We start from the raw sequence: 140,461 nt of genomic DNA, 5'->3' as shown, positions 1-140,461 counted from the left end.
GGGTGCTTCTCCGGATTCCCCACCGTCCCCTGCTGCTCCCACCCGCACTGGCTCAGTTCTGGATCATCAGAGAGGAAGAACAACTTTCCTTACCCTTGTCTCCCATCTCCTGAGGCTGCCTCGGGCCATGGGCAGAGGACAGAGATGCCAGTCTCCTGTGGCACAGTGGCCTCCCCATATCTGTTCCCCAGCATCAGAGCACGCCTCCAGTCCTCCCCCTCCCCACAGGGCCAGGCCTGACAAGCGTGTTCATTCGCACTTCTCCAAAGCAGTGTCCACTTTGGGAAGGGTGGCAGGGTCCAAGAGCAGTCACTTCCTTTGACAAATGCCAGTGCTGACAGCTGGACGCTGTTTTACAAACCCTGGCCCCCGCCACTCTCCGGGCAGTGTTGGGTAGAGCAGGAAGGAGCTCAGAGGCAAGTCACTCACCAAGGACAGGGAGCCCCGAGAGGGCAGCCACAGGGTGGGAAGTGCACACTCAGGAGGGGCCCTGAGCTGCAGGCCAAAAAAACCTCACCTCCTTGCAGCTTCCTTGCTGTGTCCCGTCAGTCAGTCCTCCCTCCTGAGCCTCACTTTCCTCACCTGTCAGAGATGGCATGGCTTTCTAATGCTACTTAGTAAGGAACCACAAACAGCTTCCAACAGCACAGGCTTCTTGGTTTCCACAGCTCAGGGAACAATAGCTTGCTTAACACAATCCTCAGGAATAAAGTCTGACAAGGCCACGGTCAAGGTGTTGGCCAAGGGTCTCATCCGAAAACTCAACGGGGAAAGATGGTTGACAGGCAGGAAGTCCTAGCTCCTGGTTGGAGGTCACTCTGGATCTACCCTGGTGTGGTAGCTTGACCCATCAAAGCCAGCATGAGAAAGCCTGCTGGCCTCTGTGATGGGATTCCAGGATTCTCATCCTCTTTGCTATTAGTTAGAAGCAAGCCTCACACCCTGCTCACGGTCGGCGGTGGGGTGGGAGGGCTTCCAAGGTCATGAGCACCTTGAGAAAAGCCCCACTGATCCACCTTAGAGCACGCTTGCCGCATTCACTTCACTCGCAGGTGGACATAGAGGGACTGATGGTGCAGGGCTTTCTGTTCAATATTCAACGCTCTAGCGAGAGACAGGGACACCTTCCAAAGAAGTCCTTCCATTAAACTCACCTCAAATGTGTGCAGAGGAAGCAGGGACAGCAACAAAGGGAAGCAAAGCCCCCTGGGCCAAGCAGACCATCACCACCTGCACCACTGCTCTGGGAGAAGGCAGCCTCGTGCTGGACATGCAGCTTTGGCTCACCAGCAGCTCTGCAAGCGAGGGAGTGGAGTATAGATCTCCTGGCCCTCTTCTCTCACCCCTTGCAGTCTGCTTGGGACCCCCCCAACAGCAGAGCTCCCCTAAGGTACCCCCAGGGGTCAGCCTTTGCAAAGAGGCTGCGGGACAGATCTGGGACCAAACAGCATTCCCTGTAGTCATTCATGCCAGGCAGTTTCAAAACTGCATTTTCTGTTTCCAAGCAGCTATGTGGTTCTAAGTCCAGAGAGGAGTACAGCACGGTTAATGATCTGCAGCAGAGATGAGCAGTTACAGCTCAAGAGCCAGGTCTTTCCCCACCACCTGTTGCTGCCAATAGTTTTATTGCAAAGCGGCCATGCTCATTCACCGACAGTATCTGTGGCTGCTGCTACACTCCAAGGCAGGGCTGAACAGCTGCAAGGGACACCTAGAGCTCACCATCTAGCCCTTCATGGGTAAAACCTGCCAGACCCTAGCCTAGCGGAAAAAAAAAACATGAAGGGCTTATAAAATAAGTTTAAGCTTTCTAGCGAGGAGTAAGGGGAAATCCGGCATCGTCCTGTTTGTAAAGAAAGGCCAACAATGAAGAGCAGCCATGGTCCTATTTGAGCAGAACAAGGTATGACTCCCCCACTCCAAGTGACACTTCTAGGAACGACACAAGCACGTTCCAGATTTCCCTTTGCAAAGGGAAACATGAGCCGTCACACAGCTAAGGCACCTGCGATCCTGTTACCTCATCTTTTTTTACATGCACATGAATAATTTTGAGTGTTCAGTGACAGCAACAGGAGACCCCACAAATTTTCTTCTCAATTTTCTTCTTGACTGCTCATCCCAAAAGTCATTCCAACACTTCCTTTAGCAACTTCCTTGCCTTGAAAACTTTTGAATAGCTACAAAGTAGTTCCAGCTTTGTTCAATCAACAAACAGCCAGACATCTTTTTATGGTAAGTACCGAGGTAGGTGCTGGTGCTATTGGGAGATGACAATCGTGGGTTCCTCTGTTTGGTTCTTCATCTCTGAGGTGGCTAGCACTCGTGGCCTACACCCTCCTTTCATTGCTGCGTATTGAAGTGGGTAATAGAGGACGGCCGGGTGGATCAGAGCTTCTGAGGCCAGGTGTCCCGGCTTTCTGACTCTGGCACGTGCTGTCTGCTCACTCCTTCACTCTCTTAGCAGGTACACAGCCCAAGGCTAGCCACCTAGCCCCAAGGTTTGGACTCTTCATCTTCACGGGAAAGTAACTATCTCCACTCCACCTGTTCCAGGAGGCAGTGGTGCAGCTGGGAGACCAGGGCGCAATTCCACTCACAATTCCCCTAGAGTGGTCCAGTTCGGGGAGAGGAAGCAGAATGCGGGCAGCCAGGGGAGCAGTTTCAGTCCGGCAAGATGAAATGAGTGCTGGAGTTGAATCAGGGCAACACACGCTCCTGCACGCACCAGGTGTGCTGAACTGGATACTCCTGATTCCAAAAGAACACAGCCCGAGCGCCTCCATGAAGAGAGGAGGGAGGACCTCCTTGTGACTGCCCAGCTTTGCCGCCACCCACAGCGGACTCCGGGCTGTTGAGCCCTTTGCTCCTAGCAGCTGGCTCCTGACTGCGCCAGCCCCAGCTCATTCATCACTCAGTCCTGCTCCCATCCATCTTCCAGGGCAGGCCCAGCCCCGCACTCATCCATCAGCCAAGTTGACACCACGTACCTCTCTCTCGCTCACCTCCCCCCGCCCCCGCACACCAGGTCATCTGAACCACCTGTTACTCCTCCTACTTTCCTTTGCTCACCTCCTTGTGTGATCTTCACGTCTTTGCATCCTAGTCATCCTCCAGTGAGAGGCAGCAAAGAGAAACAGAGCAGGTGCCACCACAGCAGAGGTGAAATCACCCCATTTGGGATGGGTTCTAATCTCGACAGTTCCTCTTCCCATCCAGCTCCTTGCTTGTGGCCTGGGAAAGCAGTCGAGGACGGCCCAATGCATGGGGACCCTGCACCCGCGTGGGAGACCTGGAAGAGCTCCTGGCTCCTGGCTTTGGATATGCTCAGCTCTGGCCATTGTGGCTACTGGGGAGTGAATCAGCAGATGGAGGATCTTCCTCTCTGTCTCTGCTCCTCTCTGTATATCTGACTTTCCGATAAAAATAAATAATTTTTTCCTTAAAAAGACTGAGTTCTTGATCTCTGAGATTTGGCCTGGATTCGGGCCAGACTGGAGCATGGGAGCATGTGCTCTCTCATAAAAATAGAAAATCCTGCCCAGCGATAGTCCATCCCTTGCCTATTCACCCTAAATAAAACATCTGGCCCAAGCCTTGAGCCCCATACACATTGTGCTTCTTTCCTACTCTGAGAAACCTGTGATGGCCAAGGAAAGGCAACCTAAGCTACGAAAGCAAAGTCATTAGTTTGCCCATGTCTGCAGTGACCTATGGAGCCTACAGGTGTGTCACGGACAGCTGGCCTTCCGTGTCTGCACACGTCACATCTGCCGATTCAACCACACACACAGAGCCCTGTTTTAGGGGTGGACCTATTCTAGGGGTCTCCAGGCAGGCAGCTTCCTGCTTTGTGAAACACCGTAGTTTGATCAGAATATCATAACTGGATTCTCTTTAAAACATGCAAGAATCTTTTCTTCTGACACAGTGCTACATAGAAGCCTCAAGAATAAAAATAGAGAAAAAAAATCGCAGTCGTCATCTCCCAAGCTTCCTGGCCCTCGAGAAGCCCTTCCTCTCCTCCGTTGTCCATCATCTTCTGCTCCTTCCCCTCCGCTCGGGCTCTGCAGAAGCAAGCACCCTCCTGGGCTGTTGGAAGACAACTGTGCTGTAAGAACTTTTGAAAAGCAATCTGGCAAAATATACTTGAACCCCAACCCGCAGGGCCCTTGGGCACTTCCACAGCTCCAACTCAGCACAGCAAGTGCAAACAAAGTGGCTACCCAGGGAGCCTTTGGAGCACATCGCATGATTTAGGGCACCAAGGCCCCGGATGACACCTGCTTGTCCACCGCAGGGAAATGGCTAAGTCACGGCCGGCGACACATCCAGGATGTAGGACCTTGTGCAACTCCCAGGCTCAGACCCGTGGATTTCAACTTGGACGTCCAGGATGCGTTAGTGGACATACACATCTCAGAACAGTACAGCACAATCCAGCATTTGCAGAGGGACATCCCGGATGTGTGTACTGGAGTCTGAAGAACAATTGGGTAGCTCAGGGTGATGGCGTGTGATAATTCTCTGAGCTGCTTATTTTTCTTTAAAGACATACATTGCATTCAAAGTTAACAGCACAGTATATGGCTAAACCCTGAGGAGGGGCGGCCCTGACCGCAGCCCCTTGCTTTCCATACCCCACTCTCTTCTCCCAGTAGGTGGGCATTATGCGTGGCAGGGCAGAGCCCCCTCCGTGTTGCCCTGCGAGAGGCGCCCTGGGGCCAGTTCTCCTGGCATGTCTCATAGTTGACATGGGCCCTGTTGCCCAACCCACCAGCTCTCCACAGGCCTGCTGTCCCCACCCTGACCCCTGCTTTCTGAGAGGTTGAAAGGCCACAGAGAGATAACCCAGCTCCAAGGCTTGCCCTGGGGGAGATGGACGTGAAAGAACCCCATGGACCCTCTCGAGGGTGTCTCTCAGCTGCCGCGATAACCGTCCCTGGGAACTGAGTATTGTTGAGTGCTGGGTCCTGCACTCAAGCCTGGAAATGTGGGACCAGGCTCTGGCCCCAGGACCCCCAGTCTGGTTCTTACTATCTCCAGGCCTTAATGTGCATCTGTGAAATGGATGCTCCCTCCTAGGAATACGGAAGATGAAGAACACACATGTACATTCATGTAGCTTATCTCCACATACATGTGTATTGCGTAGTTGTAAATTCTCTTACTTATCCTGTGTAAGAAGAGGACTCAAACATGGCAGAAAAGAACAGAATTAAAGTATAAATGTAGTACAAACATTGGAATCAGTTTTTCATAATACACATTTTCCATGTTTTGAGAGATTTTTGTACGATAACTTCATACTGGTAATCTCATTTTTTTGACAACTTGAGGTCCCGTCATCTACCTCCTTACAGATACGTATCTTCTTATATTCTTTATTTTGGCACAGGAATCCTAGCACATAATTCCCATTCTCACGTACACTAGAATGGAGCTAACACTTATTACTCACTTTCCATTTTTGGTCATTCATCTTTAACAGAGGCGATCAGCTCCCTGGTGGCGAACCTCGGACTGGACCTGGCTGGAGAGCCCAGGCTCCAGGGATGATCATGGCAGCTGTCCAGGGAGGCTGGGACAGTGGCACCCCCTGCAGAGCTGGTAGCCGATGGGAGGTGTCCATGAGAATTCATTGGATGAAATTATCCCACAGGCTGCTCCGTTCCACAATGCCGGGAAGAACAGGCAGAGTACCATGTCATCGAGCTACACTGACAGAACGGGCACTAACTGATCACATTCGGCATCATCCAGGGGGACAGAGCAGCCCCACTGGACCCTTCTTGCCCCCAGGACCACCTTGGGGATGACATCAGGGGAGTGTGTTGAGGCAGATGCGTGGAGTGGGGGAGCAACCTGTAGGCATGTTTCAAAAAATGCTGTTCTGATTTCTGAGGCTTAGCTTAATTTATCCCTTGCCCGTTCCTGAAAATTGGGATCCGACCTTGATCTTACAGTAAAAGGTAATCAAAGTAACAAACTATTCCTGATTTAAAACTTGAAATTCGGGGCTAGTGTTGTAGTGCATCAGGTTAAGCCACTGCTTACAGTACTGGCATCCTACATGAGCACTGGATCAAGTCCCACCTGTTCTGCTTCCGATCCAGTTCCCTGTGAGCATACCTGGGGAAGCAGCAGAGGATGCACCAAGAGCTTGGGCTCCTGCCACCCGCATGGGGGACCTGGATGGAGTTCCAGGCTGTGACAGACATTTGGGGAGTGAATCAGCAAGTGAAGATTCCTTTTCTCCCTACTCTCTCTCTCTTCTCTCTTTTTCTCTCCGTTAACTCTGCCTTTCAAATCTTCCTTTTTTAAAAAAATGAAACTATTGGCATGTCCTTGTGTGCAATCTTATCTTCCCCCATGGTCCCAAGAGCCGGGCACTAGCTCCAACTCCATCTTCGGGATGAGAGAGAGCAGGAGCGGAATTGATAACCTGAGGAGGAGCTGTCAGGTCTGGCATTTCCCTGGCATGGTGCTAAGTTTCTTGCTCGGTTGCCATGCAGATGAATTAGTAGGGGTGAATGACTGCTCTCTCCGATGCTCAGAAGGGAGGGTAGAGGTGTGGAGAAGCTGACTCACTCCAATAAGGTCTCAGGGAAAGCAGGTGACAGAGCTGGACTCACACCAGGGTTCCTCTGAAGCGCACTTTTCATTGGCCAACGGTCGTTCCTCCTGGAAGAGTGTGGAGGACCCCTGGTGGCGGCACTTGTTATCTCACTCACCATCAATTCGGGCAGCGGGGACAAGGCCCTGCAGAAGACAAGGCGAGCTGCAGGCAGAAGCGACGGGTCCTTCCTCCCCAAAGACCAAGAACAGTAGCCATTTGAAAGGCACCTTGGTCATTTCAGTTCAGCGTTGGGAAGATGGCCCAAGACAGACACACATGCAAGCCGAGGTGGACGGAACTGGTTCACTTATCCCGTGGAGCCCCCAGGCCTTTCAAACACTTTGGAAGATGTGGAGTGATCTGTGGTGCTGGAGCAACTGGGCTGCAAACAGCCGTGGATGGGCCACGCTGACTTTGAAGAGAAGATCCTGCCTGGCTGACATTCTGGGCCATGAACCCGGGTCATGGCACAGGTTGGATGTGGGAGGCGAGGCCACTTGAATGGAACTACCAGCATGCTTTGTGTTTCCCAAATGGGGTGAACCTGTGGGCTTTACGCATTGTCCTGCAAGTGAGACACCAGATTCTTTTTATCCCACTATTGTGGGAGAGCAGCCTCACCTCTTGGAGCTTTGAGCATGTGGGGCATAGTCAAAGCTCTTCCGGGGGCTCATTTCAGTCCCTTGCTTCCCAGGGCTGAGGAACAGGGGAGCTGGCTTTGCCCATTTGCAGGTGGGCAACTCCCTGGGCACACATGCTTCCTGATGCACATTCATAAACTGAAGCTGAAATCCTTAAAAGCTGAGCCCAGCAAGATAGCCTAGTGGAAAGCCCTGCTTTCCATCCAGCTCCCTACGTGTGGTCTGGGAAAGCAGTCAAGGATAGCCCAAAGCCTTGGGACCCTGCACCCGCACCCGCGTGAAGACCCAGAAGAGGCTCCTGGCTCCTGGCTTCAGATTGGCGCAGTCTCCACAGTTGCTGCCACTTGGGGAGTGAATCAATGGATGTAAGATCTTCTTCTCTATCTCTCCTCTAAATATATCTGCCTTTCAAAAAACAAAGATATCCTCAAAAGCTGGGCCTTAGCATAGCCCTTGTTGGATCAGAAAGAACAGAGGGAGTGCTACAGTTCAAATAATTCCAGTGCCCCCACCCCACTCCACCCCTCCCCCAGGCCCTTGGGTTGCAGTCTCATGTTTGCAGACCAAAGATGAAAATTAAGCAATCATGGTGTTGAGGGTGGGGCCTTGGGAAGACACTAGCTGTTGGAGTGGGGCGCCCATGAAGGGACCACAGATGGGCAAAGCACCTGTTCCCTGACTGACTCTGCTGGCCACGGACTCCTCCCTCTGCACCTGTGCAGAGGGTCAACGGGACCACTGCATCTCAGCTCGTGAATAGCCACGCCCATTGAGCTGAAGACTCCCCCTCCCCTGCAAGCTGCTGACTGTCCACAGAGCTGCTTGCCCGTCCCCCTGGGTCTGTGGCAGGCAGCACAATGAGAATCTCACTCTGCCAGGCTGTGATGTTGACTGAGCCTTGGATTCCCTCTCCTCCTCCTCACGAGAAACCTACAAGGGACGTGGTAGCCTTGCGTCCATTCTCCTGAGCGGAGGAGGCTGCTCGGATCTCTCCATCTGAGAGGTCCAAAGATGACAGTAGTGTGTGTGCTTGGCCTACACTTTCAACAGTTGGCCTCCAAGACCACCACCTCTGTGAAGCCTTTCTGGATTTCCTTCCCCAATATCTAGGAATTGGCTCCATCTCCAGGCTCCTGTGTTATTTTTTTTTTACCACTTTGTAAAATACTTACAGCCTTAGCGTGTGATGTTTGGTCCCCAAGTGGTACGTTTTCCAGCACAATGCATCACCCAGCTGAGCCTGTTGTTCCTGCTGTAGGTCACTCCACTGCTGCTCCAGCTGTAGAGAGGAGGCACTGCTTGGTTCTCTTGTTCACAGGTACAGACACATGCCCGCTGGAGGAAATTTAGGAAATGGTTTTTTCTTCCTTCATTTGATAGGCACACAGAAGGTGACCTGCTTGCCCCACCTGCTCCTGGGACCTTGGTCCAACTGTGGTTACCAATGACCAGGGGAACAGGGTGGCAGGCAGCGGGCACTAGGTCATTAGAATCTCAGTTCCCACGGCTGACAGTCACACATCCCAGCCACACATGATCTACATAGGTACACAATGCCAAGGTATATCCACATGACACACTCGAACCCGGTGAGACGTCAGAACAGGTTCCTGTGCACGGTCAAGGTTGGAGGGCCGCCCTACAGGATGATCTCCCAAACAAATGTCTTTTTCTCAATTCCTCTTCTCCCAGCCGGCTTCTCAGGACGTCCCAGTCCGGTTCTCAGCCGCATCAGCTGATGTGAGCCAAGGTTGTTCTCTGGGCTGTGCTTTGCTCGGCCAAGGCAGCTAATACTGGAAGAGGTTGGCTTCCCAGGCTGCCATCTCAGATGTGCAGTTCTGCAACGTCCCGCTTGGGGGCAGGAGTCAGCCCTCCTTGCTCCTGCCCCACGGCAGGAGCCAGCACCCTGTCATTCCAAAGTTACAGGGCCCAGCTCAGGGCTCTGTGCAAACTGTCATCCTGGACACTTATCCTGAAGGTGCTGCACTTTGCCCAGAAGTTTCCTTTACAAATAGTATTCAAAAGAGGAGTTAGTATTAGTAGCAAGGTGGGGGAGAATGACAACAAATAGGCGTATGGCCCAGATCCAGAGACCTGCAGGTGACTGACACATTTGGGAAGGCAAAACCTTCCCCTAAAGGTTGAGAACAGAAGACCAAAATGCCATGGAGTTTCCTAAAGCCCCTGGCCAAGAGGGGAAGAAAGAAGTCTCTTCTTGAGTTCGTGTATACCCAAGCAGGCCGAACACTGATGCATTTTCTCCGGCCATAGGATGGCTTTTATGGGTTCTTGGAACAAGAGTAGAATAGGGGTTTTGAAAAATGATCTGATATCCCAACAAAACTCCAAGTTTTAACCAGAGCAGGATGGTGATGTTGCCTGCCCTGGACAGGAACCACCCAGAAAAGTCTAGCCAGTTCTGGCCAGGGCTGGCTGAGCCCAGGGCAGGGGAGGTCAGGCTCACGGAGTTGCCAGTGTCTCACCCCAGGCAGGGCTGTCCCACTGGCCTCACAAGTGGCTCATTCTCTCCACCACAGCCTGGCACCAGGCGCGGGAGTAAAGGTGGAGGCCCTGTATATCTTGGCAGGGCCGGGGGTGGAGAAGACTTGGGGAAGATCATCTTACGAGAAGGGTGTTTATGTCCCCTGAGGCCTCTGGGGCAGCAAAGCCAGGATGGAGTCTGAGAGGGCTGGAGCCATTGGGAGTGGACTGAGAACACGAAACCTTCATGATCTAAATGGATCTGTCACTCCTTACAGAGCGAAGTTATGGGACAGAAAGATGGCAGGGCTCCTGCTGCCTCTCCATGGTCTCTCTTACAGGGCGCTGGTCCCAATCATGAGGCCTTTGTCCTCACAACCTCAGCATCCCCCATAGACCCCACTTCCCAAGGCCATCCTGAGGGGTCTCAGTTTCCTCCTGCGAATCCCGGGGTGCGCACACATACTCAGACCATGGCAAGGCACTCTGCACATCCTCCTGTGGGTCCCACCTGCGCCTGCGTGAACAGGACCTTGGCTTCCTTCCCATCCTCCTCTGGGACTGCTTCCACTCATGTTCACAGCACTCAGCCCCACTGTCCTCCATTCTCCTCTTCCAAGCTGTCAAGTCCTTCCCACCGCTGGCGCTGTGCACCCACCCGCCCGTCTTCCTGGAATGCTGACTGCTCTTCTGTCTTACTCCATGGGCCTGGGTTTCAGGCAGGGCGGGTGGGTGGGGACATCTGGGAGAGGCCACACCTGGAGGACTACAGCAGCATCTTGTGAGCAAAGGCCAGAGACTGGCTCACCATCCTGCAATGTCCGGGAAAGCCTCCCACCATGCAGGAACTTGCAACCTGAGACCTGAGCTGTGCCAGGAGGCAATGACCCTGGTCACCTGATCTGACAGCCACAGAGGGACATTTCACCTCTCATTCTCTTTTTGCTTAAGATTTATTTTTTTGTTGGAAAGGCATGTTACAAAGGAAAGACAAAGAGGAAAATCTTCCATCCAATGATTCACTCCCCAAGTAGCCACAATGGCCAGAGCTGAGTCGATCCAAAGCCAGGAACCAGGAGCTTCTTTCAGTTCTCACACGGGTGCAGGGTCCCAAGGCTTTGGGCCATCCTCTACTGGCTCTCCCAGGCCACAAGCAGGGAGCTGGATGGGAAGCAGGGCCATTGGGACACGAACAAGTGCCCATATGGGATCCCAGTGATTGTAAGGCAAGGACTTTAGCCACTACCGCACCAGACCCCACTTCTCATTCTTCTAGAACAATGTCTCCTCCTTTCATACCACTCACAGCATGGTTTGGACTTGGCCCCGGTGGACAGCCTAGGCTATCCAAGAAGACACTTGGGATGTTCAGAAGATACAAAGCCTCCTGCAGAATCAAAAACTGACATGAGGAATCTTGGGTGAATAATTTACTAAGGATGTGCAGCAGGTGAAACCAACAGTGGATGCATTGGGGTAAAAGAAAAAGCCATGACCCCAGGAGAGCCCAGCAAAGCCCAAGCATGCCAGAGAGCTTGTCCTGCCTCACTTCCAGCAAAGCAGTGGGGATTTCACGCTCCCACACCAATCAGAGACCAGCGAAGGGTCCCCTTGGTGTGTGTACAATCCACTGTGCCATCAGCTTGCAAGCAGAGAGCAGCTCTCCCAGGAGTGAGCCCCCGGTGACTGCTTCTGCATCCTGTCTCTGTGTACCTTCCTGCCAGGGCTCAGCACATGGGACGAGCGTGGCTGTGTCCCACTGCCGGAGGGGAGCTGCAAGCGCCCACATGGCCTCAGACGGCATGTGTTGCTATGCCAGCCTTGCCAGCAGTCTGGGTCATGCTTGCCCCTCACATCTCACCCCACCCCTCCGGCCTGTGATTTGTGTCACCACACAGGGTGCTCATAAAAAGAACATCTGTCTATCAAATCCACCTGATCGGCCCCAAGACATTTCTTTATTCTCCTGCGGAAGTCCTCTGGCTCTTAGAGACGTTAACCACCTTCAAGGCCAGCCACAGGTTGGGGGATACCTGTGGGCTTCTGGAAGCAGTTTTCAAAGTTCTGTGTGAGTAGGAGACAGGCAGAGGAAGGCTTGCTGTGCTGGCCATGACCTCAGACAAATCCCCAACACGGAAGTCCTGTTGGACAGGGTTGAGACCCCTATGCCCCTCCTCCTGTTTCTCGTGGTTTTCTGGTGACCCTTGGTGCCTCGTGGCTTTTCTGGACATCATCTCAGTCTCTGTGTTAGACATGACTGGACGTTCCAGCTGTGTCCAGATTATAACCTCCTGGGGCCAGCGTGATGTTCAACAGCTTAATCCTCCACCTGCAGTGCCAGCACCCAATATCGGCACCAGTTCTAATCCCGGCTGCTCCACTTCTGATCCAGCTCCCTGTGTGTGGCTGGGAAAACAGTGACGTTCTTGGGACTCTGCGCCCTCTCGGGAGACCCAGAAGAATCTCCTGGCTTTGAATTGGCTCACCTCTGGCCATTGTAGGCATTGGGAAGTGAATCAGCAAACGGAAGCTCGCGCGTTCACTCTCTCACAATCTGCCATTCAAATAAAATAAATCCTTCAAAAAAGTATCTCCTGTCTAAGGACACCAGCGGTTGGATTTAAGGTTCATTCCAGTGTGCTGTCAAGTTAGGGTTGACGAATCACAATGGCAATGACCCAGTTTCCAAGGAAGGTCACATTGGAAAGGGCCAGGGCTCAGGAGGCCAACCCAAAAATGTTGAAGAAAACAGGGAAAACTTCAGCCCACCCTGGGGGAGGAAGGAAGGCAGGTTTAAAGTCAGGCCGGCTGGTAGATGCCAAGGGTAGTCAAAGCAGAAGCGTGGGCATGCTGCTCACCAGGGCTGGGGGCAGGATGGTGGAGGCGGCAGGTGACCTAAAGCCACGCCCACCGTCCGTGAACTACAGGACACCATCCTCCCAGACCGCAGGGCCTCGGCCCATTGGAGTCCTATTTTCTGTGTGCTGAAGTCTCCCCTAGCCCCCACCAGGGATGTTGCAGCTTAATAAACCACGGACAGAACGACAGCCCTGCCCCATCTCTGAGTTGTGCCTAGGGAATCCCTTCCCAAAGCAAGCGCTTTCTAACCCTCCACAGCCAATCGCATTGTCACCTTGACCGCTGGGGCGGGTCCAATGGAGGAAGGCTGGCCTCCCAGAGCCGACACCTGGGAGACACACATCCCAGGCCTCCTGCACCTGCAGAGCCTGTACCAGCCACTGGGGGGCAGTGGCCAAGTCCCTCCTGCTCAGGTGCTTTGCTCCCCAGCAGCAGTTCCCAAGTCACCTGCCCACATGCAAACTCCTGTCATAGAGGGCTTGTCCTTCCCATCCAGGCTGTCCCAAGAACCCTGCAGGACCTTAGGGGAAAACAACAGCCCTGAAACAGCAAATGCTTGCAGGAACTCAGCCAGGGCCTGAGGCTCTGAGGCTCTGAAGCTCCACCTACCAGGGGGCAACCTTGAGAAAGGGACGCTCGCCAGGCCTCCGTTTTCTCATCTGTAAAATGGGCATCATAAACAGTTCCATGGGGAGGTCTATAGGAAGTCAGTGCTTGGTGTCTGCCTTGCCTGGCTCAGGGTGGGTGTCCTGGGCGTGATGGGTAGAATGGAGTCAGCGGTAGGTGGGGAATATTCTGCTGGCTGCCTGGGGGATCTGCCCTGCCATGCTGCCGCTGCTTTTACACGCCAGCCTGTCGGAGTTGTTCTTGGCTCATGCAAATGTCGCTGTGATGGCAGGGCTCCTTCAAAGGTCGCAGCCCTGAGAAGCCGTGTGTGTGTGTGTGTGTGTGTGTGTGTGCGCGCGCGCGCGCGTCGTTCCCACTTTACAGAAAATACTACTGAAGCACAGTGAAGGGCACAGGATCAGAGGCGCGCTTCCGTGCCCCCCTTTCCACCAGGTCCCTGGGGTTTGCTGGATTGCTCCAGACACCACCACCACCCCTTTCCACCTTATCCCCACCCCCTGCCCTGTCCTGCCCTTCCCCCACCCTCGCAGTGCGGCAGCCTGGGTCCTGGCCAGCTCTTCAGCTGTCACAGCTTGCAGTGTTTGATCACCAGTCAGCCCAGATGTTGGGCTGATCAAAGGCAGCTGTTGCCGGGACCCTCCCCTGAGCACAGGGCTAGGGATGCACGTAGGAGACGCAGGGAGAGTGCTGGCAGAGCACGCGACGGGCGGGCGAGCTGCGGTGGGAGGGGTTAGCTGCCGCGCTCTCTGGCCGCTGCACCCAGACGCGGAGGCTGAGCTGGTGCCCTGCCGGGAGGGAAGAGCTGTTCCACGCAGCAATGCTGCACCTGCACCCCTCTTCCCTGCTTCCCTCCGGCTGGTCCCTCCGCCTCTCAAAAGGTGGATTTCCTGTTTCCTGGGAACCACTAAGAAAAGGGAGTCAGGAGGCCCGCGTGAAACCACGGGTGAGGTTGAAGCAGGTTGTAAAACTCCAGAGGAGCCCGCACTGGAATGCTGCCGGTGGCCAGGAGAAAGCGCAGTCTTCTCCTTGTGGCCCACAGAGGAGAGATCCCCAACGCCTGCTAGGCTGCAGCCACTGTTGAGTAGATTCTAGCGCAGGATTCTTGCGGTTAACATGGACTCTTGGAAACACAAAAAATAAGCAAAATATAAAATGCTTTATACTCTGGGATACCAATCTTTTAAAGATTTATTTTCATTGCAAAAGCAGATTTATAGAGAAAGGGAGATCTTCCATCCACTGGTTCACCCCCCAAATGACTGCAATGACCAGAGCTGAGCCAATCTGAAACCAGGAGCCAGGAGCCTCTTCCAGGTCTCCCACACAAGTGCAGAGTCCCAAGGCTTTGGGTCGTTCTCTGCTGCTTTTCCAGGCCATAAGCAGGGACTGGATGGGAAGTAAAGGAGTTAGGACATGAGCCAGTGCTTATAAGGAAAGGATCCTGGCACTTGGAGGTGGAGGACTAGCCAATCGAGTCAGCTGGATAACTGATTCAAATTGGTGTCCAGGCAACCAGTTTTCTAAGACATTCCTTACCAACAAAAATAGATAAGCAGATGGATGGGTGGCTGGAGCAATGATGGAATTCCATGAGGACAGGAAGCTGAAGTCAGCCAGCTCTCCCAAGGAGCCAAGGGCACCTGCGCGTGGACTGAGAGATGTCCAGGTTTGCATTCCCCAGGGACTAAAGTAAAACCCGTGCTGAAGGGCTCCTGTTTCCTCCCTGAGAAACCCCAGGGCCACAAACTACTCCTGAACTTAAACTTCCCTGTGTGATCTGTGTCATTGCAGGAACCATTTCTCTTTTGAAGGCATACTTATTTACTTGAAAGACAAAGTTACAGAGGACAAGAGAAGTGGCTCTTCCGGCCACTGGTTCACTCCCCAAGTGACCAGCAAGGCCGGGGCAGACCAGGCTGAAGTCAGGAGCTCAGAACTCCAACTGGGTCTCCCACGCACGTGGCGGTGGCCCAAGTCCTTAGGCACATTAGCAGGGGAGCTGGTCCAGAAGTGCAGCAGTGGAGACTGGAATCATGGCTCCTATGGGCTGCTGGCATCGCAACGGGCAGTTTATCCTGTTGTACCACATGCTGGCTGGAGTTAGAAGTGGAGATGAGCCCAAAACCCAGGTGAGATGCGGCATCCCCGCTGGCATCATGGCTGCTACGCCAAGCACCTGTCCCACACTCAGGCCAAAGGCAGGGTGGGTCTTCACGGCTAGGAACGACATCAGATGGTCGGACCCAGGGCTTGCTGTATTGAGCGCCGACTGATTGCCGGGAAGTGTAGGGTGTGTTCCAGAGAGCCGCCGCACGTGGACGGTTGTACAAATGCGGTTAGGAAGTCCCATCCGCTTCTCTTCTCCTGGTCAAGGCCCAAGTGTGCCAGCAGCCATCACCCTGGCAACAGAGGGGCACAGAGAAGCATCACTCATAGATACCCTAACCGTTCTTCTCTCAGCAACTGTTTCATTCCCCAAATCTCCCATTTCCCAAGGCAACTAGGGCTGGTGTCTGACCTAGCTCCTGTCCCGCATTGGGGCGTCTGTCTCCACTGCCTGACTCTTGCTTTATGCCCATGCAGACATGACTGGCAGGGCAGATGGCTCCAGTAACTGGGTTCCTGCTCCCCCATGGGAGACCTTGGTTAGGTTCTGCGCTCCCAGCTGTTTGGGGGCATCTGAGGACTGAACCACTGAGGCAGGGAGCAGTGTTTCTCACCCCTCCCTCTCCCCAGCCCCCAAATAATTTTTTTTAAAACAAAGTCACTGGTATAGTCAACAGTTTTCAATTCAAAAATAACATTCTTAGGCAAGCAACGGACTTCCCACGGTCCTGGGACTCCCATAGGACCAAGGATCCCTCTCTTGGCATCTTAGCTACTCATTCAGTCCTACAGCCCTCTTGTCCTCCCCACACCAGATCTCAGGGACCCATGTCCCTGTCTGTCCTTCCCCCCAAAGGTCATGAGCCAGTGAGGTACGAGAACCGCTAGCTTAATCCCTGTTCAGGTGCTGGGTGCTAAGCAGAGGCCAGCTTCCCTGGCTCTGCACAATCTACAAAATGCACCAGTACAGCTGCCTGCCTGTGGGTTGGCTTCAGCATGACTGCCTGCTACGTGCTTGGCAGGGTTAACATGCTGACTGGCTGGCCAGTGGCTCTGTGTTATTCCTAGATGGCGATGGCGTGGGCCAGGAGGTTAGAAGGGAGTGCTGTCCCAGAATGGAAGGAACGACCCAGGTAGTTCCCCCCCGCGAGCTGGAGTCTCCCCACCCCTCCACCTACATGCCAGAAGCGATCAATCATGGGGACCCCAGGGCCAGTTGGCTTCGGCATGCTGTGTCCTCACAATGTTTCTCTTCACTGCATTGTAACACCCGTTTGTTTAGAGCTCGCAGCAAATACATCTTGGGGAGGGCTTTGATCTCTGGCAGCTGTGTACGTGTGAGTGAGGCGAAGTCCAGGGGACAGAGAGAGCCAGGAAAGGAGGCAGACTGGCCTGGTCTCTCTCATGCCCTCTGGCCTTGGCACTCTGCCCGCACCGCCCCGCTCCCCACACACACACAACCTAGTATGCTGGCCTGGGAAACAGAACCAAGAGCCAAAGTGGAAGCTCCAACCTTTGCGGGTGCTGGGTTCAAATCCCATCTCTGCCACTTCCCAACTCTGTAGTCTCAGGTCAGGCACTGGACCACTCTGGCATCACTTTCGTCATCTGTGAAACAGGACCTGGGGCAGGCGGGGGCACAGCAGCACAGCAAGTTCAAGTCCCGACTGTTCCACATCCTTCCAGCTCCCGTATGACATGCCCGGCAGCACCAGACAGTGGCCCAGGTGTCTGGCCCTCCATCACTCATATGAGAGAAGTGGATGGAGTTCTGGGTTCCTGGCTTTGGCCTGCCCCAGTCCCAATTGTCTCTCCCTCTCTGTCACTCTGCCTTTTCAAGTAAATACATTTTTTTTTCTAAACATAAAAGGTGTAATGATAGTTCTTGAAGCTGGTCGTCTGCATATAAACAAACGACACCAGTCACTCGAGGAGCCTGGGAGTTCTACGTGTGTGAATGAGGAACCATCTCAGCTCTGCCTGTGAGAGAGGCAGATAACACCGGCATGCAAATGACATTGTAATTTGTAATGCGCAGGTCACACTAGGAGTTGTGATTAAAATGTCACTGGGCAAATTAGAATGTACAGGTTACATTGTAACATTGTGGCATGAATGGGACAATAGAATTGATACTAGAAACATGATGATGTTACATTGTGATCACAATGTCAGAATGTGGGTTGGATTATTCCAGTGCCCCTGGAAATGTGGTGAGGTTCCATCAGTGCAGCCATCGCCGGGCTCCCGCTGAGCCAAAGCCTTCTTGCTGTTTACACTTCTGAGTGGCTGAAGCAACTGACTGTGATGTTAAATGAAAACGTCATTTCAAAAAGCCAAAAAGAGAAGGAAAGGAGGGTAGGATGGAGACAAAGGGAATAGTATTGCGTTCCTAGAAGTATACTTACAAAGCACGTGGACTCTGTCAAACAAATTAACCAAGTGAACAAACCAGTGTCCCCTGGTGCCCCTACTGTCCAGCCAAAGGGCCAGAGTAAGTTACTTCTTTCTGAGCCTCAAGCTTCTCATCTATAAAATGGAAATCCTGGGGGCATCTTCCTCCTGGGAGTGTCCACCTAGAGGTTAACCCAGGTAATACTTGGCACATGGAGCACACCCCAAAACCTCGTCCTTGCCCGCACCCTGGCCAGCACCGTCCTGGCGCTGTGATCCCAACCATTGCCCCTGAATTCTCCAAGCAGTTTCTCGTCCTGAGAGTGTAACGGGAACACAGGAGAAGCCTGGCCACCCGCAGGGGCAGTGGGCTTCACCATGACCGTGTCCCGGGAAGGCAGCCATGGTTTTATTCCTGCCCCTTTGCCTCAGCATCGGAAGCAGGAACTGGGGGTGATCTTTCCTGGCACCCACACATGGGGAGACTCTGCCACACACCACTCCCTCCCCACTGGCCTTTCTCCCTGGACAGCTATGCCAGCCTCCTCTATGGTCTCATACAAAAAGACCCAGGCTAAAAGAGTTCCTTCAGACACCCTCCAGAAACAGAATTCTTGGGGAAAGGTTTCCTCACAGGATTTTCAAATGAAGATTCCAAGAAAGCCACCTTTTGGTCTCTTCTTCTGCTCTCGCTGACTCATGCTTTGTTTTTAATTATTTAGCCAATGGAAAGCCGTAGTCACTACATTGAGTCTTCATTTCAGCTACATCCTCCCACTCCCTAACCTGCTGAAGACACCCCCGGTCCTGACCACTAGGGGTCACTGCAGGCATTTTCTGGATCCGTCCAGAGATACTGTTGAGCATTCTAAAATGCCCAGATCAGGCCCACTGTGGCCAATTGCCCAGCCCAGGACACTCCTGGTCCCAACCCCATGCCCATGCCCAGCAGCCAGGTCTGCCCACCCTGGGGCTCCCCCACGGCTCACCAGTACTGGGACACTGCAGAAAGAGAAGAAGGAATCCACAGCCGGCAGGAGCTTGTCCAGAGCAGGCACCTTCATTGTCTGCCCAGCATGGGCTCCAGGGTCCTTGGGAACTCCACTGTCAGGGTCCCTGCAGGCCCCATGCTGCCAGTGTGGGACTCTCTTCTGCTCACACACGAGTGTGCGTGTGAAACACAGCCTCCGTGATGAGAGGCGTGCACAGGGATGCCTTCCTTCACAATGAGCGTGTTCCAGGGTGTCGAGAGCCTCTTACACCGGCAAAGACTTCGAAGTTCATTTTCCCACACTTCCAACCTGCTTCGTCCGCCAGCAGCCTGGGGTTCCCATGGTCTGGATGAAGGGACAAGCGAGGTTTTGCCCCTCTCCCACACCCCCAGGAGTGTCCCCAGGGCATTGAAGCTAAAACCTTGACATTGAGGATGAGCTGCTCACATCTGGGGCTTTCCAGCATGGAGGACACACCTCCAGGGACTCCGTTCCCTAACTGACACCTTCTGCTTGGGGTGCACCGGCAGAGGAAGAGCCAGGTAGGCCCCCCGAAACAACCAGGGCCCGCCACCAGCTTTGTCTCTCGCTGTCCGCGTGACTTCGCTCTCTGCCTGCTTTGTTTCCTGCAGCCACTGCCCACAAGTGACCACACACCCGAAGGTATTTTTTAAGACTTTAGATATATATATATTTTTTGTTGTTGGAAAGAAGGTACTAGAGAAAGATGGATCCGTCTCCCATCTGCTGGTTCACTCCCCGAAGGGCCCCAGTGGCCAGAGCTGGGCCAAGTTGAAGCCCAGAGCTTCCTCCGGAGCCTTCCGTGGGTGCAGGGGCTTTCCCAGGTCATTCAGCAGGGCGCTACAGCAGAAGTGGAGCAGCCAGGACTCAAGCCGGCAGTGTTATTTTCAGAAGATTAACCCGCTATGCCACAGAACCAGCACCCAACTTGGTGGCTATAAATCAAGCCAGCGTTTCAGATCCTCGTGCCCTCCTACATGGCTGTTCCTGTGTTTGGTTCCCAGCTCTGGTTTCTACTCATGGGGCAGAGGGTACCCCATGCAGTGCTGACTCATGGGATTGGGCTCCTGCCCACCTCCAGGAGAGACCTCAGCTGAGTTCCCAGCTGGTAAGCGCCAGTTGCGGAGGCATTTGGGCAGCGAACCAGCAGCAACTGACAGTGCATACTGTCCTTCTCCAATAAAGTCAAGAATATGGCCTAAGTTCATTTCCTTGCCTTCCAGAAGACAGAATCCCAGTTGGGCGTTTCTCTGGGCTGCAGCTGAGTACCCGCCTCCACGTCCCCCTTCCCGCCCCTCCGTGCTGTGTCTTCCCCCTAACTGCGGCCTCACTTACCTGCCTCGGGATTAAGTCTTTCATCTGCCTAGATCTTACAGTTGCTGAGCTGTGTCCAGCAGCGGGCCTGACAGGCCAGAGTTTGCGACCAGCGGTCACGAAGCTCGCACCTCTGCAGGTTCAGCCACACCAAAAACGGCTAATTCTGCTATCTGTGGTCCTCTGGCTCCCCTTGCTGGTGAACCCTAAGAACTGCACATAACTTTTTTAAATTAGAAAGAGAAACCCAGTAAGAAACGCCTAGACAGGGGCTGACTGACTAGAGGGGGAGAGACAGAGAGGAAGATCTTCCGTCCAATGATTCACTCCCCAAGTGGCCGCAATGGTGAGAGCTCAACCAATCGGAAGCCAGGAGCCTCTTCCAGATCTCCCACGCTGGTACAAGGGTCCCAAGGCTCTGGGCCTTCCTCAACTGCTTTCCCAGGTCACAAGCAGGGAGCTGGATGGGAAGCAGGGCCGCCAGGATTAGAACCCGCCCTTATATGGGATCCTGGCATGTTCAAGGTGAGGACTTTAGCTGCTAGGCTCCCACACCGGGCCCTCCTCTACTTCTGATTCAGCTCTCTGCTAATGATCTAGGAAAGCAGCAGAGGATGGCCCAAGGCCTTGGGTCCCTGCACCCTGAACCAAGCCTGCCAAGGCCCCATCACCAGCTGGAAGAGCAGCGGACACCCTGCAGGGGCTCCCGGCACAGGGGGCAGCAGCTTATTGTGGAGGTGTGTGATCTAGCCAACAGTTAACACGCACCTGCCATGGCCTCCCCTCATTTTCAAAATGCCTAACCCAGAGAGGGGCTGACAGCAAAGCTCTGATGAAATCACTGCAGGCAGGTCCCACCGCCTGGCACAGAGCTGCCCCCGTGCTGGGCAGTGCACTGGGGCACCTGTCACAGTGAGGGTGCCAGGTCCCACCGCCTGGCACAGAGCTGCCCCCGTGCTGGGCAGTGCACTGGGGCACCTGTCACAGTGAGCGTGTCCCATCCATCACCCTCCTGGGCTCCCATCCAGGATGTCACACTGGGAAATGGGGTCTCTCCAGGAGCCTCTAGGCTGTGTACTTCCCAGCCCTTCCCTGGCCCCTGGGGACCATGGCAGCCTCAGCGACTGGCCAGGGCCTTCTCCGGAGGCTCCTCTGTTGGCTGATGGCCGTTCCCTGACTGGAGCAGGGCTCTGGGAGGATGACCATGTGAGGGCAGCCCTGCGGAGTCTGTCCCACCAAGGGTGTGTGAGGTCAATGGGACTCACCACTGTTGACCTTCACCCTGGCCACCTGCCTTGGCCGTGCCCGTCAGCTCTTGCCCCTGCAAGGTGACTGCTGTTCTCCCTTTCCATCTGACAGCCATGGGGCAGGGGGAAGGCGGCCACGCACAGCCCACGGCCGCAGAGTCAGCCTTGGCCTCATGAAGGGCCACGCCATGGGTGAGGGGTTGCACGTGGGAAATGTACCTGCACTTGTAACTGAAGTAACCACTTCAGTCAATTCTGTAGCCTGGACTGAAACACAGCATCTTGGTTCCAGCTTTAGACACTGGGAACTCTCTGGGATGTCTGTTGCCCATGTATCTTTAGCCTTTCTTTACTCTCTGGCATGGACAGAATGCCCCTGGCATAGCTCTGTGTTCCCTACCCCAGCCTGGAAGCAGGTGGAATTACTGAGAGAGAGAAAGAGCTCTTCCACCTGCTGATTCACTCCCCAGATGCCCACAGTGGCCAGAGCTCGGCCAGACCAGAGCCAGGAGCCGGGAGTTCCGTCTGGGTCTCCCCGCATGGGCGGCAGGAGACCAGTCGCTTCAGGCACCACCTGTTGCCTTCCTGGGACATGAGCAGGGAGCTGGGTTGGGAGCCAAGTCAGGACTTGATCTCAGGCACTCTGATATGGGACCTGCTGCACTCCACCCAGCTCCTTGTCCTCAAAAATGAATTGTAAATCACCATGCGGTGCTGTCTCCTCCCCAATGTCCCCCTGACATTTTAGGAATTGTTCTGGCCCATTTCCCGCTGAGGCACCTAGGCTGTGGTTACTACCAGCCATCCCGCAGCAAGGCCCCCTGCTGCAGGCGTCTTCCGTGGGACCAGCTTGTGCACATGGGTGGCCGGTGTCCGCGTTCCCTGGAACACGAAGCAGCTGATTTATGGAGGGAACCAAGACTCCAGAATCTTCCACAAACTTCTGGAACATCCCCCCAGCTCTTCCTCCTCCCCTAGCCCCAGCCCCAAGAGTCCAGATGCGACACCTCACAGCCCAGGCACCCGCTTGCAGGCACCATCGCTGCGGCCAAATCCAACCCGCTTCGTGTGTTGTTCCCTGGTGGGATCCAGGTGCCCCTGATCCGATGCGCTGCGAGAGAAAGGGAAGGCAGGAAGACGAATAATAAAGTCATCACGTGGGCTTCTTACGAGCCACCCGGGGCACCCAGCCCTGCCGGGCCTGCCTCCTGGCACATGTGGCTGCCACATTTCCTGGACTGGCGTCAGGAGGCACGGATTGGTTCCGTTTGAATGCCTTCCCCACACCTCCTGGTTTGTAAATTTCTTTCCGGAAGGCTGCACTGAGTTGTATGTTTTAATAAAGGCAGTGCATGAAAATCATAAAAGTGCATGAAGTCAGGACTGGCGGGGTAACCCCTAGGTGCCCCCCTATTAAAGGGTAAAAGCTCGGTGCTGCCGCGAAAATCCGGCTCCAGCCCAGCTGTGGGGGCCTGAGTGTGCAGGGACCAGGCACCCCGCCTCCCGCCATCAACACGGGTGGGAGACGTGAGTGGCTCGGAAACACAGTGAGCCCTAAGCCATCTACTCACAGAAATGGGCCATCGTTGCGTCTTCAGCCAAGTTTTAAAATATGCTTGGGGGGGTGACCCCATTAAGATCCCAGGACAGGCCAACCCCTAGACAGCACAGCACCTGCCAAGGGCTGGTGGGGAGGAACAATATGGGGAGGCGGCTCTTTTTAAGGTGAATGAAAATGGGTCAACATTGCTGGCTGTGATGGCTGCATGGCTCTGTAACTAGACTTTAAAACTCTCCTCGCAGGAGGTGTGCACACAGTAATTAAAAAAAAAAATCCGCGGCGACTCCGGGAAGCAGCGCCCCTGCCGACGCCCAGGCCGCATAGCCGTCTCCCGCCGAGGCCCAAGAGCCTGCGCCTGCGCCTGCGCAGAAGGCCAACGCTCAGGCCCGCCCTGGCCACGCCCACATCCGGGTGGGCGGGCCCAGGCCACGTGACTCGGTTCCGGCTTGCCCAAGATGGCGGCGCCCAGAGAGACAGCGTGAAAGTTGGTGGCGGCAGAGGCGGTCCGGTCGTGCTGGAATTGAGAGAGGGACCGTGCATCATGTCGCGACTGATCGTGAAGAACCTCCCGAATGGGGTGAGTGCTGGAGTCCGGACTTTGGGAATGTGACCAGGGGGACCAGCCGGGTAGCTGGGGCTATGGGGAGGAAATGGAGCGGTTTTCGCTGTGGGGAACGCAGGAGGGGCGGGAGCCTGGGCTTGTGCCCGTTCCGGCTTCAGAGATGGCTGAGAGGCCTCTGACTCCCAGCCCCCGATGGGCTCACGCCTGTGGCCGACCTGACTGACCGTCTGCCGCTCCGGAGTCTCGGGTTGTGCTATGGGGTGTGCTCACCCTGAGCGCTTGGCGTCCCGGCTACTCACTGAGGGACACTGAGGGGGCATTAAAACTTCTATGCAATAGGGACCCCGGCGTATGATAGGAATTTAGTGAAAAGCTGCCGGATAAACGAGTCCGTAGTCAGGGGCGTGCACGTGGAGTGGCTGGATGCCTTGTGGGGGACTTGGGGTGCAGAGCCCCCGCGTTCCACCACCGGGACGACCGCTGAGCGCACTCACACCCACACCCACGTTACCAAGGGTGCTTTTGGCTGGTGTTGGAATGCCTAACAGACTCGACTGTCTGGGAACTTGGCTAGAAGGGGATTGAAAGGCCATTTATTTTTACTGTGTGTGTGTTTTTAAAGTTTCCGTTTTTCTCTTTGGTGGGTGGGCAGGAACTGGGATATGTACTTTTAAGATTCAGACAGGTACAGGAGTGGCTACAATGAGAAGCAAAATCTTGTTGCAACCTACCCATCTCCTCAGGAGTAACCAACATCGTGTAGTTTATTTTGGGGGCAGGCTCTTGAAAACATATTCCGGACAATGTGTTGTCAGCTCCTGTTCTTGCTGTTTGTCCCTTGCCCGCTCCCCAGGGGAGCGGGGAAGGGTGCTGAGGCCCCACCTCGGTGAAAGAGGCAGATCTCCAGTCCCCTCGACGTGGGTGTGTGCTGCTTTTTTCCATCAGTACTTAAGCAGTATACGTAACGAATAGCAATCATTGGTCCATGCCCTCAGCAGCCTTAGTAGCATCTCATTGGGTAGGGATTCTGCCATGGCTACCAATCCTTGCCCTCCAGGCTTCTGTGTTTCTCCACTGAGCAGCTCTGCGCATTACTGGTTTAGTCTGGTGGAGGATACAGTTAGAGAAGGTGGAACAGTGTTGCTACCACTTACACAGTCAGCTGTGTGCCAGGTGTGGGTTCCCTTTTCTAAGCATAAGGGAACATTGAATCCTCACCACGATCTGGCAAGGCAGATTTCATGACTATGTCTATTGTACAGGTGAAGAAAAGCAAGGTACAGCAGGGGGCAGTGAGAGGCCTGGAGGTCCCATGCCACGGGAACTGACCTGAGTGATGGGGTTGTGGGTCCTGCTTTGGCCTTCCTCACTGCTGGCCACCGTTTACCATCAGTGCGTGAGCGATTGTGTTGCTGACGTTGTAGGTGGCAGCGGGGTGGACCCCGGCTTGTTATTATGGAAGATGCGGGGATTATAAGGGCACTGGGTAGAATGTTGCAGGTGGAGGTAGGGCAGATGCCAGCTACTTACGAAGCAAGGTGCAGGGATTGAAGGGCCACTGGGTCGGGGTGCTGTGGGAGCCTGAGGAATCTGGGCAGGCTTCCTGGGGCAGGAGGATGAGGAGCATCAGCCAGGGCCTTTGTGGGAGGGCTTTGTCCGGAGTGGACTAGTGCAAGTGCAGGGGAATGCCATGGTGGGTGCAGGTACCTCTCCGCCCCAAGGTGGGAATTCCCTCTCTCAGGTTTCCCAGGCGAGTCCCAACCCAGATTTTCTGGGCTGTGGGCAGCTGCTTCATAGAAGACAGCGGCTTCTTGCCTCCTCAGGCTTGGCGGGTTGTTTGTGGGGGCCCTGAGTTCTCCATCACTCGACAGCCATGGACACAAATCCCCCTGTGTCTGCTTGGAAGCCCCCTGAGCTGTGAGGCTGCTGGGGGCTGGGAGCCAGTCCCCCAGGGTGGGGGGTGGTGCTAACCAAGGTGTCGTAGACTCAGTGTGTGACCTGAAGATGGTGCCATGGAGCCAGTGGCATAAATAATACAGTCACTTCCTGGTGGGGTTGGAGCTCAGAAATTCTAGGATCAGGATGTGGGCAGCCCTGATGGAGGTTCCAGGTGTGTGTGTGTGTGCGCGCGCATAGGAGGGGGCGGGAGCTACCCCTCCTTGCCGTCAGCTTCTAGGGACACCTTCCCGTCTCCTCCCACCCCTACCCCCGACTCATATCCCTTACCCTTCAGCTTCTGCTCCTGTGGTCACATGCCTTGCTTCAGCTCACCTGCCAGCGTCTAGAAGGACCCTCTGGCATCATTGGGTTCAAGGAGGATGCTCTCCCTATCCGAAGATCCTCAGTCACATGGCAGTCCCTTTGGCTGTCCAGCGCATCCAGATTCCAGGGCTTAGGAAGTGGGCGGGATTGGGAATGCTCTGTGGCACATTTAGGAAACGTGTGTATGATTTGCCGTGTCCTTGCAGTCGTTTGCTTGTTATATAAATATTTGCAGATGTCTGCCCAGTCCTGCTGCTGTTGGCGTCTCCTCCTAGTGGACCCTCTTCCCCCAGGGTAGGGGAGCCTCAGTTGGCTCCTGCATTAAGTGGGTATGGGGCTTGCTCAAGGCCCCCCGACTAGTGTTGGAGTCAGGGCTGGGACCTGGTCTGGCCCAACAGAGCACTCTGCCCCCTGGAGGAGCCTGTGCTCCGGTGATCCCCACCTGCTCCCTCCTCGCACTGTGCCCCTGTAGATGAAGGAGGAGCGATTCCGGCAGCTGTTCTCTGCCTTCGGCACGCTGACCGACTGCAGCCTCAAGTTCACCAAGGAGGGCAAGTTCCGCAAGTTCGGCTTCATCGGCTTCAGGTCCGAGGAGGAGGCCCAGAAGGCCCTGAGCCACTTCCACAGGAGCTTCGTTGACACGTCCCGGATCACGGTGAGTTTGCGGGGTGCTCATGCCAGCTGGCCTTGGAGGGTGGCGCTGCCTCTGACCTCCCGTGCCACATTCGTGTCCCAAGTCTGTCCTCCTTCAGGCTGTGACATCTTTGGGCTGCTCGCTGGTTCAGGCATCAGACTCGCCCCAAAGCTTGTTAAAAAGCTTGACCTGAGTCTGCTCGTCCTAAGACGACACTCTGAGAACCACACACTTGTGTGTGACGCATTCCCTCACCCCTTCAGCAGGCACGCCCCCGTGAGCGCCTGATTGTAGCCGGGAGTTCAGAAGAATGCCCCACCCAGGCCTTGGTGCCCATGGGGCCAGACGCCTAAGCATGTAAGGTGAAGAGGGGGATGGGCAGGTTGTGTTCTCCGTCCTCGGTGCTGTGATGGGGGCATGGCCAGGGCAGTAGAACAGAGGGGCCCCTGTCCTGGCCAGGAAGAAGCCAGGAAAATTTCCTGGAGAAAGGTCTTGCTAGGCCTCGTTGCCTGCGTTTAGTGTCCCGGTGAAAGTTTGCTGAGAACAAACAGATGGTGGGCGAGCATATGGCAGTTAGACAGTCATACACATATCCCTTGGGGTGCGTGTCTGTGTGTGTGCCATGCGCAGGGCACCAAAGGCTAATCATTTCCCATCCAGAAGACAGGAATGGGAATATTTGTTTTGTTTTTGCACTCATTATCCTTTTCTTGTACTGTTTGAACATGCATCCGTACAAAAGAGGTATAAGCACATGGCAGCCACCTCCCTTCTGGACTATGGTTGGCTGGCCTGCCTCAGGCGAAGCCCACCTGGCTCGTCTCAGATCCCGGGAGGTACAGGAGTGAGGCAGGCCTGGTAACTCGTCTGGAATTGTCCTGCAGGGCTGGCCAGGTGGGCACTCACAGCCTCCACTCAGCTTTGCCGCACACACCCTCCAGCTGGACACTCAGCCCGTGTCTTCTTGTGCCACCCTCACCGTCACTCGGGGGCAGCACGGGTGGGTGGTTAAGAACTTGGGTTCCAGAGTTTGGAGACTCTGTGGGGGCCAAGATACAGGACGTGGCCTGGGATTCCTCAGTCAGTGTAACCATAATAATGGCTTTGTGAAGAAAGCCGAGGTTGGGGAGAATTAGCAGTTTGCACTCCATTCACCCAGCAAGTCAGTGCCAGCTGCCTGTTTTCAAGACGCAGGCTCCCAGGGGTTGTAGGATAGCACCTTGGAAGCTGTGACAAGCACATCTCTTTCCCATGCAGGTGGAATTCTGCAAGTCCTTCGGGGACCCGACAAAGCCCCGAGCCTGGAGCAAACACGCCCAGAAACCACAGCAAGCCAAGCCGCCTGCCCAGGCTCCGGCTCCCCCTGAAACTAAGAGAGTGCGTTGGTGGTCCCCCGGCCCGAGCCACGCAGTCCACAGGGCGGCTCTTCTGGGAGGTGGGCGGGTCCGCCTTTCTCTCCCTCCATCTGTGTGTGACCCTAACCATCTGCCTTCTGCCTGCAGGACAAGAAGAAGGTCCCGAGTGAGCTGGGGAAGGTGGGTGTCCTGGGCACCCTGGACAGGGTGTGTGGGGGATTGTCCAGGGAGGGCAGCTGTGGGCGGGAGGGGTGGAGGCTGCGCTGCATCGGCCCTTGCCATGTCTCGGTGCCTGCCTCAGCCGACCCCCAGAGCCGCCGGAGAAAGAGGAGGTGTGCTTGGGGATGCTCACCCCACCCGGAGTTAGGATGCTGAACCATCTCTGAGCCTACTCCGCCTCCTGTCCCTTCTCCCAGCTGAGGGAAGATACTGAGTTCCAGGAGTTCCTGTCAGTTCACCAGAGGCGGGCGCAGGCAGCCACGTGGGCCAACGATGCCCTGGACGTCGAGCCCCTGAAAGGGCGGCAGAGCAAGGCGGCCGATGACTACTTGAACTTCGACTCCGATTCAGGGCAGGAGAGTGAGGAGGAAGAGGAAGAGAGAGCCAGGGCGGACCTGGAAGGTGAGAGGATGTGTGGGTGTGTTCTGTGCCTGCTGCATGGTCCGGTGTGAGCTCAGGCCTCCTGCCCTCTGGGCCCACCTCTGGGAATGACACTGCCCACCAGCCCCCACTTGCAGATACATTTGTCTTAACTGCTACTAGTCATTTGTTCCGCCACTCAGTCACATGTTCCTGAGCACCTGCTGTTTGCCAGTCCACGTCAGGGACGTAGCAGTGAGCACCAGCCTGAGCCTGTGACCCGCGGAGCTGTTACTGGAGCAGGGGCAGAGAAAGGCAGGGAAGTACAGTGTGCGGCAGGTGCAGCAGAGGGAAAGGGGGCCTCGCTACAGAGGATAGGAAGCGAGCCTTCATCCTCGGAAGGAGAGGCTGAACAGCAGATGCAGTGCAGAGTGAATGGAGGGGCGGTGCTGGTATGAAAACAAGCAGGTATGAACTTGACACAACTTTCAGGCCTGGCGGAGTGTTCAGGATCAAAGCACTGGAGGGGCTGGGTGGGGTGCTGTAGGGCAGTGGAGAGGAAGCAGGCCAGGCCAGGCAGCAGGCATCACAGAGGGGAAGGCGGCACTGGAGGGCCAGGCTGTTTGCTCAGGATGGCGAGACGGGGAGTCGGAGCTTGGCTGGCTGGCCGGAGGGAGTCCTCCCTGCGGAGTCAGGGAGTCAGGGGTCTCTTCCTGAGTTTCCAGACCCCCTGGCAGGCTCGAGAGAGAGTGACAGTCCCGTGTGTGCAGGGCCAGTCCTGCTGGTAACAGACTCCAGCTCACTCCTGCTCTCTACCCCCCCCCGGGGGGGGGCTTTGTCTCTGTAGCATTTTGTGTCAGATAAGGACGGATAAAGTATCCTTTCTCCCGGTTGCAAATCCCGGAGAATACTGAGTAGCAGGCGTGGGGGAGGTACAGACCCCCAGAGGGCTGATGGACAGTGAGTGCCCGGACTGCGGGCCTTGCCATCTAAGTGCATTAAAGCTGCTGGCATCGGGGCAGGCAGGTAACTGCAGGGTGGTGCCCATGCTGATTGGTCCCCCTGTAGGAATCCTGCCCCCATGTCTCTATGCATAGATACACACAGTACGGATAGTGGAAAAAAGCTACAATGAAGACAACCACAAGAACAAGAATGGGGCTACAGGTTTTAGTGGGGGCACGGGTGACACCTTGAGGGCAGTGGTGGCTTGCTGTTCGACAGTGCCTGCCAGGGGATTTCTGGGCCCACTGATTCCGGTCTTGGCGGGCGTGGCCACTCCCCCTGGGGCCTGTGGTGCCTGCTGTTGCTGCAGCCCTCTGGCCCTGACCCAGAGTTTCCATTTGTCCAGAGGAGGAAGGGCTGCAAGCCAAGACGGCTGTGTGCCAGGAGCTGTCGGACATGGACTACCTAAGGTCCAAAGTGGTGCAGGCCGAGGCCTCCTCTTCCGAGGAAGAGGAGAGCGAAGACGAAGCAGTCAGCTGTGACGCCGAGAGTGAGGCTGAGGGAGAGGACTCCGCAGCCGCTCCTGCCCCCGAGGAGAGAGAGAGCGGGGTCTCTGGCCAGGAGCAAGGAGCCCAGCCTGGACGTTGGAGAGCGCCGGAGGCCAGAGCCCAGGTGTGTGCGGGGGGTGGGGCTCATGCGGAGGGACAGCCTGGTGGCCCTAAGGCTGGCCGCGGGTCTCAGGCCAGTCCTGTGCTTGCCGAGTGTGTTTGACCTCAGGCCACTGGCTTCAGGAGACACGGCTGTGGGAGGAGCTGAGCTGACCATCAGCAATGGTGGGTATAGGTAAGGAACACTTAGCACATGCCAGGGACCGCACCTGCTGCCCGCTGGCCCTCATTGCAGTCTGGTACAGCAGGTGTTCTTGTACCATTTTAAAGGTGAGACTACAGCTGGGAAGTGGCTGGGTCGAGACTCAGACCCAGGTGCACCCTGCTCCAGGATGGGTTATAGATGAGGGTGCTCCCTGGAGGACAGCCACCTCCTGTCCCCAGGAGTGCTCTGTGCTGCAGGGCAGGCCCAGCCGACACCTTGCCAGGTGCTGCGCCCTTACCCCTCTGTGCGGCCCACACTTCCCAGCCTGGCCTGTTATTTTCCAGTGAGTCAGAGAGACCTTCATCCCCTTACCTCCTCCTTCTCCCTTTCGTTTGCTGCACCGTCTGATGACCACTTCCCATCCTTTTTTTCCTAAGGAGAGCCTGTAGATGTCAGGGTGGAGCAGGGTGTGAAGTCCCCCAGTGGCAGGGTCAGGTTCCACCCTGACCGTGGCTGCGGGACTGTGGAAGGAGATGCTTTGCCTGCAGAAAGCACACCTGCTCGTCTGGGAAGTGGGTTCCTCGTGGCCCCAACCCCTGGAGCCAGCGTCCACGCCGCCATGCCTCCGTGCTCGCTGCCAGGCTGGGCCTTTCGGTTTCAGGAGGCTAACCCTAGGAGCAGAGCTCGCCCTCGGCTATGGCCACATGCAGGTTCAGGCACATCTGTATTGCCGTGTTGGGTGGGTGGGCTCTGTGCAGGGCAAGTGAGGGTCACACCTCGGCTCCGTGGCCCAGGGCACACATCCAAGTCAGGACGGGACATGTAGTCCTGTAGAGCTTCCAAAACCTGAGGTGTGCTCACCTGGTAGTGTTCAAGAGTTACAGGGAGCAATTCTGCGTCCACAGTCCTCTGGGGATTGTTTTGACAGGTTGGGTCTGGCCACGGTGTCTGTAAAGTGCCGGGCACAGAGTAGCCCTCCATCAGTGGCAGGAGGTTGGTGCTGTGCCGAGAGCTTGCCACACCCTGGCTCCCACCCTCACCTGGGCTGCACACGGGAGCTCGGCAGTTCCCACCTCCACACTGGCCAGGCACAGGAACCTCCCCAGAGCCCTCTGGCTCTGCCTGGCAGCAGACGCCTCTCGCAGGGTCCCAGTCGGCCGGTCAGCTTCTGCAGCTGTCACCAGAGACTCACTGCGATCACTTCTTTTTACCTTTCCGTTGTTCAGACAGAGAAGCCGGCAAACCTGAAGGAACCCACCACGCCCTACACTGTGAAGCTGCGGGGGGCCCCGTTCAATGTCACTGAGGTAGGTGCTAGCCCAGGCCGGGGGCAGGAGAGGGTCTGGGGTGGAGGGCGTTGCTAGGAGCTTCCACTGCCTGGGGGAATTGGGGTCAACTGAGGGCTTAAGCTGAAAGGAATTAGGGATCATACAAGCTGATAATACTGTCTGGATCAAGAAATTGAGATTGGCTACACCAAGATGGCAGTTGGCTGCTTTAACCTGCTGATAACCCATCGGGGTGGACAGGTTTTGTTTGAATCAGCCAAGACCATGTGACCCTGCCTTGCTGTTCTAGCCCAGAGGCGCTCATGGCAGTGTGTGAGCGAACAGCTCAGCCTCTGTTGCCAAGCCACTGGGTCTGAGTGCCCGTGGGGTCTGCAGCAGCAGGGACCACCTCTTTGGTTTCCCCTGAGTTCAGGATGGACAGTCCAAGTAGAAAGTAGCTCAATCATACTAAAAGCAGGCTGTCAAGCGTCACCTGTGATTAGAATGGCTGTGCAGATTCCCATCCCGGATGGAGTGCCAGGGAGCGGGTGGCTTCAGCTCTCATGATCCAGGTGCCGAGGGTCCCAGGTCAGGCTGCGACAACCCTGCTCAGCCTTTCCTCAGCGTGGTTAGGCTACCCCGCCTTCACCCATCCCGCTCCGCAGAGCCGTCAGCACCTCTGGGGCGGTTCTGTCCACTCAGACACTTTGTATATGAACATTGACCATTGTCTTTATTTCGTTTAGATTTGTTTATGTATTTACTTGAAAGGCAGAGTGAGGGAGAGAGAGAGAGCGTGGCTCAGTTCTTCCATCTGCTGGTTCACTCTCCAGTGTCACTACAGCCAGGGCTGGGCCGGGCCGGTGTCAGGTGCCAGCGACTCCAGCTGGGTCTCACACATGGGTGGCAGGAGCCCAAGGACTTGGGCTGTCTAGTGGTGTCTTCTTTCCCAGCCCACTGGTTGAGAGCTGGATCCGCGGCAGAGCAAGCCTGGACTTGAACCAGGGCTCTGACAGGTTGCCGGCGTCACGAGCGGTGGCTTCCCTGGCTGTGCCACAGTGCTTCCCCCGTCTTTATTTTTTTAAATGCTCTTTGAAACCTTCGCTCCCGCTTCATGCCCATGTTTCATAAGCGTCTCTGAGCGTTGAGGAAATGTGCTCCAGCCCCAGCGTCACTCCTCGCACCATGCGTGTTAACGTTTTCATCTTCCCCGAGGCGCTGCTCCAAAGTGACAGCTCGTCTTAAATCATGCTGCAAGTTGTTAGTGAGGGTGGACACCCTTTCAGATTTGTAAACCATGTGGAAAGTACCTGAACCGCAAACTGGCAAGCGGGCGTCTTCATTGAGCCAGACCACCTGAGTTACCCGGAAATCACGAGGTTTAATTGACACAGCAAAGAACCAGGTGGCCACTTGCAAAATTACTGTGCCCCGAAAGTAGTGGCTCCTTCTTCACTGACAGTGGCACACCATCCTGGGAAAAGAAAGCTTCCTGTTTCGGATGCACCCGGAAGAACGCCCACCTCCTGGATGCCCTGCATATGTTACTGCGGGGAGCAAGAGCCCCAGGTGTTCTGGTCGGAGTGCCGCAGGTTCTAGGGAAGGTACTGCTACTTTCCACTGAAGGATTTCAAAGAGATTTACATCAACGGAAAGCCATGCCTCATCCTTAGAAGGTGAAAAAGCCCAATTCTTCCCTAATTGATGAGGAAAAGAAGAAATTCAACAAGATGACAGTCGGGCCTTCCTCCAGACCCAGGTGATGTGTCGCAGACAAGCCTGAAGAGATGCTACCAATTTGTTGGGCTGGTGGAGCCTACCGGTGACCGGAACACAGCCTACGCGTGCGCAGGGACAGGCGTGTGCACAGGGGCTGGGCTCAGGAGGCTGGAGCAATGAGGAGAGCCAGCTGCCTGTGTGACATGGGACAGCCAGTGACCTGCTGTGAAGAAACAAGACGCTGAGTCTCAAGCTGGCAGTGCCTAAGCAGCCTGTGAAACCAGAAGCTTTTAATCGAGTGGCGGCACTAACTGGGCACGTAGGAGCTGAAGCTCCTGTAAGGTGACAGCATCTGAAGTCCAAAGACACCAGGTGTTTGTGACACAAGCCATACGTCTAAAAAATCTAGTGTATACAGACTTTATTTTTTTTTTTTTTTACAAAAAGATAAATGTATTTATTTGAAAGGAGCAGCAAAGAGAGAAAGAGCTCTTCCATCTACTGGATCACTTCCCAGGTGACTGCAACAGCCAGAAGTGGGCCCGGCGGAAGCCAGGAGCCAGGAATTCTGTCTGCGTCTCTCACGTGGGTGGCAAGGGCCCAGGTCCTCGGGCCGTCCTCCGCTGCCTTGCCAGATGCGTTTGCAGCGAGCTAGGTCAGGAATAAAGTCACCCAGCTCCTGTTGTGGTGTCCATCCAGGGAGTGAACCAGCAGTTGTCTCTGTAACTCTGCTTTCAAATAAATAACTAAATCTTTAAAAACAAACAATACCCTAACATGATGGTTACTCCTGTTATTCATTTACTGTCTAATTTTTTTCCCTCTCCATTCTATGATGGATTTTTAAAACATGGTTAACTTAAAGGCCAGGGGAGCACTGTGAGAGATGACGCCTTTTGTGAGCCTGTCTGATTTAGGGATTTGCCCCTGCTTTTTTTTTTTTTTTTTTTTATTGGATTGAACAAGAGAGAACTTCTCGTTTCAGAAAAATGTTGTGGAATTCCTGGCCCCGCTGAAACCTGTGGCCATCCGCATCGTTAGAAACGCCCACGGAAACAAGACAGGTGAGGTGTGCGTCACTTCCGGGAGGCTGTGACAGGTTGAAACTGTCACAGTGGACACTTTCAGGGCACCCTTTAAGAAATACAATTTGTTTTTTAAGGATTTCTTTTTTAAAGGCAGATTTTACTTTTTATTTGAAAGGCTGAGCTACAGAGAGAAGGAGAAATAAAATCTGGCATCCACCAGTTCACTCCCCACAAGGCTGCAGTGACCAGAGCTGAGCCTGTCCAAAGCCAGGAGCTTTTCTCTGGGTCTCCCACATGGATGCAGAGGCCCAAGGCCTTGAACCTTCTGGGAGGATCGCAGTGGGCCGGCCTCGGGGTGCCATGGAGGACAAGGCTGTAGGGGGTTGATGGAAGTAGTCGAGGCACGTGGGCATGGGGGTTGGGGGACAGAGGAATCAGCCTCTGAACGGTCTTGTGACAGAAGCAGAAAACCCCAAGGACTTTGGACTGAGTGGCGGGGTCCTCGGTGAGGGTGCCGGCCACCTACCCGAGAAAATGGCCCCTGTGCAAGAAGAGACAGCTCTGGGACAGGTCTCTGCACCACCAGCCGCCCCAGGGAACCCGGTCATGGGACGGCGGGAGGATGGCTGTGTGGACACGCAGCAGAGGGAGGCTTTTCCCACTGTCTGCACCTGCACAGGTTCGGGGTCCTCTGGGGAAACCCAAGTGTCCCCAGGACATGCAGCTGGTACCAAGGCCTGCTCCCTCCCTCAGGGTACGTCTTCGTGGATTTCAGCAGCGAAGAGGAAGTGAAGAAAGCTCTGAAATGCAACAGGGAGTACATGGGTAAGAAAGCCAGTTGGTTACAGGGTGGCGGCTTCATTCATTTACTCCCCCAAGTTTGTGTGAGGTGTTTGGCAGTCACTGCCTGAGGCACGGGGGACACAGCAGTGAACAGACAGGTGCAACCCCCGCCACCTGAGCCAACCTGAGGACAGTGGTCGGATGAGGGGATGGAGGGCCACTGTGACAGGGAAGGGCATGCCATGGGCTGGGGTGGACAGGCCTGTCTAAACAGCATGGTGTGTGCTTGGGCCTTCCGGAAACAGAACACTGGGATAAAAGTCTGGAAGCAGGTGCTGGCCCCACGGGGGAAGGGTACTCAGCGGAAGGCCCAGCAAAACCCCCTCTCCCTGTCTTGGGAGAGCTTCGCCATGAAAGCCAAAGCCAAGGATGCGACCTTGAGCCGTCCTGGCGCAGGTAAGGGGTTCTGATCTGGCCATCAGCTCCCACTGAAGTCATGCCCCTGTTGGGTAGCAAGCCTGATGCTTATTGCACACCTGATGTGTGTGTGTCAGACGGGGTAGCGTATGCAGTGATTGGCGTGCAAGGCCGTGTGGCCACAGGAGACGTTCACCAGGGTACAACAGCCAGCAGCACCAAAAAATGCCCCAGAACTCCAGGGCTGCCCCACTGTGCTCCGGGGTGGCCCAGGCTGACTCCCCCCAGGGTTGGAGCTGCCCTGGCAAGAAGGGTGAGTTTCAGAGTCTTCATACTCCCAGCCTGGCATGGCCCAGGCTGCTGTGCCAGATCCCATCCTCAGCCACTCTGGCTGTGTCTCCTGGGGGACAGCCAGCGAGAGGCTGCCGCTGCTACCTGGGAGTTGCTGGCCAGTCCCCCTGGTTTGCTGACTCCCGTGCTTGTGCAGGCGGCCGCTACATCGAGGTATTCAGAGAAAAGAATGTCCCCGTGGCCAAGGGGCCCCCGAAGAGCAGCGCCCAGCCCTGGCAGGGCCGCACGCTGGGGGTAAACGAGGAGGAGGAAGACCTGGCCGACTCCGGGAGGCTGTTTGTGCGAAACCTACCCTACACCAGCACCGAGGAGGACCTGGAAAAGCTCTTCTCCAAATACGGTAGGGGCGCCACCTGGAGGCACAGCAGCACACTGCAGGTGGAGCAGGTGCTGGACCAGCACTCTCCATCGCTGTGCCCTTCCCTGTGCGTGGAGAGGTTGATGAATGCTTGAGCAGGCTCTGAGTGGGGCCGCCTCCATGGCTGTGTCTGCTGCTGGCCTGGTCGCTGGATCCTGCCCTGCAGACTGGCACCCTGGCTCCTGTGGGCGGTCTGCAAGCCAGGGTTCCTTACAAATGGCAGGCCGCACAGTGCGGTGCTGCTCCGTGCCACCCAAACCCCTCCGATACTCACATGAGGACATAAGGTGGGACCTTTGACCTTTGGCTCGGCCCCACGCCAGCACCAGCCCAGCCCGCCCCCAGGAGACTGCCTGTGCTCCCGTCCTCAGGGCCCCTGTCTGAGCTGCACTACCCCATCGACAGCCTGACCAAGAAACCCAAGGGCTTCGCCTTCGTCACCTTCATGATGCCTGAGCACGCGGTGAAGGCCTACGCAGGAGTGGACGGGCAGGTGTTCCAGGTGAGGCTGCCCAGCAGCTGGCCAGGGAGTCCAGAGCAAGAGTGATAGGAAGCAGATGTGTGTGTGGGGGGGTGGAGGGGTGGTGGTCACAGGGTCAGAGTGATGGAAAAGAGCTCTGTGTGTGTGGATTGGGGGAACCTTGTCACGTTGCAGGCCTGGGAGCACACACAGAGCGGGGCAAGCTGCCGTTCCGCCTGAGCTCCTGTGGGCGAGAGTCTGACCTGTTGCCTTCACTGATCTGTGGCGACTGGGACAGTGCCTGGCAAAAAACACATATCCTTGTCGGATGTATGAATAAACTCCAGAAATGCCAGCTTGGCAGCAGAATGGGCAAGACAGGTCTTTTGATGTGGGCATTAAAGCAGCTACAAAAGAATGGAAGGGACTGGTGTCCCTGTGTCAGTAAACAATATGCTTTTATTAGCGCATCTCCCCAATCCCCAGCTTCTGCCTGCTTCCCTCCTGTGTGTGCACGAGTTGCCCATCTTGGCTTTGCCGAGCCGAGCAGGTGTAACTGCTACCTGTGCGGGGATAGGAGGGGCACAGGTGTCACATACGCACATGAAGTAATAACACTCTCAAGCTTTCCTTTGTAAGGGTTGTATGGGGTGGTGCGTCACAGGGACAGGCGGCCATGTGGTGCTCCACCTGCCGTCCCGTTCTCCATCAGCTGGCTTGTGACCGAATCCGACGCCTTCATGCCTCGCTGTCCCGTCCCCTCTCCAGGGCAGGATGCTGCACGTGCTACCATCCACCATCAAGAAGGAGGCCAGCGAGGCCAGCGAGGCCCCGGGCTCGTCGTCGTACAAGAAGAAGAAGGAGGCCAAGGACAAAGCCAACAGCTCCAGGTCCTTGTTCACTGCTCAGGGTCTCTGACCCTCCCAGTTCCAAGCTTCTGCTTTCCGAATTGTGTGATTTTTTTTCACTTGTGATGGTTTTTCCGGAGCCTCAGTTTCCTCATCTGGGAAATGGGGAGAGTCATGCTAGGCCCTTGCTATAGCTGTCTCGTTAGGATTCAGTGAGGGCACATCCTGGCAAGTGCTCGGCCAGCACTTGGGTCTGTGCGTGGTGTGCTGGTTGGCCTCAGATTCCCCCAGATGCCTAATTAGCCCATGACAAGGTGGGAAGGGGTGTTAGAAAGGGGCCCCTTAGGCCCATCTTCCCTCCTTCACACACCGTGAGACCTCCCGTTCTGTGTCTGCCCCTCAGCTCGCACAACTGGAACACGCTGTTCATGGGGCCAAACGCCGTGGCCGATGCCATAGCGCAGAAGTACAACGCCACCAAGAGCCAAGTGTTCGACCACGTGAGTGTGTATACCTGCTGCGTGCTTTCTGTGTCTGTGAACTAAGTCACAGACAAAGAGCCAAGTGTTCGACCACGTGAGTGTGTATACCTGCTGCGTGCTTTCTGTGTCTGTGAACTAAGTCACAGACAAAGAGCCAAGTGTTCGACCACGTGAGTGTGTATACCTGCTGCGTGCTTTCTGTGTCTGTGAACTAAGTCACAGACAAAGAGCCAAGTGTTCAACCACGTGAGTGTGTATACCTGCTGCGTGCTTTCTGTGTCTGTGAACTAAGTCACAGACAAAGAGCAAGACTAGGGGCGCAAGGCAGCCTGTGTAGGCAGAGGGAAGGTTCCCCTGGCCAGGGGAGCAAGCCTGTTGGCCCTTGGTTGTGGGAGGGGAAAAGTACTTTGTTCACTGTGCATTCTGTATTTTTTCACCTTTGAAATGCGTGGACCTGAAACCTCTGTGGCCTCCTGGGCTGTGAAGGTCAGCCAGTGAGAGTCGTCCTCTGATAGGGCTATGACTCCCACCCACTGCCCCGGGCTGCTCCTTCGCACACACTCAGAGTCCTTATAAATGCCTTAATAGCTATGTTTTCTTTAAAGGTTTATTTCGTATTTATTCAGAAGGCAGTTGCAGAGGGTGGGAGAGAGAATCTGTCATCTGCTGGTTCGTTTCTCAGCTGGCCACCCACTGGGGATCCAGAGCTCCGTCTGGGTCTCGCTGTCAGTGGGAGGCACTCCAGGCACCTGAGCCGTCTTCCACTGCCCTCCCAGGTGCATCAGCAGGGAGCTGGATCAGAAGTTAGTACAGGAGCCTGCCAGCACGGTAGCCTAGCAGCTAAAGTCCTCACCTTGAACGCACCGGGATCCCATATGGGTGCAGTTCTAATCCTGATGGCCCCACTTCCCATCCAGCTCCCTGCTTGTGGCCTGGGAAAGCAGTCAAGGACGGCTCAAAGCCTTGGGACTCTGCACCCATGTGGGAGACCCGGAAGAGGCTCCTGGCTCCTGGCTTTGGATTGGTGCAGCTCTGGTCGTTGTGGCCATTTGGGGAATGAATCTTCAGACAGAAGACCTTCCTCTCTGTCTCTCCTCCTCTCTGTGTATCTGACTTTGCAATAAAAATAAAATAAATCTTAAAAAAAAAATAAGTTAGTGCAGGTGTTAGAGCCAACACCCAAATGAGATGCTGATAGCATAGGTGGTACCTTCGCTTGGCCCCCAAATGGCCACATTTTTGGACAACAAGAATTAGCTGTAAGAATGCATTCTATTTAATGTATATAAAATATTATCCATGAGAATGGCAACCCTTGAAGAAGCAGGGAGCTTGGCCTGGGGAAGACCAACAGAAACCCATGGGACTGGATGAAGCAGTGTGTGTGGGAAGTGGGCCAAAGCTGGAGAGGGGCCCACGGGTCGTGGCTGTGCCACGGGAAGCCAGTACCATGGAGGCGGGACGTCAGGGTGGCACAACGAACCTGTCCACACCCGGGTCTTCCTCTCAGGCTGTGGGGAGGCTGGAGGGCAGCTACTCAGGCTTCTTGTCCTCTTTCCTGTAGGAGACCAAAGGCAGCGTGGCCGTGCGTGTGGCCCTCGGGGAGACCCAGCTGGTCCAGGAAGTGCGGCGCTTCCTGCTGGACCACGGTGTCTGCCTGGACGCTTTCAGCCAGGTGAGCTTGCTGTGCTCCGCTGCCCCAGCCTCCAGCCCCTGCAAAACTGGAGACAGGGTCCTGGGTAGGTGGGGGAGATGCCAGTAAGTCTTCTGGGGACCCTGCAAGGCTCACCACTCAGAACGTCCCACCCCAGAATGGGAGAACCACCTGTCAAGTGTCCCAGCCTGCCCCTGTGCACCTGCCTCCCACGCCTGTGGCAGGGAGCAGTCTGCAGCGCAAAATGACTTTGCCAGGACACACACGACATGGTCATCGGTAGTATCGCTGGACTGGGACCCAGGGGAGATTCTGCTGGTGAATGAGTTTGGGAACTGGTGGGATCTGCTTGCCGTCCCCAGAGCTGCTAGGAAAAACGGAGTTCTCTCATTGAGGTGCCTGAAGGGGCAGCTTGATGACGAGCCACCTCAGACAGCACTGTGGTGTCGCCCTGATGTGCCATGGGTTTCTGCTCACCAACCCACAGGCCGCAGGCGAGCGGAGCAAGACTGTGATCCTGGCCAAGAACCTCCCGGCGGGCACCCTGGCGGCTGAGCTGCAGGAGCTCTTCGGTCGCTTCGGCAGCCTGGGCCGCGTGCTGCTGCCTGAAGGCGGTGTTACCGCCATCGTGGAGTTCCTGGAACCCCTGGAAGCCCGCAAGGCCTTCAGGCATCTGGCATATTCCAAGGTAGGGCTCTCCAAGATACAGACAGCGTCTGCATGGGGAAAGACCCTCTCTGGGGAGGGAAGGCAATGAGCTGCACCCACTTGCTAAAGGGGAGGGGCTGTGAGCTGCACACACTTGGCACGGGGCAAGACCATGAGCCACATACACTTGGCACAGGGGAGGGGCTCTGAGCCTGTCGTAAACCTGGTCTGACCTTGGTTGACACTCAGCTGTCTCCATTGGACCTCTGTGAAGTGGCGGCAGCCCCAGAATGCACACCCCGCCCTGTCTTCCTTTACTGTGGACATACCCACTGCAGAGAGGCGCTCGCCACCTGGGAGCCAGGCTCTGGCACTCCGGCAAGGCGGGGCCTGCTGCCCATGTCAGTTTCACTGCACTCTTCCAGTCATGGTGCCATCTTCATTGGCAGTTGTGGAGAGCCAAGGCCCAGAGGGGCACGGTGAATAACCCAAGGTCACAGCGCTCAAGGACTACGCAGCCAGCTGTGAATCCTGGCTCATCTTGCTTGTGGTTTTTTGCTGGAATCTAATCAGTCTGTGAGGTTTGCATGTAGTGTGAGATTCTAGAAGGTTCCAGAAGGACATGTGATGATCAGCTTGCTTATCACCCCCAATTGTTGTTAGCTTCTGTTGAGGCACCAGTGATGCGTCTCTCACGTAACCTTTCAAAACACAGTAAAATTCCAGGTTCACACGTGCCCGTCCACTACCTGTGAATGGGCTTGTCTGTTCATGGCTGTTGCACAGGTCCTCCCAGAGAGCCATACCTCAAGAGGGATTCCGCTTCCCCTTCTCCCCCTCCCCAGCGACCGGGGGCTCCCGGAGACACCCTGGGCTCAGGCGCCATGACAGCCCGCATGCCTGTCCCTCCCTGCAGTTTCACCACGTGCCCCTGTACCTGGAGTGGGCTCCGGTTGGCGTCTTTTCCGGTGTAGCTTCGCCAAAGAAAAGGTCCCATGATGCACCAGTGGAACCTGCGGCAAAGGACACAGCAGAGCCAGGAGCCGGTAAGAGCAGGCTGAGGGCAGGATGCCCGTGGGCAGCAGGTGAGGTGGGCAGTGGGGCATCCCGGGGCTGGCCACCAGCCTCAGGTCCAAGTTGCCTGTGTGGCCTGTGTGGTGTGGGGCTCAGATTGGTAACCTGCAGGGGTGATGGCATCAAACTTAGTAACGTACCCTAAACATGCACACAGTTTGGGCATTCATCCAGTGCCTGCTACTGTAACAAAGCACCCACACCTTGTAAACCAAGGGGTCCATGGAGCTCACACTTCCCGACGCTCCAGGAGCATGGTGTCCTCACCATTCAGCTGCAGGGAGGGCCTCGTGGGAACCCCCAGGGGATAGTACGGGAAGCTAGGAAGAAGGAGTGGGGGTGTCTGGTCTTACCTTGTAACAGCTCTTAGGAAAGCTCACCAGAGTCCTGCAAAAACTGTCAGTTCGTCCCGCAGGCCATATATATACATAATACCTGAGTAGGAGTTGCTGACCCCCAGTGGGTCCTGCTTGTGGGCAGGAGGGTCGCAGCCCTGACTGCAGATCCAGGGAGCGTGTTCAGCCCACTGTGGGCAATGGCAGGACGCAGCTCGGGCCTGCGACCCCTTCACACGGGACTCCACTGTGTGCTGTGACCCACGTACAACTGGGGCTGCCTCTGTCTTTGTCTGTTGTCCATGTATGTACTTGTTTCTTGTGCCTCTCCAATGGAGACCCCTTCCCTGCTGGGCACCCAGTCATGGCACAGCTCTGTAAATGTAGGAGCCAAGGGAGTGGAGACATGCAGGAAGGAAGCGAGTGCCCTGCTGTCCCGGGAGGACTGGGATGCGGTCAGCATGCGGCAGGATTTGCCTTAGGCCAGCTCCGAGCGAGCATAGTGAGGGTGGCAGCGTGTTTGCAACCGGAGAAGTAGCTCCCAGTCTACCCAGCCCGCAGAGGAACCTTCAAACTCTTGCTGCTTCCTGGAATTGCATGATGAACGGGTTCATTTCCTTTGTGTCCGTCTGCCTGATTCTGCTGCTAGAATGTCTACTGGCAAGCTGGGTGGGTGCCTTGTCCACCCAGCTCACCCCAGCACCCAGAGAGTAATCAGAAAGCAAGTGCTGAGTGAACCCCTGGGCCAGAGCAGCGTTGGCTCCAGGCCTTGAGTTGCTGGGACCTTGCCGTCACCCAGTGGCTCCCAGCTGCTCCAGGACGCAGCAGGCTGTCCCTGTGTTCTGGGGATGCATGCAACGGTGACCTAGAGGACACACATGAGGATGTGGCAAGATGCAGTCCGTAAACCTGCATGGCAGTAATGAGACACAACGGGGAGACCGAGATCGTATAGATGGCACATCCATCTCCGCCCAGGGCTCCTAGCCTGCTAGGAGGACAGTGAGGCCAGGAGGAACGCAGCGGGGGCCCTGGGTGCAGACACGCTCTGGGTCGCCGCAGTGTACCGTAGTCCCCCAGGTTCCTCTGACTTGCTGTGTGACGTTGGAGTGTTGCCCGTGTTGTCCCCACTAACCTTCGCGCATCTCCTAGAGGCCCACTGGCTCCTTGCACCATGGGGGCTGTGGGCAGCTCCTGGCCGATGTGCGCCCAGCAGGTGCTGTGGGTCCATACTAATTTCAAGACCCTGTGCTCTGAACTCCCCCAGAGCTCATCTGCAGGGCTCCCTCTGGCCCTTCGTCCCCCTCGTACACATAAGACACACGAAGCCCCCACCCCATTGTCCCCAAAGCGTGAGGGCTGGGGATGGGGTGTGGGCTGGCGGAGGACACCCCGCCAGCCTCAGAAACCTTAGATTTTCTCAGGCTCTCAAGGGGAGGGGGCAGGCCGTTCCCTTTCTTTTCTTATTTTTTTGTCGTCTTTTTTTTGAACCATCTCTCCTGACTGCAGAGCGTTCCGACCTCCATCCCAGCCCCGAGGGAGGGGGACAGCGTGTTTTATCTCCCCACCACCGAGACCCTCACCTCCAGATAAAGGGCTCTGAGTTGGGGGAGGACCTGCAAAGCTGCTCGCAAGTGATAACAGTCTGCTGTCAGCTTGCGGCCAGAGCCAGCCGAGGGGAGGGGCGCAGTAAATTCTGCGGCCTGATTAGAATAAAGCCCCATGCGGCGGTGGCTCGTGACTGGATTTTATTGTGCTAACTACAGACGCGGGCACATTTCCCCGCGCCTCGCCCAGCCCCCTCCAGCCCACCTTGCTTTGCAATCCGCGCACCCGCTCCCGCCCGTGGCTAGCCTCCCTCTTCGCTCCTGCGGGTTCCTGGGGGTTCTACTGGCACACAGCTGCTGGAGTCCCCCTCTGCCTTGTCTTTTTCTTTCCCTGTCTTCCTTTTGTCTCATTGCTTGGGGCCAGCAGCAGAAGGACTTTGAAAAATGACCGTTGGTCCTTAGTCTTCTCCACGCATCTCTGAACCCAAGCGTGGGCCAGAGCAGAGACGCTTGGCCTGCAGGGCTCAGGGGATGGCACCCCATAGCACACTGTGCCTCGAGACCTGCAGCCCCGAGAGCTCCCCACAGCGGACTGTGCCTCTGGGTGTCCTGAGGGCCACCCCATTGTTACCTGCTTGTGTGATGAGCGCAGAAGGAAGCCAGAGAACTTGAGTGACTCATGCAGGGAGAGAGCCAGACTTGGGGCCCGAACACTTCCCGAGACACTGCTGCCTCCCTTGACCCCGGACCCAGGCTGTGTGCGCACATGCTCAGTGCCCAGCTTGTTCATCGCCCACACGTGTCCTCGGGCAGCTGTTCCGAATCCCGTGCCCGGGATGCAGCAGTGACGGTCCTGCTGGGCTCTGACCTCTGAGCTCCCCACGTGGTTGGGGATACAGAGCAGCAAATTGACAAGAGGATTTCGGGAATGAGCTAAGGGCTCTAGGAACAGAAGCTTAACCCGACGACAGGGACCAGCAAGTGCAAAGACCCTGTGGTTGGGGTGGGGGTCAGGATCCTCAGGGATTAGAAAAGAACCCAGTGTAGTTAGAATGGAGGGGACCTGGACAGAAGGGCGGGGGGTGACTCAGAGAAGCGGGTGTTCATGAGAGGACTCCAGCAAGAAGGCCAGTCAGATGTTGCAAGGACGGGACACGGTGCCTTGGCCTGGCAGTGTAGATGAAATACTGCGTGCCTACATTTCAGTACAACCCAGCAATGCGCTGACGTATGTTGGTGGTTCTTGTGAAATTCCACTTTGCGGAGAAGGGTCCTGAGGCCAGCCGGGTAGGGATAGGTCACTCCCCTGGGGCTGGTCCACCTCACGCTGCTATGGCTAGCTCGGCCTCTGGTGTCCCAGCCTCCCTTCCTGCTCTCTGCCAGGTCTGCTTTGTTCAGTGCCTGTGTGATGACTGTGGCATCCTCGACTTGAGAGTTTTCTAGGGTGGGGGGAGGGGTGCGCACAGGGTGTTTGTTCTGGAGCACAGAGGCGCAAGGCAAGAGAGGGTAGCCTCAGAATCGGCTGGGGCCTGCGATGCTGGAGGAAGGCCAGACTGCCTCAGAGCATCTTCCATCTCAAACCAGATGTCCCGATGTTGGAGGCCTGGAGGTGTTGGAAGAGCCGGCTGTGCCCTCTTCAGCCCCCATTCACGTCCTGCCTCCCCTCAACACCAGCTCTGTTCTTCCTGAGCTGGGGATGACCATGACAGATGTGTGTTCCTGGGCTGCTGACCCCACACCTGAACCTCAGCTCTGTCACTCAGTTCATATGTGACATCTCCCCGGCAGGTGCTAGTGACCACCTGAGTGAGTTCTCTGAAGTGGACGCAGCCTGCTCCTGTGCAGGGGGGTGAGGCGGAGTCCGTTCTGCCAGCCAAGGGCCACCGGGCTGCTGGGTTGTTTCCCGGTGGGATGGCTGGGGAGACGGGGAGGGGGCAGTTTTGGCTGCGGGCTGTGCACAGGGAGCAGGCACAAGGCCTGGGTGAGCCAAGTGCAGAAGCCACATGCCATTCCGCTAAGTTGCTAAGGGTTAGAAACCTTGGATTTCCCCCATGAAAGGCTGTGTTTTTAGCATCTCCGTAAAGATGTGGGGCGGCTGACCACACTGGCTTAACCTTTCAAAGCACAGCCATTGGCCAGTGCCAAGAAAGGGACTGTCCCTTAACCTGACCGTCAGCCTCCCTGTCTCAGACCTCCCCTCTGCTCTTCTCTTCAGGAACATTCAGTCTCCCTTGAATCTCTTGCCAAGTGGAGGTAGCTGAAATCCAGGCAGCAGCCTCCCATGAGGCCCCTGCCATCACAAATGAGATCGGATACCCAGGGCATCCAGCTAAGAGTCCCATGCATGGGGGACTGAGGTCGAAGCAGCAGCCATTCCTTCCTCCTTTAAATCTCCAAGGTTTCCAATGCCAAGGGCAGCGGGGAAGGACGGGAACAGTGTACATTTCCGCCAGAGGCCCCGGGCCCAGGTCTTGGCTCCTTCACATCGGTTTTCCCGTGTCTAGCAGCCTTGTCCTCCAAGGCGCTTTGAAAGTTGAGTTTTTGAATACCAACAGCCCTGGCCTCGCCGTGGGGGTCTCCTTTTGCGTGAATTGTGTGGGTTTCTCAGACAAGAGGCTTTATATAGGTTTCTTCTTTTTGTCCTGGGGAAGGGTTTAGGGCTTGCCTCCATGGGAACTCGAGGGGGACGTGGGTGTCCACAGAAGTTCAAGGGATTACATTATCACTGCAACTGTTCCCATTAGGACTTGAAAGAGTTATTTTCTGACATAGGATGTAAGTTTAATTAGGACTTGAAAGCGGTAGGCTTGCATCCCAGAGGACAGGGAGATGCCATGGGGCTTGGGGAGATGGATTTGAGCCCCCAGAAGCCCTCTTGCTCCAACTCCTGAGTGAAGAATGTGGAAGAGGTGAGGCCAGTCCCTGTGAGTTGGGGTTGTCAAGTAACTTGTAAAAACCACCTGCCAGCCAGGTCTGCAGGGTTGAAGTGTCCCTGGAGGCAGGCGCTACAGGCTCAGAAATCTTGGCTCAGATGTGTGGGTGGGTGGGTGCGGTCTGGGATCCTGGGAATAGCTTCTGAGGCCTCACTGTGGAGGGAGGATTGGTCTCCCTGCCCTGAAGGTGTGACTTAAGGAACTGGGTGAGAGACACTAAACAAAGCCTATTTCCTTACTGCTAAGTATCTCCAAAGGTTGCAACACTGCCCTCTTCCCAACTTTCTGAGGTTTCTGTCACCTGTAGGCGACACCCACACACTCAGCACCATGGCTGCTGAGGGCTGCAGCCGACCTTCCCCTTCCCTCTGCCAGCACTGCGTGCTTGCCTGTGTGCGCACATGGCACCCCTCGCCCACTCAGTGCCTTGCTGCCCTCCCTCTTCCTGTGGTGCTGTTCTTTTAGGAGGTGGGGGGAGGCACGTAGCTGGGCCTGTTCCACCACCCTTAGTCCCATCCTCAGAAGTAGCCAGGAGCATGTTTGTGCGTTGCCCTCCAGCAGTCTGTCCATGTGCGTGCGCACGCGTGAGGCTTTCTCGTGTAGAGCCCGGTTTTGGAATTGCGTTGTACCCCTTAATACCTTGACCTCCGTCTTGAGTTTGGTATCTTGAGCCGCGGGCCGTGTCCTGAACCGCTTTGGAAACGTCCTCTTGATGACCACAGGTCTTCCTGGTCCCCTTTTTCTCTCACCTGATCTTTAGTCTGTCAGCGTTGAGAATTATTTTCAGGTTTTTGTCATTATGCATAACTCTGGATTTACTGTGTCATTGATACAGGAAGCATGCTGTTGTGTATTGCTCCTCAAAGTGACGAGCAATTGTGATTTCAGTGGAACATAGCATCCCTTAGACTCGGGGGCTGTTGAGAGTGTTCTGAGTTTTGCTGTCATTCGGTACTTTTAGAAGGGTCACGTTGCTCTTGAGTTGGAGAGTTATTATTTTGCTTTGGTTTACGGTTCAAGAAAAACCATCTATTTTGAAGTTCAGTTTGATTTAAGGCTTGTGAGTTTTGGTCTTTTTCATGTTCCTTTCTCCCTAATTTTTTGTTTTTTAATTTTTTATTTTGTTTGAGGAAAAAACAGAGGGCTCTCACTTCTGCTGATTGACTTTCCAAATTCCTGCAACAACCAGGGTTGGGTCAGGGTGACACCAAGAATCAAGAACTCCCTTAGTCTGGGTCTCCCACGTGGAGTGGCACTAGCAGTAAGCCAGGTTGGGAAGCAGAGCCGGGACTCAGGCGTAGGTGCTGTGATACGAGATGTGGGAATCCCAGAGGAGTCTTGACCTCCGCGCCAAACACCCACCTCTCTTCTATACTTTAAAGCAGAACCAAGGGCTAAAGCACTTTCACGCTCACTCCTGTCCACTCTCAGGAGTTGCCGCAGCTGGGCACAGCCTGGGACCTGGTCTTTGTCATCACCGACGCTGCCTGCTCTGGCACCGGTCTGCAGCCTTAGGAGCAGCTGTTCCAGCAGCCACTGTGCTTTGTAGGGTTAGGCCGCACTGAATGGGGGTTGTTTTTCTGTTTGTGTTGATGGGTGGCCAGCGCCAGACAGCGAGAGCCCAGAAAGTGGAGAGCCAACAGAGGGAAGAGCAGGTGGCCCAACAGCCCAGATGGAGGAAGAAGAGGAGGAGGAGGAGGAGGAGGAGGAGAGCCTTCCAGGGTGCACCCTGTTTATTAAGAATCTCAACTTCAGCACAACAGAAGAGACGCTGAAGGAGGTGAGTGCTTGCATGGAACGAGGGGGGGAGGCCCCAGCACATGACGTCATTACTGTGCCTGCTGTGCCTTTGAGTGCGGCTCATGCCAGCCCAGAACTGCACAATGCCAACCCCCAGCCATCAACTGGATGACTTTCTGCAGGGCCCAGTAGATAATCGCAGACACGGAGAGAAGCCGCAGTGTGGCCAGCTGGGGGTGCTCCCTGGGCCCTCTTGGGGCACCTCAGAATGTCTGGGCAGTGTGTGTGTTGTGATCTAAATGAGTGTGTTTGGATTAGGCAGTTGGAGGTTGGGAGGAATTCAGGTGGTTTTTATCACATGCAGCACCCAAAGTCAGTGTCATCAGGACACATCAGAGAGCGTCCAGCCTCCCCTCCCCCCACCGGCATCCTGGTGGGGTGAGGATTTTGCACTTGTGGGAAGAGCACCAGCATTCCAGTAGGTCGGAAGTAAATGCCAAAGCATTGCGCTGCAGCTTCTAGAAGAAATTAGGCTAGAAATCAGGAAATGAGATTCCCATGTCCAGAGCACTGGAGTCGGAGACTTCCCTGCTGGCCTGGGAACTGCCTGCGAGGAGACTGTGGTTTCTGGAAGATGGGCTGGCCCAGAGTACCCGCCAGGCTTTCTTCTAGTCATAGTCTAGTCCAGCCATAGCCATAGTGAATGAGCAGCAGCAGACTCACCACTGTGAACTTTTTCTGAAGCCAAGCACGGAGCTGTCATCTGACAACCTCTCTGAGCTCTCAACTTCTGTGGGTGAGTTTCAGAGGGAGACCATGTCCACCCAGTGGACACAGGAGCAGGAGAGTGGCAGGTCGGTGCTGTGGAGGCCGAGCTGGGGTGTGGGCACGACAGGAGGTTCTCACCCCGACTCCTGGCTGAGTCTCCAGTGTGACTGCCTCTCTGCCGGGTAGCCGAGCAGCCACACAGCTCATGCGCCCCAGCTGGAGCAGCAGCAGCTTAGGGAGTGAAGATCCACCTTGTTACATGTCATCCAAGACTGGAATGCCTTGGCCAGCACCCATAGACTTTTGCAATTGTATAACGTAGTATTGGGGAGCAGAAAGACATAGGAGAGAGCTCCTCTGCCGATTCATTCCTCAAAGGCCCATGATGCCAGCCAATGCCGGGAGCCTGGAACTCCAGCCAGGTCTCTCAGTTGGATGACAGGGACCCATGTCCTTGAGCCATCATCCCAGCCCCTGCGGAATGTAGGTGAGCCGGGTGCACGCCACAAAAGGGATGGGGGTGTCCCAGGATGTGGCTTTTCCTGTTGCATCACAGCCAGCCGCCGCCCAGCCCCTGAATGCGGCAGGGTACTGACGGTCCGGGTCCAGGGTCAGCAGCAGACACCCCATTCCCTTGTTGGCACCCAGCTTCCACCCTGCGTGACGTCCCTCACTGCTGCACAGCCCAGCGCTTCACTCTAACTGGAGCGAGAGGCCAGCTCAGCTGCAGTACACAGGACTGTCCAGGCTTACAAACTCATCACCTGAAGGTGTCGGGGACCAGAAGAGCAGGAAAGCACGGTGGGGGGTAGGGAGAGTGCTGGTAGGGTCTCACCTGCACAGTGGGTTGGAGTCTGGGCTTGGATTCTCTGCTGCCCGACTCCACGTCTCAGTCCCATGCTCTCCTCGCTCTGTGCCTCTGGTGCTCTTTCTATTTGGGGCCTCAGTTTTTTCTTCTGAGAAATGGGGCGTCATGATGAGGCCTGTCCCAGGGCTGCTGGACAGTGAGCCCTGCGGGGCTGGGTTATGGCCCACACAGGTTGCACGACGAATGCTCCTGTTCTTTTCCAGGTGTTTTCCAAGGTGGGAACAGTGAAGAGCTGTTCCGTTTCCAAGAAGAAGAACAAAGCAGGTAAGGCCCGTGCACTCACAGTCAGAGGGGCTCCAGCCCGGAGCTGGGGGGTCATCCCCTGTGGGGTTTGGAGCTCCCTCACCCTTTGGGCCCCCTTGTTTGACTTGTCTTAAACAGTTCCTCTTTCTGATTTCTCGGAGATGCCTGCTTCCACCAGAAACAGACTTGCTCTTCTTCAGCCCTTCTTAGTCCCTCAGAGATGGACATGGAGCAGGCCTTGGTGCTGGCCAGGCAGCACTGACCCCGTCCCATAGCACTCTGTGCTCTGGAAATTTCTTGGGAAATAGCAGGAAATGCTGTTTCTCTGGCTTTCTCATTTCATTTCCAGAGGAAATAATCCAGTTGTAGAACTTCTGTCATTAGCCAGCGAGTGCATGGGCCAGGAGAGGGACTTACCCCATTTCTGTGTGGCCTCGGGGATTGTCATGGGACTCTAGGTTATTGCCTGTCTCTTGCAAAAGGAGCAACAGAGACGTGACCCCGACCTTGCAGCACTCACCCTAAGAGCCTTCCGTGCAACAGGGCTGGAACACATGCCGTGGTCAGCCCAGCACAGCAGTGTGAGCGCCTGCTCTGTGCAGTGTCAGCACAGCCCCGGTGAGGCCTGCTGCGCAGTCCCTGAGCCTGCCAGGGTGCGAGTGTGGCCTTAGTCACAGAAAAGTGGAGGTGACACAGTGCCTGCTGCCGTGGTACTCGCAGCCTGGTTAAATGGGTGAGCCAGTGGCAGCAACTCTGTGTGATGTGTGTGTAGTGGGATCCTGGTACGGGGGTCTCCCTGTCAAAGTGAGTTTGGGGTGGAAGGCAGAGAATTTGGGTGGTGGGCACAGGCTGCCCGGGGGGAGGTGGCTGGAAGGTCAGAGCAGCTGGATGCCAGAACTCCACAGGTTACAGATCGTGAAGTGGCCTCTGCCATGCAGGAGAATGGGAGTAGGGGACCACAGCAGGTATTAGGCAGACACACAGCGTGGAAGTTAGAGAGCCCCTTGCATCTGTGTGCTGGGCTAGTTAGTGGCTGCTACTGCAGAGTTCTGGGATCTCAGTTGTAGAAGCTAGAGGTGAAACGTACTGGCGGGGATTGCTCCCTGAGCGCTGTGGCCTGAGACCCCTCCAGGCCCTTGTCAGGCCTCCGAGCGCCAACTTCACGTTCACAGGCACTCTGCTTATGGGCCTGGATGCCTATCCTGTGCTCGTGTGCTCCCCCTCTCATTCATAAAGGCCTCCCATCACATTCCATTAGGGCTCACCCTAAAAGGCCTCCCTTGAACTTGCCCTCCTGAAAGAGCCCGTCTCAGACACGTCACACGCTGAGATGTGGAGGGCCAGGATGTGCCCACACGTGTTTGGAGAAGGGACCGGGTTTGCCCATCAAATCCCTCTTCTCCAGGGACTGTAGCTGTAGCTTGGCAAACCTGGGAAAACAGGCAAGGGCCAAGTCCATGAGAGGAAGGACCACTTCTCACCTTGCAGCACAGGAAGTGGTCCCCATTGTCCAGCAGCGGCAAGTGGGACTGAACTGAGTCACTCCCAGGCCAGTGCGGGGACAAAGCCCCTGCTCCAGGCAGGTCCCAGTGTCCCTAGCCAAACACTCCAGGGAGCTCTCTGCAGTGCTGTGGAAGCAGTCATCTGGTCTCCCTGGGTCACCTGCAGCTCTCCAACTGTACACTCCTTCTAAGGAGAGCCTGTGTGCTGGGTGTCCCTCACTGGTAGGGAAATCTAGACCAAGTGGTCACTCAGGAAGCGGGAATGCACTCAGCCGGGGCTGAGGGCCCAGGTGTGGACCACTCGAGGAAGGCCGCAGGATTCCCTGACCTCAAGTCAGATACCAGGAGTGCCTTCTGCCCCTGTGAAGCCCAAAGGCTTGTAGACAGGAGGTAGCATGGCAGAGCTCAGCAGAGTTGAAGCCAGAGAACAGCCAGCAGGAGCTGACAAGGATGAGGATGGGTCAAGGGTGTGAAAATGACAAGACATAATCAGGAGTCTTACATGAGGGTACTCAAAAAAGTTGGCAGAGGAAAGAGAATTGGAAAGTAAATTTATTTGGTGCCAAAATTGTGTCATCCAGGCATGGTCCTAGCATAGCAGCCATTTTTAAGGACTTTTGAAGATCTCCTGTGTTTTTTAGTGTCCTGCGAAAATCTCTGCCTCCCCATTACACCTACAGATGTGGGTGCACATGCCCATGTACACCCACAGATGTGGACAGAAACTCAGACGGTGGCATGTGCTGCCTAGGAAGAGGGCACTGGGTCAGCGGACACCACGCAGCCACTTCCCACATGTGAACATCTGAATGGAAGCCGTGGTCCGCCGGACTGGCTTGGACTTCCAGGCACGGGCGTGCCTTGTGTGCTGTACACGTGGGGGCGGGGCGCTGCCCAGGGGGAGGTCATGCCGCTTGTCACAGCGGTGGTCATCCCCGTTAGTTCCCGCTCCCTCCCAGAGGCGGAATTCTATTAGGAAGTTAATTATCATGTCAATCATCTATTAATTAATCGTCAGCGGGGCCTCAGGTGGCAGCCGGTAACCTGGCAGCTGATTCGTCAAGATGACGGGCACTACACGGGCGAGCCAAGAGCAGGATCTTTTTGGGAATGAAGGGGGGTGGGAGGGCATGAAAAAAAAGAGGAAGTTCAGGACTCTCCCAGGGAGCCTCCCGCGGGAGCTTGCACTTGGTCTTTGTGCCTCCTCACCCCACCCATGCACTTTCTGTCTCTTTCAGGAGCACTGCTTTCCATGGGCTTTGGATTTGTAGAATACAAGAAGCCAGAGCAGGCTGACAAAGCCCTCAAGCAGCTTCAGGTAAAATGGGCTTCTCCCAAGAGTCCCGCAGAGGGAGGCCCCGGCAGCTCACCCCAGAGCCAGCATGAATTCCTGAGCCGGTCACTTTGGCCAGTTCCCTACAGGATCGTACTTCCTTCCTGCAATCGTTTCTCAACACTCCCTAGTCACTCTGATTCATTCATCCCTCCCCCAGAATTTTGAGGGCCTGATTTGTGTGAGGCATTTCTCACACTTGGGAGAGACCTGTCACATGGGCGGCTCCTGACGGGGCAGGCAGGCCGTGGACCGCTGAAAGACTGCAGGAGTGTAACACCAGGCTGTAATCCACGGCTGGCATCATAGCAGAGCTGAGGAATAGGCTCCCAGCGCACAGGGCAAGATGGGACTCGTGCCTTCGAACACATGCTCTGGGTGCTACCTGGGGAGTGCTTGGAACGAGGACTGATGGGGGACCCACCAGCTGTCCAGGCCAGAGACAGTGCTGGCTTGGGCCAGGGTGCACATAGGGGTGGCACAGGTGGTGCTAAACCAACACATTTGTTCATAATCTGGGCGCGTTCAGACAGACAATGAGGAGATGCCAGGGCCTGATGGGAGCCCAGCAGCCGCAGTGAGCAGCCAGGGTCCCAGAGAACAAAATGGCCTTGGACTGGGACCAGGCCAGGGACCAGGCCAGACCTCTGCTGGAGAAGGTGACGCTGGCTCACTTCAGTGATGCCCCACTGTTGCAGTGCAGTGTTGTAGCCCAGATCTTTCAAGAACCACTGGAAATCCATCATCATTGTTGGATGCTACCTGGTCACTTCACTCAGAGTGGGTTATGGAAATGCCCGTCCCCTTCTGCGGCCCCTAAGATCCTGTGAAATCCCACCTTGCATACATATGGTGTCGGGCTCACGTGTCACTGCATGCACACGTGTGTGTGCACTCACGGGGCACGGCTCATGCGAAGCGCTGTCTGTGCTGCACTGGACGGGAGGCGGCAGGGGATCTTCGAGGCAAGTTTTGCCCATTGTGCCTTAAGGAACTGGCATTAGGATCAGCCCTGGCTGCAGCCAGACTGTGGTTCGATTGTTTTTAAAGAGCAAACAAGCTAAACTGGACTCTCCGTGCCAGGGACTCCTTTTCTGAAAATGTTTGTCAATGATGGGGAATTCTGTACTGTTTGAATGATGTATTGGTCAAGGCATACTCATGACCCAAAGGAATGTTCTGAGGCTGGGTCTCTGCCATGGCTCTCAGCTGTTCTGCGTCCCCCATTTCTGTCAGCCCCTCTGCCTGCCTCCCTGGGGAGCAGTGAGCGTCTGGTCCTCCGGTGAAGGTAGGGTGCAGACTGGGACTCCTCTAAGGTCAGAGGGGGAGCTACGATGTCTTCTCTTGCAGGGTCATGTCGTGGATGGGCACAAGCTGGAGGTGCGGATCTCGGAACGGGCCACTAAGTAAGTGACCACTGCCCTCCTCTTTGCTCTGACGGAAGCCGATCCTCTCTGTTCTCCTTTATTTATTCAGAGAGATATTCCTTTCCCTGATTTACTGCCCTAAAGCCCCCAGCAGCCACAGACTCGTTCAAGTGGGAGTGGTCGGGTTCTTCTTGAGCCATGGCTGCTGCCTCCCAGGGTGTGCACTGGCAGGAAGCTCCGGTCAGGCACAGAACCAGAAGCCCAGCCCAGGCGCTCTGCCACAGGCATCTGTTCCCCCCCAGCCTGAGTGCCCTAGGATAGAGGGGAGCAGGGCCTGCGGCATATCTTCCCTGGCCTGGCCCCGGTAGCCCCATGCCATCCTGATCTCGTTGTCCATTGGCATCTCCTTACCCTCTTCCCCTGTATCCTCTGGACCCCCGCTGCAGTGGGAGGATCGAGCGAAGGCATGAGTCCCGCGAGGCCGGGATCACTAGCACCCTCACACAGACTGGCTACTGGCAGTCTCCAAAGGGAATTTTTAATTTGCTTAATGTTACTTTTGTGGCCAGAAACTGCTGCCTCGGGCCTGGCAACCTCAGAGAAATGAGACAGGAAAGAGAAGCGTGGTTAAATCCACGGTATCCTGCAGACAGCCGTGAGTGGCAGGCAGAGACGGAGAAAGCTGTGGTATGGACCCAGGGGCTGCTTCCAAGGAGGTGCCCAGGCATGAGACCACAGCGGGCAAGTCATGTGGTGAGCTGGTACCCCAATGGCTGCCCTCCCTTGTACATTTCCCACGTGCCAGTGCAGAGCCGAGTCCTCCAATCAAATCCCCAAACTATGGCATCCACTGTAGTTAAGGGAACTTGGTGAAGTAACTTGTCTGGCCAGATCGCAATTGCTGAACTGGTCACACACAGCCTTGCTGCCTTCCCGGCCTGCTTGGGTGGTGCTGATGGTTTTCCAGGTGAGCAGGGGATGGTTAGGGACAGTCGCGTTAGGGACAGTTTTGAACTCAGGGTAAGGGTTTCCTCACTCTGTGGCTGGACCCCCGTGTGAGCCTCCCCGGGGAGCGATGAAGCGTCGCAGCAGCCCTGGGGACCAGCTGTGGTCCTCTGAGCATCTACAGAGGGAGCAGTGTGGAGCCAGCCCCTAACTTCATCTGCATTTTTATTTATGTACATATTAGCTGCCATTTTGATCACTCCTCAAATGGCCGCTACACCCAGGGCAGGGTTAGGCCAAACGCAGGGTCCAGGATTTCCGTCCAGCTCTCCCACATGGGTGGCAGGGACCTGAGGACTTGAGACATCAACCACTGCCTCCTGGGACACAGGACTTGGAAGTAGAGCCAGGACTCGAACGGGGCAGCTCACGCGATGCAGGTGTTCTAAGCAGCGTCTTATCCGCTCAGTCTCGGCAGTGCTGTCTCAGGTCCTGGGTCGCCCCTGGGACTGTCCTCTGAAGGTTGACTTTGGGAAACAGTGGAGTCAGTGTCAGGCAGGAGCTGCCCTTGCCCTCAGTGACCCAAGCCCTGTCCCCTGCAGGCCAGCCCTGACCTCCACCCGCAAGAAGCAGGTTTCCAAAAAGCAGACGACTTCCAAGATCCTGGTGCGGAACATCCCCTTCCAGGCCGACCTCCGTGAGATCCGGGAGCTCTTCAGGTGAGGCGCGTGCGGGTGGGCCCGCAGGTGGGCCCGCAGGTGGACATTGCTCAGAGAAAGCTCTAAGCGCCTGCTTTCTCCCCCTTGGTTTAGGAGAAGAAAAGTGCAGCCAGGGCTCCACTGTGGGGCCTGAAATCTGGCTCTACGCAGTTCTCCACCTGACAGCCTTTACGGAAGTGGCTTTGCTCAGGCTCCGCCCTGAGTCCCTTGGTCTGGGGTGGAACGCAGACATTGCGTTTGGCCTCAAGCTCTCCTGAGGACCCTGCTGTCCTGCCAGCGTTGGGGACCCCTTTGGAGGTCACCTCCAGGCCGCACCCCACGAGCACTGCCTGCGCAGGGACTGGAGGCTCAGCTGGGGATGGCACTGAGGAAGCCCGATTTTAGCAGGCCCTAGTCTTCCCAGGTTCCCAGAGAGGAGCTCACCATCACAGTTCTTGGACCAGATCCTCAGTGGCTAACTCACATGACACCATGCAGGGCAGGGTCCACTCTTGCCAGAGCCAGCATCTACCTGTTCGGGCACATTCCAACGTGTGGTTTCCCCCAGGGGTGTCCCCCAGGGCCTTGGTGCCAGGGCACAAGGGGAGAGGAAACCCTGGAAGCCGGTGCACTGCCAGGCACGTGCTGGGTGTATTGAGACTCTCCGGCCCTGCAGAGGGAGCTGCAGGTCGCTGGGAGAGTGAGCCCCTGCCGGGCTGATGGCCCAAGGCACTCTGGGACCTTCGACTTCCTCCCCTAAACTCCCCGCACATGGGGAAGGTTCTGGAATCTGCATCCTCAGCCTCGTCTGTTTAGCCTGTCAGTTGTAGCGTGATGATCAGGATGTCCCTGGCCAGTTGATCAGCAAGCATCTTGCAGGGGAAACGGATGCCCAGTGAGGCCTGTAGTGTGGGGAGGAGAAGGAAGGATCTCGGCCCGTCGCTTTCGCTGTGGAGCTGACAGAGTGGAAGGTAGTTTGGGCAACTTGCTTCAGGAAGGCTGGTCCTTCTGGCCTCTTCCTGCTGTTACGTGAGCATCCGGTCTCATGCAGGATTCCCACCCCCAGCTCCCTGTTGGGGGACGGGTACTGTCCTCACCACAAGGAACTGTCCCCTTAGCTGGCCTCATGTGTGTGCTCCTTTGGATGTAACTTTTACCTTCTAAAAAGAGTTCGGTGTAAGAGCTGCCAATCCCAACGTGCTTGCTCGGGACACCGTGTGTTGATGAGGCAGTAAGAGCTGGCGGAAATGACAGTCGCCCCGGTTCCGCAGTGTGTTTAGGACGGCGCTTCTCCCAGGAAACAAAAGACCACAGAGGAAGGGACAAGGGCTTTGTGCGTTCGGTGACGTGCGCTTTATTTTTAGAAGACAGGCAGTTAACGTGCAGCGAGCATAATTACATGTGGTGTCTCTTCTCCCTGCCATTGTTCCGGAGGGAGCGTCCAGGAAGCCCTTAGAGTGTTCTCTCCTCTGAGGACTGTCCCTCGCTTTTGTTGTTCACTCCAGCTGGGGGCTTGAGGCCATTCCCCTTGCCGGGCAGCAGGAGTCGCTGTGAGCCTTCCGAGGAACACGGAGCTCAGCCAGGGAACCAGACAAAGCCACTGGCTAGCGAAGGTCAGGGTTCCGGGAGCCAGCCTGGCCCATTTGGCCAGGCAGTTTGTCAGACAGGTCCTTCTGGGCACCTTTCGTGGCCCTGAGTGTGTTGGGCCGGGGGCTGCACTGTGCGGCTTCCCATGGGATCGCCCCCACCCCTAAGTAGAAATGCCGCCTCCTGTCCTCCAGGCCTGTGCTGCGTTGGCTTTCGAGGCCTCAGTTCCCGCCAGGTATAAAATGGAGTCCCACCCCAGGCCCTGTCCTGCCGGGACAACAGCCACTGTTTCTCCTCTTTGAGTCCTGAGTCTTTCTACCTCCCCCCCTGCGATTTTCTTGCTCAGAGGTGTGAACCACCTGCTAGGGTGTGAATGGGCACGTTCCCAACAGGTGTCTGGAGGCCTTCATTATCAGCACACCTGTTGTGCCTGTTTTGTGGACAGCTTCCATGTATCCCTATCTTCCTCTGGCAGTGACCATGACCGTGGAGGAAAGGCTGAGGTCAGCTTGCCCGCCCACGCTGCCCCTGCAGGTGTGGGGTCACTTCCCAATTAAGTCCTGGTTGTCAGTTGTACTTTTCCAGAAGCAGGGAACCTTCCTGTCTGCTTGGGGAGCCTTGTTCTTCTCCAGGAGCTCTTGCAGGGAGGCTGTGCACAAGGCGGGCCTGGGTGGGCCCTCCCCAGCCTGGTCCGTTCCCTGGAGGCAGGTGGGTGGAGAGCGAGAACACCGCCTGTGAGTTCTCCCAGGCTTGGGTGAGGAGGGTGAGCTCTCCCGCTCAGGTCGCCTCCTCCCTAGAGCAGATCCAGCTGTCCTTGCCCGTAAGCCGTTTGGGAGCTGGGTGGGCTGCCCTTGGTGGGGAAGTGTGCTGAACCCCGGCCTAAGCAGATGCACCCTGGGGAGCACCTATCTTCCAGGTACAGGTGTTTTTCCTCCCCCCTTATAAAACAGGCAGGCATCATAGATAAAGCTATAGCTCCACCAAGCCCGGTGAGGACCGGATGTGGGATCCAGCTCGGAAAACCGCTGGCCCCTGTCTGCAGGTCTCTTCCCCTCTCCGACCCTTCTTCTCAGGAGATCCCTGCTCTCCCGACTCTGCTTAGGGCAGAGTGCAAAGGACGGAAAGGGTGCATTCATTCATTTCATTCGGTATGCACCGAGCTTTAAGCCCTGAGCAAGACATGTGTATTGGCACTCTGGTTCCTCAGGTGTTCACACAACACGTCCGCTATGTCAGGCGCTTTGCCACATACACCGAGAGGCAGCCCTGAGTCTGGTAGGCAGAGACATCCCCCACCATCATGGCACTGCCTGTCAGTCCTCTAGCGTGGTGACACAGGGGCTCCGAAGAAGGTAGCGGGTGCCAGGAATGAGAGCTGTCAGGACGTAGTGCCACAAACTGGGTGATTTTAAACAGACTGTGTTGTTTGGGGAAGGATAACGGGGGGAAATCTGCATATGTTGGGTACAGTTTATTTTGTTGTTCAGACATTTGCAGTCTGCAGTTGGTTGACAGAGGTTGTGAGAGACGTCCTGCCAGCAGGTGTCCCAAGCTGAGCTGATTGGCATGTCACCATCTCCACCAGCCCTTAGCATTAGCCAGCCTGCCTCTTTCTCTCTCTCTCTCTCTCTCTCTCTCTCTCGTTAGCCATGCTGATGGGTGTCACATTGTGGCTGTAATTTGTACTTGCCTGGTAGCTAAGGAAAGTAGTTGGGTTTTTGTTTGTTTGTTTTGTTTTAATGCATATTCCTGGCTACTGTACTTTTGGAATGCCTGTTCAAGTCCTAAACCCATTTCTAAAAATTAGGCTGTGTGCTTTTGGAATTCATTGTTCCTCTTCATTTTCTGGTTGCCTCTGATCCTGGTTCTGCGGTCTTTCGGATGCAGGAGCTTTGAGAGCCGGCCGGGAGATCGCAGGAGCCTCGTGTGTTCTGGGTGTGACTTCACACCCTCCCCGGGGGTGTGCTTGATGAACAGCACCTCTTCATTTTAGCTAACAGTAATCTTTCCATTTTCTCCCTTCGTGGCCGGAACTTTCCATGTCCTGTCCTGCTGCAGGCTCGCCGGGATGCTCTCCCGTGCCTTCCTGGGAAAGCTCTGGCCATTCGCGTTGTGGTTTCGGTACGTCCAGAATCGATTTCTGTGTGTGGCGTGAGGGTGAGGCCGGGAGCACTTTCTTCCACGTGGATATTGACTTGGCCCAGCAGCCTTTATTGCAAAGGCTGTCCTTTCTCCCTCCACCCTACAGCATTGATTTTGTCATAAATCAGGAGTCTGGGGGTGCAAGGGTCGGCTCCCGCCTCGCTAATCTGCTCTGCGCACGCGTCCCTTGGTCCACCCCACGCCAATAGGGTGCTATCTTCACGACCCACACTTGCAGGGGTCTGGCTGCCTGGGGTCTTTGTTCCCCCTGCACATGGCTGTGGCATCGTTGGCCCTTTGGTATTTGGGTCCATGAGTTTTATTAACACCTGTCTAGGGGAGAGTAAAGAGTGTGGGTAGGTTGTTTGAGCCATGTGGGCCCTGGTGACTGTGGCTTGGAGCAGGTGTCAGTGGTGGATGTGGGTACCAGGTCAGCTGGGGACCTCTGGCCTCCTTGAGGCTGCGCTAGTGAGGACAGTGGAGCAGCTTCCTGAGAAGTGTGCTCCCGAAGGGGTGGACCAGGCTGTGCCAGGCACAAGTGCAGCAGCTCCTTCCCATCCCACCCTCTCACCTGAAGTCCTTACTCACTACCGGCCGTTGCCATGGGGCTTCTTCATCCAGCTGCTAGTTGCTGGCGTTGGCTTGGGGGCTACCGAAGAGCCAAGGACCCAGTGCTGTTAAGGGAACAGCCCAAGACAAAACGCAGGGGAGGGCTCCTTGCAGGGCAGTGGCTTATGGGGAAAGCAGTCTGGGGTGCTGAGTGGGCTCCAAGACTCACAGCTCTGTGGCTCTCAACACCATAGAGTCACGTGATCCACTGAAATAAAGAAATGGGGGGAGGGAACCAGCGATGCTGGCAGCGAGGTGAACAGTCCAGACTGCTCACCTTGGCTTTGGGAGCATCAGATGGTGCGACCTGTGTGGGAAAGAGTTGAAAACATGCTCCTGTCATTTGGCCCTTAGGAGCGTCAGTGTCAGGGAGGTAGGTACAGGTGCAAGTTTATGTTCATCTACCCACTGACCGATGGCTAAGCAACATGGAATGTCATGTGGCCATCAACAAGAATGCATTGCGGACACATGCCGCATCGTGATGAACCTTGAAAATACGGTGCCATGCCAGAAGGCAGGCATGGAAAGTCCCCGCTTGTCAGCTTGGCTGTGTGCCAGGCCCTCAGTAGGCACCTCCAGAGACAGGTGGGCAGTGGGCACTCGTGAGGAGGAAGGGAAGTTGTGGAGTGACAGGGAAGGGCCCAGGGTCTGTGTGAGGGTCTGGCAGCAATGTTCTGTGGGCATACAACTGAGGGTAGACTGCAAACTGCTGAGCTGTGTGATGAGTGGTGTACATTGGCCAAGATGTGACTCCTGTCTCTGTAAAGCTGTTGGCCAGAAGCAAAGCACCTGTTCTGAGTAACTTTGTCATCACCAAACAGTGGAGACAGCCGACATAGTGGCGATGACATTGTACGTGGTGGTCTAGACGTGGAATCTTGCCGCTCCGGATCCTGCAGAATATGGAGCCGGCATGGGTGTGGTTCACACTGCCCCTGGCTGCATCTCTGCAGAGAACAACCTGACTCCTGATGTGGCGGTGCTGTGTGGGGATCCTGAAAGGACCAAGGGCCGCGGCCAGCGGTTCCCAGGGGCTGAGAGCCCGAAAGAGGTGAGCGGCTGAGCACGGCGAGCAGCTGCTGACCTTGTTCCGCCTCTTCACGGGGCCTGTCCCGCAGAGTCACTTGGCAGCACATTTCCCAGAACTCAGCGCGGACACGGAAATGAGTGTAAGAGCGGCGAGATCTGCAAAGGCCTATGACCTTGCTCCTGTCTGTTTCCTGGTTATGGTCTTGTGTGGCACTTTCACTGGATGTTAATATTGCGTGTAACTGGATGCGTGCTGTGTAGGGTCTCCGGTGATTTCTCCGTGTAAGTCTAATCGTCTCGAACCTCAAAGGTCCTAGGAGAAGAATATCCCAAATCCTACAGGATCAGTGAGGTCATCTGTGGGAGTGAGTTGCCCACTCCAAGGGTGAGCAAGTGACATCTAGGGGACCTGGCTGTTAAGGAGGCAGCTGAGGGAATTTCCTGAAGGAGGCCAGGCTGGCCCCCTCCAGGGCTCCTCCCTCTGCAGGGTGGCAGCAGAGCCTGTGGGATCCATTGAGGGAAGATGCTGTAGGCTTTGGGGTCAACCCTTGATGGAGAAAAGACATCTGGCCCGTGATGGGGCGGTGGGAACAAGAGTTTGTTGTGCTGCACAGCTCAAGTCAAGGCCGATTGACCCAGGAAAGCAAAAAGTCAAGTGAAAAGCATAGTTCACCTCCTAGGATCACCCCACCAGGGTCACAGGCTTTGCCGTTACTGCTGCTCCAGCCAGGACAAGCAGTGCCTGTCCAGAGGAAGTGCTCAGATCAGCCGAGTCCTCTTCCCCTGGTCCCTCAGTCATCGAGAGCTGACGGTCACCTTGCAAAGGAGCCTGTGTGATCTTGCAAGTGGAAAGAGTGTTGGGACCATAGAGTCAGGAGGCCTGGATTCTGGCCTGGCTCTGCCCAGCACCCACTGTGCACCCTTAGGCAGTTGGTTGCGTGGCCTCTCTGGGCCTCCATTTGTTAAAAGACGCTGCGAAGGGGTTGGGCCAGGCCAGTCATGGCAGAGAGCATCTGGCTTCCAAGCCAGCACAAACCCGTTGGTCACCGCTGCCTGGAATCCTGTGTGGGAAGATTGCGAGGCTGTTTGGGCCACACAGAAAATAGCCTTGTACTCGATTAGCAATGTCTGCCCTGGCCATGGGAACCGCATCCTGGATAGGTGTGCGGCTGTTGCAGGAAGTTGCCTAGGCATGCGGTATTCATCTACCAAAGGGCTGTTTGCACCTGCCAGGCTGCCTGGCAGAACAGCCACAGCCAGGGCCGAGGTGGAAGCCCAGTGAGTCTCCTCCCTTTGAGCAATGATCATGCTGATGAAGTCAGAGAAGGCTTTTGCTCTTTTGTTGTCTTCCTTCCTTTGAGATCTCACAGACCTGGTCTTCAGCGGCTGCTCACTTTTGATCTCGCTGTACGCCTATACTGATGCCAGGGGAACCAACGAAAGCCCAGCCCAGGAATAGGGCGCCCCTAGGGAGATGGTTCCTGTCCCCAGGGGCGGGATGGTTTTGTGTGCCCCGGTTCCTTCTTCCAGGGGAAGGCAGACTTCAGCGCTCGGCTCGCTCCAGCCTTGTTGTCGCACCTCCTCTCCCCCATTCAGTGCCTCTTCAGCTGCAAGGTCTCTGTGCTTTGTCTGGGCTTGCCAGGAGGGCCGCCGCAGGCTCATTGTCGGAGCTGATAATTGTACCCGAGTCTCTCCCAGCATCCTGGGTGCTGAAAGGCAGCGGGGACCCCCACAGCGACAGCTGAACAGATCGGGAGCCTTCTCCTGGGGGGCAGCTCCGTCTCCTCGCGTGTCTCAGAGCCTTCTGTGGAAAAGGGAGGTCTGAACACGCTGCTTCTTAGTTAAGAAAAACTCATCGGCTTAGCAAATATTTACCAAGCGTCTCTAATGAGGCAGGGCCTACCGCCAGGTGCTGGGTTACAGAAACAAACCTGAACTGCAGGAAAAGGGGAGGGGCTGTCTTGGTTTGGGGGGTGCAGTGGGGGAGGAAGGTGTGTGTGGGCGACATACCCTCATCAGAATCCTGAGCAGGGAGGCTGGGTCATGCTAACTCAGCAGTGCTGGATGGGTGACCTCTCCAGGACCCTGTGTATCTGCCTCTAGGAAATGGCAAGGTTGCCGGCTGCGTGTGGTTCACTGTGGAGTACAAGGTCGGTGACGTCAGTAAAGCACTTGGCACTGCTCCCAGCCCAGGCTGGCTGCATTGTGTGGTACAGCTCATGACCTGTCGGAGACAGTAGGGCTGAGCTGGGGTCGGGACACACCGACCCCCACCCCCAAGGCCTGCCACTCATCACCTGTGTGCTCTCAGGAAGGTGACCAGACCTCTGTGGTCCCGCCCAGGGAAATGCCCAGTGAGCCCTCAACCACGTGACGGGCTCTGGAAAAGTCCCATGTTCTTGGCGAACATTTTGTAGAATCATGGGCTGTTAGCTTTTGTTTTTTTAAGATACATATATATAAATCATATATATATAAGATATATATATATATTTAACTGCAAAGTCAGATATACATAAAGGAGGAGAGACAGAGAGGAATATTTTCTGTGCGTTGATTCACTCCCCAAGTGGCCTCAATGGCTGGAACTGCGTCATTCCAGGCCGGGAGCTTCTTCCGGATCTCCCACGCGGGTACAGGGTCCCAAGGCTGTGGGCCGTCCTTGACTGCTTGCCCAGGTCACAGGCAGGAAGCTGGATGGAATCCCAGCATGTGCAAGGTGAGGACTTTAGCCACTAGGCTACCTCCCAGCCCGGCTGTTAGCTTTTATCCAACTTGAACTACACACAAAGGGACCTTTAGAAAAAAAGTTCGAAATCCCATGGACCTTGCCCACATGCTGACATATGTATTTTGTAGTACATAGTATTTTGTACATTCTTGCCCTGAATCCCTCAGAACCCAGATTTTTTTTAAATCTTTCTGTATTTCATATTATTTTAAAAGCAGAGACACAGAGGGAGGGATAACCCCATCCCATCTTCTAGTTTACTCCCCAGATGGTCTGAAAAGCTGAGGCTGGGCCAAGCCCACACCAGGAGCTGGCAGCCCCACTCAGGTCTTTCACGTGGGTGGAAAGGACCCAAATGCTGTCCCCCGGGAGCTGGAATTGGGACCAGAGCCAGGATCCCAAGCGAGGTGCGTCGGTGTAGGATGCAAGCATGCCCCAGCCAGATCCTAGCCACCGCCCGAAATGCACACCCCGGTGTTTTATTAGTCTGCTACCAAAGCACATACAAATGTACAGTTCCAAATAAGCTGGCAGCCCACACTTAGGATCCTTGTAAGACTATAAAACTCAAGCATATTTTCAAGTTAAATATAAGCAAAATTTAAAAATCAATAAAATTCAGATGTACAGCATTATTTGAGTGTGATGGATGATGTCGCTGTGCAGCAGCTAAATTCAGAGCGTGGGTTCTAATATTAGAGAGACGTAGCCTTGGGTACGATCCGTAATCTCTTTTGGGACTTGGGCGTCAGCTGCGCTGGTGCCAAGTGCCTGGCGGGGGAGTAAGGGCGCTGTGCGGAATGGGGACAGCAGCTGCCAGGCTCAGTTGGCCTGATTAGCACAGTCAGACCTGGTGCTCCCCTTACCAGGAGCCCACCTCCTGTAGCAGAGTGCCCAGCCAGGGTCAAGTCCCAAGTCCACTCTTGATCCCAGCCTCAGCTGGTGCCGGCTCCTGGGGAATGAGCCAGGATCGTATCACCTAACGCTTCTCTCAAGCTCTCTTGGTCATTTCTTTTTAAGGTTAGCCTTGCAGTGTTACTGAAATTATCCGTGAATAGATAACTGACTACAGTTAGAACTGGGAACAGAACAATGTTTTCATTGTTCACCCAGGCTAATGGATATCTTATTGCAGCTTGGTATGGACAGCCGTTAGTCCAGCAAGGCTCTTCGGAGGTCGGCATGCCTGTCCGCGGGGTGTCCTGGAGTCACGGGACTGCCAGGAACTCCTTGTGAGATGCCACACGGCCAGCACAGAAGTCCAGTGCGGGCACTGCATTCTGCGCAGTTCCTATAGGAACATGCACACATGTGTGCGCGCGCAGTAGAAAGGCCACCGAGCAGCAGGCGGGCAGGCGCCATGCCTGGCTGGGGAAGCGTCTCCCGTGAGAGCGCCTGGCTCCAGCAGCTGCTGATACAGACCCTGAGAGGCACCGTGGGTGGCTCGGTTGGTGGGGTTCCTGCCACCCACATGGGAGAGTTAGGGTGCATTCCAGGCTTCCTGGGGGCTATGGCGGGCATTTGGGGAAATGGACCAGTGGATAGGAGCTTGCTGTCTGTGTCTCTGCCTCTCGAAATAAAGAACTTTATAGAAGGTGCATATTATGAAAACAAAAACAAGATTCATGGTTCAGATATTTTTGTAGCAAAATACATTTTAATTCTGTTTTTTTTCCACAACATTTTTAAAATGTCTTCATACGTGCACAGACATTAAAAATTAGACTGATTTTTTTTTTTAATTTGGCTGCGTTGTGGCAAGTGGGTTAAGCTGCCACTGGCAAGGCCAGAATCTCACGTAGGAGCACCAGCTGGATCCCTGGTTATTGTAGACTTCTGCCACAGATATGTGGGCCACTTCCTGCTCCTGGCTTTGTCCTCCTGGCCATTGGCAGCCATCTGGGGAGTGAATCAGCGGATGAAAGAATTGATTCTCTCTCTCGCTTTCTCTCTCTCTCTCTCTCTCTGTCTCTCTCCCTTTATCACACATCCCCCTTTTTCTCTCTGCCTTCCAAATATTTAAAAAAAATAAATCCCGTTTAAAAAAGGTTTAGTGTAAGTAAAAGCAAAATGTAATGACTGTCCTGTCCAAATGGCTAGCCCTGCCCTCACTCATGCCTGCCCCTGCGCTCACAGGCTCCCAGGGCCGCCTGCTGCGTTGTGCAGGATGGAGACCGCGCAACTCAAAGCCGCCACTCCCCCGATGGCAGTGCTGCTGCTTGGATGCCCTCGCGTGCACACATGTGTCCAGATGTGTCAAGAGGCAGCAGAAGCTGATTGGTGCAGTGAGCTGTTTTATTTGGCCTACACGTTGGGTCCAGCCAACCATGACACACACCGAGAGCTGTAGGCCCCTGCCATGCCCACCAGTGGCCAAGGTGTTGTCCGTTGTGTGCGGTTTCCCTGGCGGAGCTGCTGGCCACACTGCTCAGCCACCAAGGTTAGGTAAGCTCCTGGCGCTCTTCAGCGTGTCCTCATGCCGTGTTCGCCTGGGAATGGGGCCTCTCCAGGGCCTGCAGGCGGCACGGTGGCAGCAAGGAGCTGTCACGGCTGCTGGCTGTGCGCTGAGCAAACACCAGCTGTTGGCCTCGGCGTCAGCAGCAGCAGCATTGTCACCAGAGGGGGTTGGGGACAGCCTCGAGCCGTGCAGTCTCCGTCCTGCACAAGCCAGCAGGGCGGCCCAGGGAGCCTGTCCCGAGTGTGTTACAGTCCCCGTTCTTCGCACTGTGAAGCACCTGAACTCTGAGTGTCTGTATCTGTCAGATGGGGAGTGTGGGAAGTTCTTGGCAGGACTGTTGGGGTTCAGTAGGAGGGTGCAGGAAAGCGGTTACCCAGCGCCACGGTTCCCATCAGCACACTGGAGAGGATTTCTAGTTTCTGAGAAAAGCAATGATCTCCATCAGAGATAATGTGAACCACACACCATTAGGTTTTTCCTTGGGCCTAAGGGCTCTGGGAACTAACAGCCCTTAGTCACCTGTGCCTAGGGCCTGGCACTGAGGCAGCGCGGCATCGTGTGTCCTAAGAAGTACCTGATGTGTCTTCCTCTCTGTCTCTCCTCCTCTCTGTGCATCTGCCTTTCCAATAAAAAATAAATAAATCTTTTAAAAAAGGGAGGTGGGGTTGACACGGTGGCCTAGCTGCTAAAGTCTTCGCCTTGCACACACTGGGATCCCATGTGGTCATCGGTTCTAACCCTGGCCACCCCACTTTCCATCCAGCTCCTTGCTTGTGGCCTAGGAAAGCCGTTGAGGACGGCCTAAAGTCCTGGGATCCCACACCTGTGTGGGAGATCCGGAAGAGGCTCCGGGCTCCTGGCTTCAGACTGGTGCAGTTCTGGCCATTGCGGTCACTTGGGGAGTGAATCATTGAATGGAAGATCTTCTCTGTCTGTCCTCCTCTCTGTATATCTGACTTTGCAATAGAAATGAATAAATCTTTAAAAAGGAAAAAAAAATACCTGATGTGTGCAGGGATGGGTAGTGACAGAGTAGAGTTGCACACTGTGAGTGTTCAGCAGTGAGGGGGCCAGACTAAGCCAACCGGATGGTCTGCCCTGTTGGTGGAGGGACAGTGCCCCACCGGCTCCCAGGCGACAGAGGCTGGGAGCTAAGCAGTGCTCACCATGCGACACTGTGAAGTCTCGGCCACATAGGAAAAAAAGACTGGGCAGAAACGAACCCAAAACAGCCACTGGTCGTCCGCTGGTGACTTTCTTCCTTCTGGGGTCGCCGTGTAGCTGGCCAGTTCCCTTCACGGAGCATCCCGCAGAATCAGAAGGAGGAACATTTCTTCCACATGTGGCGGTTGCCACTCTGGCCAGGTTGCCAGGGTAGAAGTTGAGGGCGTTGAGAAAACTGTTCAAACCTAAGAGCCAGCGCAGCTGCAGCCGCCATGCAGGAAGCACATGGCACGCTCCGCCCCATGCCCGCTCGGCACCGCCCTTTGAAGCCAGTGCTGACCCCTTTTAGAACACAAGGGCATTGGGTAAAGCTGGCGTGTCGTTCTACTAAGCAGGTTTTGCCCAGCACTTTATAGAATTTCACAGCTCTTTGCTTAGCAGCGAGCACTCTTTGGGATCTTTCTCTGCTAGCTTGTCTTGCTGAGTTTTATTTTTTGGTTCTTGAAGATTTGATTGTCTGCAAGGGTAGAGTTAAAGGGGACAGATAGGGATCTTGCATTTGCTGGTTCACTCCCCGATGGCCACAACAGCCAAGACAAGACCAAGTCAGATCCAGCAGCCAGGCACTCCGTGTGTGTCTCCCACACGAGTGCAGGGGTCATGGATCCTGCACTTGGATCATCCTCCTCTGCTCTGCCAGGGAGCTGGATTGGAAGTGGTGCCCATACGGGACGTCAGCATTGCGGGCTGCGGCTTAACCGGCTGTGCCACAATGCCGGCCCCAGGCCTGCCCCTTTGAAATCCTTTCTCCTGATTGTAAAGCTTAACCTCATGGCAGAGAGTTTGGGGAAAGTGGACGAGCACCAGGAAAAGCCGCCCACCCGCGCCCTGCGCCACGACAAGCCCTTGGTGCCTGTCTTTCCCCATCCTTGGCTCAGAGGCCTCTGTGGGCAGGGATTAGTATCACCACCATTTCAGGGAGGCTAAGTGACCGCCTGAGGTTGCATAGAACTGAGAAGCAGAGCCTGGGCTCTGGTCTGCCCTCGGTGCCCTGCTCAACTCCGCAGGTGAGCAGGTGTCTCTCACCCGCTCCTGGCGCCGACAGCCTCTTGTCCTTCCAAGGGCGGTGCTGAAAGCCTCCCACGCTGACTCCGCCTGGAGTCGCTTCCACAGACCAATACTGTTGAAAATGACTCGGGGAACGCAGACGCAGTTAATCAAGCATGTTGTCACACTGGACAATGTTTAATCCAGGCAGCAGGGTGCCACTGCCCTGGGATGAGTGGACACAGCCCACCAGAAATGGAAATGCACTCCCCAATGGCAACTTTACAGAGGCTGGGTTCGGTTTTTTTTTTTTTTTTTTTTTTTTTTTTAAGATTTATTTATTGTTTTTATTGGAAAGGCAGATATACAGCGGAGGAGAGACAGAGAGGAAGATCTTCTATCCAATGGTTCACTTCCCAAGTGACCACGATGGCTGGAGGTGAGCCGATCTGAAGCCAGGAGCCAGGAGCTGCTCCGGGTCTCCCATGTGGGTGCAGGGTCCCAAGGCTTTGGGCTGTCCTCAGCCGCTTTCCCAGGCCACAAGCAGGGAGCTGGATGGGAAGTGGGACTGCCGGGATTAGAACCGGCGCCCATATGGGATCCCGGGGCGTTCAAGGCGAGGACTCTAACAACTATGTTATCGCACCGGGCCCGAGGCTGGGTTTTTGTGTGTCAGTCCCAGCCCAAGCCATCCTTTTGGCTTCTCTTAGTGGCAGCGGCACCCCAGAGCTGTTGGTAAGAAGAAAAATCCGAGTCTGAAAGGCCTCTCGGTCCCCAGGCTGGGCATGCTGTGCACCTGCCTGTCGCGTCCTCACTGTAGACAGAAGCTCCAACCTCTCCCTACCCCCCTTTCCTCCTGGCCAGGACCGACCTTGACCAGCCGGGAGGGCCACCTGAGTCCCCCAGTCTGTCACCCTGCAGAGGAAGCGTGGAAAGTGCTGACCACGCGCTCTGTACTCCCCAGGGTTGATTTGTGCTTCTTGAAACAAGTTGGGCTGATTGTTCATTTCCACAAGGGAGAAACAGCGAGAGTTTTCGAGGGGGGGAAAAAGCCTTATGCATGAAAACAGCACCGTGGAGCCCCAGGGGGAGCCCGGCTCACTGTCTTTCTGGGCCTGCTGCTGTGGTTGCTCAAGACTGGGCTGGAGGAGTGGGGGGCCAGGAAGCACCCCAGTAGGCCCTTTCCCCTGAGGGTTGGCAGCTGCAGCCTGGACACACCCTGTCCTTCAGGTGAAGGTTGCTGCGGGGTGTGCTTGAGGGAGTCCAGAATGTGCCACAGTGGCTGTGGTTTTCTCAGTGGGTCTTCCCCACTGCGTAGCCCCAGCCGCCCTGGGAAGCCACTGGGGTGTTGGAGGAGGAGGACGGGCACACTCCACCCATAAAGAGTCACTCATTTGTATCTCATTTTCGAGTTATTATCGAGCCGCTGGTTGTGAGAGTATTTTGACAGCAGCTGTCGGCAAGGTGCAAGCAGCTGCCATCGCCTGCGATTGGCTGAAGACACCCATGGCAGCCGCTGCATAATATTGGAGCTCATCCCGTGCCCCCCGCGCCAGAGAGGGGTAGCATGGCAGGAAGGGGGCACCCAGGGAGGAAAAGAAAACAGCCGAGCAGAGGAAGGGAAAACACCTCCGCTCCTCCTGGCCCAGCGCAGTGCAGTTCCGCCAGCCGGCCCGGGTGGGTCATTAGCATTTTTTCTGAGTCCCACAAGAGAAGGCGGCCGTAAAAGACTCCGATTGTGTTTCATGTTTTCTTTAATTTATTTTATTTGAGGTTTTGGGCAGTAGGGAAGAGGGGACGAGAGAGGATCCATCTAAGCAACCATTTAGGCTTGTCAGAGTTCATTGATTGAATTTGCGAGGTTGCCACTCCCGGGGCCCTCTGCTCTCCCCGCCAAAGCCGGGGGCCGGGGTGGGGGCGCAGGGAAGGAGGTGCCGAACCGGCCATGGGGCTGGGATCGGTTACAGCCGTTTCTCGTTTCTCGTGTGTGTGGTTTCTTGCCCGCCACTTGATTGAAGTGCAGCGGAATTCCTGTGGTTTTGTTCCCCAAACCCCTTCTCTATCCGTAATATAAATCGCTCCACACGCATTCCCGGCCCAGCGTGGAGCATCCAGGCAGGGGGAATAAATAATGCTTTGTATTCACTGTCTTTTACCTAAGCAGTTTCAAATGCGTCGTTTGGTTGTTTTGTTTTGTTTTTTAAGTACTGGGGCTGGGAGGAGGAGAGGTAGGAAGGGAAGAGAGCTGTCAGGAAAGAGATGCTTGTTGCTCTGGCAGCAAGCACACTTCTGCCTTCAGTTGAGGACCCGTGGCGGGCGGTGGGGGGTGGGGGGAGCCTTAAATGCAGAAGAATGTAATCTTTGTGTAGCACACAAGAGAGTCCGTGTGTCACTCCTGCTTCCTACCCAGACGTGCCCGGATCAACTCAAGACTTCCAGGCTCGTGCGAGGAGCTCTGAGTAGCCCCTTCCCTGGGTTTCAGCCACTGCCATCTGATTCCGAGCAGAGTTGGCTCAGCTGCTCCCGAGGCACCCGCTGCCTGCCTGGCAGGGTAGGGGTGGGAGGAGTTGCTTCCTGTCAGGGGTCCAGAGAGCTGAAGTCCCAGGCTGCATTTGTTGCTTTATAGCAGCGGTCAGCAGCCCAGGGGCACTTGAGCCTGGCTGGAGGTGGTAGGGCAGTGTGGCAGCTTAGGGGGCAGTGTGGCAGCTTAGGAGGCACTGCTGGCAGCCAGTGAATACATGCAAGCATTGAAGATCCCGCGGGGCACAGGACAGCGGTGCTGGGGGGCTGTGGTCTGTAGAGAACAAGCAGGTCCTGGCTCGAGGAGGAGCCAGAGAGGGGCCAGCTTTCTCCGTAGCAGTGCTCTGGGCGTACAGAAGGCTGGCCAGTGCCCGTAGTGTGGCTGCTGCCTATTAAATGTCCATAGGACTCACAGTCCCCGCAGATGCTTAGGGACCCTCCGGGAGGCAGTGGGGAACAGTTCCTCCTGTTAAGAACCACATCCTTTTATTGCATGTTCTCACCGTGTGCCAAACACCAAGCTAAGTCCCTCCAGACTCCCTTTCTGTTTTGTCCTCACAGCCATCCCATTACTTCGTTAAAACAAAACAAAAAAAATTTTTTTCAAAGACAGATCTCCCATCTGCTGGTTCAGTCCCCCCGCCCCCAGGTGCCTGCAGCAGCCAGAGCTGGACCAGGCTGAAGCCAGTGACCCAAGTCCTGAGCCGTGACCTGCGGCCTCTCTTCCTGAGCAATCAGCTAGAACAGAGAACAGAACCAGGACCGAACCCCGGTCCCTCCCGTGTGAGATGTGGACACCCGAGCCGTGTCTCGATCTCTGCACCAAATGCCCACCCGCGTCTCCATGTCAGCACTGACAGGGATGACCTGCCTGGCCTGCGCTTCAAGCAGGAAGGGCGGGGTAGAGCCCTGCCCTGGCAGAGGGCGGCTGCTGCTGCTCCACTGGGAGCCCCTGTCTCCCCGCCTGTGCAGTGGGAAGAGCTTGGCTCGCACAGCTTTCTAGAGACTTGAAAAGCTAGAGTGTATGATGTCAGGACATCACAGGCCAGAGTGTCCCTTGAAGGGGCTCCAAATCCTAGGGATTGTGGCACCGGCAGCCGCACTCGGCAGCCGGCAGAACTGGCACTGCCTGTGACCCATGTGGTTGGGTGGAACATGGCTGCTATGACCCATGTAGAAGACTTGGATTGAGTTCCAGCTCCTAGCTTAGCCTTGCCCAGTCCCAGCTCTTTGCACCCGTTTGAGGAGTGAACCAACAGATGGAAGATTCTGTCGTGCGCTCTCTTTCAAGCAAAATGTAATTTTTTGAATTTATTTATTCATTTGAAAAGCAGAGTTAAAGGGAAAAAGAGGGTTTTCATCTGCTGGTTCACTCTCCAGTGGCTGCGATGAGCAGGGCTGGGCCAGGCCAAAGCCAGGAACATAGAATTCCACCCTCTTGGCCCATGCTGGTGCCAGCTGCAGCTGGAATTTTTCCAGGTGTTTTAGCAGGGAGCTGGGCTGGAAGTGGAGACTTGAACTGGCTCTCATATGGGGTGTTCCTGTCTTGGGCAGCTGCTTAAACCGCTGCTGCACAATGCTGGCTCCAGACTCGATCTTAAAATGCCTGGGCCTGTCACCACTGAAAATGGCAAAGCTGGAGGAACGCCATGAGGCAAGAAGGGGTAAATACATACATATATATCATAGTAATATATTAATATAATAATAATAAAATTATGTATAACTTAGTATTATTTTACTTTAAAAGATATTCAAACACAGAGAAAATTTGGAAGAATATTCTGGAGTCCTCTCTACCCTTACAAAAATGCCCCAAAGTGAATGTATATTATTTCACAAAGATGCACACATTTTGTTCTGAATCAGTTGAGCTTAAGTTACACACATGTCATTTCTTTTTTTAAAAAAAGATTTATGTATTTTTATTACAAGGTCAGATATACAGAGAGGAAGATCTCTGTCCAATGATTCACTCCCCAAGTGACCACAACAGGGGCCGGTGACACCGATCCGAAGCTGGGAACCAGGAATCTCTTCCGGGTCTCCCACGTGGGTGCAGGGTCCCAAGGCTTTGGGCCATCTCCAACTGCTTTCCCAGGCCACAAGCAGGGAGCTGGATGGGAAGTGGAGCTGGCAGGATTAGAACCATCCCATATGGCGCCCATATGGGATTCCGGCATGTTCAAGGCGAGGACCTTAGCTGCTAGGCCACGGCACCAGGCCCCACACGTCATTCCTTTACCCCCGTCTTAAAACCCAGCATTCATTTCACAGCCACTGGGTGCTGATGAAAAGCAGGAAGTTCACATAGGCAGCGCATCATCATTGATCTGTGGGCCTGATTCAGAACCTAGCTGATGGTGCTCATCACATCCCCAATGGAACAGAAGTAAGTCAACCCAAGGGCTCCCACAGAACCGCACGTCCTGTCCGATGTCCACGCTGTTCAGTTGCCTTGAGTGTGAGCAATGCTGTGCGGAGCTTGTCTGTCTTGACTGCCCTGATGGCTGCGAGAAGTTGGGCTGGTTGTTCCTTGGACGGTCCCTGTGCAGTGTCGCTCCTGGGAAGGTGGGTTAGGTAGAGCTGCGACTCTCAGGTGGTGAGGACTTGTCTCATTCTGATCTCATGGTTGAACTTCGGCTAGGATTTTTCCATGAAGTTTCTGTTTCTGCCTTTTACGATGATGTTATGTTCACCAGCTCTGCGCAGGTGAAATCCTCCTAGGTGGGGTCTTGCTTTCAGCCTGCACCAAGGGAGGCTCGCCGCCTCGGTTGCTTGCTGCTGGATAACCTGCCACATGGCAGCTTGTGTGGTTCTCCATCTCAGTCCCCTCTCCCCACACCCCTTCCCCATGTTTATTTGTGGGAATTCTCCTCCGAAGGGCTTTCCATGCTCCACACCTCCCGTACCCCACCATGACATTGACCACCATTGTCACAGTTTAGCTTAGCACTGAAATCGGCCCCATTTTGGCTAGTAGGAGACCCCAGAAGTTGGACTGTGTCTTCTGACACATGTATATATTTTTTTTCAAAAGCATCTCTAGCCCGCACTTAACATATATGTCTTCTCAGCTCTGGCACAGAAATCAGCCATTTGTCCTGAGGTCCGGGACAGTGGGGGACGCTGTTGAGAGACTGAACTCTGGGTCCAGGTGTGCTCATTGCTGCAAAGCCCTGGAGCCTCTAGACCAGACATTCTCAGCCTTGGCACATGGAGGGCAAAATGTTCATCCCGTGAACAGTAGGACAGTTCAGCTTCATTCCTGACCTCTGTTGTCCCTCCCCCCACATGCCACTCATCACTCATCCAGTGTGACAGCCGAGAATGTTGCAAGGCACTTCTCAACAGTGGACAAAACTGACCCTGACTGCAGACCAGTGCCACCTAGCAAGCCATTGAGAGCCCTTGAACCTGTATAGCAGCCAGGCCCTTCCAGAGCGAGCTCCCCTAGCAAGGCCAAGCAAGCCCACCAAGAGGCCCAAGGTATTGTCCCCAGACAACAGAGGTCCCCAGGTTTCCATGGCCAGTGGGGAAAGATAGGGGGTCGAAAGCTTGGGAGTGAGAGGGCCCGGCTGGCAGGGCCACGCGCAGTGTGGTCAGTGATGTGCAGCCCAGCAGGTGCAACGTGCACCTGGCAGCATGCTGGGGATTTTACAGCTGTCCAGTCACAAGGCCACCAGTCCCTGGTTATTCCCAAGAGTTGGTGGCACAAAGAAGCAGCGTGTGGTTTTAGAATAAAGGAGTTTGTCCTGCCCAAGACACCTCTCAGATCAGGGGAGCAGGGTCCTGGAGCCTGGAGTAGGGCGTCCCTTTCTTATCTACTCCAGGCTTGTGTAGAAGCATGTGGCATGTTGCTCACTATGCTGTCTCTGGTTTTACCGTCATCCACGCAGGGCTCCTGAGGAGGCCGGGTAGGAGCCAGTTAAAAGTCTTTGCAAACTGTTTTTCTAAAGAAAGACACTATGGACCCTGGATGCAGAAGGATGGTAGCTGGCAGCCCGAGGAAGGCACACCTAGGAGGAGAGATGGCCCTGTAGATTTTCTAATTCAATTGTTTCCCTCCCACAAAAGTAGATCAGGCAGGCATTCCCACCTGTGTCCTGGTAAAAACCATTCTCACTTTTCCATCTCTCCAACCAGGGCCTCCTCTGGCTCCGGGAACTTAGATTATTTTGGGGGGAGGGTGGGGACATGAAACCACATGACACCCGGCCTCCTTCCTCTCTTCCCATGACAGATCGTTACATTATTCCAGGGGAGCCTGCGCTCTGAGGCTAAATTACTACGGCGGCCGTATCATGGCAACTGGTACCTGTCTCAGGCTCTAGCACTTCGTTCCGCAGCTGCAGCCGCCAGGAAACTTGCTGGAGAAAAGTCATTCTAGGGGGCAGGTGGGGAATCCAAGGCAATAAGTGTTCCAGAACTTGCGCCCATCCCGCAGCCCCCAGTTGGGGCCAGCCTTGGGTGTGTAACAAAGCAAGTCGGGGGGCTGGGAGCGTCCGTGTGCCCGGGGAGTGCTGGCATGGCCAGGCCCCCTTCCCCAGCATCGTAAGTGCCAGTTGGTACCAGCAGTACTTGCAAGGAAGAGTGGATCCCTTTTTTGTGTGTGCTTTGGATTTTTAACCCCCCATTCATTTTTTTCGCTGAGCACACGAGAAGATTGTGGGGATCACGGCTGGTGACCAACACCCCTGAGGCTCCCAGAGTCAGAGAAAATGGGCAGTAAGTAGGATGGCATCAGAGCCTGGTGCTGCGACATGGAGCAGTGGCATCCATGAGAGCTCAGAACAGCTCAGGTGAGCAGGCCAGGCCTCCCTGGAGAGGCGTGCTTGGCCTGGGACACAGAGCACCCGGAAGGGATTATGTTTAACACCCCAGGCCCTGATCACTGTGGCTGTAGCCCAGGCGCCAACTACTGTCCTAAAGGAACTGGAGCCACTTGCAAAAAATGGCTGTTGTGCAGCAAAATGTCTCCAACACCAGAACCGTGAGGTTCGTCGGCATCAACCAGAAGCTGCTTTTGCATCTCCTAGTAAGTAAATTCTGTACGGATGTGAGCAGGGTCCTGGAACCCACAGGTTCCAGGATGCACCCAGAGGCCAGCAGTGGCAGGTCTCCATCCCCCACAGGGAGCATCAGATACAGCAAATAGAAATACAGGATCCCCACTTGAGTCTGGATTGTAGGTTTAGCAGATGTCATAATTGTGTGTCATTAGTATCAGATGTCCAATGCATTCAGCACTTATTTGGCCTTTGTGTGAAATTATGCAGCCAGGAATCTTGAATTTCAGTCCAGTGGGCCTCATCCCTAGCTTGCGACCAGAGGGACCAGCCAAGGCCAGGCACTGAGGGCAAGAAACGAGTCAGAATCACTCACTGAGCACAGAAGAGGAGCTGCGTAGAGGAGCCGTCTTCAACGCAGAGGGCAGGGCAGGGGTGGGGCTCCAAAATAAGGAAACACCAAGAGGAAATGCCCCCGTCCCTGTGTCTCACCCTCCAGCTGCCCACGAGGTGGTCTCACGTGATACCCTCCATAGCATCTGGGAAAAACGGAGCCATGAATGCCAGTGAAGATGCGGGACATTGTTTGTGCCAGAAAGCAGGCTAAACGGGATCCCTCCCTGGCAGCTTCGGAAGTGCGGAATCCAGTGATTCTCTAGGTATTGTGGACAGGTGGACCAAAGCACAGTCTTGTTTCCTTAGCGCTCACTTCTTAGAGGGAAGAAATGAACGTAGAGTCCTACTGTGCTTGAAGAGGCCGTGTGGGAGCCCTTAGTGAGTCATGACGCTCCTCTTGATAAAAAAAAAGAAAGTAGGAAAACAAAACCCATAGCGGAGAAGGCTTATCTTCCGGCTCCTGACTCCAGCCTCCTGCTGATGGAGACTCTGGGAGACAGCAGCAATGGCTCAAGTACCTGGGTCCCCACCAGGTGGACCCAGCCCCAGCTGTTGTAGGCATTTGGGAAATGAACCGGTGGATGGAAGCTTTACTCACTGACTCTCTGTGTCTGCCTTTGAAATGAATCAATGAAATGCAAGCCTACAAAATCATAAAATACATGGCTATTTTTGTAGAAAACAAGCATGTGGCATGAAAGCAATGAAAGGGGCTCGGAGGTACGTGGGAAGCTGGGCACTCAGAGTTCTGTCCCCTACAAGGGACCAGAGGCTGGAAGACAAGTTGCAGCCGTGCAGTCGGTATCTTGTGTCTCAATCCAGAAATATCTCACGCATATACATCCCACCTCCACCTCCCCCATGTTTGTTTTGTTTTGTTAACACTCTCTGGCACTCGGCTTTTCTTCATTTCGTGTAATTCCTGACGTGCTTGCTCATCAGTGTCCTTGGAATGCTTTCCTCTGGGGCGTGTGTTGTCAGGTGACAGGGAGGGGCCACCTGTCGGGCACCCCAGCTTGGTCATTCCTAGGGCAGGGCTAAGGGAGGTTTACCCATTCATGCAGGCAAAAGCTGGAGTAGGGGGCAGCTGCAGGCCATACCAGGTTCCACCATCAACTGGTCTCGTTACGGCCCCCAGGCAGGTAAGACACGTGTCATGTGCAAGGCTGGAGTGGAGTGGCCTAGCTCTCTGGGAGCTTCCCTGGGGACCACAAGGGTCTTTTCACATCTCTCCTAAGTGCCCCCAGAAGTGCTGATTAGGGAAAAGGAGCCAAAGACAGCAGCGGGCTGTTGTAATTGGGACCTTGTGAGGCTGGGAGAGACCTGGAACCAGCGGACAGTTAAAGTATGGAAGTGTGGACTGCGGTGGGGTCGGGCCGAGGATGAGATTGGGAGGGAAAGGATTTTGCAGACTCGCTGTGAGGAGCCCAAGGGCCATATCTTCTGCCCTTGTAGCTCAACAGTGTGGAGACCGTGAGTCCCATTTCTCACATGGGTAAGCTGAGGCAGAGGAGAGCATCCCATAAACTATGGAGGCTGCTGGGCCCCACCCCTCATATACCTCCAGGTGTCCCAGCTTCCCTGGTTTGAGCAAGAGCCCCTCTGAGCATGGGCTGCAAATTCCTCTGCCACTGGAGGGGCTGATCCCCCCACCTCCAGGGGTCTCAACATCCTACCTGGTCCAGACAGAAGATCTGCTCAGAGGCTAAAATCCAGTCAGGGAAACCAAGGCTGGCTTTCATGATGTCCCAGTGTCATGTCTCACAGTAATCGCCTTCCCCCACCACACCCCACCCCACCCCACCCCAGGGCACTGCGGGCCTGCTGGAGCCATCGCAGACCTCAGAGAAAGCTGTGGCCACACCCCTTCGCCTTCCAAACAGGAGTGAGGCCGGGATCCACAGCAGTGGCCCCTCCCCTGTGCTGTGCACCATGAGGAGCAAGGAGGAGAAGCCCGCCCTGGGCTTTGCCTCGCCAGACACACGGTGATTTACTCTTCCATCCACGCCAAACTTTGCAAACGACGTTCTTTGACTCACCCATGAGATAAGCAGGCTGCGTCGAGGGGCCATTTTCCCTCACCCCTGCTGCTGTTTCTCCTCTTTGCTTCTCACTTCTGCCTTGGGGGCCTCCTGTTTTTCCCACACCGCGAATCATGTCTGTCCGCCATGGGTCTTTGCTCGAGAGAAGAGTCCCCACCTGCACACAGTAGCCCTGACCTGTAGTTCTGCTGTCCTGTGGGCCATTCCTCTCTGTCTTGGTCTCCAGACCCGAGTCAGCCCCCTTGACTCCCGGTTGCCGATAGGTCATCCAGTTCCAAACCTCCCCTTCCCTTGCTGTAATTGAATCGAGTTCCGTGTTGGTTTATTTGGCTCCAGACAAATGATCCACCTCCCAAATCCATCTCGGCCTTTCGCTGCATCTTAAACCTCACGGCCATTGCAAGCTCAAATTGTTTTATTGTTGTTTTCTTTCCCAGACTTTTAAAAACCATGTTTGTCCCTGCTGGGCAAGCTGCTCTTCTCCCCCTGCGTCCTGCCAGCATCACTTGGCTCCGCAGCCTTCCCAGGAAGGGCTAGGATGGTCCATGCCATGATTTGCCTCTCGCACCTTCTGCAGATGCACTGGCCCCTCAGGCTGTGCTCCACTGGAAGCCCCTGTTGGGGACACTCTAATTAGCTGAGAGTCCACCTGTCTATGGCCTATCAGAAGGTCTGGAGTTTCCTGGGGAGACGCAGCAGCCATGCTGCTCTCTGCCAACCCCCAACCATGAGCAGGGCCAGGAGGATACCGGGCACTCTAGTCACGGGCAGTATCTCCCTGAGTGGCAGGTGCCAGAGAACTCTAAGGTGCTGAGTTTGCAGCACCCTTCAAGTCTGTCATCTTTCTCTCTTTGCTTGGTGACTTCCAAGCCACTGACAGGCTCCAGCTAGACCCTAAAGTGCCAGTTCAAGGACAGAATAGGCATAGCAAGATGGGAAGTAGATGAACTCCACCGTCAGACAATCTTGAATCCAAGCCCCCAAGATCTCAGACAAGACATCCCGTCAATGTGACACGCACCCTGAGAGTACAGCGGCCCTGTGAAGTTGCTGTGGGCAACATGACCAGACACCCAGTAAATGCAGCTTTCCCTCTCTCCCCCCACCTCTGGCTGGTCAGGAGAGAGGCCAGAAAACCAAGGCCAAAACAGGTGGGCCTCCGCAGTAACTCCATGCATCAGCACCCAACAGATGGTTTGTCCTGACCACTCACTCTGTGCAAGGCGCTGTCTGCACTGTTTTAGGTGCTACTGGCTGTTGGGTTGTTGACAGGCCATGAACAAGCCCAGAAAATGTACAGGAGAATGTGAAGTCAGCTGGCCCTGCAAAAAGCAGCGCGTGTGAGTCCTGTGTGAGAGGCAGGCTGGATAACAGGGACCGAATCGGCAGAAAACTAGCTTGAGAAGCAGAACCAGAATGCGAAGCCAGGGACTTGGCGGTGTCCTGATGAGCATCTTAACCCACTGCACCAGATCCTGCCCCACCTGATCTTGTTACTTTAATATCAAATTTGGCTTTTTTTTCATTATTTTAATTTTATTGGAAAGTCAGATATACAGAGAGGAGGAAAGACAGAGAGGAAGATCTTCCGTCTGAAGATTCACTCCCCAAGTGGCCACAACCCCCAGAGCTGAGCTGATCAAAGGCCAGGAGCCAGGAGCTTCTTCTGAGTCTCCCACACAGGTGCAGGGTTCCAGGGTTTGAGCCATCCTTTATTACTTTCCCAGGCCACAAGCAGGGAGCTGGATGGGAAGCGGGACTGCTGGGATTAGAACCGGCACCCATATGGGATCTTGGCACATTCAAGGTGAGGACTTTAGCCGCTAGGCTACCACATTGGGCCTTTTATTATTAATAATATTTTCTTCTAGGAATCTGTACATTATTAAGACTCACTTCGTCAGCCATCTTGTTTTTGTGACTTAAAGTTCTGTTGGCACACAGCCACGCCCACCTGTTTACATAATGTCAGTGGCCACTTTGACAGGAGGGCAACAGAGTCGAGTCATTACAAAAGCCTTCAGTAAATTGGGTCTGATCATAGCATCAGTGGGTGTGAGCCATCAGGTCCACTTCCTGGATGCTGGTTACCATTTCCTGAGGCCTCGGTCCTGCTTCTGTGAATTCCCTGGTGCTTTACTGCCCTTGGCAGGAGAGCTTACCCAAACACACACAGCAGAAGTCACTAGGCTTTCACCTGGGAGGGGACAGGATGAGGAGTGTCCCCACCGATAGGTGACAGGTGGCCGCAGGTACCATGTCCTGTTCTACCCACCAGACTCTTTTCCGCCTTCCTGGAATCTCCAGGATGTGCGAGTGGTGGGCTTCTTAGGCCGCATGAGCCGCGTGTTGCTGGAGTCTGTCCCGGCCCCACCCTAGTGCTGTCACAGTGTCACACTCCGTTCAGCTACCCAGCACGGTCAGCTTCCCTAGACCGCCCTTGGAGGGCCCCTATCCCAGGGATGCTTTGGGAGGTTGTGTAGGCTTCTCCCACAACTACTGTCTGCTATACCAGGAATCTTGGGCATATCCCATGTCCCCAGGATGCTGGGCCAGGGCAGGGTGATGGGGTGGGGCTCCTCTTCATCAGTGATTGGACAGTGTCATGGTCACGGCTGCTTGCAGGAATCCTCTTGGGGAGACTGTTGGAGGGAGTTGTCTTGATCTCCCAGTAACTAGAACTTCCTGCCCATCCTCCCTTGCCCCATAAGGTCCCCACAAAAACCCTACAGGTGCAGAAGTTCTCCCCATATATGCATCTCGTGCTCCTCCACCATCCCTTCTCGGCCACCTGCCTCCCACATCCCCCCACAGTTAGGAGAATCCAGATGGTTGGACGATTCGCACCCTTCGCTGGAGGCGCCACAGTGGGCCCCGACGGTTAGGGAAAGCAACGCAGCACTAAAGGGAATCAGCTCTCAAGATAATCTGGATTTGCGATACGCGAGCCTCATTAAGGTTCTGAGCATTCACATCCGTCCAAATGAGAAAATTGCCAGGGACCCCTCTGTGTCAGGGAGAACAGGGCAGCGTGCAGAGCAGGTGGGTGCCAAGACGGTGATAAGTGCAACTTTATCAGGAGTAGCCATGACCTTCAGCAGGTGGCTCATGGGCTCTAAGCACAGCAGCCAGAGGTATCTCAGACTCACCATGTCTCACTTGGAAACTTACAGGTTTGGGAATGCTTGCCTAGGAGAGACCTCAGTAAGTGCTGAATCCAATTCTTTTTTTTTTTTTTTTATTGGAAAATCAGATTTACAGAGAAAAGGAAAAATAGAGAAAAATCCGCCTGCTGGTTCACTCCCAAAATGACCGCATAGCTGGAGCTGAGCCAATTCAAAGCCAAGAGCTTCTTCCATGTCTCCCATGTGGGTGTAGGGTCCCAAGGCTTTGGGCCTTCCTCTTCTGCTTTCCCAGGGAGCTGAATGGGAAGTGGAGCAGCTGGTATGTGAACCGTTGCCCAGGATGGGATCCCAGCGCATGCAAGGCAAGGAGGACTTTAGCCACTAGACTATCACGCCGGGCCCTGAATCCGGTTCTGAGTTTCTGAATTCAGTGATGAGCCGTGGGTGAGAAGGGGGAGTGGGGGGAGGGCGGAGCTCACCTGTTGTGGTGCAGGCAAAGCAGAAGGCAGCAGGCTGCAGTGCTAACCATAGCCGAGGCCTTGGGAGTTTGTTCTACCTCCTTTAGGGGTTTCCAGAGTGACCATGGAGCGCCCAGATGTGACAGTGAGGATGGCAAGAGGCAGGACACGGGGCAGAGTCTAACTGTGGACTAAGAGGCCGGGTATTTTTTTCCCCCTTTCAATTTTTGTCCTTCCTTCTTTTGAGACATTTCCTGTACTGAGAAGGACACCAAGGGGTGTTAAATTGCTTCTCGATGTCTACCTCTGCCTGGCCGCATTCTCCTAACGATTTCATTAGCCTGAATTATCCACTTTATTTTCTTGTAATGGGATTAGCTGTACTTGAGGCAGCCGAAGACCAAAGCAGGAGCGAGTGGGAGAGAGCGGCTGCTGTGTTTCATTAACTCACTCTGGCAGAGGGTGGAACCGACCACAGTACTGCAGTGCATGCCCCAGGCCAAAGGGCGTGACTTCGTTCCCACCTTGGGCAAGGAGCAGGGAACAGAAGCTGTGCCGACAGCCTCGGTCAGCCCTTGGAAGGATAGGGGTACCAGGGTCATGCGTTCCCCAGGGACAGTTTCATCCCATTGTCTTTAAAAGCTAAACAAGGTGGAGAACCACTTGGTCCAGGGAACCACAGATTCCTATCTGGTCCTGTGCTTGTCAGCCCAACTGGCACCAGAGGGCCTTGGGGAGAGTGGCTTGTTTAGCCAGTCCCTACAGATGCTATGAATGGGCAAGGGCCTTCATTCCAAGTACTCAGCCTCCTTTCGGTTCCTGGTTGGAGGAAGTAACACTCCCATTTTACAGATGGCAAAATGGAGCCCCCGAAAGGTGATGGCAGATGCCAGGAGAGCCCAGGGATCCAAACCCAGCCCCAACAGCAAACTCAGGTGCTTTCAAGGATTGCTGGGGTGCATACTGAATTCGCTGGACACACACAGTCCCGAAGTCTTGTGATTATAAGGACAGTGGTTCCCGAATGTTCGTTAAAGACAAAGGCCTGACTCTCCTTAAGGTATCTGCTCAGGCTTCCCAGAGTGACAGCCGGATTTGTTCCTCACCGTGCAAGTCCCGTCTCCCAACTGTGTGCTGTGGAGTAGCAATGTCCTGGGAGATAGCAGGAAGTTTTCCCTACTTGGAGGGAATAAGCTTGTCAGGGGCCAGATGAGTTTGGGGAAGAAACACTGGCCTTTCTCCCACTGTTCTCCATAACTCCTCCCCAAGCTAACAACTCAAGGCACTGACATGTAGCTCTGTTGATTGACTTCCGTCAGCTGTCTGGCCATGTGGGTCTTGAACCTGGATGCCTGCCTCTGCTCCCGTCATCCCTGTCACCAGCTTGGCATATCTCAAGGTGCTTTTGCCACCTCGCTGCTTCTCTCTTTCTCTTGATCATTGCTCCAGCACGAAAATGACTCACCCAGGGTCACCCAGCTCGTGAAGGGGCCGAGCCAGGCCAGAGGGAGCCCTCCTGCAGGGCCAGCCCCTTCCACCTGAGCCTCTTGCAGAGTGCGCACTCTCTCCCCGGCAGCGCGGGGCCCCAACTCAGATTCCAAGATACCGTTTAACTGCTTATCCCTGGGGTTTGTCATCTAGAAAACAAGAGGGTCACACTTGCCTGGAGAGGACCCCGTGAAAGGCTGTTGAGGAAAGTGGAGCGCTGTCCTCGGCACCTCTTCTCCCACTTTCTCAGAAAGCGGGCCATTTTTCAGCCAGCGCAAGACAAAAATGAAAGGGAGTCTCGCGCTGGCGGTGAGAAGGTAACCTTTCCGCAGGCGCCTCCCACGGCGCTGAGTGTGGCGTAATTGCCCAAGTTCAGCCTAAAAGCCACTCTTCAAAAAGAGTGCACAGCAAGAACAAAGAGGAAGGGACTCCGCGCCTCGAGATGCCTCCATTAGATGGTTTCCGAGGCCACTGGCTTAACTCTGCAGACCACACACACGCCACACAACCGCTGGGCAGTGAACACAGCCCACCATGGGCTGAGCCGCTCAGCGCTGCACCCAGGGCCAAGGTCATCTGGCCAAGGTTACCAACCGCGGCACCTTGGGCAAGCCCTTTTTCTTTTCTTCGTAACAAAGTCATTGGTTTTTTAATGTTCATTACAGAGGATGAGGATTGCACACCCTGGTGGGCTCTGGCAGGGTTGGAGGAGGTCAGGGAGGGGAGGAAGGCTGAGACACGGACGTGTCTGCGGGCCACACCAGGGGCCTCTGGGTTGGGGAGGATGTGCTGAGGGGGTGACACCTCCGTGTCCTCACAGGGCCTCTTCCCTGTTCTGTCTGGCCAAGCTCTAAGGCCCGTTGGTTGTACACGGCTGCTTCAGCGTGTCCGCAGCCTGGTGCTTTCGGTAGACCTGGACGCATCATTTCATGCTGCGTGGAAGCTTGGAAAGCAAACACATCCTCCCCACGTGGTCAGTAACCCAGGTACCCCTGGTGCCTCATGCCCTGCCAAGCATGTGAGCACGGAGAAAGTGGTGGGTGCAAGGATGGATGTGCGCACAGTGGGTGCTAGGAAATGGGTGGAGGGCCATGTCTGAGGCCTTTGGGTGCCCTGAGATGTAGCGGAGCAGAAGAAACCCAGAGTTTACCCTTGTTACCAAAGCACCCCTCCTCGTCCAGTTCACTCTGTGGCTCCCCGGGTAGCAACAGATTTTTTTTCCCCCTCAGCTGTGTCTTGAGCACAGGTGGGACCAAGGCATGGGACTCAGCACTTCTGCCGGGGCCCAGAAAGACCCGTCACTTCCTGAGAGCAGGGTGCCTGGGCTCTGTGGCGTGAGTCTCACCTCCCCCTGGGTGTCGGCATGCACGCTGTAGGGTTTGGCCAGCTCCCTGGCTGCCCACCAAGCCGCTGGACCAGACAGCAGAGCAGGAAACCGGAAGTCCAGCTCAGCCTCCCTTGGGAGGGGGGAATTTTTCTCCCTCATTTCCCTCACCTTTCCTCTTCCTCCCTCCCTAATTCATCACTTCATACAAGTGCATGGACACAGACCCACACAGGATGATCAGCAGGACTGGCCAGGGGTCTCCCAGCTGCACAGGAGGGGGCGCTCCTCCGCACCCACAGCGGGGCGTGCACATCACTCCAGCTTTAGCTCTGGGGCTGTGTGCAAACACCGTCTACATACCCCGACTTGTTTATGAGGCCAGGCATAATTGGATTGTCTCCCTCAACACCTCCGTGCCCCCTCCAACCCCCACCCCTAACCTCCGACACACACACACTCACACTCGCGAGGAATTAGAAAGGCAACAGCAAAACTCCAATCCCGCCAACCCCGCCACCGTTGCTGGTGTGGCGGAGGGGTGGGGTCTCGGTGTGGGGGAGTAATTGGTGAACCCAAGGTGAATGAAATAATTGGAAAAGTGAGGTGTGAGTTTGTTCCCGAGGTGTGAGCATGGTGGGGGAGGGCTGGAGGGCCGTGTTTAAAAGCTCGGCGTGTCCTCTTCATTCACAGCTTCGGATACAGTAATTGCTATTTTGTGGTTTCTATTATCTGCACAGTGGGGCGTGCACGCATGCATCTCCTTCCCTGGGCAGCAAAGTGTGGGTGCAGGGAGGAGTTCCTGGGTGCCCTGTGATTTTCCTCCATCCTCAGTCCCTGGGGGCCCTGCCTAGCCTCAACCCAGCAGCCCCCTCCTGCGCTCCCCCCAGGAACAGAGGGTTCACAGGGGAACTTCCTGCAAAAGCCACTCTTAAAAATGGCTCCCTCACTGTCAGATAAGAGTCTTAGTAATGGCTGGTCTTTATACATCGCTCACCTCCAAGAGAGTAAAGGTACTTCATCGATTTTTTTTTTCAACCCCCAACCTTTTCTCTTTATAATTCTCTTTCGCTATCTTTCTGAGATCATTAGTATTGGTCTGATATGGTCCCAGACAGAAAACCCCCTGACTACCTCTACCATCCCGGGCATAGATTAGAAACAGCTGGCCCAGGTTTTGAGTCCTGGAGTCATGGGACACAGAGAAGTGACTTTTCTGCTCTGGCCCTTGGTCATCTCATCTGTGAGATAAGAGGCAGTAACACTGTTGTCCCCGCGTTGTGGTTATGCCCAGGAATTGTGGATGCAGAAGGGCTGGCACCTTGCGGGCATGCCTGTCCGACAGAGGTGGCCACGGCAACGATGGTGTCCGCAGCACGCATAGGATGTCCCTCCTAAGATTCTACCCTGATCCTCTGGTCGCTCCCTATTCCACACACTCTCTCGTCCTATTCTTAGAAAGAGGGAAGAAACTCACTTCATTGTAGCCCTTTCCCTGGTTCCTCCAAGAGTGGGATTCTTGGAGCTGTTAGCGTTGGGACACAGGATTTCATTGGCTGTGCAGTCCAGAGCTGTGATCACCCCCTCACCCCACCACGACCAAAGCCCCCTGCTACCTGAGTCAGGGTCTCGGCGCCGCCACCATCCCTGCCCGCAGTGCCTGGTGAGTGCCAGCTATGCTGTCACAGCCCCTTGGCCAAGCCCTCGCCCGCCACTTGCGCAGGCCACAGAAGTACAGCTCCTTCCACCGCTCTTTTCTCCACCCTTTAATTATGTTCCTTGCCTTTCTCCAGACCCGTTGGCTGCTTACCATGCATGGAGCATCCCCAGCTTGCAGCGTGCTGTCAAGAGGGCAGAATTAACCTCCCTTCTCTCTCTCTTTCTCTCTCTGTCTCCACCCAGCACCCCCTCCCAACACTTTTAGGACACTCACAAGGAGTCACAGGATTATGAAGGGAGAGCAGATGGGATCTTGGCACTTGCACCCAGCTTCTGGGAAGAGGAGGAACTGGGATGCGCTCGCACCTCTGTCCCCTGCCCTGTGTGGCCTTGGGTCAGTCACTGGGTCTCTGCCATTGCACACAGGGCTTGCCTGGCCACCCTCACACACAGCCTCCTGCTTCTCCTGGGGCCCAGCCACGCATCAAAAAGGGCACCCCAGCACCTGAGGATGGCAGGGGTCCAGCCACCCCTGGTTTCTCACTCTGCTTCTCCTGCATACTAGCAAGCACTGCCTCCCTGGACTTGGTTTTCCTACCTGTGAAATGGGTATGGCAAGGTGCATCATCCCTGAATCTTTGTGTTGCGTGTGTTGGCCCCATGGCCTGTGTCGTGGCCTGTGCATCACTGGTGTCATTGGCCAGCAACACTGTCTCCCAGGGCTCCTACTGGCTTGTTTGTTCCAAAAGTATCTTCAGGCCTCCACAGGGAGGCCCAGGCACTGGGCTCCCAGGTGCAGATCCTATCCCGAGTAAGGTGGGGTGTAGTGTCTGCTAGGCCCCTCCTGCATGCCAGTAACCAGAGGGAAGGTAGGCATTGATGCCATGGTACCCTGGATGGGTAGCACAAGGAGCCTCACTGATGCCAAAGGCTGCTGCTGCAGGCCAGTGGCTGAAGCCTGGAAAAGCCTTGGAGGGCAGAGCAGAGCAGAGCAGGTGGAGAGAGCAGCTCATGTAGAAGCTGCTGGAGCCCCATAAAGGGGAAGGGCCCAGCCTGAGCCTCCTGGGCCCATGAGCTTCCTCAGGCGGCAGCTCCATGTACTCAGACCCCCGGTCCTGTGGATACAACAGGTGCACCTTCCCTGTGGTCCCAGTGTCTCTGAAGAATTTGCAGTCCAAAACCACTTCTCCGTATGAGCCTAGGAGAAAATTCATTCATCCCCTGTGCAGCCTGACCAGAGCTGGCCCAACCAGCAGCAGCAGCAGCAGCACAGGGCTTGCCTTTGGTGGGGGGCAGTGTGTCTGCTATAGGACGTTGCAGCCTTTAGGTGGCAGAATAAAGCAATGTTTGTGGGCCTTGCTTCTCTCTACTCTCACCTTGTCCCCACCTGCCCAGCCTCTGGTCCCCAGCCCCCGGTGCCTCCTCTAAGTCAGCCTCGAGCCTCCTCGCAGCAGGGAGCCGGACGGGGCCATGCTCCCTGGGAGGCTGGCCAACGCCATTTCTCCTGCTTGCCCAGGCACGCAGAGTGGGGGGCGGGGAGCGCGCCGGGGACGTGCAGACTCATTTTCAGGATTCATAATGCCGCATTTACACACCGTCCTGCCTCCAGAAATTGGGCTGGCAGATGCCTGGTCATGCCGGCAGGGCTGCAGGTTAACGCCTCGGATTTAGCTTATATCATTTTATGAGAGCTTACAGCCTTTACCGTGCGTCTTAGCCGAGCGGTCCCTGCCCCCGAAGCATCCTAGACCATCATGTGTACGTGCGTGTGCCCCAGCAGCTGTAAGTGTGTGTAGATTTTCAAATAAAATAATACCTCTCTTCGGCTGCCGCGCACATTAAATATTTATTGGCAGCGATTTGTGTGTATATATGTGATAAATGGGCATCAGGTGGAAGTGGGTGGAGGGTGTGGGGTGAGCTGGGAAAGCCAGGGAGGCCCCGGGAATGAGAGATCCTTTTGTCCCAGGATTTCTCAGCGGTTTGGCCAGGAAGGGTGGGGCGAGCGCACGGGGTGGGGGGTGGTCCAAGGCCGCGTCTCGCTGTTCCATTCCTGTGAGGAGGAGCCAGCGCACTTTCTTCTCCAGAGCTTTCTGCTTGACTTTGGCTTAGCAGACATAAAAAGGGAAACTCAGGAGGGAGAGGGCAGGGTCTAGAGGGAAAAAGCCCCGAGCCACAGGAAGGCTGGCGGAGCCCCTGAAAGGACCATCCCAGGTCTCTGGGACGGAAGCAGGGGCTCCATCTTGCCTGCCCCCCCCTCCTGGCCAGGGCCTCCGGAGCCCGGCCACGTGTGTTGACAACTGGGTGCCCTTGGTGAATGGTTCTCCCACCCCTCACAGGGAGTGGGGAGGACAGGTGTGCGGAGCCTCCAGTTGTCAGAGAGGACCTGACACTATTCCAGCAGTGTCTCCAACCTGATTCTTCCCTTCCCTGGTACCCAGCGTGGTGGCCAAGGTGGGGGCCCAGAAAGAGAAAGGCTGGCTCGTGGGGAGCAGACACGATGGTGTACATGCCTGTAAACGCATCTTGTATCACCCAGGGGCATTAGCGTGTTCACAACCAGCCCACCTCGGGCGCAGGCCTCAGTTCTTAAATTCCTGTGTTTGCTTTTGTTGCCAGCACCTTTGGGGAGCTGAAGACCGTCCGCTTGCCCAAGAAGATGACGGGGACAGGTACGCACCGAGGCTTCGGCTTCGTGGATTTCCTCACCAAGCAGGATGCCAAGGTGAGGCATGGCCCCCCGCCCCCGCCCCCGCCCCCAGTCTCTTCTTCCCTCTTGGCCCTTTGCTGCAGACACAGCCAGGCCTCTGCCCCACCGGCACGGCTAGTCTGCGTTCAGAGGCAACAGCCATTTGTGTGTCACTCCGTCCCAAGTTGGACACTTCCCGGAGCCTTGGGTATTAAACCGGGGAAGCAGGCACGTCCCCTAGGCCCCTCCAGGTCCAAGAGTAGCCCCAGGGGAGAGGCAGTGCAGGAAGGATACAGGGCAGAGCGCTTGGAAAGGTGGGCGGCACTAGGGGCCCGTCTTCCCCTCACCCTTCCCGCTTGTGGGACGGCCTAGGCAGGCATTGCAGGAACGGCCATCCCGCCAGGCTCCCTCAGGACAGGCGCAGAGGGCTCACTGTTGACGGTGGCAGCAAGGCTGCGTCTCCCATTGGCTGTGTGCATCTCAGTAGGCCTTGGCTGTCACAGTGGATGCCTGGTCCTGCTGTGCCCAGCAGCAGGCGTGGGGACAGGGTAGCCTGGACAGGGTGCCACTATCAGGAATCACTGCCTCGAGGCCTTGAGCTCCAGGTCATGATCCAGAAGGAGGGTGGCCACAGCACCGGTACCGTGGGCTCCCTCTCTGAGCCCCGTTCCCGCGGGTGCCGTTGTACCTCTCAGCCTCTCCCGGCCTCCAGCGCTCCTACTAGAGGCTGGGCCCCTCCTCAGGCTGCTGGTGCAGGCGTCCTTCAGAGAAGCGAGACGTTCTCTTGATCCCGCACCCAAGGCTTTCAGTGAGTTGGCACTGTGGGACGCACACAGGGTGGGTCCCTGTGCAAAGCCAAAGGGGCAGATTAAGGATCCAGCTGCGGCCTTTGTGGGCCTGGGAACGAACGGCACAGGCAGAGGCCCTCCGGAGGGCCTCCCCCGCCCCCTTTGTCTGCACATCTTGAACTCAAGGGCCTATTCCGCGGAGACCACATGGCCGTGTCGGTCTAGACACCTGCTCCTCTCAGCTCCCGGCTGGCAGCCTTCCCCTCTCCTGTTGGGGACAAAAGGAATAGCACCTTGCGAGAGCAGGCACGGGGTCCCCCTGCTGGCTAGGAGGGCAGCAAGAAGGTGCCCGGTGAGAGCAACAGCTCTTAACACTGGTAGCCTGGCTTCTCCTCACCCTGCCTCATGCCTTAGTTTACTGCTCTGTAAAGCCAGAGCCATCACAGGACCCTCCCCAGAGCAAGGCCACAGAGCACCTGAGATGCTGAACTCTGTGCTAACAGGCAGCGAGAGGGAGTGCTCCCTACATGGCTTTTAACGCCCCCCACCCAGCCCGGACGCTGGCGCGCTGCTGGCCCCAGCACCGTGGTGCCACTGCCAGGGGAGCCAGTCTCCCATTTAGCTCGAGCCCTGCCTGCGCACGCACAGCTCTGCTGTAAAGATCCTTTGCTCTTTTTGCTTGCCTGCAAGGCCACCGCCGCTTCTACCTCGCCTCCTCCCGGTCGGTCTGAAGAACGTCATTGTCTTCTGAGTGGATCCGTGGGTACTCACCACTGACCCACAGAACCATTACACCACGTGGCGGCGGCGAGCAGAATCAGTGTTGTAGGTAGACAGCCCGAGAGCGCATGCGCCTGGAGCTGGTTACAGCGCTCTGAGGCCTGTGTGTGTTTCAGTGGAGGAATGATGAGATCTCAGGCTGGTCCCCAGTTCAAGTCCCCTTTAGGAACCTGTCTGTCCCCTTTGAGTCCTGGCAAGGCTCCCTCACCCTCAGTGAGAGACCCATGCAGCAGGGTCTCAATTGGCAGGAGATAAGGCCAGGAGAACATGTACTGCAGTGCAGACCCTCCAAGTTGGGAAGCATTGGAGAACTTCATGGCGCTGGGCAGGACTGCTGCTAGGACCTGGTTCCTGGCATCTGGGCTCGCTGTACATGCTCTTCCCCCAACCCCAACCAGTCCACCTGCCCAAGTAGACTCCAAAAGCATCCGTTCCCTCCACACCAGGTCAGCCTTGACCCCAGGCCGTTGCCCCTCTCTCTGCGCTGAACCAAGTGGTTCTGTCTCTGCCTACCTTCCTCCAAGACACCCATGTCCCACCTCACACACCTTCATGGCCTCGGGCCTCTTCAGGGTCAGGTGCTCCCCACCCCCAAAACTGGAAAGACTACTGAGCGAGGGCTGCCACAAAGGCGATTGTGGCAGAGTGCAGAATAACTAGACTCTTGGCATCACAGCCCACAGTTCTGTGAGTATGCTGCCCACTTGCTCAGGGCCTCTGCCCAGCTTGTTGCGGCCTCAGAACTGAACGGGAGATTCACAGTCTGCCTCCTGATCCCTCTGAATGTTTGCAGAGCTGCTTGACCGGAGCTCCAAATCGACACAAAGCCAGGCTCAGAGCCTGTAGTGTGAGGGTCTGGCAAAGTGGGGCAGGCTTGGCCCTGGCCATCCATCCTGGTTACAGGCGCTGGTATCTGGAGCGCCACCCTCAGGAAGCAGGATTGATGAACTGGCGTAGTCTCCCACACCTTGCAGGAGCCCCAGACATCCCAGGCAGTGAGCATCAGTCCCTCAGAAGGGCTGCTGTAACCTGCGCCTCCACACGAGGGAGCCACCGCATGTGGGGGACGAGAATGGGAAGGCCCAGCGCATCCTGAGCACAGGGTCCCTCCAAGATGGCCTAGTCTGGGACGGCACGGCCTGAGCCATGATGCTGTTTCTAAAAACGCTGAGTCCCTATACTGATCAACAGCCCCAGCGTCTGGAAGCCCTTCCTCTGGCAGGGGTGGGGCTGGGCATTTGCGCACAGTGGTTTTCCTCCCTGGGGGACTCTGGAAGCCAGCTGGTAGGCGACCATCTCCCAGTCGGGGAAGTTAAGGTTCAGAAGGATGAAGGCACTCGGCTCAAGGTCAAACAGACAGCGTTCGGCAGAGCTGTGCAAGGTCTGATGCCGAGGTCCAGGCATGCAAGGATTCTTTGCTGTCTCTTCCTTCACTCACTGAATTGCCTCATTAGAGAGCCACATGCGTGCCAGCGCCCTCCTCTTCCTACCACACCCACCACCCCTCACCCAGGCAAAAGGCTCACCCATTGGAGGAAGGTCAGGGGCTTTGTCCTTTATGCCGTCTCCTGGGAGCAAACCCAGACCCGGGGGACAGTCAGCACCTCTGAGGCACAGAGAGCAGCAGCCTTCTGTCTGGCAGGTGCCCTGGGCAGTGCTGGCCAGGTGTACTCGCCTCCATTGGCCAGGCAGCCACCAATAGCCGTCAAGATTTCATTTGGAAGCTGCCATCCCCGCTGTGTTTGCCCAGACCAGGCTGATCGTGGAAGAAGGGGAAGAAGGAAAAAAAAAAAAAAAACATGCAACACAGAATCGAGAATATTCCTCCCTCCCCACGCGCGTGCCTTTGCCTCCCTTCCCCGGCCGCCGCGCCGCCGTGCTTGCGCAGTTGCAGCTGCTGTGATTTGCCGCCGCTGCTGTTGTTTTAAAAGGTCTATTTTCACATGGAATGTTATCCAATTAGCAGAGCAGTGTGTTGGCTTAAATAAACACTTGGGGGGAGCCGGCAGCAGGGAGACACGGCGGCGGTCGGCGCTGGCAGGCAGAGCTCTTCTCGCTGCGATAAACAACCACAGCGTTCATTCACAGGGTCGCTCCAGCTCACGGCCCTGTTCTCATTTCTCACTTTCCGTGCCGCCCAGGGCCAGGATTGGTGTGGGGCTCCTCTAGGAATGTGCCCGAAACCTCTGGTCATCCTCTTAGAGCAGGATGGCTTCCTCACTGCCTGGTGCCGCAGAGTAAACCACCGTGGAGAGTTTGTCACTCTTTCACTGTCCGCATGCACACTTCTTAGTTGCAGGGACAACCACCGCAGGGCACCATGGCCTGCGTGAATGTGGGCAGGGGGTTCAGGCCTTCCACCCAACAGGAAGTGATCGCGCAGCCTGGAGGCTGTTGCATAGCTGCAGTGGGATGAGGCATGGAAAGTGCTAGATGCTTGCCTGGGCACACATGCCAACAAGCTGGGGGCCACTGAGTGCTCTGACTGTGCCCCCAGGGGTGGGGATGAGTCGCATGGGGCTGCGCTGTAAACCTGGGTGTGCATCCTACAGGATAGTAACCCGGAAGCACTTTGAGGGATCTGGGACCCATTTTCCAAGCAAGTGCACGTTGTACATCTGCACTGGTCTGTATGGTCATCAGTCAGGAGGTTTTGCCAGGTTCCTGTCATCACAGCCCAGGGTGTGGGAACACGTGTTGGGATCTGGAGCTTGTATTCCTCCAAGACGGGGACTCAGGGTCAGCCAACACCTTTGCGGACCAGGAGCCTGGGATCAGGATCAGCCACCCTCGTGGGCTTAGAAAGCACACAGCCTTCATCCGCAAGGTCTGGGTAGTATCATGAGGTGGCCCCTGCCCGTTGGCTCCCTCCATCCAGCCTGTGGGGAGAATGAGGCCTGCCCGGGCCATCCATGATCAGAGTGAGAAGGACTCTGGGTTTGTCACCCTCATGTCAGGTTTATCAAACGGTCAGCACAAGTCATCAGGGAAAGATGAACATTCCAGCTGAGTTGCACAGCCTTCCGCCACCCCCTTCCACAGCATACGTGAAATAACCACAACAGAAGTGGGCCGGGCCCAAACGGTGCCACCGATAGCCATGGCAACAGGGGCCGTGCGGGGCGCTGGGCGACACGGACACTGGCTGCCTTATTTATGGTTGCCAGCATTCCCAGGAGGTCAAGGTGTCCCCTTGGTGTTGTGGAGAAAATGAAAACTCAGCAATGTTTCTGGCCAGGTCTCATGGCCAGAAAACAATAGAGCTGAGCCTTAAAACTTCTCAGCCCAGAGCATGGCCAGGCCCCTCCTTTCTCTCTCCCGCACTGACGGTCACCTTGTGGCTTTCTGTTCCTTCCCTAGTAGCTCTGTCACCAATCTCAGAGGTGCCCCTACCAGCCTGTAGAGGTCAGGGATGGGGAGTCCTCCTTCGGAGCCCCTCATCGCATGTCTAATGTACAGGATGTCTCCCAGGATGCTGAGTTGAGTGGCATGTTGAATGCATGAGGGAGGGAGAGGTGGAGGCAGCAGTCTGGAGCCCTCAGCTCCACAGCATCCTTTCCCAGAGGGGACCCAGTGCGGACCAGAGGCCCCAGGAGTCGCCCAGTATCATGCACAGAGCCCAACTGGTTCCCAGCTGCCTCTCCTAGGAAGGCAGGAGCAGCCAGCAGGGTTGCTGGGAATTCTGGTCACGTGACTCAGCGTCTAGAGAAGCTGGCTCCCTCCCAGGAGCCAGCAGCAACCTCTGCTGTTTGCCCAGCTTAGCACAGTCCATGCTTGCCCCTGGATGCACTGAACTCCATGCGCATGACTCTGGCTGACCCCCGTGAGCAGAGCAAAGAGGCCTTGCGGTCCCAGGTTCCCCATGCGCTGTGGCCTGGCTCTTGGGCACACCTGGTCACTCCTGGGTGGCCTAGAATAGCCTTGCTCCTGACACTGGAGATGCAGGCTTGGGGACAGATTGGCATCATCCATGTGGCTGGCTCTGCAGGGCCAACCACCTGAGTCAGGTTCCAGCAGGGAACCAGGTGGCTCAGATAGGGAGCAGTGACTGAAAGCAGCAGTAAGTGAGAGGCAGTCCCCGGGTCAGTGACAGCCGGGAAGGGCCCTCCCAGAGCTGGGGGATGGAGCTGGGATCCTGGAGGGAGCAGCGGGAGGAGGATCTGGCCTCCCTTCTGTCTCCTATTACTAAGGAGGGGTAAGCCCACGAGGGTGGCTGATCCTGATCCCAGGCTCCTGGTCCGCAAAGGTGTTGGCTGACCCTGAGTCCCCGTCTTGGAGGAATACAAGCTCCAGATCCCAACACGTGTTCCCACACCCTGGGCTGTGATGACAGGAACCTGGCAAAACCTCCTGACTGATGACCATACAGACCAGTGCAGATGTACAACGTGCACTTGCTTGGAAAATGGGTCCCAGATCATAACTCCTCAAAGTGCTTCCGGGTTACTATCCTGTAGGATGCACACCCAGGTTTACAGCGCAGCCCCATGCGACTCATCCCCACCCCTGGGGGCACAGTCAGAGCACTCAGTGGCCCCCAGCTTGTTGGCATGTGTTCCTTTGTCTCCTTGGAAACCAGAGCGTGAGAGAGCCCTGGTGAGAGTGCCCAGGCACAGGTGTTTTAACATGGAGAACTAGGTGGGGTGGCCCAGGAGTGACCAGCAAGGCCAGCAGGACGTGGCTCTCAGGAACTAAGGCAGCTCCTCTGTGGCCTTCCCTCCGCCACTCTGCACATCCTGTCAGGTCTTTTCTAGGTCTCCAGGCTCCTCCAGAAGGCCAGGGGTCCTGCATGTGTGGACAGTCAGGAGCTGTGCTGTCAGAGCTGTACACGCCCCACCCTTGCTGCCTTTGTGGTCAGAAGCACTGGCCTAGACAGAACCCTGCGTTAGGGTTCCCTGAGCCACCCTCCCTGTCCGGCTGGGGCTGGGGCCCCCGCAGTCGCCCTGATGGTGTGACTGAGCACACCCTGCCGCAGCAGCAGGTTAAGGGGCATAAGGGTAGGGTACCATACCTCCTGGGTTCAGACTCGAGTCAGGGCGACCAGCACCAGCATGTGTTGCTGGAATAGAGGGCAGGTACATGCAGCACCACAAAGACACCTGGCTGCCCACAGTCTGTGAGAGAGCAGCCTTCTGAGGGCTCAGAGTCCCAGGGGATCCAAGACAGGAAGGAAAGAAGTAGGCCTGTGCCTCGGTTCTCCCTCCATTGCAGTGGAAAGATAATGTTTGTTGTAAGTTGAGGTCATGTGGATGGAGTCGCAGGGAACTGGCAGGTGTCTGGTCCACATCAGGCAGAAGGCCTTTGATTGCCAGGAAGAGAAACCTCCAGCAGAGGCCAGTTTGGAGAGGCGCAAGGTCCAGGGAGATCCAGAATGCCCAAAGGACTCACACCTCCCAGGGCTGTTGTGACAGCAGCGGCCATGCCCGGACACAGCGGGATGGGTTATAGTGGTGCGGATACAAGCCAGGGCCAGGGGAAGAAGCTGGAGCCGTGAGCCTGCCTTCTTCCACTAGGCCTGGAACCTTGCATACACCTCTAGGCAGGCTCCCCCTGCCCCTGGAGGCCCAGCGGGGCTCTCTTCCCCTCCCCTTTACCAGGCCCTCTGCCTCCTCCAGTGCCTCCAATGCCACAAGCCCTCATTTGCGCTCTTTTAATGAAACACAATTACTCTGGATTACCCGAGGCCAATTTTAGCCTGGAAGCCCTGTCCCCACACTGCCTGCCTGCTGACTGTTGGAGGCCACCCCCGCATTCCAGCCACCGAGGCAGTGGAACACAGCCCGCTCTGCTATTACCCCGTGGGGACGAGAGCCGGCGAGGGCAAGTCTGCTATTTTTGGAGAAGCACATATTGTGCTCTCGCTTCAAACACAGAAAGAGCTTTTACGTAGCCTGGCATTGTCCCCATGCCCTGGTGTCAAGGAAAGTCAGACCCAGCAGCAGCAACAGGCGGCACCGACGCTCGAGGTATGGCTGGCAACCTCCACTTTGTGTGCAGCTTCCTCACACCACCCTCGTGAGGCGGCTGCAGCTCCAAGGGGCTCAGCAGCTCACCTGAGGTCTCACCGTTTGCAATAGGTGGAGCCAGGATTTGAACCGAGGGAACACAGTAGCGGAGGCCACACTGTAAACTGCCATGCCACCTCCCCTCCAAGCATAGAACCCTTCCAAAGAGAAGACAAAAAAGTTTCAGAAGAGTGCAGAGAAAGGAGATGACGATTTGCAGGGGCAGGAGCAATGTCAGGGGAAGGGCAGACAAGGGAATCTGAGCAACTCCTCCATGAGTGGAGACCACAGCCGGCTTGCTGTGGCGCAAGAATCGAAAACTTCTTTCCAGGGGTAAGAAAGGAACACAAATCTAACAGCAGGAATCGGCGTGTGAGATTGGGAGGGGGCGTGCCTCCCCCCACCTCCCAGGGTCCCTAATTCCCGTCTGCTGAGCTCACGCCTGGCATCCACCCGAGGCAACCCCATCGTGTCCCCGGGACCGCAGCTCCTCAGGGACCCGGCATCAGGATGAAACATCCGCCACGCCAGACTCCCCGCCAGCTTCTCGCCGCCGTCTTAAGAGCCCCGCTTCCCCAATCAGCCGCCTCTTCTGCCGCGCCAGCTGAGAACGCATGTGCTGTAAAGCTCTGAATGGGCCATTTCGGCTCAGAGTCCAGATGCATTTTTATATGCATTTGGAGAAAAAATGCGGAGACTCTGCTGGCAGTCAGAAAGAGTTTTTTAAATTAAATCCCCCCCCCCCAAAAAAAAGTTTCCCGCACCTGGCCCTGCATGGAGCAAGAGAGAGGAAAACAAAGTGTTTCTTTAATTTGGCTGCATGTTGTCTGGTTGTAAAAGACACGGGTCCCACCGTTCCAGCCTGCTCCGCACCGCTGATGGAACGTGCGGACTGGTTGCTCCACTCAGTACATGTTGGGCGTTTGAGTCCACAGTCAGTCCCATTAGAGACGAGGAAACCAAGGCACGGGGCATAGCAGGTGACTCGCTCCGGAGACCAGAAGCGCAAAGCCACACTGGTGGCAGAGCTGGCTCCTTAGGGACAAGTGTGTCCTGAGTCCCTCCTGGCTTCTAGGAACAGTCCTTGGCATTCCTGGGTGTCTCAGTACACGATGTCCTCCTGTGTCTTTGCACAGCCATCCAAGGCCTCCAGCCTCCAGGAAGCCCATCTTAGCAACAGTCAGGCCTCGGGACGTTTTCAACAATGGCAGATCACACAGGTGACCTTGGCCCCATAACACTGTCTCCCGGTGACGTCACGGCTGCTGTGAGCATGCTCCATGCTGCTCAGAGCACAGAGCCACCAGTAAGTGGTACACGAGCATCGTCCTGGGGGCAAGTAGGGTCACATTCCAAGGACCTGGGCCCAAAACTCACCGTCTCCTGAAGACTCGGTCGGTCACTGGTCATGCCGTGGGCCAGGGCAGGGCAGAGCAGAGCAGGTTCCAGTTCTGGTTCCACACAGCCTCGTGGCTTCAAGGAAGCAAATGGGCCAAATCCCACAGTTCCCCTCTCCAAGCCCTTGCCGCCATCAGCCAGGCAAGATGCACACCCTTGCTAATGGGGTCACCCTCCCTAGATAAGGTGGAACATAGGGAGTGAAGCAGCTGCCCTTCCCAGAGGTACTGGTTACAGCCCAGCTGCCAACAGACTGACAGCTCGGTCAGCTGCAGCTCTCTCCTCTGCTAACGTCATCCACTGATAAAATAGACGCATCCAGGACCTCCCCAGCCCCTCCCAAGTCCAACACTGACACCTCTGGTTTCTTGTTACCTCCCCAGAGAGCCTTCAACGCCCTGTGTCACAGCACTCACCTGTACGGCCGCCGGCTGGTGCTCGAGTGGGCCGACTCAGAGGTGACCCTGCAGGCCATGCGGCGGAAGACGGCAGAGCACTACCACGGTAGGAGTGGCCCATGGGGCCTTTCGCAGGGTGATTCTTGCATTCCAGGAAGGCAGGTCACATCCCTGATGTGAGAGCTGCAGGAGCAAGGGACCCAAGTGGGCAGCATCCCTGCTGTTGAGCCCTCGGCTCCCAGCTGGGCTGCTCCGTAGGAACCCTGGCAGGAGAGAGTGAGGGCATGGCTTGCTTCCCCAGTCCCCTTCCCGCCAGTTGCTGGGGCCGCAGCTCAAGTCCATGGCTTTGCCCACACCACGCTCTGTGCAGGTCCTTTGCCCCTTCAGACCCAGGAATGCTGGCATGCCCCCTCCTGTGGCTCCCCCTGAGGAACCACGTGCCCATGATTTCTCTACATGCTAAACCCCTTTGCTATACCCTCGCAGTCACCCCAAGAAAGGCTGTCCCCTTCCTGCCAGAGCACTGTGGCTGGGAGTCCTGACTGCACCCTCTGGTGGCATCGTGTGGCCTCGGCGCCTCATGAGTCAGTGAGCAGAGCATCTCCGCTCCCTCCAGGCCCTCATGTTGGGGCATACTGTGGTCTCCAGGCAGTGGGCATGGGCCCTGGCAGTGAGAGAAGCAGGACAAGTCCCTTGGTGATCCAGAAAAGGCTCACCACACAGGTGTGACGGTGTGGCCACAAACGAGGCTGCCCTAGCACACAGCACAGGGTGGAGGACATCCTGAGGCTGGAGCAAGCTTGGTGTGTCTAGAAGCTCGGAAGGCCCGCATGACCGGAGCCACAGGAAGATGGTGGGAGAATGCATTGTATGGACATAGTTGTCATCTCTATTTGGTTGTTTTAAGAGTCGGGCAAAGGGTACCCAGGTGGGAGGGTTAAAAACAAGCCTGGAAAACCGCTCTCGGCTGGGCATGGGAAGACCTGGCAGGTGCCTCTTGCTGTCGCAGGCTCGCCCCCCTCTCTTAGATAACCAGGGGCACTTGAACTTGAACCTTGTTTTGTACCTCCTCTCCCACCTCAAAAGAACCCAGAGAAGCGAAGGCTGAGAGAGCAGCTGCAGTTGCAGGCTCATAACTCGCTCGATAGGGCCCCATCCTGACGTGCAGAAAGAGCCATGCTTATCGGCAGCCATTGACAGGCCCAGATGTGCCCATCGGCAAATGTTTGTGTAAGGGACTCTCGCTGGAGTGGCAGTGGGTCCCTGCCTCCCATGAGTGCAGGCTCAGCACTTTCCACCGGTGCTGGAGAGAAGCCCCCTTCAATAAATTGAGTGCCGAAGGCAGCAGCACCTCCCTCCCTGGAGACGCGCCGGGTCACTGTCTTTACAGTCCGACAGGCCGGGGACACCAGCAACAGGGATGCAGACAGTGGAGGGTCTGCCTGCACCTTCCCATTCTTCCCCAGCAGTCCCATTCTACAGAAGTGAGGCCTGAGGCCAGCTGAGTACTGAAGTGACTCCAGGCAGCTGGTTTCACCAAGTGCCCACTGTGTGCCCAAGACTGGCCTCAGATATCCCCTGGTAACCCTAGTGGCCATGGGCAACCCCGTGTCCATATAGCTAGAAAGTGACGGAACTCAGATTGGTTACTCACCCCTCCATGTGCTACCGTGCTAAACCAGCAAGCACCCATTCAAGACAGAAGACCTTGAGTCTTCCTTGAACCTGGGCTGTATGTTGGGGCTGATTGATCCAGGCCAGGAACCCACGAGCCGTGGATCCCTTCCAGAAATAGAAGTGCTGGGCATGGGGGTGGTAAGCAGCACATCCTAAGGAGAGCCGCTGCATGGCAGTTAGGATGGTCACAGCATGACCCCTTGGAAGACCGTGCAGTGTGTATGGTCCATGACCCGTTAGGATGGACACAGCAAGTCTCCTTGGAAGACCGTGCAGTGTGCATGGGCCATGACCCATTAGGATGGACACAGCAAGTCTCCTTGGAAGACCGTGCAGTATGTATGGTCCATGACCCGTTAGGATGGTCACAGCATGACCCCTTGGAAGACCGTGCAGTGTGTATGGTCCATGACCCGTTAGGATGGACACAGCAAGTCTCCTTGGAAGACCGTGCAGTGTGCATGGGCCATGACCCATTAGGATGGACACAGCAAGTCTCCTTGGAAGACCGTGCAGTGTGTATGGTCCATGACCCGTTAGGATGGTCACAGCATGACCCCTTGGAAGACCGTGCAGTGTGTATGGTCCATGACCCGTTAGGATGGACACAGCAAGTCTCCTTGGAAGACCGTGCAGTGTGCGTGGTCCATGGTCCCCATTTTACAGATGAGGAAAGTGAGTACAGAAGTCAGGGGTGGGCAGCAAGGTCCCTGCTGGAACTGGACTTACCAAGGTTTCACAGAAAGAGCCCTTAAGGCCAGGGCTGCTGGCAGAAGTGTGAGCAGGGAGGACAAGCAGACAGGGTGTGGCGCCCCCAGAGGTGGGCAACAGTGCCACCCATGGGGCTGAAGGGGCAGCAGGAAGAGACCATGCCCCTGGGGTTCCATGAGAGCAGGAGCCCGTGGGGTGGTCACACAGTGGACACTTGAGGGATGGATACCTCAGAGCAGGGAGGAAGCTAGGAAGGAAGGCTGTAGCCGGTCTCCCTGGGGCCATCTTGGGTAGCAGTTTCCAGAGCAGGATCGAAGCTGGATCTTAGAGAAGCCAGCAGAGAACATTGCACAGATGCGACAACTCAGACTTCTAGGGCATGTGGCCAGAGCCATGTCTACCTAGGACAAGAGCACCCCCAGAGGATGTGGTCTGTGACATGGCCAGTCCTCGGGAAGGGCCAGTGGCAGGTACAGCCAACTTCCACACTGGCCACTACCTGTCTGGAGCACGAGGAAACAGCAGGAAGTGGTCCCCAAGCCTGGCACCCAAGTTTGAAGCTAGCTTCCCCTAGTGTGTGTGCAACACTGTTCTCCAAACAAACATGGCAGCAGGGACCCCACCCTCAGGCCCGTGGGTAAACATGGCCAGACTCAGGGCACTGTGGGCACCTGCAGAAGGACTCACTACACCACAAGTTCAGGACCGGCCCCATCACTGCGCACCAGGACTGGGTTCTGCTGCTTAGCCATGTCCCAGCACGCACCGCCGTGCCTCTGTTAGGGTGTCCACAGGGCTACTGCCTCTGCACTTGTTTCTGGTTGCCTAGGTCACAGAAGCCCTAAGAGCAGCTTTCACTTCCCAGGGATCCTCCGTGGGGCAGGAAGGCACAAGGCTGCAGGAGCTTGCCCAGTGTCACGTGGTATGTGGAGCCAAGGTTCCAGTGCAGACAGTGGGGTGTAGGCCCTCCTTCTGGCTTAGACCCAGGGCTTGTGTGTGCAGGGGACCCAGCTCGGAGAAGGGGCACTGGAGGAAACGCAGGCCCCTCCTAATGGGTCCCGTGTCTCCGGTGTCTTTCGGGAGCAGGAGGCACCCACAGCCCTGGCTATTCAGAAGAGAGCTGCTGGCCCCCTTGGCCTCTTGGCTGAGCTCCTCTCCCCCTCCGTGCCCTTCCCCTGTGGTGAAAAATGCCCAGCTCATTTGGGTTGTAATCCACATTGTTCCAAGTGCCCAGGGTCCTGGCAGGCTCCACAGGCAGGTGGGACCGGTGCCTGATTCCCCCCATGGCTCCAGCCTTGACCCTGAACTCTGCCAGCAAGGCACTCAGCTCTCCGTGGAGATGACCAAGCAGCAAAGCACGACAAAGGGCCCCCATGGAACACGGGCCACGGAATGAAAAGCAGGTGTCTCGGCTGCCAGGCTGGGCAGAGGGAGGGGGCCGCTGGCAGCAACTAATGCCCTGACAGTGGCCAGGGCAGCCCGCAGGAGTCATCCCACTTTGCTGCAGCCTCTGGACTCAGCTTGGCACAGCCCAGCCCATGCACATGGGAGGGACTTGGAGAAAGAGACTGAGGGAAATGAAGGTAGAGAGGTGGTCTGTAGTGCAGGTCAGGCAATGGCGCGTGTCCTGTTTCTGTTCCTGGCCTCCTGTGTTAAAGGAGGCTTGGGACCCCGCACAAGCTGCCGTCTGCGGACTTTCTTGGGGAGGCGTGAGGCCCAGAAAGTCGGCCCTGCCCTTATTCTATTGACCAGCAAGGGCATGGTGCGCCCAGGCACACCCAGCCCAAGGGCAGAGTCCCTGTTGACCCAGGTCTCAGTGTCGGCCAACTCTGCCACTGCCTCTTTCCCGTGGTACCCCTGCGTGCGGCCTCGGACAGCTTTGTCATCTATGCAATGGGGCAAGGGCGCCACTTCCTCAGAGCTCTTGGGGCTCAGAGGAGAGGAGGCCTGTGCAGGAACTGGCACACCATGCCCCGCACATAGCAAACGTTCATCAGCCACAGTTGTTGATCAGTGTCCATCCTTCCCCTCCCTCGGCCACTGATTCTTCCCTTTCTCGTCTGCCCGCTTTCCTGGGGCTCCTGACTGAGGCATCCTTCTGTAGGCACAAAAATGAGACCCAGGAAGAGTCCCAGGGTTTCTGTGCCTGGGCCTGGTGAGCGCATATGTGTGAGCATGTGCATGAGAGAAACAGACAGGAGGGACTAAGGCGAGCACCTGCACAGGGCTGGGGACCCAGGATGGGGCATCTGCATCTCGCTTCTGTGCCACAGGCTCCTCCAGAGCCTGGCACACAGTAGGAGTTTATCAGTGCACAGTGGCCCTGGCGGGGAGGGTGGGGCCCTCACCAAAGTGCCGTTACCCAGCCAGGCTCCTCATCAGAATTCTGGAACCATCCTGCTGTTCCCAGTGAGTGTGGCCCTTCTTTCGGCCACATGCACCGCACATTCCCCTCACCCCCACCTCCCCACCTCTATGCTTTTAAACTCTCCCCACCAACGGGACAGCAAAGGGCAGCTCTTGGAAAGCCCATTTAAAGTTGCCCTGAACGGGTAGGAATGGCAGAGTGGGGTGCTTGGGAAAGGAAGTGACGAAAGGAATAGGTGCACAGGCCCTCCTCCCCCTCCTCCTCCACCCCCAGCCAAGCATCTGATTCCCCTTCCTCCTCCTCCTCCTCCTTCTCCACAGCACACAGCCCTTCGTAGGTGAAGTGCTGCTGTCGAGGCCTAGCTTGCGGGAGTGTGAAAAGAGAGAGCAAGGTGGGAGAATCGGGCCGTCGGCCACTGCTGTGTCCTTTTCTTCCTGAGCGTGTTACAAACCAGCAGGGTCGCAGCATCGAGAAGCTTTCAGGGCCTCGGCAGGCCGCGGTACCTGCGAGCGCAGCCGAGAGAATATAATGGCACGGAAGAAATCCACCCGCAGAACCCTCTGTTTTAAGCGCTCCCAGGCAGGGAGGCCCCAGCAAACAGGCTTTTATTTGGCCGGGAGCATGGCTCTGCTTCCCCATGTTGTCTTATTCCAGCTGCGGAGGACTGATGGACTGTGGTTAGCGTCTGTACCTTTCACCTCCGGAGCTGGGAGTGCAGACATGACCGGCATGGCAAGTGGCTGGCAGCCGCGCCTTCCCCCTCCCGCCCGAGCCAGCCTGGCGGTGGTGGTGGTGATGGTGGGAGGGCCACGAGCGTGGCGCCACCAGCCCACCCGGCAGAAGTTGTCTTTAGACCCAGACAGCGTCTGTCCTGGGCTGCCCTCCCAGCTTCCCAGGGGGCAGGACAGGAACCCGCAGCCCTGCCCCCGCCCCGGCCGCTCTTTCCTCCATGTTTCAGCCAGTGTCAGCAGGATGACATCCCCATCCCCCATCACACCCCTTCCCCCGTCTTCACTTGACACGAGTGTCATGTACTCACATGTGCCACCCGCATCTCTTCTCCCCGGGAGGCCTCAGCCTCCAGGGACGAGCCCGTGTCTGGGCCTGGCTCAGGGATGAGATCGCTGGCAGAAGTAAGAACACAGGGACAGGACAGGCATTGTGAGCTGGGCTTCTGTGCCGCGTCCACCACTTGGTGAGGGCACCCTGAGCTCCTGCTGGTCACCACCTCTACCGGTAAGGAAACAGGCTCAGCACAGCCAGGCGGTGTGCCCCAGGCCCCCGGAAAGGGGCGCTGCCACCAGCGCTGCCCGGACCGATGTTCCCAGCCCTGTGCCACCCATGACTGCTTGGTCGGAAGCAAGGAGATCATGTGACGTCTTAACCAGCAAGTCGGTGGAAAGGAGAGAAAGAGGGAGACAGGTACTTATTCTCAGCTCAGCCTCACAACTCCCTAAGGAGAAGCATTCTGCCCACTTCACTGAGGTGCAGACTGAGGGAGGCCCAGAAAGGTTCCCATGTCACCTGCTTGAAGGCACACAGCCCTGGACTCTGCGGAACAGAGAATCCTAACTCTCCGTGCCTCGTATCCCTGGCAGTTCCCAAGCCCAAAACTGCCCGGTGGCATCTGGGCCCCTAGTCCAGGTTGGGCAGAGGCTGCCAGCGAGAGTGCACACTGCTTTTGTACATAGCTCTATGGGCAGGCAGCTGTGCCCGTTTCCATGGTGCCCACAGCTGCTCTGCCAATGTCTAGGGGCAGAAGCTGAGCAGGTGCAACCCTGGCCCTCATGGTGTGGCTTCCTTTTCATATTTGTTTATTTATTATATGTTATATTTTATTTGAGAGACTGTAGCATTCCCATCTTTCGCTTCACTCCCCCAGGTGTTTGCAATGGCTAGGGTTAGACTGGAGAGAAGCCAGGAGGCAGGAACTCAAGGCAGAGCCCCCCACATGTGTGGCAGGGACCCCAAGTATTTAAGCCATCACAGCTGCCTCCCAGGGTCTGCATGGCCGGCAGCTGGAGCTGGGAGCTGCAGCCAGTAGGACACCCACCCTGACTTTGCATAACTTAACCAGAAGCCCCAGCGGATCCATTGCTCCTGCCATAACCCTCTTCTCAGAGAGCATTCCATCTTGGAGGTATTAGAACAGCACCTTTCCCACCCACTCCACAACTGGAGTCCATGGCAGGGAGGTCCCGTCGCTTGGCTGGTTACTTCCTCTGCCTGTTCACCTGCTGACACTTCACTAACCACCCGATGACCAAGGCGGAGGCCCTGTGGACACAAGGGAAGGCCTAGCCCTTGCAGTGCTGTGGTGACCAGCGGTGTTCTGATGAGAGCAAGTTCAGGGCAGGACATTAGAAAGGGTGCCCAAATGTGTGAATGTGTTCCGCACAAGGAGAGTGAGCGATTCCCTATGCGGTGGCTGGGATAAGTCTGAGATGTTGACATTTCTTGGCGCTGCTTCCAAGGAACCAGCCAGCCAAAGATGGGAGGCAGGGAGCCTGCTAGCTACAGGAACCACAGGTGCAAAGACCCTGGGACAGAAACATCTTCAGAGCACACCATTGTGAGTGGTGAGCAGCTCCAGGGTGGAGGCTGACAGCACAGTCTGTGGTGGGGCTTGTCTGGCTGGGCTTACGTTGGGAGGCAGTGCAAGCCCCCTAGAAGATTTCAGGAGGGGAATGCCAAGACCCGATTGGCCGTCAGAGCTCATGGCTGTCACTGTGTAGGGTTGTATCTCGGAAGGCCGGGACGAGGGTGGAGGGGCAGACGGCTGGAACAGAGGCTAAGTGCCTAAGTAGGGATGCCTTGCAGTTCAAGTCCCGGTTCTGCTCACAGCCCCGCTGCCCACGGATACACAGCATGTAATGGCTGCAGCTCTTAGGCCCCTGCCACCAAGTTCCTGATTCCTGAGCTCAGCCTGGCCCAGCCGCTGCTGTGGCAGGCATTTAGGGAATAAACCAGCGGGTGGCAGACAGTTTTCTTTCTCCTTATGTCTGTGTCTCTCAGGTTTGTTTTTTTTTTTTCTAAAAGAGAATTCAGGGTAGGTGGTCCCATGGTAGTTTAGTCCCGGCAAGCAAGGCAGCAGCCTGAGCCAGGCTCGGAACCATGGGCTTCGGGAGGCATTTTTGGAAGATGTGGCTCCAGCCTGGATTGCTTATGAAGGGCAGGGGAGTAGCAAAACCGATGCTGAGGGCTCTGCTTTGAGCCACTGGACACAGTGTAGCCCAACAGTGAGCGCGGGCCCAGGAAGCTAGCAAGAGCAGGTGGACGGGTGGGAGTGCTCTGACCGTGCGGAGTCTGGGATGCCGGCTAGGACTCCCTGTGAAGTGTCAGGCAGGCAGATCTATGAGTTTGGCGCTCAGGGGCAAAGTCTGGGCTGAGATATAAATTTGGAAGTCATCAGCACACAGATGATATTTAAAGCCGGCAACAGTTCGCACCCCCACCCCCCTCCCATAACTTAATCATTCCCAGGACAGCACATTTTCAAAAGACTGGGGACCAGGAGAGCCCGTTATCCCCACATCAGCCCTTGCAAATGGGCCTCCTTGATCTTGGCCATGAAACCCTAATCATCAGGCTTTAAAAGCCACAGTCGGCAGAGTTCAAGCCAGGATGTGAAGTCACAGAATTTATTATTCAAAATATCCCTCTGCCAAGGTCCCTTCCTGCTTCCTGCAGATGGATGTTTTTTTCATAAGCTCGTGTTTTCATTCCCTCATCTGTACCCTGTGCATATTCCTTAAGACCTGGCCCTGGCTACCTCTCCTCTGGAGGGGGCAAAGACCCCAGCAGGTGGGCACAGGGAGCTGTCGAAGGATGGCCACAGAAATCTGGGCAGGAAAGGCCGAGAGTACAGGTGGGCCTAGGGCATACGGGTTGGAAACGGCTGGCTTTCCCTGTGGAGACGTGGCAGTACCAGGAGAGAGGGTAAAACCGGCCCATGAGCCACCCTGTCGCACATCCCAGCTGAGAGAGGCAGAATTGGGAAGGCTGAAACATGGAAGCCAGGTTTACAGAGTGCGAATGGCTGGCCGTGCTGGGCGAGACACACAGTTGTCCTTGCAGGGGTGAAGGGAGGCTGTGGGGGTGGCCTGGAGCAGGTGTCTCCTGGTCACCCCCTTCTTCGTCCACCCTCGCTCCCGTGCCCAGGGCCCAAGCCTCGCTGGGTGGTGTTTTGGAAATATTTCCCGGCGCCTCGGCGATCTCCTGTGCGCTCTTTCCCCGTCCCCCGGGAGCGGCTGTCCGTGCAGGGAAGGTACTTGCTCCCAATCCAGCTAAATTGTTATTGACTTGTGTTCTCTGCGTTCCACAAACATTTCACTCAGCCGTCGGCGGTGAGGCCAGGAATCCCTGCTAGGGCTAACGGGGGAGCCAGCTGTGCGGGGCCATTTCTCCTGCTCTTCCTCATCGATCACAGAATTCAACTGACAGAAGGAGAATCTCGCAGTGACTTGGGAGGGGCAGGGCCCCGGCCCAGGATTGGCCAAGAGTTTGGGGATCTGGAGACAGGAGTGCTGGAAATCGGGGCTTCGCTCCAGGTCGTGCCTGCTGGCTGCTGGCAGGGGGGTGGCCAGGTTTAGGTCTTAATTGTAAGTTGACCCAACCGAAAGAAACCCAAGGAAACCAGATGAGTTGTAGTGACTGCTTTCTGACCGCATGTGAGACTGGTACAGCGTCTCAAAGATGAAGAGAGGGTTTGGATCAGAGCCCCCTGCTCCTGGGACTGAGGTCGGCCTCAGGTCTGCACCTGCAAGACACTAGACTGGCTTGGAGTTAGTTGCCAGTATTGCTGCTCAATTTGACCCAAAATACCAGAAGTGGGTCCCTTGGGGGGCAGCCAGGCCTGCAGAGCAGTGACGGCCTGCCTGTGATGTGTGTGCCTACCCCTTGCCGCTGTCACCAAGCCTCCCAGTAGTCTGTGGGGCCGGCCGAACATGCCTTGGCCCCATGAAATGTCACTGACCTCTCTCCACCTCAATTTCCAGCCCAGAGCCTGTGTCAAGAGCCGAGGGAGAGAGGGCTGGCACTGAGCAAAACCCTAAAAAGGGGCCCTGCCCCACTCGTGGACCAAGGCAGGGCACTCAGGAGGCCTTCCAACCCTCCCTGGCCAGAGCTGGGCCAGGCCAAAGCCAGGAACCGGAAGTTTCACATCCAAGTCTTCTGTGTGGGTGGCATGGGCCCAAGCACTTAGGCAGTCTTCCACTGCCTCCCAGGAAGCTGGGTGGCAAATGAAGCAGCCGGCTCTCAAACTGGCACCCATAGGGGATGCCAGAATTGCAGGTAGCAGCTTAATTTGCTGCGCCACAGTGCCAGCCTCCCACCCCTACCTTGAGTTCTTTCTCCATCTTCCCTCTCTCTGGACATTCCTCAGTCACCCCAACTTTAGCCTATACCCCCCCATCCTTACCTAAGGCTAAGTCTATGATGATCCCGGCCTAAACCCCTCCACCAAGCCCACGTGTGGGGTTGTACACAGCCACTGCACACGTCAGGCAGCTGAACTACAGAGCGAGCCCAGCAGGGCAAGCCACTCCGTCTCTTGCCTGCCACTCAGCCAGCCACAGCAGTAGCCATCGTGGTCCCCGTCCCCAGGGCCCACTCGCGGCCATTAGCATCCGTGGCTTGGTGGCTGGGCCTGTCCGCAGCTGGCCTGGGGAGAGATTGCCGATGCAGGCACATGGATGCTGCTTCACCGACTTCCACACCCTTGCAGTCGGGTCCCTCCTTCCTCTGAGCAAGGACTCTCAGGTGTCCCCTCATCCTCAGGAGACGTCTCCCTGAGCCACCATCCTGTGCCAGGAAAAACAGTGCCCTTCCTGCCAGGAGCAGCTACTGTGCCATTCCCTGCAGTCCATGCCCACCAGGGAATATGAGGGTGCTGCCAACCAGAGCAGAGAGAAACCCAGCAGAGGCCACAGCTGAGGTGGGGTCTGGCTCTGCCTGCCCCTAAGCCAGCAGCCAGGCAGCCCGCCCCCTACAGTGCCCAGGCCCAGGGTCCTCCAAAAAGTCAGGACATGATGCCACGGAGGCAGAAGATGATGGTGTCTTGTTCCAGCTGGAATCCCACCACCCCTACCCCCAACCTGTCCCCATCACCCCAGCCCGCCGGAGACAGTGTTGGTTCCATTAGCAGAGGACAGCCCTCACGTGGGCCTGCACACTGCAGGTTGCCGAGGCCTTGTCAGGGCTTTCTCTCAGGGAGCAGCAGAATGGGGATCCTCCAGGAACCTGCAGGAAATACCCTGGAAATGAAACCTCACAGCCAGTCTGCCACGAGCCCAGTGTGGCCAGGCCTGCTGGTTCCAAGAGAAACCCAAAGTACAGGCTTGCCTGTGGCAGCTCCCGCTGTGTGACGGTTAGGACCTGGTCTTTGTTGCCGGGTTATGTGTGGTCAGCACATCCCGGCGCTCCCGACGGCCCACAGTGCGAGGCCTGAACTCCTGGTGTGTTAGTGCACAGGAGGGGCCAGCCAGTAGCCACTACCTGTGACCAGTGGGGCATGTGGCACACTGGTCATGGCACCACGTGGGCACCTGCCTCCCGTGTCAGAGTGCCTGTCCATTCAGAACCCAGCTCCACTTCCTGTTGATACAGGGAGGCAGCAGGTGAGGATGGCCCGAGGAGTCAGGCCCCCACCGCCTCGGTGGAAGACTTGAATTGAGTTCTTGGCTGCGGGCGGCATTGCAGAGTGACCCAGACGACTGCACATTGTCTCTTTGCCTTTCAAATAAAATGAAAATGAACTTTTTAAAAAATGAAAAAGGAAGAAGGGGGATGTGGCCTGCCTCATGCCGCCCTCAGGAGCAGGGTGTGAATAGCAGGAAGGATGGCTGGACTGTGTCGAGAGCCCGCCATGTGCCCGACCCTGTCACGGCCTCGGATGCATGCCTTCTCCCAGTGCCCTCATCTGCGGGCTTCATACCGTCCCACCCCTGCAGAAGCTGAGCCCAGACACAGCATCTTCTTTGAGGTTGCCCAGCCAGACAGCCTGACCCCCACACTCCGAATCCCCCCTCGGGCTGCCCGGCCTGGAGCCCCCCTCTGCCCACCAGCCACCCCGGGTCCCCCACCCGCTTTTCCTCCACGTCTGCTTCCAGAACAGACCTCCCAGTAGCACCCCACCCCCACCCCCACGCCTTTCTTTCTGCCTGCCCGCGCCTTCCACGCAGGGTGACGGCACCAGCCAGGGAAGGGAGAGACGCACGCTGGCATTCTGTCAAGGAATTAATTGAAAAATAAAATCATTAGGTGGGAACTCCAGAAATGCAAAAATGGTGGTTGGCGGGTGGAGGAGGGGGTGGGGCAGGACGAGGGGGTTGTTGGGGGCCGGCTGAGCTTTTTGTCAAGTTCATTTCTCGGGTATTGATGTTTGGTGACATTCACTTGTTGTTTATCTTCGGGTGCAGCTGTAATGCCGAAAGAAAATGCACGGCTTGTTTCGTTTATTTATTTTACACCTTTCCCCGGCTCTGCATTATGTTTGCTTGGTGAAAACCCGCTGAGGCTTTTGATGTCAGGAAACTAGGACTGCAGCAGCTGTGCCTGCAGGCAGGACGCCCCACGTGCGAGCAGGGCCCACGCGGGGTCCTGGGTGGCAGCAGTGGCAGTAACTCAGGGCCCAGCGCGGGCTTCCCCCTCGGGGCGTAGTTGAGAGCCCCGCCTGAACCCGTGAGCCAGGGCTGCCACTGCATGCTGAGCCCCATCTGGGAAAGGTTTCATCTTGACAGCCGTCCCATGAGATGGGGCCTGGCCTTTGTCCCCACTCAAGTGGAGGCCCAGAGCTGAACTAGCTTGCCCAGTGGCACACAGCAGGGTGTGATGTCAGATGCTATGACTTCCGGGGTCAGGGAGTTGGCAGACCTTCTCCCACCGAGGACAGGAGGGCAGGCATCATGCGTCCTGTGGTCCTGGTAACCCACATCACGTGCTTGACCAAACATCCCCGTCTGGCCACCTGCCCACGCCAGCCTGCCCACTGGCAGACCTAGGAGAGCCACCCAGAGGGCAGTGAGGAAGGTGTGCCTCTCAGAGCCCTCAAGGGAGCCCTCGCAGAAGGGCGAAGCAGGATCCGAGGCTAGAGCTGCCATGTGCCCACTTGGGTTCCTGACTGCAAAAGATCCCTGGCTCTTCTGCCTGCAGATTAGCCACCTTCTGGTCCTCTGTTGGAGCAAGGGACATGGCGTCCCGAGAGACGTTGTGCACGCCATGGCCCTGGAAGTCACAGGACCTGACACCCCAAGACGCCAGGCCAAAACCTGCCCCTCAGAACCACTCTGGAAAGGATGCACTTGATAGTACCACACGAGCCAAGGGCCCCAGAGCCATACTCAGCGGCTTTGTCACAGCACCTGCCTCGGCCATCACTGACACAGGAAACAGGTGGAAGGAGCCGACTCCTCACCCGGGTCCCACCCCAGGCCAGGATATGGCCCTTTTCTCTCTATGCCTGCTGGCCAGGTGTTCCCAGCCGGGGCTTGGGCCTGGGTGTGGGCTGCAATAGCTCCTGCTGCTTGCAACAGGACCAGGTGGTGGGAGGCAGGAGCCCACTTGGAAAGAGGTACGTGAGTGCAGGGCACAGCTGGTCGGGACTGACGGGGTTGGGGAAAGATGTGCCCGGAGCTCCCCGGCCAGCAAGGGCGTGCCTTGTCCCATCAGGGCAACCCCACAGAGAAGGAAACGCTAGTGCCGTAAGAGGGGGTAGGCAGCATTTGACAAGCCTCTTCAGCATATCGAGCCTCAGCCAGGAGTGGTTAGACCAGCAGAAGGACTGACACAGCCAGCAGCCTCCCCTTCCAGCTCCCTTCCTGGAGGGCCCTGCTACGCTCTTGCCAGCACCCAAGACTTTCGTGAAAGTCAGGAAGTGCACGTCTATGTGGCATGGGTTCAAATCCCTTGGACCTGCCTGTCTATAGCAGCTTGGCTCCCTCCCCTGCAAGAGGCAAACGCAGTACCCAGCTCCAGGGTCCCTTTGGGAGGGGCAGAACTGGAGCACACAGAAATGCGTGGGGTTCAGACCTATAAACACTGCCCAGCCTGCCACGTACGGGTCCTGCCCCCACCCCTGTACTGACATCTGTGGCCCCTTTCCCCTCTCCCGGGGAACTCCTCTGTGTTCTGCAAAGCCCAAGCCAAATAGCCCATCTTGCCCAATGCCACTTGGATCATCCTTCCCTGTGGCCCGGGCTCTGTTCCTCCCACATTGAGCACCTGCACAGTCCGTGGCCTGCGCGGAGACAGGGTCAGCTTCTGTTTGCCCCCCACCCCCATCCATGGCCCAGTGCCTGATTCCCCACTAAGCCAGTCTCTAAGCCGTAGGGCGGGGCTGTCCTCTTTCCCCTCCTAGTTCCTCTCAAGGAGAGGACCAAGGGGCAGCCTCACCCAGCCGTGCCTCCTCTCCCTCCTCCCATTCCATCTGTCTCCTCCTCCCCGCCTCCTTCCCCCTGCCCCCCCCGTACCCCCTGCGCCGCTGTCCCCCCACCCCCCACCTCTCTCACTGTTCGTTTCTCCTCCCGTGCCATCTGTACTCCCGCAGAGCCCCCGAAGAAGAAGCGGTCTGTGGTGTTGGACGAGATCCTGGAGCATCTGGAAGACAGCGGCAGCGACGGCGAGGAGCGAGCCCTTCAGCTGTGAGCTGGCACCACCCAGGGTATGTGGCGCCGGGGCCCTGGAGACCAAGACAGCCACTGTCACTCCTGTGCTCCCTGCCTTGTGGGCGGCAGGGAGGGGCACGAGGCCCAACCCTTCACGGACCAAGGTCAGAAAGGACAGAGGCCTGGGTCACACACTGCCCGCCGGGACATCTGGGCGTGTGCGCTCCTGCTGCACCTGCCACCGTCACTGCCGCCAGCATCGTGGCCGTGCTCGGCACACGCAGAGCACGCACCTGCACCGTGTGGGCGCAGAGGCTGCAGTCCCTCCCAGCAGGTCCTCCCGGCTGACCCGAGAGTTGCACGGGGAGCCCCTGATGGAGAGGCTGCGGAGAAAGTTGGGGACCTGTGCACCCTGCAGCTTCCCACTTGTCAGCAACGCAGCACCCCGAATGAGACCACTCCTCTGGGGTCAGACTGCCGGGGCCCAGTTCCCCCTCCACAAGGCTGGGGGACCCTGGCCCCGTTCCTGAGCCTCCCCAGGCCCAGCTGCTCTTTGCTGCCTGCTTGCCACCTCTGAAGACTCGACTGCGGAATAAACACAGCGGTCCCAGGCCAGCCCCGGGCATCGCACTGAGCACAGAAGATGGCCCTGGGGCTCCCTTCTGCTCTGTCCTCCTGCACCGTGAGCTCGGATCCCACCATGTGCATCCAAGGGGACTGTCACAGCGTGGCACTTGGCCTGTGTCCCGCACCATTGTCCATGCTGTCGCCCAGGGAGACCTCCCCACGGCTCGCCGAGCCCCGAGCTCCACGCCCAGACGCCCGACCCAGGACGGAGCTGCATCCCACCCATGGGCTAGGGACCCCTCGACCCAGGCAGGACCTGTGCAGGCCCTGGCAAGCAGCGGACAAGAAGGAACAGGAGCAGCCATCTCTCTGTCCTTGACCTCAACCCAGACACAGCAGTTCCCTGCTGGGGAATCTCAGGGCCATGACCTCCACTTCAAGCCTTCATTTTTCTAACTGTAAAATGGGGTCCGATTTGGACATTAAAAGGATCTGCAGTCAGGCCTCAGAGAAGGTGCTGGTGTGCGCTGCCTTCCTGTCACGTGGGCATGGCTCAGCTCAGGCAAGAGTGCGGGGATCTCCTGACTTGGCACTCCGCGCGTTTCCGGAGTGATCTGTACCACAGGCATTGCCACGGTGTTGGCAGCCCCTAGCCCAGGCTCCATCCTGAGCATGCGCACATACAGACTAGTCCCCATGGTGGTCTGGATGTGGCTGTGGTTCATCCGACCACAAGACACACGGATCCTACTTTGCCAACATGTATGTGTGCCGATGGCCAGGAAGCAATGTGGGGCGGGAGAGAACACCCAGCTACTTGCCAGCTCAGGTTCAGTCAGCTGCAGCAGCCGGGGTACCCTGGCTCCGCCCATCCCCTGGCCTGACCTCTGGGCTCCCCCTGGGCTCGCCATCCAAAAGTGGAGACAACAGACCCATAAGGAAGTGCCAGCCATCAGTTCTGTGTCTCTCGAGACTTTGGGGCCACTGTCACCCTGCCTCTGTCGTGCCCACAGTGTACTCCTGCCTCATTCCCCACCTTCCTCTGGCCCCAGCAGGCTCTTACAGCCAGCCTGGCCTGGCCATTGCAGTACTCGTTTCGAACCTTCAGGCCCTTATCTTGCTTGCACCAACGTCCTCTCCTGAGCCCGGTGCCACAGCCCTGTCCCTCATTTGCCTGTCGCCCCTCATTTGCACACATTCCGACATCCGTCATAGCATGTCCCCACCTCGGAACCTTCGCTCATGTCCTTCCCCATGCCCGGGGAAGAGATTGGCCTCCAGCCACTGTCTCTGAGGCAGCCATGCTCAGCGCCGCTCCCTGCCCTGCGCCAGGCAGCCATGCTCAGCGCCGCTCCCGCCCAGCGCCAGGCAGCCATGCTCAGCGCCGCTCCCGCCCAGCGCCAGGCAGCCATGCTCAGCGCCGCTCCCTGCCCAGCGCCAGGCAGCCATGCTCAGCGCCTCTCCCGCCCAGCGCCAGGCAGCCGTGCTCAGCGCCTCTCCCTGCCCTGCGCCAGGCAGCCATGCTCAGCGACGCTCCCTGCCCTGCGCCAGGCAGCCATGCTCAGAGCCTCTCCCGCCCAGCATTCTCCACATCTCTTAAGTCTTGTCTTTCCAATGAATGCTGGGATTCCTGCCTCCTAGGCTTTGCTGTGTAAACAGAGCACCTACGGGAAGTGCTTGGCCAACTGTTTCATGCCTGGCGGGTCCAAAGTCAACAATGGTGTTGTCATTAGTGTTATTAAACAATGCTGTACCACAAGGAAGAAAGCCACCGGGCTCCACCCAGCAAATGGCCAAAGGAGTCGTGTGGGGCCCGCAGGGCCTCAGTGCACAGGGACAGAGGTTAGCACTCCAGCCCTCACATCCACGACCCTCCCTCCCCCATGTTCTGAATGAGCAGGCATCCCAGGGGGCACTAGTATGTCCCTAGCGAGGCAGACTCGGGGCTCTGGGGCCGTGCCGCTGGCGGAGCCCAGCCCAAGGACTCCCTCCCTGTCCTCAGCAGACACCTGGTCCCCCTCATGCGTTCATCAGGCACTGTGTTGGGCGCCCCACACATACCCCCACGGTGCCTCCCCCGGGCAGCCCTCGCCGGTTGGACACAAGAACAGAACCTGTGCGTCAGGCGTGGCCGTGTCCCGCCTGGGAGAGGATTAGCCGGGCCCGAGCTTGCAGGCTTTGGTGAACAGAGCCGGGCTTGCCTTCGACGTCTAATTCAATTTGTTCTGCTCAGAGTGAAATGCGAAATGGTTGCCAGTCAAACGTTCAAAGGACAGGGAAGGGAGAGCGGAGCGCCTGCTGAAATTTAAATTTTCATGAAAATGACTTTAACCCTTTGCTGCACCTGGCAGGGATGGAGTGCACGGGCGCATTCACACACATACTCCTTCCATGACAAAGCCTACCGGGTTCTGTTTTCCAGCCGTCTCCTGTTCAGCCTCCCTCATAACGCAAGATCATTTCTTTCAGCTGCTGCAGTAGGCATCTTCCAGTAGATGACCCAGATGTGCCCAGCCCCAGGACAGGCTCTCCAAGCCTGCTCACCTCCCTCGCTCCCTTTGCTGCTAGCAGTGGTGTGTGTGTCATGAGTTCATGTCATGCCCTTGCTAAGATTGTACATCCCCAGAAAGGCAGGGTCCAGGTCTGCCCTGAGCACCTGGCATCCCTCAGGCCTGGCCTGCAGTAGGTGCTCAGTAAACGCTCGGTGAAGGCACACACGCACAGTGCCTGGCTTTGTCCTCCCAGCCGCTGTGGGCGGTGAGTTGTGGCAACTGGAACTGCATAGTCTGAGCCAGGGGCCTTCCCAGACTAACGCTTACGCGGAGCAACATTGGCACCAGCTCCCTTTGCGTGGAGCGGGAAGCTCACGGGCAGACCCAGGCGTGCAGAGACGTGCAGGGCTGCCATGCTGAGAATCTGTGGCAGGAAGCCAAGGACCGAAGCAGGGGTCCGAGTACAGAGGCTGTGAGTGTAACTGCAATGCACAGCAATGGCTCAGACCAGGGCCCAGACAGAAGAATGGAGTGGGGTGTGCAAACCCTGGGCAACCGCACTGAAGTGGGGTGCAGTGGGTAGGAGCTGTGTCTGTAGCCCCTGGGGCAGGGCCAAAGCCGGGAGCCTGGACTTCCTCAGCTTCTCCCCAGGGGTCGCTGAGCGCTGGAGCCATCATCTGCCTTTCAGAATGCCTTAGCAGGACGCTGGGTTAGAAGCAGAGGTGCTGGGACTCAAGCCAGCGCTCCGATAGGGCATGTGGGCGCCTAAGCAGCCACTTAACACACTGCATCATCCCGTCCCCCAGCACTGCTGATGGCCTACCATCTGCAGAGGCATGGGGCACTTGGAGACTGTGTCCCGGGCTGAACAGGGGCTTAGCCGAAGGCATAGCGGGAGGTGTGCCCCGTGTTTTAAGATAGACAAGAGGCAGCCTGGAGATCCCACAGCCCTTGGTCTGCCAAGCGCAGCCGGAGGAATCCCACCCTGCCCTCACTGAGCAGACACCTGGCCCCCCCTCAGGTGTCCATCAGGCGCTGTGCCGGGTGCCCCACAAACAACACCCCCATGGTTGGGAAACCCTAGCCTTCCAGTTCTTTCAGCCACTTGTAGAGGGTTCCAACTCCTCGGACCATAGAACCCCTTCTCCAAATAAACCACCCAGCTGAAACACTGAGGCTGTTCCGCAGGGTGGAAATGGCCTTGAGGGTACACAGGCGGTGCGGCGAGCCCGGCCTTTCTTCTCTTCCCCAGGTCTGCTACAACCCTGTAACTAGCACAGCAGCTGTTAGGCAGGTTCTCCCAGCTCTCGAAGAGAAAACTGGAGAATCACTGTTAAAGAAACTCTGAAGAGCACAGATAGGATCGAAGTGGTTAAGAAGGGACTGAGTGATAGGTCCAGGGTTGGCAGGCTCTGGGCCCTGGGTCACATCCAGCTGCAGCTTGTTTTAGTAAAGAAAGTTTTATCGCTTCTCGGCCTTTTGGCTAAGATCAAGTGGAGTAAAGAAAGTTTTATTGGAACACAGCTAGACTGCAAACTGTCTCTGCTAGGCGCCTCTCTCCCCATCAAGAAGTTGGGTGCTTTTGCAGAGAGCTTCCAGCCTGCAAAGCCTGGAGTTGACCATCCAGCTCTGCGGCGAACATGCCGGCCCCACTCGCTCATCGCCTGGACTGGAAGGCGAGCCCCTGAGAGGGCCAGGGGCCTCCACTTGGACTCTGTAATGACACTGCTCACGCCCTCCCATCCCTTGTCTTGTCGGTTGAAGGGCTCTGCTGGCACACGCTGAAGCCAGACCACCTGCGTGTGAATCCCAGCTCTGCCACTTAGAAGCTTGGGCAGCTTCCTGGCCTCCCTGGGACCTGCGTCGGCTCGCCGGTGAACCAGGAACGTTGAGGTTCCTGCACCAAGGGCTCAGGGACACAGGGGCCATGTATGAGCGCCAAGCGAACCTCAGCTGCTGTCCCCCCCAACCCTGTGTTGGAAAGACAAGTGTCTCCCACCACCTGGAAGCCACCGCATTCCTGCACGAGACCCAGGCCAGGGCCTTCTGGATCGGCAGCAAAATACAAGGGACCCTACAGTCTAATTATAGCATCGCCAGCAGCCAGGGCTGCGTTCCCCTCCAGTTTCCTTAATAGACCCCACTTCCTCTTAATTGCAGCTTTCATGCAAACGACCCACTGGGGCCGCGGTGCCCCATCCTTGGGCTCGGGCCAGCAAACATTTTGTTGTGCAGATTTCCGGATGGCAGCTGCTCTTGCCTTCCCTGGGAACTGTCAGTCCTCCTCCCTTCTGCTATTTCCCCTCTGAAAGATTCCAGGCAGCAGTCTCCCCGCCACCTTGTGCACCTGCAGGCTACTAAGCGCTCTGTGCCTGTGGGAGCTCCGGGAGGTCCCAGCCACAGATACACCAGCAGGCTGGGGCTGTCACTGCCATTGCGTGGGTGAGCAATCTGGGGCTTGGGGAAGTGAAGCGAGCAGCTGGCAGCCAGTGTGCCAAGAAGGGAGCACTCTGTCTCCCCAACTGTGACATCACCAACAGAGGCCACCGAGTCCTTCTGCTGTGGCTTTGTGGAAGCAAGGGGCCTGCACATGCACTGGTGGTCTGTGGGGACCCCAGGAGGAGATTGCCATGCCATTAGGGATGTTCAGACGGCATGCTGGCATGTGGGGTCCCAGGTCCTGCGCACCTCCCCCACCCAAGGAGTCCCCTGGCTTAAGCATCTGCCTGTCCTCAAGAAATCCAAGCAGACTGTCCCCTGATGCTGGACCGGAGTAAAAGCAGCCTGCTCCAGAACACAGGCGGTGTAGCAGGCACACAATGAGGTCAGTATCTGGGCCGCTGGGACAGTCCCAAACACCCGGGGGCTAAAGTGCCTGCGGACATGACAGATGCTGCGTCTCAGGGCTATTTCAGACCTGTCACGGCCACACGTCACGTCCACGTTGATCTGACTGCACAGCCTGAGCCCTGCCCAGCTGGAGGGCGTGACAAGTAGGCAGAGAGGCTCCCGTGCCCTTCGAAGGCACAGCTTGGAGCACTGTCGCCTGGAAGAGGCCAACTGCCCCCCTGGAACACGGAGCTTCTAACAGGAGAGTGTAAGCAGCAAAGCCGTGCCTCTGAAAAGCCACCACCGCCACCTCCGTGTTGACATCCTGGCACAGACCAGAACCCGAGTCATGCCCATCACGTGTCTTGCCCATAGTCACGGGGCTGTTTCATGAAAGGAGTCAGGAGGCTTTAGAGTAGGGCAAGCACTGTGGCACAGTAGGCTAAGCCTCTGCCTATGGCCCTGGCATCCCACAAGTCCCAGCTGTTCTGCTTCCAGTCCAGCTCCCTGCACATGCTGCTGGGGCAAGTAGCCGAGAATGGCCCAAGTCTTGGGAACCCTGGACGCATGTGGGAAACCTAGCAGAAGCTCCTGGCTTCAGACAAGCCCAGTTCCAGTCGTAGCCATTTGGGGCATGAGCCAGTGGATGGAAGAGTTCACTCTCAACGTGTGTGTGTCCTCTTTTTAATTCTGCCTTTCAAATCAAAATAAATAAATATTTTAAAAGAGAGGAGAAACTTTAACATCTTTCTCTGCCCACAGCTGACTAAAGCAGCTAGGACAGGGCCTATAACCAGGCCTCCAGGGGACTCTGGCTTACCACTCACATTGCCAGGCCCCCTTCTTGGCAGCTGAATGCTGCTAATGGGGGCCAAAGCTCAAGACCATGTTGGACTAGGTTTCGCCCACCTGGTCTCCCCGACTGCTGCACCTTGTCTGGCCTGGCCTGGGAACCTCTGTGGGGTGTGGGGTGTATTTTCTTTGCCTTGGATTTCATGATGTGAACATGGAAGGAATTCCGTGTTTTTTTTTTTCACAGTCCTCTGAACATTGATATGTGCAGAAGGAGTGCCAACCAAGAAAACATTTTACAAGAGAGGAGGTAAGAGTAATCACATCTTAGGATGTCATGCAATAGAAGCAGGCATTTGTATCAAACACAAGAGAAAGCTCCCATCCATTAAAATACACCTCTCAAGTTGGGCCGCAAATTTGGCACAGCAGCCTGAGCCCCCATTTGGGATGCCCACATGCCACATCAGAGTGTGCTATGAGTCCTAGCTACTGCACTTGGGGTCCAGCCTCCTGTTAATTCGCACCCTGGAAGGCAGCAACTGATGGGTCAGGTCCTTAAGCCGCATCAGCCGTGGAGTGGTGTAGTTCTTGGGCCTGGCGCAGCCCTGGCTGCTGCAGGCATTTGGGGAGTGAGTCAGCAGCTAAAAAGATCTTTGTCTCTCTGCCTTTCAAACAAAATAAATAAGGGCTGGCACATTGGCTCAACTGGCTAATCCACTTCCAATCGCGTACAGCCCCTATGAATACCAGTTCGTGTTCCAAATGCTCCACTTCCCATCCAGCTCCTTGATTCTGGCCCCGGAAAGCAGTAGAGTGCCCAAAGCCTTGGGATCCTGCACCCACGTGGAGAGCCAGAGGAAGCTCCTGGCTTTAGATTGACTCAGCTCTGGAAGGTATGGCCATGTGGGGAGTGAACCAGCAGATGGAGATCTATCTCCTCTGTGTTAATCTACCATTCCAATAAAAGTAATTTGTTTTTAAAAAAATGAAAAGAAGGGCCCAGTGCAATCGCCTACTAGGGAAAGTCCTTGCTTTGCCTGCACCAGGATACCACACGGGCACCAGTTCATATCCCAGCTGCTACTCTTTCCATCCAGCTCCCTGCAGTTGAGGACAGCCTAAAGCCTTGGGACCCTGCTCTCACATGGGAGACCCAAAAGAGGCTCCTGGTTGTGGACTGGCTTAGCTCCAGCCACTTGGAGAGTGAACCAGCAGACGGAAAATCTTTTTCTCTCTCCGTCTCTGTAAATCTGACATTCCAATAAAAATAAATCTTGGGGCCCAGCGTAGTGGCCTAGTGCCTAGAATCCTCGCCTTGAATGCGCCTGGATCCCATTTGGGCACCGGTTCTAATCCCGGCAGCCCTGCTTCCTATCCAGCTCAGCTCCCTGCCTGTGGTCTGGGAAGGCAATCAAGGACAGTCCAAGGACTTGGGTCCATGCACCCACAGGGGAGACCCGGAGGAAGTTCCTGGATCCTGGCTTCGGATCAGCTTAGCTCTGGCCGTTGAGGTCACTTGGAGAGTGCATCAATAGTTGGAAGATCTTCCTCTCTGTCTCTCCTCCTCTCTGTATATCTTACTTTGCAATAAAAATAAATATTTAAAATAAATAAATACATTTTTGGGAAAAAAACTAGTAATAGAGGGGCAGCCTTGTGGCATAGTGGGTCAATCAGTATGTGCCATGGTGTCATCTCGTATTTGTGCCAGTTTGTGTCACGACTGTTCCACTTGTGATCCAGCCCCTGTAATGAGCTGGGAAGAACAGCAGAAGACAGTCACAGGGTGTGACCCTATGGGAGACCTGGAGGAAGGCTTCGGCCTGGCGCAGGCCTGACTGTTTCAGTATTGGGGGAGTGAACCAACAGCTGGAAGATTCCCTTTCCATAATTCTGACTCAGATAAATAAGTAGATTTTAAAACTAGTAATAGAAACATAGTTCCTTTTTTAAAAAACTTGTTTAAAAATTAAATTTTTATTTGAAAGAGTTACAGAGAGAGAAGGAGAAAGAAATCTTCCATCCACTAGTTCACTCCCCGAATGGACTGAATGGCCAGAGCTGGGCTAGTCCGGAGCCAGGAGCCAGGAGCTGCTTCTAGGTCTCCCGCACAGGTGCAGGAGCCAAGCGTTTGGCCGATCTGCTGCTGCTTCTGTGGCCATTAGCAGGGACCTGGATCGGAAGTGGAGCAGCCAGAACTTGAGCTGGTACTCATAGGGGCGGCTTAACCTGGAGTGCCATGGCACTGACCCCAGACACGTACAAGGCTCTGACACCAGGTAAAGCTGCACTCAAAGCTTAGCCAGGTCTAGGGTATATTAGGTATCTGTTGCCATAACGCTACTTCATAACAGTAAACATTTCACCGCTTACCTGCTCAGGGGTCTGTAGCTGGGCTGAGCAGCTCTTAGCTTAACTCAGCCATTTTTGCAGGTTTTGCCCTAGCTCACTCTCATGTCGGGGATGCCGCCTGGTGTGGCCCGACCCCAGCTGGGCTGACTCCGTGCTGTGTCACTCTCCAAATGGCCAATCTGACCAGCTCAGGGGGAAGGCATGAGAGCAGGAGAGGAAGAGGTTGTTCAGAGCCTCCTGGGTCAAGTGGGTCACTTGTCCCTTGGCCCAGGGCCCCCACTCTCAGCGAGGAATTGAGGTTCAAGGAAAGAAGTGGGGTCTGAGGTTCAGAAAGAGGTAAAAAAAACTGGAGCCATGGCTGCATTCAGTCTCCCACATAACTCTTATTAAGTTGTATTTGAAAGGCCGAAGTACAGGGACACGTTTATCCATTGGTTCGTTCTTCTGATGCCTGCAACAGCCAAAGCTGAAGTCAGCCAAGGCTGAAGTCAGGAGCTGAGTGTCCTGTCCAAATGTCCTGCCTGCGTAGGTGGCAGAGCCCCAAGGACTTGAGCCTGACACCTGCAGGGTTGGAAGCTGGAACAGAGTGGGGACCTACTCTGACATGGGACAGAAAACCTCCTAGGAGGTGACTTTACCTCTGTGCCAAATGCTCACCCAGGCCACTGTCTTAACACCAGCCTGCTGTCCTCACTTCAGGTCTATACCCCACTGCCTCTGAGAAGTCTCCCCCGGCCCAGGACTCGGGTTCTCTCCCCCTACTGTGGAGTCCGCCACTCAGCCACAGGCTGTTGGGGGACAGGGGTCACATGCTATACTCGTGCAGGAGGCGTCACTGAAGCACCCGGTCTGATCCCTTAGGAGATACCACATTCAGAGACTTCACGGCCCAAACCAGAAAACTCCCACCAGGCAGGGAAGCCAAGCCTGCGCAGTAGAGTGGCTTACTTGCAACTTCAGGAGCCTGGAACATCGCACGACACACCACAGCCGAGTGCCTGGGCTTTGGCAAACACCTAAACCCCTCCCAAGAAGGTTGAGTAAACGCTGTCCCAGGCCAGGGTCCTTGAAGGATTCCGCCTGGATACCCAGCGAGAGTGGGACAATGGGGGAAGGGGACGATGGTGCCACCTACCCAGGGAGAATGATGGGGAAGGGGTTGGCATGAGAGGGGCTCTCCAGGAGACTGTGTTCCCTTGGAAGGGAGAGGAGAAACTATAGCAGGAGGAAGGCCCCTTGCAAAGTGGGGCCAGTGGCTGCCACCTCCCTCCAACTGCAGCCTCCACCCAACTCCTCCTTTCCATCCCATGGCTGCTGTGCAGCCCTGCGGGAGGACGGGTGCTTGGCAGTCAGGGGCCACCCCCGCCCCAGGATGCTGGGGCTGTGGCCATGGACCAGCTAGGCTTCCCCCACCCCCTCCTGCCCCATCTTCGGACCAGCTCCTCCCTCAGGCAGAGAGCCACGTGACTGCCTGCTGAGGTCTCAGATGTATCCAGTCATGAATATCAATCAGGCCTGGTAATTCACAGTAAGAGGGATCCAGATTGACTAATAAGCAAGGCTTTCACCCCAAACTGAGTCTGGGGAAGGCGAGAGGCTGCTGCGTGCGGCAGGCAGGTGCAGGCACAATGTGACAGGAATAGGAAAGCCACGGTGGGGCGGAGCTACAGACGGTGAGGGAGGCAGGGGGTGGCAGGCAGTGGGTACTCACTCTCACTCTCCCTCGCTCACTCTCTCACCCCACCTGAGGGATGCTCTATCTCCTGGAGTGTGAGGTCCCAGCACTCAGGTATGGGCGGAGTCCCACAGTGTGAAGAGGGGACCAGGGTACTGGAGAGTAGAATGAGGCAGCCGCTCTCAGCGGGTTGATGTCACGCGGGAGAGGGCCCTAGAACTCTTCCCCACGTGGCAAGACCCCCTGGGTGGGTCCAGTCCTTGCAAGTGATAACTTTGTGTGCCCTGATCCTGTGCTGAACCTTTCTCATGTGAAGGAAGTTTCACTGTCACCACCACCCTGTGGCGTGGAGGCCACGGCAGGAAAAAACCCCGGGGAGTCGGGGGTAGAGTATGCCTTTGACCCCAGCAGCACACGAGCTGCTGTGCAGGCACCAGTCTCTGAGTTCTGGAAGTTGAAGGCCAAGACTGGGTCTGTGCAGAAGGAGACCGTGGCTTGGTGTTCTGACCAACACACACGGTCAGTGTCAGAGCACCGGGCAGGGAGTCGCCGGGCTCCAGCAGGCACCAGCCACTGTGGGCACAGGGCCAAGGGCACCCAGGGTCCAGGCACCAAGAACGAGCTCCAACCCTCCCTGTCTGCGTGCGTGCTTCACGTTCTTTACTCCTCCTGCCTCTATTTGATCAGTGTGTCCGGAGAGCCACTTGGGTGCCAGGTGGCACATCTGAGCCCTCCTAAGGTTGGCAGTAGAGCAGGCAGGCATAAAAATGGAACAGTGTTGGGCAGAGAGACAGGCTGGGAGCTGGCACTGGGAGTGGTTATGGTGTACAGGAGACAGCCTAGCTACCACGGTGCTACGGGCATCCCAGCACACTGCCTACACACAGCAGGTGCTGAGTGAACACAGCCACGCTGGGTGGCAGTTGATGGTCTCTCCTTGGGCTGCATTCCTATTCCATCCATTCATAAGCAGATGCCACATCAGCTTGAAACTTCTCGCCCCTCAGACTTGCCCAGCCAGGCACACTGCAAAGCCAGGCAACATTTGCAAGGGGCCTGGGGAAGGGAGAGCCAGCCCAATGCCACTGCCTGCTTCCTGTGACCTCAGACAGCCCTGAGGACTGGGTGGGGGCAGGGGCCTGGACTCCCGGGCTGAGGGTCTCCAGCGGCTCTGCTGAGAGTTTGTTCGGAAGCCCAGCACTGCCTCCTGTGAAATACTGGGTAGTTTCTCATTTTCCCCTTGAGTGGTTTCACAGCCCAGTTAAACCCACAGCCGGAACTCCACTGGGAGGGAGGCAGGTGATAGGAACCATATCCCGCCCCACCCCTGCTGTGCGCTGACCACCCTCCTCCCTGCTACTAAAACATAAAAAAAGAAAAAATCCCAGTGAATGCTGGGAGGACCTGGAGGGACAGAGGACTCCAGGCACTGCTCCTCCCCAGCAGGCAGGGCACATCTTCATCAAACACAAAAATGTGTGCCCCATGGAGACAACGCTTGTGCATCTGCGGCCTGGAGAAGGCCCTTGTGCACCTGTGTTTTTGCAACATGAGCAGGAAGCCACCAGACAGCCTGTTCTAGCTCCTGGTATCTCAGAGCCAAAACTCCCAGCCATCCCCCAAAGCAGAGCTGGATGTGCCACAGAGAGTCTCACTGACCATGATGCATTCCGGAGACCCATGGAGCCCCGTGTCTCGTGGTTAGAAGGGCAGTGAAGGTTGGCAATGCTACTGCTGGGAGCCTCGCAAGTCCCCAGTTCTGATCAACAATGCTGTCTGCCCACAGCTCTGATCTGGGAACTGGGGCTCAAGAGGTATGGTGACTTCCCCAATGTCACGTGGCTCAAAAAAGATGTTGCCAGGCACTGGCATTATAGTATAGCAGTTTATAGCCTCCACTTCATGTCATAGCATCCGCCACCGGGGAGCTGGTTTGAATTCCAGATGCTCTGCTTCCAATCCAGCTCCCTGCTATTGCACCTGGGGGAGCAGCAGCAGATGGTCCAAGCTGCTGCCACCGTTGTAGGAGATCCAGATGGAGTCCCAGGCTCCTAACTTCCACTATACCCAGCCCTGGCTATTCCCACCATCTGGGAGTGAGCCAGCAATGGAAAATCTCTCTCTCTCTCTCTCTCTCTCTCTCTCTCTCTCTCTCTCTCTCTCTCTCTCTCTCATGTTCTGCCTTTCAGATAAGTAAATCCATGGGTTTTGTTCTGTTTTTTAATTGCTAGAGTCTGACATCAGGCCCTGAGTCTGTCTAATTTTAATGCCAGCTCTCTTTACCAGAAGGTTCCCTGGTGGGCAGGAATGGTAAAGGGAGCAAGCAACTCCAACAGCATCGGTTTCCCTAAACCCTCGCCAGTGCCCCATGGCAGCTGCCCTTCCATGAGCATGAACAGCTGTGATGGCAGTGTGACACCCCAGGCCTCTGCCTACTGCCAGCGTCCACTGCCCACACCGGGCACCTGCCCGAGCTTTCTCCTCCCCCCTGAGCCCTGCATTTAAGTTTGCTTGGGTTGCCCAGCATGAACTGTGGCAAGTCTACCTCCGTGGAACTTCAGAAGTAGCCAAAGCTTCCAGACCCAGGGTCCCTCCTTGTCCCCGACTGCTTGTGTCCATGGTATTCAGCACTCCATCATTTAAGTCCTGCAGGGAGTGGGGAGGGAACTTTTTGTTATTCTTCTTCTTTTTCCATTTTATCTGAAAAGCAGCAAAACACAGACACAGAAAGCAGGCTACCCACTGGTTCACTCCCCAGGTGCCCACAACAATGAGTGCCAGGCCAAGCCAAAACAAGCAAGCAGCCTGGGGCAGCCTGGCACTATCCATCCATGTCCCTCCCGTGAGAGGCAGGGCTGAGGGCTGGAGCTATTGCCATACCCTCCCACGGTCCCATGTTAACTGGAAGCTGGGCCAGAAGCTAAACAGCCAGGATTGGAACCAGGCACTCCAGCCTGGCGCATGCCATCCCACAGGCAGAGGCAAACACCCACCCCTCGGTGAGGGGGTGGATCCCCCACTTCCCAGATGAGATAACTGAGGCCCCTGGGACTGAACGCCACAGTCCTGTCCATTTTATCCTTCGGTGGTGACGAGCAGCAAGATGCCGCTTTCAAGAAAGAAGAGCTAAAAGAGACTAAAGCCAAACAGGAGACTGGGCACTTGGGTCCCTGGTGGGCAGCTGTCCACGCGCAGAGCCCCGGAGCGGACAGAGCAGCTGCGGGGGCCGGCAGTTCGCTGGCAGCCACAGAGCGCGCCGACTTCGTTAGAATGCAGCCGCAAGATCGCCGCGTCCCGCTCTCTGATGGCTGCGAGTGATTGACACTTACAAATTACCCAGCCGAAAGTGTCGAGTCTTTGACCCCTGAGTAACATCTTTGGCAAGCCTGAGATTTGCCAGCATTTTGTCATCTAATTACTACAAATCCCTTGAAACTTCGCTGGCTGGTGAATGTTTAATGCGGGGCAATTTCAATGTGATGCATGGCCCAGATGGGTTCCCGCGTTCCTCACCTCTCCCCAACACTCTCTCTGTCCCCTCTTCTCTCTACACCTCCTCCCCAGTCCACCCCCACCTCCCACTCCCAGGCTTCACTTCTCTTTCCAGAAGCCTCGCGATTTCCCGATGACTGGCAGCAGGTGCACCGCTGAGAGCAGGGCGGAGCCTCTGCAAGGTGCGTGGCCTTACCGTCTCGCGCTTCCGCCTGCAACCAGGGCAGCGCATGCGCCTTCTGCCCCAAACGCCACAGTCCTGTGAACTGGCCCCCTTCACCAGCCACCACCCTCCAGAGAGGCCACTGACCAAGTGCAAGGTCAGTCTCCTGCACCCTGAGCGCTGGGCCAAGCCAGGATCTCAGCACATGAGGACAGCTCTGTGCCTGACTTCTTCAATCTCCAGGTGCCCCAGGCTTGGAAAGGAGCAGGGAGCAGGCACGATGCCCTCTTCCAGCCATGCACCCGCCTCCTGTAGCCTCAGACCCTAAGGGGGAAGCTTCACTCTCCCCAGTCAGGTGCTACACAGACCCCAAAAGACAACAGGCCTCCCAGCAGCTGAGGATTTGCTCTTAGGGTAGCAAGATGAGCTGCAGAAGCGGCCCATGAAGGGGATGGTGGGTTGTGGGGGGGCGGTGTCCTCTGCTGGGATCATCTCCCTCTGCAGCTCCTGGGTGCTGTTGCAATATCTCCTATTCTTTTCTTTAACTCTTCTAGGATATGTACATGCCAGTTTCTTATTTCTAAGCTCCAAACCCAGAAACCTTTTGGCAGCTGTGCGGGGCCCTGTCATGGCCATAGCCAATTCCCATGGCGCCTGTCGACCCCGCCGAGATAAGTCCCCTCCGCCCCATGCGCCGCCCCCTGCCCGGGGCTCTGCTGTTCAGCTTGCTCTCTGGTTACATGTGTACACGGCTGATAAAATATTCCACTTCACCCCTCATCCCGCGGGACCCACCCTCTTACGGGACGAGGGTTTGTAGGACAGCGCTCTCAGCAGGCTGCGTGTCGCCTGGAAACCACGGCTGGGAGGGGGGCGGCGGACGCTCTGCTTCTCTGTCTTCCCTGCCCCCCTTCTGGCTCTGATAACACGTCCTGGACAGGAGAAGCCGCAGCTTCCTCTGCATTCCCCTCTCAGCCTGGGGGTGGGGGCAGAGATACCTCGGAGGTTCTGACCCCACTGAGTTCCTCTCCCTGGCAGCGGCTGCCCCTGGGGCTGGCCTACCCTGAAAGAAGCTGGAAGCCCCTCAACCCCTCACATGAGCCCCCATCAGATCTGGACTCCTGGGTGTCCTCAGAAGTCACTGCTGCCTTGAAAAGACAGGCAGCAGTGGGAGACCAGGGGGCTGGGCACGGTGCAGAGGGAGACAGGTCCCAGCTGTGCCAGCTAGTGGGTGAAGGAGTCACAGAAAGTGTGCTCTGGGGGATGGGTCTAAACGCTGCCCCCTTCCCATGCTCGTTTCTCTCAGCACAAATCCAGAATATTCTAGAGGTGAAATGGGCCACAGGGAGGCTTGCTGGATTTGGGACAAAAAGCAACATCTTGCTCTGTCCAGAGTTTGTAGGAGCCTGGATGGCAAAACTGGAGCCCGACTCCATAGCCCACATGTCCAGAGCTGTGTGAGGGGTCCCGCTGGGGGCTTGGCACCAAGCAGCAGGGTCATAGACCCTGTGCTTCAGAGAGCTCCAGCTGCCATTGGGGCATGTGGCAGGACGCTGTGCATGGTGCCCATATCCTAGTCGTGCCCCTGATTCTGGTTTCCTGCAGATGCACACACTAGGAGACAGCAGGTGGTGACAAGTGGGTGTCTGCCACCTGCATGGGAGACCCAGACAGAGCCCCGGGTCCCCAGCCTCAGCCTGCTTCAACCCCTGCTGTCGAGGGCACTTGGGGAGTGACGCAGCAGACAGGGTCTCTGTCTCTACCTTTCAAATAAAGAATAGAAAGAGTCTACAATTAGGGTGTGGCATTAAGGAGACAGGAGTGAGCTGGGGACAGGCGGCAGGCGGAACATACACATAGAAAGACATGTTTCGGGATGATCAGAACAAGGTGGGGTTTGGCATGGTTGCAGTAAGCATTTAGTCAGCATCCACCCCCTGCCCCACTTCTAGGTGCAGCCCACCGAAGCTGCGAAGATGCCAGCTGCAGGCCCAGTTCCCAGGGGGCTGAAGCTGAGAGGGTGGTGGTTTCTTCGACAGAGCACCAAGGTGTGTGAGGTTACCAAGGTGGAGAAGGGGTGGCCCCAGTACCTTTGCATGCGCACCAGGGCACTTCCTAGCGGAGCCAGGCCTGACAGTTTTTAGCCTGAGCCCATCTCAGACACGGGCACACATGTACACTGGGTGTGAGAGACAGTCCCTTTCTCCCTGCAGCGACCACACGGAGAGGAACACATTTTGGCTGAACAGAGATGGTGCCTGTGATGGATTCTGTTAGCTGTCCCCGGGTGCCACCCTCTCAACAACCTAACACTCCCAAGACAGGCAAGCAAGGCTCACAGGCTGGAGGAGAAATGTAGGAATTTGTCATTCCTTGCTGTGGCTTGGGGTTCCTCGGCTCTTACTCCTGTTTCATTTTAGATTGTATGTGTGTACGCAGAGGAGTGTGCATGCAGATGTGTGTGTGTGCTCACAGATGTCTGTGTACGTGCAGGTGTGTGAGTGTGTGTGCATGGAAGATTGTGTGTGTACATGTAGTGGTGTGTGTGAATACAAGGGTGTATGTGTGTGTACACGCAGGGGTGTGTGTGATTGCATTAACCAGCTTTTACATACCTCTAACTCTCTGGGCCATTTATATCTCAAGGTTGTTCTATAGCAGCTACACCTCCAGGCATCACAGTTGAGTTCAAGGCAGAAAGAGGGAAGGAAGGGGTGCAACCTTCAGTCTCACTATCCTTCATCATCAGAAAAGCAAACAAAAACCTTCCTAGAAAACTCCTAGGAGGAGATTGCCACTCTTGTCCGACCGCTTAGACCCATGTCTCCTACTGCCCTGGCTCCCAGCGGGACCGGGAAGGCGGCACAGGTGAAGGGGAACTGTCACCTTGCAACACCTGCTGTCTCTTCTTCCCACTTCTTCCCATGCTGTATCGGCTGGATGATGGCGATGTGTGGCGAGTCCTCCCTGTGACCCTGGCCAGCTGCCCGCCTCCGACACACAACCTCTCGCTGCTCTGTCCTTCAAGCCTTGCCTGCCCCACCCTCACCCTGCCCATGGCCCCCTGGAAAGTGTCCTGTGCAGCCATCATGTCATTGCTGCTTCCTCAAGATGGCTTCCCCGGGTCCCCAGCCGCTGTCAGCCTTTCTTGAGCCCTCATCCCTGCCTGCCTGAAAAGATCCACCCATGGGTGCACACATCCCCCCCCCCATGGCACGGTGTCTTTACCTCACAGGGCCTCTGCACAGGCACACAGTTTTCTCCCCATTAAACCATGAGCGCCCCGTTCCTCCACTGCCCAAGGATCATGATCGGCACATTTTTAAACCACCCAGCTCATTTGTAAAGATGCCTTTTATTTCTTTATCTGAAAAGCAAAGTTACACACAGGTCTTCCACCCACTGGTTCACTCTCCACGTGGCAGCAGCAGCCAATGCTGGACCAGGCCAATCCTAGGAGCTTAGACCCCCATCCGGGTCTCCCACGTGGGTCCAAGCACTTGGACCATCCTCTGCTGCTTAGCCAAGCACATTAACTGGGAGCTGGATCAGAAGTGGAGCAGCTGGGATTCTAACCAGCACTCTGACATGGGATGTGGTGATATTAAAAAAAAAAAAAAAACAGGGGGGCTTAATTTGTTCAAGATAACAGTAATAAACTGCATATGAACACAACACGCTCTATGGGATGCTGATGTTTTCCAGAAATGAAAAGCAAAGGTGTGCTGGGAAAAGCAGCACGATTCCACCCTTCTGCCGCTCTTGAGGCTGATGGCTTCCCAGACAATGCCAGGCTTCTCACGCCAGCTTCTGCATGCATTTCCGCACAGTGTGCTACTGCACTCGCCATATACAACAGGAAACTGCTGACCCAAACCTCAGGGGTGGGTGAGGCAAGCCCTGCAGACCCCCGCCCCTCTCTACTGACTGCCCGGCACCTGGGTTAAGTCTCAGGGGCCCTTCACTCTCCTGGGTGGACAAGCTCCTTCTGTGGGAGAAGCTCTGCTTGTCAGACGGCCATGGTGAATGCATGCAGAGGGGGTATGCCTGCATCCTCACAGGGGCCCCTAGGAGACAGCTGTGGTGCGGTGGAGGGGAGCCCCTGCAGCAGGCAGCCTCCACAATGATTGTTTAGCCCAAAACATCCCAGAGGGGCTGCAGAGCTGCAGCTCATGACGCCACCATCCTGTTTGCTTACCTCTGGGAACCCAGGCTGCTCCACTTTCAATCCAACTCGGAAGACGGTTCAAGTGCCAGGGTCCCTACCACCTGCGTGGGGGACCAGGTTGGAGCTCATGGTTCCTAGCTTCAGCCTGTTGGGGTGTGTGCCCTCTCTCTAGCTCTGAAATAAAGATAAAAGACATCATTAAAAGCAAAATCCCACAAAGGCTTCTAGGCCCTGGGCAAGGAAGGACACACTCCTTTCCACTCACTCAGTGGGACAGCACGTGTCGTCAGTGACCGATGACAACCACTCCCCTCTGGGGGAGTCTGTGTGGTGCCCCCATTGCCTCGGCCTCACACGCACGGTCTCAGGTCCTCCCCACCAGAGCTTGATATGCGATGAGCCCGAAACCCGGGACTCAGAGAGGCCAAGTCCATCAGCCAAGGTTACAAAGCTCGGTCTAGAAAGAGGAGCCTTGCTAAGGCCCCCAAGGGGTGTGTACTCATGTGTACATATGTGTACATACGTGTGCATGTACACATACATGCAGGTGCATGGCTTTAAGCAGAAGGCTTCTAAGAGCTGTGGTTGATCAGACCCTTGCTGGGCCCACCACCGTGCTGTAAGCACACTACGTTTAGTCACCGAGGTCTCCTCTCCGTTTCATAGGCTCCACGGTAAGCAGCAGTACTGGGGGAAAACTCAGGGCGCTCAGCGTATGTGTGAGTGTACATATATGTGTGTGTGCACACCTGTGTCTCTGTGATCATGTCGTTTACAAGGATAGGAAGTGGTCACTTAGGGGGCTGAGAAAAATCGATGGCCTTTCACTTACTAAGCCTTTTCTTTCAATATCTGTAATGTTAAATCCGAAACACGAACTAGAGATTTAAAGAAACACATTCGTATAAGACTCTGCCTGCCTACAGAGCCAGTCCTGAACATGTGGTGTTTGTACAAGTGGGCACATGCATGTGTCATGTATGTGTGCCTGGGTGAGGGACCAGGGGAGGAAAGCGGGCTGATGCAGGGGGACAGTGGCCAGGACCTGGACATGGGAGGCTGGGGAGCCAGGGCAGCATTGATCATAGGTGACTCAAACCACGCCCCCTCCCCTCTGAAGTCCTCCAGGTGTGCACACACATGTGGTGGGCTTCGGGGTACCCGTGGAAAAGGCCAAGACGCCTCAAGCCCTGAAATCTGCTGGAGCTGTGGCCCAGGCCCCCTGGCATGCCCCCCACCATCCCACGGCGTGAACACCCCCGCCAAGTCCCCCAAGTTCACGAGAGAGGAGGATTCTCATTTTCACCCGGGAAACGACCTGTCTGTCGGATCGCTGGGCGCTTTCTTCTCTCTCTCTCTCTCTCTCTCTCTCTCTTTTTTTTTCCTGAATGATAATTTCTCCCCCCTCCCTTTTTTTGTAGCTAAAAATCACCCAGGCTTGTCCAGACGAGAGGGCAGAAAATTATGCGGTGAAAGAGAAGGGAAGATAATTTCTCTGGGTCACAGACATTCTCACTTGTCATCCGTCTGCAGGAGGAGAAGTCGAGAGGGAGGGAGTGAGCGCGAGATGCGGGGACGAGAATGAAAATGAAGGCTGGCTTAGATCCATCACTGTCCTCTTCCCTCTCCCCGGGGGTTGGAGGAGCTGGGGGAGGGGCGGGCAGGGCGGCTGAGCCGGGCGGGGAACCCAGCCAGCCGCACACAGAACCCAGCTGGACAGACACCCGTCCGTGCTCTGGGCCTATTTCCGCACTGAGAAAGAAAGCAGAAACCATGGGCCCCTCCTTCACTCACCACCTTCATGCTCTTCCCCCCCCCACACACACACACGCCGCACACACACACACACACACCACACACACACAGGAGGTAACAGATGGGAACGTTCCGGAGAAACTAAACCAGGAAGATGCAACACATTGGAGGGCAACACCACGGAGCCACATTACGGGTAGGGATGAGCCAGGGTCCTACTGGACTCAGCTTCTCCATCTGTAGAGTGGGCACAAAAGCCTATCTTATTAGGCTGTAAATACATGTGTGTCTGGCACATGGTCATGGCTCGAGAGGGAGGCCAGTGCCAAAGGTCCCCCGTGACCTATCCTGGACCCGTCCTGCCAAGCACCTTGCCTGGGCACTGTCATTCCCTGCTCTCTCACCTCCTGGCTGGGCCCCCTGATGGTCCCTAACCCTTTTCCCTAGTGAGATTCTCAAAGAACTCCCCAGAGCTGAACGGCAAATAGGTAGCACTTGCCACACAAGTTCCTTTCTGTGCCAAGGCAGACATTACTAATCAATCAAGACCATCTTCCCGGCTGCAGGCAGCCATTAAATCAGAGTCGCTTTGAGATAAAAGCTAATTGTCATGCAGGCTTCACAGGAGAGAGGAAGTGGACTGCTTTCCTGCTCCTGTCTGTGGGAGGGGCGAGTCCAGAGGCCTGAGACCAGAGTGTCCAGGCAAGCCTCAGCCCAGAGCCAGGCACCTGCTGAGGACCCTGCCAACAGGAGCTCCAGCCAACCCCCTCCTCTGAGAGCCCTGAGCCCAGATGGGAACATTGTGGGGCTTGGGATTCCTGGGAGAAGCTTTGCAGGTAGCAGAAAGCTGGGGTCAAAACTCAGGCCCCTTAGTTGTCGCAGGAGGAAGAGAGAAAAATCCTTGGCCCTTCAAGGGTGGGGTCTACAGGACCAAAAAGGGGCTTAAAGACTTCCTGTTGTCCCTGGCAGTCAAAATCCCCTCCTCTGGCCATTCCTGGCTCAAGCTCCCTCCTATCTTGAGCCTCAGCACTTCCTGTTCCCTCTGTCCAAGACGCCTTTTCCCATGCTGTTTCCTGCTGGCCTTTCAGACCCAACTCAGATGTGGGTGTCCTGGGTCAGCCATCCCTCATATCTGCGGTGCCCAGCCCCCGAGGCTCCGTCCCCATGGTCTCTGTGATTGGGTGACCTCATCTCTCCTAGACAAGATGCCCTCTTCCCCGCAGAGAACTTGGAGAGACCAGGTCTGCTCACTCATTCACTCAACGATCGTGTGGAGGACCCACCATGCACCAGAGTGGACGGAACTCGCCAGAACCTGCTAAGGGGACCAAGAAAAGAAAGCCATTGTGAAGGAGCCAAGGGAGGGAGGAGGGGAAGAGACGGAGGGGAGAGAAGGATGAGGACAGACGAGAGCCAGGAGGAAGGCGAGGGAGGCCGTGCCAGTGGGCAACGGCTGCTGTACAGCGGCGGAACAAACCACCCCACACTGTTTATCCGCCAGCTCCCCACGACTGCAGTGAGGCGCCCTGGGCAGGCTATACCGTGTTGAACCCACTGGCTGAGATGCCCCAGGACGACTGCATCCCAGGTCCAACTGACCCCAGCTTCCTGCCCATGTGCACCCTGGCAGGCAGCAGGTGGCGGTTCAAGTGCTGGGCCCCTTGCTGCCCACACGGGTGAGTTCCTGGCTCCGGGCTTCAGACTGGTCCAGCCCTAGCTGTTGTTGCAGGTGTTTGAGGAGGAAACCAGTAGATGGAAGATCTCTGTCTCCATTTGTTTCTGCTTTCCTGTGTCTCATCCCAGCCCTTGCCAATGCCTTCTTGGCGTGTCACTCCCAGCAGCCCTCCGGAAGTGGCATGGAACATCACAGGGCACCGGCCAGGATGGAGAGCTGTGCTTGGCCCCAGCTAGGAAGAAGCTTGGCGCCTGCAGCCTTTGCTCGAGCCGGCCCTGACAGCTGGCGGGTGTGGTCCTGTCACCATTCTCCCCTCAACCCCACCAGGCTCCTTAGGTGACCCTTCCCCCACTCTCAGAACTGCAGCAAAGAGGAGGAGGAGGAGGGGAGGCGCCAACCTTCCTCCCCAAGTTTAATTAAGAGATCTGCCTCCACGGGCTTAATCCTGTTACCTCTGCCCGGAGCTGACCACAGGGGCGGCCGCGGGCGGATGTGAAATGTCAGCTGTTGGAGGGCCTGGTGGGGCATTGAAAGTCTCTGGGATTTGAGCGGAAGCCGGAGGCCGCCCCCCCTCGCTTTCCAGACGGAACACAAAGAGGCAGGAGGAGGCAAGGAGAGGGAGGCGGATGAAGAGGATGAGGAGGAAGACCTGGGGGGGAGCTCTTCCTATCTGGGGTGCCGCATTCCAGAGCAAAGGCTCCTGCCAGCTCTAGCTCTCTGCCACCCCAGGGGAAGAGGGGACAGGGTTCTGCGCCAGCTTGGGTCTAGAGCCTCCATCAACCTTTTCCTGTGTGGCTTCAGGCAGGTGACACAACCTCTCTGAACCATGCAATGGGGAGTGGGTTACCCAGGCAACAGCAGGTGCTTCCCCTGCTCTCAGAACAAGGCACACCGCACCCACCCCCCGACATACACACCCACGCTCTTGGGAGCAAAATCTGTATCTTGTACAAAGGGGCACTCTAAGGACTTGTGGAATTGTAGGGATGCAAACTTGGTGCACCCCCACCCTGGAAGTTCTGCTCACAGCCAGCCCCCAGCTCAGGCCCAGCTCCACTGCCCTGCCTTCCCACCCCCAACCCCTGGACTCCCACGTTCATCAGCAGCTGCTGGCACCACCTTGCCTTCCCCCACCTCCAGAACAGGGTGTGACTGGGGGCAGCTGGAAGAGGCAGCCTGGCAATTCCTTGTAGTTCTAGAGTGAGATTGGGAAACCTGCCCCTCACCCAGTGGCCTGTGATCCCTGCCTGATATCCTCCCAACGTGGGAATCTCCGCATCCCCCTGCCACGAGGGACCATGCGGGAGGCACATCACGCAGAGGGAGGGGTGGGGGCAGAGGGAGAGCCAGGGAGTGTCGGGAGGAGTCACACAGCAATGCCCTAAGCTGACTCGGTGGGGGTCACCGTAATAGTCACCGGTGAGCCCTTAGAGCTCCAACGTCCTCCTGCTGACAGGTGAGGGACAGTGGCCCAGAGCCACCGGCTGGCACGCGGGCAGCTGGACTGCCGGCCAGAGAACCCAGCTCCACAGGGACCCACGTTTCCATTGCCTTGCTCTGGAGCTTCTTGCCTCAGTTTTCCTGTCCACAAGGACCAGCCAAGCAAGGGCATGGAGCAGAGCTTTTTGTCTGGGAAGCCAATGCCAAGATGTGACAAGATAAAGGCTGAGGCTCCAACATTAGACATCCCAGGGGGACCCCCAGAACCTCCTCTCAGAACCTCAGTTTTCCCTTTGTCAAAGGGGGCGATTTGCTGGGGCTGTGCACCAGGCATCCCGCACAGGATGTGGGCAGAAGACACTTACCAGCAGGTGGCCGCAAATCCTCCCAAGTCCCTCTGTGGAGGGAGCCAGCTGCTGGAGGCAAGGCACACGCAAGTCCACTTACCACCACCCTGGTCCCAGAGGTCAGGGAGCAACGGTGACCCCAAAGTACTCCATAAAACCCACATGGTCGTTAAAGCGGACTCCTGTGTGAGCTGGAGTAATTACTGCGCTTCCCGGAGAGAGTAAAACCCCAAATGTCAGATGGTGCCAGGGCCGTTAATGCCAGCCCCTGTCTGCTGCCCATTGCCCTGCTGACCTTGGCTGAGCGTGGACGGCGCAGCAGCCTCGGGAAACAGAAAACAGCCCTGAGTCCCCAAGCCGTTGCCACTTTCACAGGACACTGGGCTACATGACATCTGCCCCAGAGCTGCCTAAAGCTCCCACGAGTTTATGGCCCTACAAACTGAGAGAGAAGCCCCTGGGGCAGCCCCAGGAGCACTTAGAGTTCTTAACATGCCAGAGCTGAGCCGTCTCCTTCTCACTTCTGCCCTTGGCCGCCGACTTTCACCAGGGCCTGGAGATTTCAATGCAGGGCAGTGACAAACTTCCAGTGTAGAATGCACCCCGAAGAGCAATCAACTCGGGATGCAGAGTCATGAAGTGGACCCTGTCCCGTGTACCAGTCCAAGTAACTAACACGGAGACCAGATCAAGGACAGACTCCCCCCAGCACGGGGAGGGACAACAAGAGAGCCCAAGCCACGATCAGCACATGCGGCTGTGGCTGATGCTGCTACACACAACGTGGCCCCAAGTGAGCCGGGCCGTCTGTCCGTTGGCCTCGAGCAAGGTGTCTACACAACAGCGCAGTCAAGCTCAGCACACCGCTAGCGAGCACAGCTCTAGCTGTGTGCCACGCAAATCCGTGACATTGGCACACAGGCTGATTTCCCACATGCACATGAGCGATCGTGAGACTAGGATTGGCCAGAGTCCTTCCTTCTCTTGCCCGTGACCCAGAGCTGGCCAATCAGAATATCCCAGCATCCTGAATGGTTCCAGGATCGGCATATGACCACGTGGGTGCAAGGGGTACTCACCCAGGAACTGGGAGAACAGAGCCAGCTGTGCCAGTGCTGGTGGGAGGGATGGGGCTGGCAGGGCGGGTGGGGAGGCTCTCAGGGGTCATTCATGCAAAGCCAAGGAAGCCACTCCCAGGAGACATAGGGAAGGAGAGACAGGGAGAGACTCAGGTTTGAGCCCCTGGGTCTAGCTCAGCTCAGCCTGCAGCTGGCTTTTTGTGACATGACATAACAGATGTCTTCTTGGCTTCCATCCATATGAGTTGAGTTTCTAGCCCAGCCACCTGACACCAATGTCCGCCTCATTGGCCCAGTGTTCCCAGGGGATATTTGCTCCCTGGGACCCCATGGGGCCATTTTAACCACCAGCGTGGAGGAGGCGAGACAGGCCTGGGTTAGGACCAAGGCCCTGCTACTCCCTCCCCACCTCCTTGAGGCCGCTGGACAAGCACTTTCACACCTCAAGGCTGCAGCTACCGCATCTGTAAAATGGGGCTATTACTGTCCCCTGCAGGGTGCGGATGCATGCTGACCACATGCACACACGTGCTGTCTTCCTACCTGTCCTGGTAGCCCTCACACATACTCTCCCTTCGGTGCCCAGCTCAGCAGCCTGTAGTAGGTCTCACTCCCCAAGTCTCATTGTCAAGGCCAGTGGCCCCCTGCAATCATCCTGCCCTGCATGGCTCTTTTCACAGAGTCAGCTCAGCCTTATGAACATGGTTACATGATTGTCACCCAGCTCCTAGCCACCGTGTGAGTGGGTAAACTCCCTACCATGATGCCAGCATCCCAGATGAGCACCAATTCTAGCCCCGGTTGCTCTACTTCTGGTGCAGCTCCTTGTGAATGCACCAAGGAAAGCAGAGGAAGATGGCCCAAGTGCCCGGGGCCCTGCACCCACGTGGTTGGAGAAGAATCTGAATGGAGCTCCTGGCATCTGGCTTCAACTTGACTCAGCTCCTGCCTTTGTGGCCATTTGGGGAGTGAACTGGTAGATGGAAGATCTCTCTCTCTTGCTATCTGTAACTCTACAACTCTGCCTTCCATATTTTAGAAAAACTCAAAATAAAAACAAGAAGCAGGGGCCACATGCCACCGTGGGCCCTTATTGTGGCAGCCCTGGCTTGATGGCCCAGCTCTTGCTGAGTAACTTGGGATGAGCCCGGTCCTTCCCTGGGCCTCGCTGTTGCCCTCAGTAAGCAGGGATGGGTCATTGCCCACGCAGCCTCTCCTCCCCCAAACCAAACCCACACGCCCTGGGTCCTAGAATTTTAGCTACAGCACGGGTCAGCCAGGAACTCCAGTTCACAACAGGACAGGATGGGAAGAAGGTCATGGGCTCAGGTGCCACCATGCTCCTGAATATGAGCGAGTGGAAGCCATGCCCACAGTGCCCTCATTCTGCTCAGGCTCCCATTCGAGGTGCTGCAGCTTGGTGACACTCCTAGGGTGGCCGGGTGGCTGGTGAGAGGTGCCCAGCATGGGACCTGGGGTGTGGAGAGCAGTCAGCCCCTCTCCCTTCTCAGCCTGTGACCCAGCGGCATCCACAGGCTGACCCACCCCAATTAGGTGGCTCTTGTGTTAATATTGACACACAAAGCGCCAGCTGGCCACCTCTGACCTCCTCCCATGTGGGATCACAGAGGCGCTCGGGTCCCTGCCATCAGCTCGCAGGGCAGGCTTCTAATCTCCTTTGACACCAAAAGGAGTTGGTCTTGCCCTGACCTTTGCTCCCCACCTCTCCACTCCCCTTCATCTCCGGGGCCAGATGGACATCACACTGCCCGCAGCTTGGACATGGCCTGGGCAGAGGCGATGGCGGTGCCTGCCTGGGCCCAGGCCCGGGAACACTTTTGGCCCAAGAAAACTCATGACTTCTGAGTAGAGAGTATGAGTGCATGGGGACAGGGCCAGCCAAGCTGGGAGGTGCTCAGGAGACAGACAAAGAATGGGTTCTTGTGGGAATTGGAGCAGTTCCGGAGAGTTCCCAGGAAGGTGGGGCGGTGGAGGACTGGCTGGCAGATGGGGTAGGCAGTCATGCTTTCTATATTTGAAGATTTGTTTTATTTATGTGAAAAATAGTATGACACAGAGAGGGAGAATGATGGTTACAATAGCTGGGGCTGCGCCAAGCCGATGCAGGAGCTTTGAACTCCATCCAGGGCTCCCACAGGGGTACCAGCAGCCCATCTTCCGCTGCCTTTGGAGGCACATTAGCAGGCAGCTGGATCAGAAGTGGAGCAGCCAGGACTGAAACTGGTGCCCTGATAGGATGCTGGGGTCACAAGTGACAGCTTAACGGGGCGTGCCACAGCACCAGCCCCGGCAAGAGGGATGATGTGGCTTCCTAGCGACCTCAGCTAAGGGGTTTCTGTCCCTTCACTCTGGGGCTCACTAGGAGGGTCTTGTGGCACCTCACCCGCTTGTTTTCCTGGTGACCAACAAAGGACTGGAATGTGGTCACCTGCATTGCCAAATGACTGCCTTTGTCCACCCCAAACCAACACCAGCCTTAGCCCAGCCTGCGCCGGCTGAGCCTGGGGAAAGAAACCCAGCACCAGGTGATGCTGCAGATGGGTTGCCATGGCAACCACTGTGGTGGCACCAAAGAGAGGCAGGAACTCGCCCTCTGGACAACCCTGTGACCATGACCTGTGCTTGGGTTTGGCATGGAGAAACTCGTGCTGGTTCCAAGGTGAGGTTTGCCCTGGGACGTGAATGTGGAGGAAGCACCCGTAGAACACCTCCTTAGGGCTCCGCGCTCCAGTGCAGTGCAACTGGGAGGAGAGTCCCGCTCCCAACAAACTCCGGCCCATCCCAGTTGACTTCCTTGGACTCACTGCGCTGAGGGGAGGCACAAGGAGAAAGACTGTGAGCGAGGCCCATGACGCCCAACAAGCCGGCACCGCCACCCCAACCATGTGGTCCTGGGCCAAGTGCACTATGTCCTGAGGCCTGTAGGCTACAGGCACAGGGGGAGCGGCTTCGTGGCACTCATCTCACTGGGCCGAGCCAAGGCTGAGTGAGGTGAGGCGACACTCCTGGGAACGGAGCCTCTG

General features: G+C 56.2%; 1 protein-coding gene across 1 annotated transcript; it reads left to right on the top strand.

Annotated features, from left to right (window-relative positions):
- Positions 1 to 23,292: 23,292 nt before the first annotated feature.
- RBM19 (RNA binding motif protein 19) lies at positions 23,293 to 113,019 on the top strand. The gene is made up of 24 exons (XM_004595279.2): positions 23,293 to 23,439; positions 26,159 to 26,341; positions 27,578 to 27,697; positions 27,823 to 27,855; positions 28,092 to 28,296; positions 29,606 to 29,871; positions 31,239 to 31,319; positions 33,985 to 34,063; positions 34,781 to 34,852; positions 35,715 to 35,918; positions 36,308 to 36,438; positions 37,165 to 37,286; positions 37,648 to 37,744; positions 39,291 to 39,401; positions 39,868 to 40,068; positions 40,945 to 41,074; positions 47,522 to 47,697; positions 49,497 to 49,557; positions 52,277 to 52,356; positions 53,722 to 53,777; positions 55,286 to 55,402; positions 88,792 to 88,897; positions 98,216 to 98,336; positions 112,531 to 113,019. The coding sequence occupies exons 1-24, from the start codon at positions 23,404 to 23,406 to the stop codon at positions 112,626 to 112,628; spliced, it is 2,886 nt and encodes a 961-aa protein (XP_004595336.2). The 5' UTR covers positions 23,293 to 23,403; the 3' UTR covers positions 112,629 to 113,019.
- Positions 113,020 to 140,461: the final 27,442 nt, after the last annotated feature.

This window comes from Ochotona princeps, chromosome 29 (genome assembly GCF_030435755.1).
Source record: "Ochotona princeps isolate mOchPri1 chromosome 29, mOchPri1.hap1, whole genome shotgun sequence".
NCBI lineage: Eukaryota > Metazoa > Chordata > Mammalia > Lagomorpha > Ochotonidae > Ochotona > Ochotona princeps.
This window is presented reverse-complemented; position numbering and strand designations above follow the sequence as displayed.

What these genes read in the sequence shown, in the direction of transcription:
- RBM19 (XM_004595279.2), top strand. Translation starts at nt 23,404, where the DNA reads ATGTCGCGACTGATCGTGAAGAACCTCCCGAATGGG. An exon ending in GGCATCTGGCATATTCCAAG is followed by an intron (nt 40,069 to 40,944) that starts GTAGGGCTCTCC and finishes CCCTCCCTGCAG; the next exon opens with TTTCACCACGTGCCCCTGTA. An exon ending in ATCTCGGAACGGGCCACTAA is followed by an intron (nt 53,778 to 55,285) that starts GTAAGTGACCAC and finishes TGTCCCCTGCAG; the next exon opens with GCCAGCCCTGACCTCCACCC.